Genomic DNA, 144,179 nt, shown 5'->3' on the forward strand with positions numbered 1-144,179 from the left:
TCTCTGCAGAGCATCGCTCCTCCACCTCCTGACAGATACATAGTGATATATCCTGCAGTTTATTACACCACTGACCCCTGCAGAACATCGCACCTCCACCTCCTGACAGATATATAGTGATATAGGCTGGGGTTAGACTTGCGCGAAACTCGCACATCAATACCCAGTACTGCCGCCAGCACTCGGATCGGAGCGTTCAGCTGCATGTATTTCTATGCAGCTGAACACTCTGGTCCAGAGTGCCGGCGGCAGTGCTGGGTATTGACATGCGAGTTTCTCTCAAGTCTGACCCCAGCCATATGCTGCAAATTATTACACCACTGACCTCTGCAGAACATCGTTCTTCCACCTCCTGACAGATACACAGTCAGGGCCGGCGTTAGGGGCAGGCAGCTGCCTAGGGCCCCCGCTCCCCCAGGGGCCCCCAGCTAGCGGCACATCACGCAGCCGCTATGGGGCCTGTGAGGCAGGGGGGCCCGCCTGCCGCCAGCGCCTACTCCCCACGCTGTCGCATTCAACTCTGCCGGCGTCATAGACGCTGGTACAGTTCAAAGCAATGATGGAGGAGAGAGCGTCAGCTGATGCTCCCTCTCCCATCATTCCCCGCTCTGCCTCTGACACGGCGGGTGCGTGATGACGTCATCGTGCACTCACTGTGTGCCAGGCAGGGCAGGCTGAGACAGGAGCCGGGAGCAGCGCTGGCACGAGGAGAAGTTGAGGATTGTGGGTTTTTTTTTAATGTAACAGTGAGTACTGGTTTGTGGGGCCATTCTCTGGGGGGGGGAGAGATGCAGGCTGTGCTATATACCATGGTGCTGTGCTGTATATCATGGGGTGCTATGCTATATACCATGTGGGGCTGTGTTATATACTTTGTGGCTGTGTTATATACCATGGGGGAGGCTGTGTTATATAATATGGGGGGCTACATTATATTCTATGGGGAGGTGGGCTGTATTATATTCTATTCGGGGCTACATTATATTCTATGGGGGTGCTGTGTTATATTTAATATATTCTATGGGGGGTGATCGCATCATACTCTATGAGGGGGCTACATTATACTATATGAGGAGGCTACATTGTATTCTGTGGGGGGCTGCATTATATTCTATGGGGGGTTAGATTATATTGGGGCTGCATTATACTATACGAGGAGGGCTACACTGTATTCTATGGAGGGGCTACATTATACTATATAAGGGGCTGCATTATATTCTATGGGGGGCTGCATTATACTCTGAGGTGGCTGCCATATATTCTATGGAGGGGCTGCATTATACTACATGAGGGGGGCTGCATTATATTCTATGGGGGGGTTACATTATATTCTGTGGGGTGGCTGCAATATACTATAGGGGGCTGCATTATATTCTATGGGGGATTACATTATATTGTATGGCGGGGCTGCGTTATACTCTGTGGGGTGGCTGCATTATACTCTGAGGAGGCTGCCATATATTCTATTGAGGGGCTGCATTATACTATATGAGGGGGGCTGCATTATATTCTATGGCGTGGCTGCATTATACTATTAGAGGGGGGCTGAATTATATTCTAATGGGGGTTAAATTATATTGTATGGCGGGGCTGCAATATACTCTGTGGGGTGGCTGCATTATACTATATGTGGGCTGCATTATATTGTATCAAGGACTATGGGGAATATATTATACTATATGAAGAACTATGGGGTGCATTATACTATGGGAAGTGAATTGTACTACATGGATGACTGGCGGTGTATTATACTATATGGAACACTATGAGGAGTGTATTATACTAAATGGAGGACTGAGCAGTGTATTTTAACCCCTTTCTGCCATTGGACGTACTATCCCGTCCATGTGACCTGGGACTTAATTCCCATGGACGGGATAGTATGTCATAGCAATCAGCAGTGCCCCCGGGGGGGGAGCGCCGCTGATCGCGGCAGGGTGTCAGCTAATTATCACAGCTGACACCCGGCACTATGTGTCAGGGGCGGTCACGGACCACCTCCAGCACGTTAACCCCTGGGGGTACCGGGGACTAGGGAAGAATTGGCATTGAGGGGACTCCATCCGTGCTTCCCTGAGACCCTCAGAGCAGCGCGATGTGCTGCACTGTCCTAGTGTCTCCTTCCCTGCAGGCCCCCGGATCCAAGATGGCCGCGGGGGCCTGCAGGGAGGCGGCCTCCTCTGTGCCTGCAGAAGCCTGTACAGCGCCTGTCAGATTGCTGATCTAACAAAGCGCTGTGTAAAGTGTCAGATCAGCGACCTCACACTAGACAGTGATGTCCCCCCCCGTGACAATAAAATGAAGTAAAAAAAAAAGTGTAAAAATTTGTTAAAAAAAAATAAATTCATTTTTTGGAAATAAAAAAAATAAATAAATAAAAGTGCACATATTTAGTATCGCTGCGTCCGTAACAACCCGCCCTATAAAACTGTTCTACTAGTTATCCCCTTTAGTAAACCCCTTAAAAAATAAAAATAATAAAAACAAAGTTAAAAACAATGTTTTGTCATCATACCGACGAACCAAAAGTGCAATAACGCGCAATCAAAAAGACAGATATAAATAACCATGGTACCGCTGAAAACGTCATCTTGTCCCGCAAAAAACGAGCCGCCATACAACATCATCAGCGAAAAAATTAAAAAGTTATAGCTCGCAGAATAAAGTGATGCAAAAATAATTATTTTTTATATAAAATTGTTTACATTGCATAAAAGTGCCAAAACATAAAAAAAGACATAAATGAGGTATCGCTGTAACCGTACCGACCCGAAGAATAAATCCGCTTTATCAATTATAGCACACGCGGAACGGTGTAAATGCACCCCCCAAAAGAAATTCATGAAATGCTGGGTTTTGTTCATTCTGCGTCCCAAAAATTGGAATAAAAAGCGATAAAAAAGTCACGTGCCCGAAAATGGTACCAATAAAAACGTCAACTCGTCCCGCAAAAAATAAGACCTCACATGACTCAGTGGGTCAAAATATAGAAAAATTATAGCTCTCAAAATGTGGTGATGCAAAAACTGTCTTTTAGCGTATGACAGCTACCAAACATAAAAACCCGCTAAAAATAGTAAATCAAATCCCCCATTATCACCTCCTTAGTTAGGGAAAAATAATAAAATTAAAAAAAATGTATTTATTTCCATTTTCCCATTAGGGTTAGGGCTACGGTAAGGGTGTGTGCACACGCTGCGGATTCTGCTGCGGATCTGCAGCGGATTTGGTCCTGCGGATCCGCAGCAGAATTAGCTGCAGTGTACAGTACCATTATTCCCTATGGGAATTAAAAACCGCTGTGCAGACGCTGCGGAATTTTCCTCGCGGATTTTGCTGCAGTTTGAAATCCGCAGAAAGAACTGCATGTCAATTCTTTCTGCGGATTCTGCAGTGGTTTGCCATCTCCTCCATTGTGGAGGTGATAAACCGCAGGATAATCCGCAGATAAACCGCAGGTCTTTTGACCTGTGGATTTATCTGCGGATTTTGCAAAATCTGCGTGGATGAATCCGCAGCAGAATCCGCAACGTGTGCACACACCCTTAGGCTATGTGCACACACTGCGGAATCACCTGCGGGTTTTTCCCTGCGGAACCGCAGGTAAAACCGCAGGTAAAGTGACCTGCGGTTTGGTCTGCGGTTTTGCCCTGTGGTTTCACACCTCTACTACGTTAAAGGTGTGAAACCGCAGCGGAATCCGCAGAAACAATGGACATGCTGCGGTTTATAAACCGCGGAAAAAACCGCAGCGTGAGCACTGCAGTTTTGAAAACCCATAGGGCTACATGGTACTGTACCATGTCTGCGGAACTGCTGCGGTTCCGCAGGGCCAAAACCGCAGCGGAACCGCAGCGCGTGCACATAGCCTTAGAGTTAGGGCTAGGGTTAGAGTTAGGGCTAGGCTTAGGGCAGTGGTCCCCAATCTTTCTGACCTTGAGAGCCACATTCAGCATTGAGAGAGGGTCGCGAGCCACATCCAGCTCCCACCCCCATCAAAGTAGTGTCAACCAAGGCCTCATTACAGTTATAATGATAACCAAAGCTTTTCCACAGAAATCATTCCAAAGCACTACACTGAGATCCAAGGGTTCCCACAATACCCCCATTCAGTATTCTCCCATCAAGGACTCCCAACAAACTGTTGCATCCAGCTTTAAGCACCTCCTCTGATAGGTAGTATCATCCTCCAGTGTACCATACCTAAAACATCTCTAAACCCCTTAGACCAGTATATGTGCTTCCATATCTGCATTTCTGTGCAGGGCTACTCACAAAATCACCATTTTGAGATTTACTCTTCATACCTGTTTACTAGACCTGGAGCTAATGCACCAAGCTGGCAGACAGCCGCGAGCCACAATTCATGGGACCGCAAGTCACATGTGGCTCCCAAGATACAGGTTGGGGACCCCTGGGTTAAGGCTGAGATTAGGGTTAGTGGTGTGTTGGGGTTAGGGTTGGAGTTAGAATTGGGGGTTTCCACTGTTTAGGCACATCAGGTGCTCTCCAAACGCAACATGGCATCCAATCTCAATTCCAGACAATTCTGTGTTGACAAAGTCAAACGGTGCTCCTTCCCTTCCAAGCTCTGCCACGCACCCAAACAGTGGTTTACCCCCACATATGGGGTATCAGCCTACTCAGGACAAATTGCACAACAACTGTGGGGGTCCAATTTCTCCTGTTACCCTTAGGAAAATAAAAAATTGGGGGCAAAAATATCATTTTTTATTTTTATGGCTCTACATTATAAACTTCTGTGAAGCACTTGGGGGTTGAAAGTGCTCACCACACATCTAGATAAGTTCCTTGGGGGGGGTCTAGTTTCCAAAATGGGGTCACTTGTGCCTAAACTGTTGAAGCCCCACACATCAGAGGCTCTCCAAACTCGACATGACACCCGTAGACCATTCCATCAAAGTTTGCATTCCAAAACGTCACTACTTCCCTTCCGAGCCCTGTTGTGTGCCCATACAGTAGTTTTCTCCCACATATGGGATATCAGCATACTCAGGACAAATTGGACAACTTTTGGGGTCCAATTTCTCCTGTTACCCTTGGGAAAAAAAAATTGGAGACTAAAAGATCAAGTTTGTGGAAAAAATATTTTTTTATTTTCACGCCTGGGCGTTATAAACTTCTGTGAAGCCCTTGGGGGCTCAAAGTGCTCACCACACATCTAGATAAGTTCCTTGGGGGGTCTAGTTTTCAAAATGGTGTCATTTGTTGGGGGTTTCCACTGTTTAGACACATCAGGCGCTTTCCAAATGCGGCATGGCATCCAATCTCAATTCCAGCCAAAAAAGTCAAATGGCGCTGCTTCCCTTCTGAGCTCTGCCATGCTCCCAAATTGTGGTTTACCCCCACATATGGGATATCAGCGAACTCAGGACAAATTGCTCAATAACTTTTGGGGTCCTGTTACCCTTGGGAAAATACAAATTGGGGATGTAAAGATCATTTTTTGTGGAAAAAATATGATTTTTTAATTGTACGGCTGTACGTTATAAACTTCTGTGAAGTCCTTGGGGGTTCAAAGTGCTCACCACACATCTAGATAAGTTCCTCGGGGGGTCTAGTTTCCAAGTTGGTGTCATTTGTCGGGGGTTTCCACTGTTTAGGCACATCAGGGGTTCTCCAAACGTGACATGGCGTCCAATCTGAATTCCAGCCAATTTTGCGTTGAAAAACTCAAAACGGCACTCCTTCCCTTCTGAGCTCTGCCATGCGCCGAAACAGTGGTCCCCCCCCACATATCAGGTATCAGCGTTCTCAGGAAAAATTGAACAATAACTTTTGCAGTCCAATTTCTCCTGTTACCCTTGGTAAAATAAAAAAAATAGGACCTGAAGTAATTTTTTTGTGAAAAAAAGTTAAATGTTCAATTTTTATTTAAACATTCAAAAAATTCCTGTGAAGCACCTGAAGGGTTAATAAACTTCTTGAATGTGGTTTTGAGCACCTTGAGGGGTGCAGTTTTTAGAATTGTGTCACGTTTGGGTATTTTGTGGTCCCTAAAAATGAAATGGTGTTGTAAAAATGAGAAATCGCTGGTCAACTTTTAACCCTTATAACTTCCTAACAAACAAAAAAATTTTGTCTCCAAAATTGTTCTGATGTAAAGTAAACATGTGGGAAATGTTATTTATTAAGTTTTTTGTGTGCCGTATCTCTGATTTAAGGGCATAAAAATTCAAAGTTGGAAAATTGCAACATTTTCACCAAATTTCCATTTTTTTCACAAATAAACGCAAGTTAGATCAATTAAATTGTACCACTATCATGAAGTACAATATGTCACGAGAAAACATTGTCAGAATCACCGGGATCCATGGAAGCGTTCCAGAGTTATAATCTCATAAAGGGACAGTGGTCAGAATTGTAAAAATTGGCCCAGTCATTAACGTGCAAACCACCCTTGGGGTTAAAGGGGTTAATATATGGAGGAGTGTATTATATTATATGGAGGACTGAGTAGTGTATTATACTATTTAGAGGACTGAGTGTATTTTAATACAGTCATATGTTAAAGTTTGGGCACCCCAATTAATGTTAACCTTTTTTCTTTATAACAATTTTTGTTTTTGCAACAGCTATTTCAGTTTCATATATCTAATAACTGATGGACTCAGTTATATTTCTGGATTCAAATGAGGTTTATTGTACTAACAGAAAATGTGCAGTCTGCATTTAAACAAAATTTGACCGATGCAAAAGTATGGGCACCCTTATCATTTTCTTGATTTGAACACTCCTAACTACTTTTTACTGACTTCCTGAAGCACTAAATTGGTTTTGTAACCTCATTGAGCTTTGAGCTTCATAGCCAGGTGTATCAAATCATGAGAAAAGGTATTTAAGGTGGCCACTTGCAAGTAGTTCTCCTATTTGATTCTCCTATGAAGAGTGGCATCATGGGCTCCTCAAAACAACTCTCAAATGATCTGAAAACAAAGATTATTCAACATAGCTTTTCAGGGGAAGGATACAAAAAGTTGTCACAGAGATTTAACCTGTCAGTTTCCACTGTGAGGAACATAGTAAGGAAATGGAAGAACACAGGTACAGTTCTTGTTAAGGCCAGAAGTGGCAGGCCAAGAAAAATATCAGAAAGGCAGAGAAGAAGAATGGTGAGAACAGTCAAGGACAATCCACAGACCACCTCCAAAGACCTGCAGCATCATCTTGCTGCAGATGGTGTCACTGTGCATCGGTCAACAATACAGCGCACTTTGCACAAGGAGAAGATGTATGGGAGAGTGATGCGAAAGAAGCCGTTTCTGCAAGCACGCCACAAACAGAGTCGCCTGAGGTATGCAAAAGCACATTTGGACAAGCCAGTTACATTTTGGAAGAAGGTCCTGAGGACTGATGAAACAAAGATTGAGTTGTTTGGTCATACAAAAAGGCGTTATGCATGGAGGCTAAAAAACACAGCATTCCAAGAAAAACACTTGCTACCCACAGTAAAATTTGGTGGAGGTTCCATCATGCTTTGGGGCTGTGTGGCCAATGCCGGCACCGGGAATCTTGTTAAAGTTGAGGGTCGCATGGATTCAACTCAGTATCAGCAGATTCTTGACAATAATGTGCAAGAATCAGTGACTAAGTTGAAGTTATGCAGGGGATGGATATTTCAGCAAGACAATGATCCAAAACACCGCTCCAAATCTACTCAGGCATTCATGCAGAGGAACAATTACAATGTTCTGGAATGGCCATCCCAGTCCCCAGACCTGAATATCATTGAACATTTGTGGGATGATTTGAAGCGGGCTGTCCATGCTCGGCGACCATCAAACTTAACTGAACTGGAAATGTTTTGTAAACAGGAATGGTCACAAATACCTTCATCCAGGATCCAGGAACTCATTAATAGCTACAGGAAGCGACTAGAGGCTGTTATTTTTGCAAAAGGAGGATCTACGAAATATTAATGTCACTTTTATGTTGAGGTGCCCATAATTTTGCACTGGTCAAATTTTGGCAAAATGCAGATTGCACATTTTCTGTTAGTACAATAAAACTCTTTTGAATCCAGAAATATAACTGAGTCCATCAGTTATTAGATATATGAAACTGAAATAGCTGTTGCAAAAACCAAAATTGTTATAAAGAAAAAAGGTTAACATTAATAGGGGTGCCCAAACTTTAACAAATGACTGTATGTGGAGGACTATGGCGTGTAAACTGTAGATGTGCTGCTAACATAATACTGTAAGAGGACAGATTTTGTATCCATTAGTAATCATTCTGTCCCCATCATTCTTTCTCTGACGGTGGAAAGAGGCCGGGAAACAAGTGTTTAACGACTTCAATATTGTCGATCACAGTCGTTTAGCGGCCTAAACTCAGCGCATGTAAGTACAACCAAAATACTTCTGTGTGATCTGCAATATGTTAGCATTTGGGGCCCCATTTTAAACTTTGCCTAGTGCCCCACTTTGCCTAAAACCGGCCCTGTACACAGTGATATATCGTGCAGATTATTACACCACTGACCTCTCTTCAGAGCATCGCTCCACCGCCTCCTGACAGATACATAGTGATATATCCTGCAGATTATTACACCACTGACCTCTCTGCAGAGCATCGCTCCTCCACCTCCTGACAGATACATAGTGATATATCCTGCAGATTATTATACCACTGACCTCTCTGCAGAACATCGCTCCTCCACCTCCTGACAGATACATAGTGATATATCCTGCAGATTATTACATTACTGACCTCTCTGCAGAGCATCGCTCCTCCACCTCCTGATAGATACATAGTGATATATGCTGCAGATTATTACACCACTGACCTCTCTGCAGAGCATCGCTCCTCCACCTCCTGACAGATCCATAGTGATATATGCTGCAGATTATTACACCACTGACCTCTCTGCAGAGCATCGCTCCTCCACCTCCTGACAGATACATAGTGATATATGCTGCAGATTATTACACCACTGACCTCTCTGCAGAGCATCGCTCCTCCACCTCCTGACAGATACATAGTGATATATCCTGCAGATTATTACACCACTGTCCTCTCTGCAGAGCATCGCTCCTCCATCTCCTGATAGATACATAGTGATATATCCTGCAGATTATTACACCACTGACCTCTCTGCAGAGCATCGCTCCTACACCTCCTGATAGATACATAGTGATATATGCTGCAGATTGTTACACCACTGAACTCTCTGCAGAGCATCGCTCTTCCACCTCCTGACAGCAGAAACATAGTGATATAGCCTGCAGATTATTACACCACTGACCTCTCTGCAGAGCATCGCTCCTCCATCTCCTGATAGATACATAGTGATATATCCTGCAGATTATTACACCACTGACCTCTCTGCAGAGCATCGCTTCTTCACCTCCTGATAGATACATAGTGATATATGCTGCAGATTGTTACACCACTGACCTCTCTGCAGAGCATCGCTCCTCCACCTCCTGATAGATACATAGTGATATATCCTGTAGATTATTACACCACTGTCCTCTCTGCAGAGCATCGCTCCTCCATCTCCTGATAGATACATAGTGATATTTCCTGCAGATTATTACACCACTGACCTCTCTGCAGAGCATCGCTCCTACACCTCCTGATAGATACATAGTGATATATCCTGCAGATTATTACACCACTGACCTCTCTGCAGAGCATCGCTCCTCCACCTCCTGACAGATACATAGTGATATATCCTGCAGATTATTACACCACTGACCTCTCTGCAGAGCATCGCTCCTCCATCTCCTGATAGATACATAGCGATATATCCTGCAGATTATTTCACCACTGACCTCTCTGCAGAGCATCACTCCTCCACCTCCTGACAGATACATAGTGATATATGCTGCAGATTATTACACCACTGACCTCTCTGCAGAGCATCGCTCCTCCATCTCCTGATAGATACATAGTGATATATCCTGCAGATTATTTCACCACTGACCTCTCTGCAGAGCATCGCTCCTCCACCTCATGACAGATAGTGGTGTAATAATTTGCAGGATATATCACTGGCCTCTCTGCCGAGCATCGCTCTACATTCTTCACATGCTGGTGTTTCGCCTTCCCAATGTGTCACATCAGGACCTGGAGTTGATCACCTTACGATGACCCGTGAGCAGCAATCAATGTGTTTGGACTTCGCGTCCAGTATTGAGGATCTTGGATCCCCATCTAATTGCTGTTTACAGGACCCGAGCTCTTCTGTAAACTGTGACCGGGCCGGGGATAGGAGCCCAGATGCTAAGAGCCCCGGGGGCCAAATCTGAACCTGATGTAAGGACACAGCGCAGAAATCTGCAGAACTGCTGCTCAATGCCAGGCGGCTGCTGGAAAGCTAGAGCCATTAGCAGGCGATAGAGACAAACCAAACATATAGAGCAGACAGTCACACATCAAGTACAAGGCGGAGCTGACAATCTCTCACATGGCATACAGGATGGTTGTCGGCAGACGGCAGTAACAGGGGAGGGGCTGACAATCTTACACATGGTATACAGACTGGTTGTCAGCAGTCCCAGGGTGGATATCTGACAACCTCTCCCATGTACAGTCATGGCCAAAAGTTTTGAGAATGACACAAATATTATATTTTCACATGATCTGCTGGCCTCTGGTTTTTATGTGTGTTTGTCAGATGTTTTTATCACATACAGAAATATAATTGCAATCATATTATGAGTAACAAAAGGTTATATTGACAGAATGAGTTAATGCAGCAAGTCAATATTTGCAGTGTTGACCCTTCTTCTTCAGGACCTCAGCAATTCTCCCTGGCATGCTCTCAATCAACTTCTGGATCAAATCCTGACTGATAGCAGTCCATTCTTGCAAAATCAATGCGTTTATTTTGTCTGAATTTGAAGGTTTTTGTTTGTCCACCCATCTCTTGATGATTGACCACAAGTTCTCAATGGGATTAAGATCTGGGGAGTTTCCAGGCCATGGTCCCAAAATCTCTATGTTTTGTTCCCTGAGCCATTTAGTTATCACCTATGCTTTATGGCAAGGTGCTCCATCATGTTGAAAAAGGCATTGTTGATCGCCAAACTGCTCTTGGACGGTTGGGAGAAGTTGCTCTTGGAGGACATTCTGGTACCATTCTTTATTCATGGCTGTGTTTTTAGGCAAGACTGAGAGAGAGCCCATTCCCTTGGCTGAGAAGCAACCCCACACATGAATGGTTTCAGGATGCTTGACAGTTGGCATGAGATAAGACTGGTGGTAGCGCTCACCTGGTCTTCTCCGAATAAGCCGTTTTCCAGATGTCCCAAACAATCGAAAAGGGGATTCATCAGAGAAAATGACTTTACCCCAGTCCTCAGCAGTCCACTCCCTGTACCTCTTGCAGAATATCAGTCTGTCCATGATGTTTTTCCTGGAGAGAAGTGGCTTCTTTGCTGCCCTCCTTGAGACCAGGCCTTGCTCCGCCTCACAGTGCGTGCAGATGCACTCACACCTGCCTGCTGCCATTCCTGAGCAAGCTCTGCACTGCTCGTAGCCCAATCCCGCAGCTGAAACACTTTTAAGAGACTGTCCTGGCGCTTGCTGGTCTTTCTTGGGCGCCCTGGAGCCTTTTTGGCAACAAGGGAACCTCTCTCATTGAAGTTCTTGATGATGCGATAGATTGTTGACTGAGGTGCAATCTTTCTAGCTGCGATACTCTTCCCTGTTAGGCCATTTTTGTGCAGTGCAATGATGACTGCACGTGTTTCTTTAGAGATAACCATGGTTAACAGAAGAGAAACAATGATGCCAAGCACCAGCCTCCTTTTAAAGTGTCCAGTGGTGTCATTCTTACTTAATCATGACAGATTGATCTCCAGCCCTGTCCTCATCAACACCCACACCTGTGTTAATGGAGCAATCACTGAAACGATGTTAGCTGGTCCTTTTAAGGCAGGGCCGCAATGATGTTAAAATGTGTTTTGTGGGATAAAGTTCATTTTCTAGGCAAATATTGACTTTGCAAGTAATTGCTGTTAAGCTGATCACTCTTTATAACATTCTGGAGTATATGCAAATTGCCATTAGAAAAAATGAAGCAGTAGACTTTGTAAAAATTAATATTTGTGTCATTCTCAAAACTTTTGGCCATGACTGTATACTGATAAAGAAAAAGACCAAACATGTGGACTGAAAATATATGGGACAATGAAATAATTTAAAATACCTTTATTAATACAAAAATTACATGGTAATATACGACACCATGACACAAGAGAAATTGTTAAAATATTAGTACACCCCCTGACGAAGGACTGTGATCCAAAACACACACCGGGGAGTGTACCGCAAAGCCAGCCACCATTATCCCACTCTTATCTTGCACTGTATGGCAGTGTCACTGTTCAGATGTCTACACAGGTTCATGATATTTTATGTCACTGATGCTAATTTATTATTTGAGCATTTGCTACTAGTTATACAGGCTATTTTGAAACAATTGCATAACTTTATTACTTAAGATTATTATGGTTTTGGTTTGCTCTTAAGTCACTTTTTGCAGATAATACGTGTTAGGCGTGGGGTTCCTGAAACCGCACAGCAGAAATCCAGAGCCTTGCATTCAGTGGTCTCCCAGTCTCCTCCGACCACTCAGAAGCCTGCACAGCAATCCCGGCATTCCAGACGCTCTGCTCAGACCAGCTCTGTGGGTCTGGTTGCTGTTGCCACCTCTGGGCCAGCAAGAGTAGCGCAGTCTCCTCTGCAGCAAGCCACTCCAGAGGCTAAGTCATGCCACTGGGCATGCTCGCGAGGCGATCTTCCATTGGAGATCGGGAATCACATGCTCAGGTCCTTCTCCAAATCTCATTGGTCCATCTCTGAGATCTGGGGGCTTCCAGAAGGTCCCGGTTATAAAAGGGTCGCATGGCCGCTCAGCCATGCGCTAGAGTAGACTCTAATTGCTATCTGTGTGAATGATGATGAATGCATGTGCCTGCGAATCACTCATTAAGATCCCCTCCCTCTGCTGTTACTTGTGTGGATAGGGACTTAGTCATAGAGTCAGCGCCAGTCAGTGGCACGCTACAGGCCACAGTTCACATCTAACAGAACTATCGTCCGACAGTTCTCCCCTCTTGGGCATTGTTGTGTTGCGGCTGAGTCGGTTGCCGTGCTGCAGTCAGCAGCACTGGCTGGCGTCTGCGGTAGCGACGCCGCACGCATGGTAGGTCTAGACTGACAGTGACCCGGAGTCTTGGGCCTAGTCCTGTGACCATATACCGTGCGTGCACACCACTGAGACCTGTGAAGTCAACAGGCTCGGCATTTATGTTTGTGCCGTACACATCTCTGTGATATTAACAGAGCTCGCCAGCGCACGCAGGGTGACTTTCAACCCGCATGTGTCATACCACCATATTGTGCGTCTGCCATTATATAGCAGCAGCTTTACACCTCTGCACTTTCTATTATTTTGTATTTAGTGCGTTCCGCCGTCCCTAACATTACACTAGCGCCAGGGTCTGGCTAGTAATGGCGGACAGCAGCAGCTACTGCAGTACATTCGGCAGCTGGAGGGCAGGTTGGCTGTTCTCGAGAGTCCCACCTCAGCTGTGAATGCTACTGCTGCCGCTGTTCAGGCACTCGCAGAGGCTCTCTTGTATGCCCACATCCACGCCTGCACAGACATTATCCCGTCTCCCGCTGCCCGACAAGTTCTCGGGTGAAAGCGCCACCTGTAGGGGTTTCGTGAGCCAGTGCTCTATTCAGCTAGAGCTACTGGCCACACGGTTCCCTACAGAGCGGGCTAAGGTGGGGTTTATTGTCTCCCTCCTGTCGGGCAGGGCGTTAGAAAGGGCTACGCCATTGTGGGAGCGTGATGACCCCGTGGTTCTGAGCGCTGCTCAGTTTCTCACGTCCTTAAAGCAGGTCTTTTTGGGACCACGGGTCAGTCACGACACCTCTTTCCAGCTATTATCCTTAACACAGGGATTCCACTCGGTCAGCCATTATGCCGTCCGATTCCGGACACTGGCTTCTGAGCTGGAGTGGCCTGATAAGGTACTCGTCCCTGTGATCTGGAGAGGGTTAGCGGAGCATGTCAAAGATGCCCTAGCTACCAGAGATCCCCGCAAGTCTGGAGGACTTGATTGCCATTTCCACCCGCATCGATCTCCGGTTTACGGAGCGTGGGCTGGAGCGTGCACAATCCAGACAAAGGGTTAAGTTGGCCCCCACTATCTCCGAGCCGCTAGAGCTTCCCGCTCAGGAGATTATGCCTTCTGAACCCATGGAGGTGTCTCGCACCAGTCCCAGGTTGCGTCCGGTGCGAGGCTCCGCACGCTGTTACCAGTGCCGGCAGTTCGGTCACTCGGCTAAAACTTGTCCACTGCGGTTGAAAAAATGATCACATCCAGTGGTCATAGGTGGGGGTCTATCTGATATGAAACCTTTCTCCCCCAAACCAGTATTCCGGGGGACGTTAGATAGCGGGGCGTCCACCTGGGATGTAGAGGTCACGGTGGATTCTGGGACAGAAGGGAACTTTATTTCCTCGGCCTTCGCCCAAAAGCACACTATTCCGCTGGTGTTACTGCCTCAACCCTTGACCATCAGGGTGGTTAATGGTGCGCCTTTACCATCTCAGGTTACCCACCAGACAGCACCCCTAGGTTTCTCAATCTCACCATCCCACCGTGCGATCTTGTCCATGTTCATTTTGCCTGATGGCATCGACCAGGTGCTTCTCGGAGTTCCCCTCATATAGAATGGTCTTTGGGGAGTATACTGGGTTGGAGCAAGGACTGTGAGGGAAGGTGTCTGAGGGGCAGTGTTCAAGTAGCCTCCACGGAGGTGCCCGTGGACCTCTCCGCGCTTCCCAGACAATACCACCAGTACGCAGACATCTCCAAAAAATCTGCGGAGACGCTTCCGCCGCACCGTCCTTATGATTGCCCGATAGACCTATTGCCAGGCACGGAACCTCCTAGAGGCCGCATGTATCCTCTATCTCTCCCCGAGATGGAGGCTATGTCTCAATATATCCGGGAGAACCTGGCAAGAGGTTTTATCAGAAAGTCGGTGTCGCCGGCTGGTGCAGGGTTCTTCTTCGTGGAGAGTTACGTCCCTGCATTGACTACAGAGGTCTCAACACCATCACAGTAAAAAACAAATACCCTCTTCCGTAGATCTCTGAGTTGTTTGACAGGTTGCGAGGGGCCTGGATCTTTACGAAATTGGATCTATGGGGGGCGTACAACCTGATCCGCATTTGCGAAGGAGACGAGTGGAAGACAGCCTTTAATACCAGGGATGGCCACTATGAATATTTGGTCATGCCCTTTGGCCTCTGTAATGCGCCTGCTGTCTTCCAGGATTTTGTAAATGACGTCTTTCGCGATATGCTCTCTACCTCAGTGGTGGTCGTCTATCTGGATAACATCCTCATCTTTTCTCCAGATTTGATCTTTCACCGGAGAGACGTCTGCAAGGTCTTCGACCGGTTGCGGGTGAATTCTCTCTTCGCCAAGCTGGAGAAGTGCCAGTTTGAGCAGGAGTCCTTGCCGTTCCTGGGCTACATCATCTCGGCCAAGGGGTTGGCTATGGATCCTGCCAAATTGCAAGCAGTAATGGACTGGCAGGAGCCCCATTCTCTCAAAGCGGTGCAGCGCTTTTTGGGGTTCGTTAATTACTATCGCCAGTTCATTCCCCACTTCTCCACACTGGTAGCTCCTCTGGTTGCCCTCACTAAAAAAGGAGCTAATCCCAAGGCTTGGTCTGAACAGGTCTCCAAGGCCTTTTCGTCCTTGAAAACCCATTTTGCCGGCGCTCCTATCCTAAACCTTCCCGATGTGGATAAACCTTTTATCCTAGAGGTGGATGCCTCATCCGTTGGTGCAGGAGCAGTTCTTTTCCAGAAGGATGCTCAAGATCGGAAGCATCCCTGCTTCTTCTTCTCCAAGACCTTCTCACCGGCGGAGAAAAACTACTCCATCGGGGACAGGGAGTTGCTGGCAATGAAGTTGGCCTTTTCCGAGTGGAGACATCTCCTGGAAGGAGCCCGGTTTCCCTTCCAGGTGTACACTGACCATAAAAACCTGGTCTATTTACAAACGGCCCAGAGCTTGAACTCTAATCAAGCTAGGTGGTCGCTCTTCTTCTCCTGCTTCCGCTTCACCTTGCACTGTCTGGAGAACGTCCGTGCGGATGCTCTCTCGCGCTCGGTGGTCTCAGCAGAGGAAGAGGAGGCTGAGCCTCGGCTAATTGTCCCCACTGAGAGCCTGAGGACCGTGGCTCCGGTCGCTCGAGGCAATTCTGCCGGGCAAGACCTTTGTCCCTCCTCGCCTGCGACCAGAGGTCCTCGCGTGGGCACATGCGTCCAGGGTGGGTGGTCACTTTGGCAATAAGCGGACCACAGAACTCCTGGCAAGGTCTTATTGGTGGCCGCATATGACTCGGGACATTAAAGAGTACATTCAAGCATGCGTCTCTTGTGCTCGGAACAGGTCTTCTAGGCAGAGACCGGCTGGGTTACTGTATCCCTTGCCGGTGGCAGACAGACCCTGGGAGATGGTCGGCATGGACTTTGTGGTCGGTCTGCCTAAGTCCGGTGGCAGCACGGTCATCTGGGTGGTCGCCGATCATTTTTCTAAAATGGTGCATCTGGTGCCACTCGCGCGGCTGCCTTCCACTTACGGTCTTGCCGCACTGTTCATAAAGCACGTATTTCGTTTGCACGGTATGCCGGACAAAATAGTCAGTGACGGAGGTCCCCAATTTGCGTCTTGGTTTTGGAGGGAGCTCTGCAGTCTACTCAGTATTGAGCTAAACTTGTCCTCCGCCTATCACCCCGAGACGAACGGGTTGGATGAGAGAGCCAATCAAACTCTGGTCAAGTACCTGCGACATTTTGTTTCTGCCAGGCTGGATGACTGGGCATCCAAGCTACCATGCAGTGGCTGATTCCACTGGTCAGACGCCGTTCCTTAATTATGGCCAGCATCCGCATGCTCCTGTCCCGATGCCAGTGTCTTCCACTGATTCCAGGGTGGCAGACTGGGCAGTGGAGGCTCGCGACATTTGGGATCGCACCCAGGATGCTATTCGAGCCTTTAAAGAGAGAATGAGCGTCCGCCGACACACATCGGCGCCCCGCTCCAACTTTTGTCCCTGGCGACTTGGTGTGGCTCTCTGCCTGAAATATCAGGCTGCGGGCTGAGTCCTCCAAGTCCGCTCCACGATACATTGGTCCCTTCAAGGTCCTCGAGCGGATCAGCTCAGTGGTCTACCGTCTAGCTCTTCCACCACACTTGGCCATTTCTGATGTCTTCCACGTGTCACTCCTCAAGCCTGTTCACATGGCCCGGTTTTCCCGAGTCATCTGCCGGGACATCAGACTTGTCTTCGGATGAGTTTCAGGTCAACGCCATTGTGGGACGAAGGATTGTGCGTGGCAAAAATTTTTATTTGGTGGACTGGAAGGGTCATGGTCCAGATCTGGGAGCCAGTGGAGAACATCCACGCCCCGCTCCTGATCGCGGCTTTTGAGCGTAGTGAGACTCAGAGGGGATGGGGCCTGGGAGGGGGGGTAATGTTAAGCATCGGATTCCTGCAACTGCACAGCAGGAATCCAGAGCCTTGCATTCAGCGGTCTCCCATTCTCCTCCGACCGCTCAGGAGCCTGCACAGCAATCCTGGCGTTCCAGGCGCTCTGCTCAGACCAGCAATAGTAGCGCAGTCTGCTCTGCAGCAAGCCACTCCAGAGGCTAAGTCCTCCCGTCACGCCACTGGGCATGCTCGCGAGGCGATCTCCCATTGGAGATCGGGAGTCACGTGCTCAGGTCCTTCTCCAGATCTCATTGGTCCATCTCGGAGATCTAGGGGCTTCCGGAAGGTCCCGGCTATAAAAGGGTCGCATGGCCGCTTGGCCATGCGCTAGTGTAGACTCTAATTGCTATCTGTGTGAATGATGATGAATGCATGTGCCTGCGAATCACTCAAGATCCCCTCCCTCTGATATTACGTGTGTGGATAGGGACTTAGTCATAGTCAGCGCCAGTCAGTGGCACGCTACAGGCCACAGTTCACATCTAACAGAACTATCGTCCGACAGTGCGCCCCTCTTGGGCATTGTCGTGTTGCGGCTGAGTCTGTCGCCGCGCTGCAGTCAGCAGCACTGGTTGACGTCCGCGGTAGCGACGCTGCATGCACAGTAGGTCTAGATGGACAGTGACCCGGAGTCTTGGGCCTAGTCCTGTGACCATATACTGTACCGTGCGTGCACACCGCTGAGACCTGTGAAGTCAACAGGCTCGGCCTTTATGTTTGTGCTATACGCGTCTCTGTGATATTAACAGAGCTCGCCAGCGCACGCCGGGTGACGTTCAACTCGCGTGTGTCATACCGCCATATTGTGCGTCTGCCATTATATAGCAGTTTTACACCTCTGCACGGTGGACCCCGGGCGGCAAACGCGCTATTATTTTGTATTTAGTGCGTTCTGCCGTCCCTACCATTCTGCACACGCTGATATACTTTCCAGCTTGATTAGATGCATATTGTTCATTTTATGATTTACATTTTTACCTGGTGGCTTTGTGCTTTGGCTGGGTTTATCATATCTTTCATTGTATTACTAATATTTTAACAATTTCTGTGCGGCCACCCTTGTGTGATGGTGTCATCTATTAACATGTAATTTTTGTATTAATAAAAGGCATTTTAAATTATTGCATTGTCCCATATATTTTCAGGCCACATGTTGGGTCTTTTTGTTTAATCGGTGTACTCAAGGTTTCCGAATGGTCTGTCATTCTTTCTTTTGCTAATATACACCAGGTTATTTATACTCACTTTGGGTTGGGGTGTATATATACATTTACTAGCAAAGTCCAGAACGTGTTTCAATCAACCTCTCCCATGGTATACAGGTTGGTTGTCAGCAGTCCCAGGGTGTGTGTCTGACAACCTCTCCCACGGTATACAGGTTGGCTGTCGGCAGTCCCAGGGTGTGTGTCTGACAACCTCTCCCCTGGTATACAGGTTGGTTGTCGGCAGTCCCAGGGTGTGTGTCTGACAACCTCTCCCCTGGTATACAGGTTGGTTGTCGGCAGTCCCAGGGTGTGTGTCTGACAACCTCTCCCCTGGTATACAGGTTGGTTGTCGGCAGTCCCAGGGTGTGTGTCTGACAACCTCTCCCCTGGTATACAGGTTGGCTGTCGGCAGTCCCAGGGTGTGTGTCTTACAACCTCTCCCACGGTATACAGGTTGGCTGTCGGCAGTCAGAGGGTGTGTGTCTGACCTCTCCCACGGTATACAGGTTGGTTGTCGGCAGTCCCAGGGTGTGTGTCTGACAACCTCTCCCACGGTATACAGGTTGGTTGTCGGCAGTCCCAGGGTGTGTGTCTGACAACCTCTCCCACGGTATACAGGTTGGTTGTCGGCAGTCCCAGGGTGTGTGTCTGACAACCTCTCCCACGGTATACAGGTTGGCTGTCGGCAGTCCCAGGGTGTGTGTCTGACAACCTCTCCCACGGTATACAGGTTGGCTGTCAGCAGTCCCAGGGTGTGTGTCTGAAAACCTCTCCCATGGTATACAGGTTGATTGTCGGCAGTCCCAGGGTGTGTGTCTGACCTCTCCCCTGGTATACAGGTTGGCTGTCAGCAGTCCCAAGGTGTGTGTCTGAGTTGCCATTTCTGTGATTTCTCTTTTAAGGCGTGAGCTCTTCGGTTCCTACTGTGACGGCGGCCCAACGCCCGAGGTCTGCAGTCCACACCTGTGGGCCCAGGAGCTCACAATCCATCCCACCTCCCGCTTTACCCTGGAATCTTACACCGTCCTCGCTCTACATGTTACAACGTGTGCCGGAATCCAGAGCGCCGCCTCCTGCACTAGGCACCACTTATTTCATTTAGCTTTCCTGTTCTTGGGATGGAGCCTGCAGTGTAAAGAATGGAGCTTCTTTCCTGCAGTCACACCCAGGGCTGTGTTTGGCTGTAAACTGTACAGCAGTGATTAGAAGTTCTGACACATTTTGAGGCTTCAGTGTTTTTCTTCTTTAGGCTGCTGTTTCTATGGTTACTGATGGACAATTATAAACATTCCGCACGTTGTTACGTTTTATTGACAAATCCATGAAGTTCCTGTGACGCCTCAATATTCCCAGCGCTGCCCCCTTAGCCGCCGCACTCCCACCACAACAGTACACTGTGAATTAGGCTCAGGTATAAAAGATTCTTGTAATATTTACAATGAAGCCATAGCTACAGCGAGAGATCCCCATTCTTTACACTGCAGGCTGTCTCTAGAATAGAATCTGTTGCCTATATATATTTCATGATCACACCCCGAACAATGAGACAGATATGATTTCTGCTCCCGGGGGCAATCTGCAGGTGAGCAACCAATGTTCTGGCGCCGGACCCTTCATGCAGCAGATGACGGTCGCAGGTGGGCAATTTCATCTCCACCTTCATCGTAAATTACATCAGAAACCATCATCCACTCCAGGCCACAGAAAACACACCCAAAAAGTTTAGGAAGAGGCGAAGTTCTGCAGGAATCATCTACAGCAGACAGAGCGCAGCCCGGAGGCTGAGATGATAATATGTAGCACCAGCCTAGAATGGAGCGCCGTTCAATAACGAACTGAATTAACGAAAAAATAAATAAATGGACAAGGATAAAAAACAAACAGAAGTATTGATTGGAGAATCGAACTGTAGAATCCAGAAGAGACAGCGGCTGCAACAGAGGGGCATGACGGAGACCCCCAGACCATTGCCACGTCTCGTTCCATCACATCAGATGCACGCGGCTTAAAGCAACATGGGAGAAAAAAAAAAGGAAACCGGCAGCTAGAAAAAAGTTGGACGCAGGCACAGATCTGAAAAAAACGCCATAGACGCAGAGCGTAGAAAATAAAGTTTATTGGCAGCCGCACCTTGTCCATCTGGTTCATCCCACGAAGGTATCAAGTCAGAGCGGAGAAAATGCCGCACTTCCATCACCCCCCCAGACATCAAGGGTGGGTGAGACAGAACAGTCCTTCAATCACAGAGGCCAGAAACCTGCAATACTGTGTATGGACCCCACAATGTGGTACCGGGGCCCCAGGACCATGAGGACTGTGATAGTCACCGGCTGGAGAATGACACAGCCAGGCGCAATGAGTGGTACGCATCCTGTGCCCACAATATGGCTTCACTGGACAGTTACAGCACAATATCTGATGCCATGGCATGGGTACGACACGAGGTATACCCGCCACCGTGCGGTATGACACGGGTTGGCAGTAGCTGTAAAAGGAACCTGTCAGCAGGATTGTGCACAGTAACTACAGTGTCAGGTCAGCACCATTATACTGATTACAATGATACCTGGTGATGAAATCCATCTTGTGGTTGTGGCCGCCTGCCTGATGAATGCAGCATGCATGTGAGGGATCACTGACATGCCATAAGGATGAATATATCTAAGCGGAGCACCACATGAAGACCCTCCATCACCAGGTAGCATTGTAATGAGTATAACAGCACCAACCTGACACTGTCTGTAGTTACTGAGCACAATCCTGCTGACAGGTTCCCTTTAAGTGGAGCGGTGTCCTCAGTAATCCCATACAGAAGCCACATTGTAGCACTAGGTGGCGCCATGTCACCAATACAGGTACTAAGAACACCACTGATGCCATGGCACCATCTAGTGCTATAATGCAGGTACTACAGATACAAGTTGCGCAACCCGTTCACACATTCTTTTTGCTCTTATCTGACATCCTTTGTGAATCGCCCTGACCCTGATATAATCACACTCTAGCTCCTATAACAACATGAAACAGAGTGACTGATGCAGAATGATTAACCTTAGCATTAAATCTAGGGCATTTAGAAAATTACAAGACTTAAAAACATGGCAAAACAGAAAGAAAGAAGAAAAAACAAAACAAAAACAATGCCCAGCGTGCACCAGTCAGTGCCCGGCCATCGCTGCAGGTGTCATCTTCATTTTAGGAAATCTCACAGAACAGACAAAAATATAAAAAGTAAAAGTATAAAAGAGACGCGAGAACAAGGAATAAGGTGCGTTGTTTTTTGGTGTGAGCGCCCCCGACAGTAAAATCTGCAGCACAGACATAAAATAGAAATAAATAAGAGGCGGCACATTAGTCGGGGGCACAGCCGTCTGCGTTCGGGGCTCGTCTGCACAGTAAGAGGCAGGAGATAAGCGGCCATTTCCAGTGTCGTTGTCCTTGTAGATCATCGGCAGAGCAGACATTTTCCCTGAGAGTTCAGAGGAAGCCACGTCCATGGAGCAAATATCCATCATCAGACTGGACCCCTAGACTGTGGCCAGAGGAAATCCTTATCTTTGCAAAATAAAACAGGCAATTCCTTAAAGTACAATTCCCTAATTTCATGTTATTATTGGCATCACGCCGTCTTGGCTGGCAAGAACTTGCTGAAATCGTACCCCAAGAATCTGACAGTAGGTTGTAATGGGAATCTAAAACCTAAAACAGTCTAGAACCCACCCCCGAGAGAGCTGGGCTGCTACAGAGCTGACACTGACCTAACAGGCAAGAATTGCCATCTAAGCCATTTCCTGATCTGCCCTGCACAGGAGACATTACACAGCAATGGTCCACAGCATGGCCGTCCTGGTGGTCTTTGCTTCCAGTAGATCCGTGTGCATTGTGGGCAGAGGATCAAGTTATGGGGCAGCTCCGTTCCTCCACATTCAGCAGACAAGTCAATAGAGAGGGGAATCCGGCTGGAAGTTTGGGATCCCACCCCGGCACGCACCTGAATATTGCTGCACAGTCAGGAGCCATCCATCTCCACAGACCATGCAGCGACCGGCATAGTAACAGGGTGATAGCACCAGATTCCCGAACCTCCTGCTACCTGGAGTGCTTGGAGTGGCTGGGGTGCAGAGTCTGGTCTACAGGGGGCCAGTTGTGCTGCCCCTGGAGCTGCTGCTCCAGCTTCTTGTATATTTTTTGGGGTTCCTTCTTTTTTCGTAGTTTCCTTAAGCAGCTTAAATATCCTTGATCCAGAGCCGTCTGGAAGAAAGTGGAGACTGTGAGCATGGTGACCCAATGGCTGGCAGGTCGCTCCAGCCCCCCCACACATGGACACCTGATATCACTCACCTCAACAATGAAGGCAGCAATGAAGTTCACGGCTGCGATTCCAATAAACACAAACTTAAAGTTGAAATCGTTGATGACTTTGAGATCCAGGAGCGACAACATGAACTTCAGGGGAAAGAGCGTGATCCAGAGCATCATAGCGAGGAGTATGAGGAGGGCAACGAGGAACAGGACTGGGGGGGAAACAGCACATGTCAATGGGGGGGGGGTCAACAAGAAACAGGACTGGGAGGAAACGGCACAGGTCACTGGGGGTCACACATGGCATAGTGGGAGGTCGACGAGGAACAGGACTGGGGGGAAACAGCACAGGTCACTGGGGGTCACTGCACAGGCAGGGGCTGGCAGGTACACATTGATGACATTGAAGGGGCGACAAGAGCACATCACTATCCAGACGCCGGCCAGCACTGACTGATGCCCCTGGTGCACCCGTTTTCCCCCGTCTATCCTGCACGTGCATCATGGACTCAGGCGCAGCTGCAGCCCCGACAGTACCCTGCAGCTACTCACCATTTGTGTACAGTGGCTTCCGGAAAGGATATCCCTTAGAGAGGACGACAGCGAGAATCAGGTACTGGAATCCAGAGACACAGAAGACAGCAGTGTTCTCATAATTTGGCAGGTGCTGCGGCACGGTGCTCGTGGTATTTACTGGGACAAACCTACAGACGGAAATAACCATTAGGCCTGTTTCACACTTCCGTTTTTTCAAATCCGTCAAAATCCGTTGTTTTCCGTAAAAAAACGGATCCGCCATTTTTTGCAGGATCCGTTTTTTTTGTCCCATAGACTTCCATTACGGTTACCGCGGATCCGTCAAAAAAACGGATCCGTTTTTAAAAAAACGGATCCGTTTTCATCAGTTTCCGTCAAAAAAATGGAAACGGATCCGTTTGGCGGACACAAAAACGGAAGTGTGAAACAGGCTGACGAGAAGATAGGAGAGGAGCAGAATAGGGATCTACAATCTGAGAAAGGGCCACTAGATGGCAGGAGAGGAGCTGAATCAGAAAGCAAGACCAGAATACAGAGTTAGGCTGTGTGCACACGATGCAGATTTGCAGCGGATTTTACCGCGCAGAAACGTTGCATTTCTGCATTGTACAGTAGCCTTAAAATCAATGTAAAAAAAAAAACGCTGTGCAGACGCTGCGGTTGTTCTGTGCGGTTTTCCCGCGGTACAAAATCCGCAGCATGTTACTTCTTTTGTGCGGTTTTCCCCTGTCACCAAATCCGCAGGGGGAAAACCGCACAAAAACCGCATGAAAAATGGAAGAAATCCGCAGGAAAAATGCAGGTCATTTGACCTGCGGATTTCTTCCATTCTGCACGGAAAAATCCGCAGGGCCAAAAAGTACGTTTGCATTCAGCCTTAAAGAGCGATGTGGAAATCTACAGATAGATTGGGGGGTGCGATATTACACAAGTGTCAGGTTTTGGGGTGCAGAGTGATGCAGTATTACACAGGTATATGTCAGGTTATGGGGTGCAGAGCGTTGCAGTATTACACAGATGTGTCAGGTTATGGGGTGCAGAGCGATGCGGTATTACACATGTACGTGTCAGGTTATGGGGTGCAGAGCAATGTGGTATTACACCTGTACGTGTCAGGTTATGGGGTGCAGAGCAATGCGGTATTACACCTGTACTTGTCAGGTTATGGGGTGCAGAGCGATGCGGCATTACACCTGTACGTATCTGGTTATGGGGTGCCGAGTGGTGCGGTATTACACAGGTATATTTCAGGTTATGGGGTGCAGAGCAATGCGGTATTACACCTGTACTTGTCAGGTTATGGGGTGCAGAGCAATGCGGTATTACACCTGCACTTGTCAGGTTATGGGGTGCAGAGCAATGCGGTATTACACCTGTACTTGTCAGGTTATGGGGTGCAGAGCAATGCGGTATTACACCTGTACTTGTCAGGTTATGGGGTGCAGAGCGATGCGGTATTACACACGTATGTGTCAGGTTATGGGGTGCAGAGCGATGCGGTATTACACACGTATGTGTCAGGTTATGGGGTGCAGGGTGGTGCGGTATTATACAGATGACATAGGCGGGTTAGTCCATCCAGTACTGTACTCACCACATCTGGGATTTGATCAGAAAGTAGGACAGCAACTGGCCGAGGAGGATCATGCAGGTCTGAACGATCAGGCTTCCTAGTACCGGCACACTAATCAATGTGCCCAGCGGCCGCCTTATTCCCAGCTCACGGGCCGGCCCCGTCCTGCCCATTAGCACCGCCACGGTGGTGGTGATCACCAGGTCAAACAGAAGGAACTGGAGGTCACCCAGGTTGGTGTTGACCTGCAAAAGCGTTATCAAAAGAACCATAATGCTGCACGGCTGGGGGGGACCGGCTGCAGTCCCCGACCCGAATACATGGAGGACAGACCTCCACGACCCCCGTCTTCTTCTCCATCACTCACCGTATACAGGATGAGCACGCTGATAAACTGGGTCAGGCTGTACAAGGCCATGTACTTGAACATCTCGAAGGAGGTCTCCAGCGAGCAGCGGCCCTCCCTGCAAGACACGCGGCAACGAGGAAGTAAGAAGAGAGGACAGGTAATAGGGGCCTCCACAGCCGGGCGCCGCGATGTGTGAAAGCAGAAGCTCCCGGATCATCTCACCACAGCTGTATTTACTTGTGGTTTATAGTCACTGTGCTTGTAATAGAAGTCAGGAGAGCTGCAGTATAAAGCATGGGGGAGGGACTGAGCAGATGTCACTTAGAAGTGCATCCATCCCACTCACCATGCCATGCTTTGTACACTCTCCGCCGGTCACCGGCACTGATCTGACTGAACCAATACTTGTGTCAGCCAGGTCATTATCAAGAACCTGATGAATATTGATGGGCGACACTAATGTGGTCCTGGTTCAGTCCCTGTAATGGCCGCCTACCGGATGACGATGGGGACACACTCGATGTTGCCAACTCTGGATGTAAACGGAGACGCGACTGAAGCTTCGGCGTCGGACAGCGAGATTCCCACGTCGGCCGCCTTCAGGGCTCCACAGTCATTGGCGCCGTCACCGCACATCCCGACACAGTAGCTGCACAACATCGGAGGAAAAGGTTACAGACCATCAGAGGACGGCACACCCCCACTCACGGTACACGCCACGCTGGTTCTGTCTTTCTACAAAGATCCAGGCCACAGTGTCATGACCCACACGGATCACTGCAATAATAATGGCTGAGAGAGCACTCGACCCAGTGTGTCCCATAGAGGAGCCACTCCACTGCTACCGGTCATGTCCTGGGGCAGGGAAGCCATCACCTGAGTGATAAGTCACTTACTTGAGATCCTGGAAATCGCCCACCAGCTGCGTCTTCTGCTCTGGCGACATCCGGGCGAAAACTGCAGCACGAATAAGAATCTGCAGATGGAGACAACAAGGACTCAATGAAGCTTGGCGTGACAGTCTGAGGCCTCATCCTTCACATCGGGCGCTGCAGACTGCGCAGGTGCCCAGGAGGAGAGACTGCAGCTTTAGATGTGACTTGAGAACAAGATGAAGGATCTGTAGCCGGTGGTCTCAGCGTCTTACCTTGGGCTTGAGCTCGGGGAAGAAGTCCGACAACACCGCAAATGATTTCCCATTCATTGCAAAACAGTATGGCTGCCTCTCCAGGAACAGCCGCCCCTGCTGGTACAGTCCCTGCAGGATGAGACGTGGTGAGCTCACGTAGCAGACTCTCAGACAGACCACATTGTGGTGAGCCGATGTCAGCCTGCTTCCCTTTATGGGGCAGTTGTGGTCTTCGTGCATCTCGTAGATATTATAGTGCTATTCCGGCTGCATTGGACGGTGAGCAACGCTGATGACGACATCTGCACTCGCTGGCCTGGAAGCGGTCACAACGGCCATATATCGTGCGCCTCCCGATGCGGCATTCAGCAATGTCGGGCGTCAACTCACCTCTCTGCACTCCTCTGACAACGACGGCTCTGATGGAATGAATTTCAGCGTGGCAGAGCTGCTGCACGTTGGTGGAGACGCGTTCACAAAGAAAACCTTCTCGGCCGGCTCCACCAGGTGAGAGCTCCGGGCAACATTCACAGCCGTCAACATGTTGTCCCCTGCAGAGCGAGGAGCATCAGTATCACGTCCACTGTATTCACGGCCATGCGGCCAGCGAAACACTCACCTGTCACCATCACAGTCCGTATATCGGCATTCCTTAGGGAGTAGATGACAGGGGCCGTCTCCGGTTTCAGGACATTTTTCATCACCAGGAATCCCGAAAAAATTAGGTCACGTTCTGCTAAATCTCTGCAAGATATGAAAAGACGGAAGAAACTGTAATCATCTGACACATGTGCCAGAGCTGGGGGGCAGCGCTGCACGTAGAGAGGTCCGATCCTGCAGCATCACACGTTTGTCGGCTCCATTTTGTGGACCCGATTTCTGCCCTTATAGCTGGTGATCATTCTCCCGAGACACAAACCTGGTGATGGACTGCGCCTCCTCGAATGTTCGCACTGACTGCAGAGGTTTATGAGCAAAGCCCAGGACCCGGTAGCCGTCCTGCGTGTACTGGCGAAGCATGGCTGTGAAGTCGGGGGGCACTGCGGTGATAAAAACAACAATTACACCACGACGTCACAGACAGCAATGAAACAGCACCCCCGCTCACCGCCAGCAGACGCGCCAGTCCCAGGGACAGTCAGCAGATGTCACCCCTCACCTGTGTCCGGCCTGCACAGACTGCCCACCATCTCGGGGGCCCCCTTCATGTAGAGCTCCGGCAGCGCAGCTCCAGGCACTGTGGCTACGACACTCATTCTTTGCAAACCGGAAGAAAAGGGGAACCTCTGCAGGACGCCCACGGGCAACTGGTGCTTCTGTGGAGAAAAGAGGTGATATTAGCTGGAAAGAAAGTGGAGCATGAAACCAAATCCCTCCTGCGAGACAAAGGAGCATCAGAGGGCGGCACTTCTGCGGAGTCGTCGTCATACTGCAACCTCAACGCAGGATACATCTGTAACAAGGTGGAGACAAAACGGAGTACAAAGTATTTACCGGCCCAAGAGGCTGCTCCTCCAGACTCGGGGGCTTCATTACCGATAGAACCTTAGTCCCAAAAATCTCTTCTGTTTGTGGATCCGCATCTCCATCTTCCAGGATCTGCAGGAGATAGAAGCAATTAAAAGGGGGTGAAAATTTGTGTGCAAACCCTTGTAAGAGAAAATTTCTGCAACTTACAGACTCACTAAATGTAATTCCATTCACTGACAGCAAGCAGAAACATTGAAGAAGTCGCAGAACTGTTCATTATACGAGGACCGAGCTTTCGGCACCGGCCTGTTATAATGAAATAAGTTTCAAGGGTCGCACATGTGGAACCCCCGGATCCTCACCCAGCCCGTAGACTCCACCATCTTCAGATCCATCAGGTCACCAATAGGCTGCCCGCCGAGGAGAGTGATCGCGTGACAGGCGGCCAGAGAATATAACAAGTGACCATCGGGGAGGGAACGCGCGTCATGGACGATCGGCAGGAAGCTGACGTTCTCCAGTGGAACAACACCCCAAACATCCAGGCCTTCCTCAGTGAGGGTTCCTGTCTGCGGGTGGCAAAACGGGGAAGAATTTATACTGACCCCCTGACAAACCACCGCTCACAAATCCTGTCTGACAACCTCCTGACAAAACCTCTGATTTCTGAGGCACCACTGGGGAAAAAAAAAATGCATACCTTATCAAAGCAGACCATCTTGATCTTGCCGCTGACGTTGATGCGAGGGGGGCTGATACAGAATATGCCCTTTTTCTTCAGTCGGCTCTGGGCGTAAATAGTTCCCACTGTCATGGCGGCCGGAAGAGCAGGTGGCACAATAATCGTGATGACATCCAGGGCTTTTATAACGATCTCAGAGATGCCATTCTGCCCAGAAGACAAGGGAATCAGCACCACATGCCAGGGGCACCGGAGGGAGGCACAGGACACCTACCTTATACAAGAGGTGGATGATAATACTGTAGATGGTGCCAATGACGGCTGCAAGAAAAAAAAAAAAGGAACAGGAGAGAGTGATTATATCTGGATCCAGACACCCAGGACGAAGAGTAAATCTCCAATGTATTCTACTCCACGGCCACAAATCAAAGGGGGGGGGGTGTAGGGACCAACATCATTGCTGCAAATCAAAAGGGGGTGCAGGAACTGGCATCACAGCTGCAAATCAAGAAAAGTGCAGGGGCTGGCCCCACAGCTGCAAATCAAAGGGGATGTGCAGGAACCGGCACCACAGCTGCAGATCAAAAGGAGGTACAGGAACTGGCACCATAGCTGCAAATCAAAAGGGGGAACAGGGACCGGCACCAGAGCTACAAATCAAAGGGGGTGTGCAGGGGCCTGCACCACAGCTGCAAATCAAAAGGGGACGCAGGGGCCAGCACCATGGCTGCAAATCAAAAGGGGACGCAGGGGCCAGCACCACGGCTGCAAATCAAAGGGAGGGAGAACGCAGGAAACGTTACCGTGGATCTGGACAAGGACAGCAGTCTGATAAGCAACATGGTACATTAGGGCTGAACCCTCACCGAATATGGCCAGGACAAGGACAAACCAGAGGGAGTCCCGGTAGAACTTGAAGCGGATGGGTTTGGGATGCAGGATGGAGCTGATGAGATTTCCTTTCACACTGCAAAAGCCTAAACGAAAGAAAGAAGAAAAACAAAGATTTACAAGTGTGAAATCATTTACAAGATGTAATAAACGTCCATCTCTGCACATTTGAGTACAGGAGTGCTGCTCTGGAGGATAACACTGGGTGTAATGATGCTTGGCTGTAGTTTCCTGCAGCCTGACCGATAACAATAATTCCCTTTTCCCCCCTATCACTAATGGCGTTTCCTCATGTCATACCCGTCTTTACGACAATGGCGGTGACTTCCTTGTCCACATAGCTCTTGACCTGGAGGATTTGGGTTCCACAGAATAAAGTATGGCGGCGATGAGCATCCGAGGAGTAAGCCGTATCGGCTGTAAAGGGGCCGTCAGGTAAAGGGGTCTTCATTTCGGGCACACTTTCACCTAAAAAAAAAAATCAATAAAAAAAGAGCATTGTATGCATTATAATGAAATCCTGTGACGGCGGGGGACATACAGCAGCCACTCACCGGTCAGCATGCTCTCATTCACCATACACTCCCCGGAGAGCAGGGCAGCATCACAAGGCATCAACAGCGCCCCCGGAGGAAGGAGGATGCAGTCACCGGGAACCAGATCCAGGGAGTTCACCATCAGCTCCTCTGAGAATGAGAGAAGGAGATGACGAGGATTCAGGTCACACACAATGTGAAGCATCACTGTCCACAGATACACACCCCATACCTGAGCCAACATCATGCAATACCAACACCTGTGCACCCCCATACCACCCGGTGGCGCTGCCATCCAGACCTTACATCTGCGTCGCCACCATGCTGACCCTACATCCACACCTGCGGCGCCCCAATCCAGACCCCACAATCCAAACACTACACACATGCCTGGGGAACTCCATTCTGGACCCTACACCTATGCCTAGGACACCCCAATCTGTACCCCACACTTGCACCGCCCCAATCCAAACCCTACACCCGTGCCTGGGGAACCCCAATTCGGACCCTACACCTAAGACACCCCAATCTGAACCCTACCCCTGTGCCTGGGACACCCCAATCCAGATCCTACACCTGTGCCTGCAGCACCGCCATGCAAGCTCCGTATCTGTGCACCCCCACACCTGTCCTGCAGCTGCCCCGTAACCTTACCACTATTTAGGATGGGCACTCACCTCCGGTCGCTCTTCGCACTGTCACGCTCACCGCCAGCTTCACCATGTTGTGCAGCGTTACACTTTGCTGAGGAGAGAGACAGAAGCAATGCATTGTGGGATGTGAAGCGAAGCGGCAGAATGATTCCCCATCTGATTATAGAGGGATATAATGTACCAACTGCCGGAAGTGATGGAGGCAGTGGTGACCTCACCTTCCTTGTCTCATAGAGCGAGACGGTAATGGAGATGATGGAGATGACGATGATGCAGCCGGCGTAGTAATAATATCCCTCACACAACCAAAGCACCACGCTGAACACTTGGAAGATGTAGAAGGGATTCAGGACCTGGCAGGAGACACCATCACTGATCGTAGGGGAGAGGAAAGATGGCGCCAGAGAGAGCGGGGGAGGAGGTGGCACAAGGAAGTTATCACTCCGGAATCAGAAGCAGTGGAGCGCAGAACTTACCTCCTCGACTAGAAGCTGCCAGTAGGATTTAACGGGGACGTCAATTTCATTAGGACCATAAATCAGCTTCCTGGAGGAAACAAAATGGAGTCGATGGTTCATAGAAGACATAGGAAGCCTGCTGCCCCCTCCCAGGGGCCCGCAGCCGCCCTCCTCCCAGGGGCCCGTAGCCCGCCGCTCACCTGTTATCGTGATCCAATTGGCTGAGGCCGGACTTATACTTATGAACCTCTCCGCACGTTAACCCTTCGTCCAGTGAACTGTGAGCAGAAATATTTGCAGTAATTTCCCATGTGACCAGAAGATCTGTCATAGTAATATGAAGTCTACTCGGACATCGGAAGCCTCCGACCACCTTACCTGACTTTTATGAAGGCCATGGCCGCCGGTCTCCAGATGTAGCGCATCCCCTCAAACACAAAGTATCGCAGGATGCTTGCCTGAAAACCGCAAACCCAGCGTTACTGAAATGTAGACCCGAAGGGGCACAAGACCCCGATAATTCACACATTGATCATACAAGGACAATTTTCTAGAACGTTGGATAATGCGATGGTCTGCTCCCGGGTGAGGCTACAGATGACGATGGCTCCTCACCTCCTCCTTATGGTGCAGCTGAATCGTGTCCTTGAACTCCTCCTCCTCTCCAACTGCGAGAGCCACGCTGCCCCCCGCTGCGGCCCCCAGCTGCCCGGCATTGCTGACCTGCAGGCTGTGAACATCAGACATATTACCCTGGCTTTACCTCCGCACGGAAGCTCCTCAGTGGCGTCCATGGAGAAGCACAAGACTGTGCAGCCATATTGGTTGCCACCCCGCTAGCAGTGCTACAAAGACGCACCTGGGATCCACGCCACGCTCCTCCCGCACCTCCACAATACAGATCTGACTGAAGACATCCTGAAAGCACAGATGGTGGCGTTAACAAGCAGGGTGCAACAGGCCGGACACGAACCCCACACAGTCATAACCACCTTACCTTCACCACCAATGTGTCGGCCTCGGCCAGGGAGCAGCGGCGGCAGGTGGCCAGGACGAGGAGTCGAGGTTTCCAGTGGAAGATGATGAGTGGAAGCCCCAGGGTGAGGATGCAGAGGACGTAGCAGACAACTGTGCGCCATCTTACTCTGCAGTACCCACAAAGCTCCTGCAAAAAGAAAGGAAAAGTGGGTGCAGAGCGCGGCGGCGGGTCAGTCACAGGCTATGAGGGCGCGTTCATGGTACGTGGCCACCCCCGAGTATCACTCACCATGCGAGGCTTTGGGGTCCAGACCGGCACCGTCCCGTAGCCGCTGTTCTGCCGGCTCTCCAGCAGCTTGCTGCGATCTGTAAACACAAAGCACATAGTGTGAGCAACATACTACTGGCTGATACCAGCGAGCAATAGCCTACAAGAAAACACAGCCAGTCTGACACGGCAACAGTGGGGGAATAAGCTAAATCACCTGGGCAGCAAATACAGGGAGATGGGCTGAGCGTGCAGGGACCCTTTAAAGACAGACTGTCTGACTGATAACAGAGAGCAATAGTCTGCCCATACTTCACCACTACAGGTACGAGTGATCAGGATTTCCTCGTCCCAGAGTCCAGAAAAGAACAAATAGAAGAGATGGACGAGAACGTGCCGAGGATCCAGCCAGAGAATGCTGAGAGTTGTAGTCAGACAGGATCTGCATTGTCCTCACAAGCAATGTTGTACCACTGTGGTCATAAGAGCTGATAACAGAAAGCAATGGCTCCTCAGTGAGACAGTCATCGCAGGGGAGGCCACGAGTCTCAGCTTTATCTTTATGATCCGGTGCGAGTTCCATAATCAGAGACAACAAATTGAATCATCACATCCGATCCGGCTCAGGTCTCACTACAACAACTGCATCCGGCAAGTACTACAAGTCCCAGCATCCCGCGCTGTTTGCACTGGGGTCATTCCCAGGACCCTCCCTGTGATAACAGCAAGCAAGCACTACAAGTCCCAGAATCTAGCACTGTGTGCACTGGGGACGTTCCCAGGACCCTCCCTGTGATAAGAGCAGCGACGTCTGTTTACACTGTGTCCTGTCATAATTCAGCTGATACGAAGAGAGGAAACCGGTGTAAGCAAATACTGCTCCATTACAGCACCTGGCGCCAGCCACAGTGATCAGTGCTGCAGTGTAAAGCATGCGAGCAGGGAAAAGGTGCGTCACCAACGTGGATCAGTAACATAATGTACACAGTGACTGCACCAGCAGAATAGCGAGTGCAGCTCTGGAATATAATACAGGCTGTAACTCAGGATCAGTAATGTAATGTATGTACACAGTGAGGGCACCATCAGAATAGTGAGTGCAGCTCTAGGGTATAATACAGGTTTGTAACTCAGGATCAGTAACGTATGTACACAGTGACTGCACCAGCAGAATAGTGAGTGCAGCTCTGAGGTATAATACAGGTTGTAACTCAGGATCAGTAATGTAATGTATGTACACAGTGACTCCACCAGCAGAATAGTGAGTGCAGCTCTGGGGTATAATACAGGATGTAACTCAGGATCAGTAATGTAATGTATGTACACAGTGACTGCACCAGCAGAATAGTGAGTGCAGCTCTGGAGTATAATACAGGATGTAACTCAGGATCAGTAATGTAATGTATGTACACAGTGACTGCACCAGCAGAATAGTGAGTGCAGCTCTAGGGTATAATACAGGATGTAACTCAGGATCAGTAATGTAATGTATGTATACAGTGACTGCACCAGCAGAATAGTGAGTGCAGCTCTAGGGTATAATACAGGTTTGTAACTCAGGATCAGTAACGTATGTACACAGTGACTCCACCAGCAGAATAGTGAGTGCAGCTCTGGGGTATAATACAGGATGTAACTCAGGATCAGTAATGTAATGTATGTACACAGTGACTGCACCAGCAGAATAGTGAGTGCAGCTCTGGAGTATAATACAGGATGTAACTCAGGATCAGTAATGTAATGTATGTACACAGTGACTGCACCAGCAGAATAGTGAGTGCAGCTCTAGGGTATAATACAGGATGTAACTCAGGATCAGTAATGTAATGTATGTATACAGTGACTGCACCAGCAGAATAGTGAGTGCAGCTCTAGGGTATAATACAGGTTTGTAACTCAGGATCAGTAACGTATGTACACAGTGACTGCACCAGCAGAATAGTGAGTGCAGCTCTGAGGTATAATACAGGGTGTAACTCAGGATCAGTAATGTAATGTATGTACACAGTGACTGCACCAGCAGAATAGTGAGTGCCGCTCTGGAGTATAATACAGGATGTAACTCAGGATCAGTAATGTAATGTATGTACACAGTGACTCCACAAGCAGAATAGTGAGTGCAGCTCTGGGGTATAATACAGGATGTAACTCAGGATCAGTAATGTAATGTATGTACACAGTGACTGCACCAGCAGAATAGTGAGTGCAGCTCTGGAGTATAATACAGGATGTAACTCAGGATCAGTAATGTAATGTATGTACACAGTGACTGCACCAGCAGAATAGTGAGTGCAGCTCTGGAGTATAATACAGGATGTAACTCGGGATCAGTAATGTAATGTATGTACACAGTGAGTGCAGCTCTGGGGTATAATACAGGATGTAACTCGGGATCAGTAATGTAATGTATGTACACAGTGAGGGCACCAGCAGAATAGTGAGTGCAGCTCTGGAGTATAATACAGGGTGTAACTCAGGATCAGTAATGTAATGTATGTACAGTGACTGCACCAGCAGAATAGTGAATGCAGCTCTGGAGTATACAGGTTATATGATGCCGGACATGGCACTTTGAGCAGTTGACCTTCGCGCAGTATGTAGTGACTCTTCCTCAGAGGTGGTGACCATTCTTCATTCGATCCCGGGAACACATATATTACTGGAATCTCTGATATGTGACATCAATGAGGAGATTCCTGTTGGGCTGCATTCATCACAGGGCTCTGAGTGAATGAAGCATTGGAACGTGACCTTAAAGTATCGCTAATAGCACGGCCTTGGGCGACAGGGCAGCAGCCCGCTGCCACTTATGGTCTATGCACACATACTAGGCCAGTACTTGCTCTCCGCCTCACAGTTTATACGATCCCTCCCTGTATACGTCGCCTATAATGCAGATTCCAACGCGGAGGCTTTTATGGCACAGAACAGTCCATATAGCGAGGTCGCTGGCAGGACACCGAGGGGCACATTGTAAGGACACCCAAGAGCCCGAGTCCTGCCATCCCAAAGCCACCGTCTTCATACAGGCCGGCACTCCTACACCAGGACAATTAGATTCACTCACTTTTATAGCGCCATCATATACCACAGCACTGAACAGACTGTTCTCATTGGGGCCCTCAATTAATGTGGAGAAATGCCCCCCCAAAAAAACAGGGAGAACATACAAACCCTGGCAAAGGTTATCGCACAAAGGACCTGTGAGCTCCGATGAGGACAGTGATGATGTCTGTACAGCGCTGCGGTTTATGATGGCGCTATATAAAAATAAATACAAAGCCACCACCAGGGTCACAGTGTTACAGTCATTGCCTCAGATATCAGACGTACAACAGCCCCGTCCACGCTCACCTGCGTCAGAAGCCGATCATACGGATCATCGGTGGGCGGCCGGGGACATGACGGTTCTGCTCCACCTGCGCTGCCGCAGCTCCAAGTAAACAGGTGTCAAACTGCAGCGACAACCTGAACACACAAGAAATGCGACTGATCACACCCACTGCTCACAACCCGCCACATGGCAGCCACGGAAAGCTGCAATACAACCGCATGAACTGGTTTTTCCATCTGACCTCAGAGTATAAAGATGCAGATAGCAGAAGGGAGGAACACGAGCGAGAACAGGAGGCAGAGACATAAATCCTGCCAAATACAAGCCAAAACCAGGACATAATTACCAGCGTCACCAAGCAAAAAGATATTACACCTGTACACTGTATACACAGCGAGAGATACAATAATACTGCCCCTATAAGGGAAATAAGCTGGGCAACGATTGGTTCTAACTTTAGAAGCAAGGACCGGATCAATATTAGGGATTATTAGCCGAAGCATAACTACCACTCCCAGGCTACTCGGCAAGAGGACGCTGAGGGCTGTAGGCAGGTATCAGCAGCTATAGAGGGCATAGTAACTGGCATGGCGTCAGGTCCTGAACTAGGGGGCGGTGAAACTTTAGGGCTCATGTACAGAACACAAGCTATCCCCCCACCTTCCATAGGGACGGTCATCTCTGATTGGGTCGGCTGGGCAGACTCCCATAGAAAGCGTGGTCAGGAATCTAAGATCCAGAAGGAAGCACATTTGTGGCATCTGTGTGTCCATGACCCCACCGGATTATTGGACTTCCTGCACTATCAGACACGTTACACATCCATGCTCCCCCAGTGCCTGGCCACATTACCAGATATCACCACACAGGATTTATGAGCCCCCCAGAGTTTGGAGGCACCCGGCAGAAGTTCTTCAATATCTCATCAGGGGCATTAATAACATTTTTCTGACCTGCGGAAATGATAACGGGGCTGCCGCCAGTAAATCATTAACCCAAATCTACTGAGCGGAGGAGGAAGCGGGATCTCGTGGAATAAAGGACAGAAAACGGCTTAAAGGGACAGCGGCCGCTTTCCCCAGCTAATTACCCCACACTCCCGCTTGTGCATGGAGAGTTTATCAGGGGTTAAAGGCAAAGTTTTCCCACTAGGAATGGATATTTATAAATGTTAAAGTGAAAACTCAGATGCCAACATTCACCCCACGAACCCGGGACGCACAGGTCCTGGGGCACATCGGTCCTGGGGCACACCCCATGAACCCGGGGCGCACATGTCCTGGGGCATGGAGCCCTGGATAACATAACCTAAGAAACCCAACAATTACATTACCTGCCCATGAGAGCAGGTCTCAATCATGGGGTCAGGCCACATTTCATTTTTAATTAAAAGAAGTTTTTCAGTTTGTTGCCCAAAGTCTTGACCTCAAAATAAAATCTGTACTTTCTCCCCGACGTTGCGCTGAGGTCCCAGTGTCTGCTGACATGGCTGCAGCTGCAATGCAACAATCACTAACAGGACCACTGCAGCCAATCACTGATCTCAGCAGACTGACAGTCTACATCAAGATGACCACTGGGTTCAGGGATTGGCTGCAGAGAGCAGTAGTTGTGATGTCACCACTGAAGTCGTATCAGTGAAGATGGGGGGGGCAGCGCTGGAACGGCGGGAAGTGCAAAACTAAAGAAAAACAAGCCTGAGAAGATGGAAAATTCCTTTAACGAAAAAATGAAATGTGCCCTTAAAAAGGGGCACTATACTATCTGAGCATCTGTGTTTTTGCTTACAGTGTCAAATACAATCTATTACTCCCTGTTATCAGCCATTACTGGGGGAGGTGACTGTAGGAAAGGAGACTACAATCTATTACTCCCTGTTATCAGCCATTACGGGGGGGAGGCGACTGTAGGACAGGAGACAACAATCTATTACTCCCTGTTATCAGCCATTACGGGGGGAGGCGACTGTAGGACAGGAGACTACAATCTATTACTCCCTGTTATCAGCCATTACTGGGGGAGGCGACTGTAGGACAGGAGACAACAATCTATTACTCCCTGTTATCAGCCATTACTGGGGGAGGTGACTGTAGGACAGGAGACCACAATCTATTACTCCCTGTTATCAGCCATTACTGGGGGAGGAGACTGTAGGACAGGTGCCCACAATCAGTCACACCCTGCTGAGAGTAGCACCTGTCTTGTGAGCTCCAGGACTTCCAGGAGGAGGCCCAGAGTCTGCCTCTCTTCTCCCCAGGAAGTGGCAGGCTTCCTGGGAGCCAGGCATGGCTTCCCAGGCTTCTGTTCCCCGGTCTGTGCCGGCGGGGGACAGAGAGCAGCAGCAACCGGCCCAGGAGGGCGTGAGGAGATCTGGTCGGATGAGAAAGACCGTACCCACCTACTCCAACCCCGAGACGGCTCATCGTCCGCCCAGAGAGGGAGACAGGGGCACCCCAGGCCCCAGGAAGAAGAGCCCAGCAACATCATGGGGCGAGATGACCTCCAGCGAGTCCACGAGCTCCTTCTCCTCCCGAGTGGTCGCCATGTTGCGAGAGTACGAGGACGCTGGCAAAGCACTGACCGGGCTGAAGGAGCAGCTGCGGGAGGCACGGATCCTGAACACCCGTGCCTCTAGCAAGGAAAGACCCGCGACCTCCCAGAGGTTTAAAGCCCTCAGAGATGAGGTGGTCCGGTTAGTGCTCCTCCGGGAGGGGATTGAGAAAAGCGCAGGTCCCTTCCTGGAGAGGTTTAAGAACCAGCGGCGGTTCTCTGAAATGAAGGGGTTAAATACCTCGGGAGAACTGCCAGCCGGCGTCCTAAGTGAGGAGGAGGACGAAGTCGTGGCTGGAGTCTCACGTGCTGGAACAAGCCGGGAGAAAGAGTCGCAGAGCCAGCAAGGAAGCGGCCTCCCGGCACGGCAGAGGACTCCGACAACCCATGCTGGAGTGTCAGCAGAGGAGGAGTGCGGTCTGTTGAGGGAGATCAGAGAGCTGGAGTCTCCTGTGGACCTGACGAGATTCTCCTTCGGGGAGGACGAGCCAGCGGAGGAGACCAAAAAGAGGAGGAAGACAAAGAAGGCGACACAGGAGGTGGTGAGTTACAAATATGTACCAATGTCTGATGTTACACCTACCACCTCCTGTGTAAACCCCACCAAACCTAAAAGCACGGGCTCTGCAGTGGGTCCGGGGCATAGGCAAGGTGGGGAGAGGAGGAGGACGTCCGGCAATGCTGCCGTCTGTGCGGGGAACAGTGCAGGGGGTGAGGCTGTGGAGGTACTCACGGCGCCGGACATAGGGGACCCCGTGGAGTTTCCCTCCCTGCCTGCTGCGGCTAAGCCGGTTATCACCGGGGACGAGGAGAGCGGGGGGGGGATGTCCACGCCGTTGCGAAAGGGGGACGGTGTGGGCAGACTCCATCCCTGTTCACTGCAGCTGAGCCGGCCAACGCTGGGGCTGTGGGGGGCAGGGCCGAGGAGCATGGTGCGGCGAAAGGGGGGCGCACTGTTGTGACAGGGGCGCAGTGCGCCTCAACAGAGGAGAGGAGGCGCGCAGCTGAGTCAGAGCCACGGGAAAAAAAAAATGCACAGCAAAAGCAGGGAACATCATCAGCAAGGAACACTGTGCGCTCTGCTGTGACGGGGGGACAGCATGCCCCTAAGCGTGATACCAGCACCCCGAAGTCTGTGGCTACAGGGCAGGCAGCCCAGAACAATAAGCGGCACAGTGCTCCAAAAGAACTGCACAATGTCAGCACTGAGCTAATGAAAACGGGTGTGGTGCTGCACCGCTCCCCCGACCCAGCAGGTGTGAGTGCAGAGACTGCAGACACAAGGGAGGAGGGAATGGAGGTGACTGTGGAAGGTGCAGAGAACAGTGGTAATGGGGTGAATGATGGGAGTAGCAGTGGAGTGAATAATGGGAGTTGTGGTGCCGCAAACGTTGGGAGTATTGGTGGAGTGAATGATGGGACAGGTGGTGGAGTGAATGATAGGAGTTGTGGTGCCGCAAATGATGGGAGTACTGCTGGAGTGAATGGTGGGAATAGTGGTGGAGTGAATGATGGGAGTTGTGGTGCCACAAATGATGGGAGTATTGGTGGAGTGAATGAGGAGAGCAGCACTGGTGTTGGTGGAGGGGAAGTAGGTAGTGGTCCCACTGCCCCCCCAGTGGTGGCGAGGGCTTCAGCCCCTAGCTTTTCGGGGGCTGTCACTGCTGGGGGTAGTAGTGCGCCCTTGTCTGGTGGCCCTGAGGACGGTGACTTGCAGCAGCGCTTCCTGGACGCCCTGAAGAAAGGGGAGAGTTCCATCAATGTAGAGGGGAGGGAGGTTGATCTGTCTTTCTGGATAGAGAGACACGGTCTTTCCGCCTTCCGAGATAGAGGGGCAGAGACTGTCTGGTCTCTGCCGACACCGGGGCAGAGGAGTAACCGTAGGAACGTGGCCCGTCTCCAGTGGGTAAGCAAGGATGCCTGTCCTGATCGGTCAAAGGTTGCTGAGCTCCTGCTGGGGATGGGCTTCGCGGCATATGACATCTTTGCCTTGATCCATCCCTATGGGACCTCCTACTTCGATGTCAGCTTCGTGAGACCGGAGGGCCTTGAGCTTTTTTGGTCTCGCCATGAGCTGGCTCGGGGTCGCCCCGAATGGCAAGGTTTCGTCCCTGTCGCAATATCCCGCCAGAACTCGGTCAGGAAGGTGACCGTTTTGACCAGTAACGAGTCGCTTTCCTGCATGGACATCTCCACCTGGATTGGTCGATATGGCGACATCGTCGGCATTCCTGAGAAGACCCGCGACGACCATGGTATCTGGTCAGGGGCCTGGACCTTCATGGTGAAATTGAAGGTTTCAGGAAACACTGTTACCCATATACCTTCCTCTACATTTTTGGGGAGGGACAGGATCCTGATTTTCTACCAGGGGCAGCCCAAGGTCTGTCACAGGTGCGGCAGCCCCACACACTTCAGTGCGCAGTGTACCACCCAGAAGTGCGCACTGTGTGGGGACCTTGGCCATCTCGCTGCTACCTGTGGCAGGATTAGGTGTAACTTGTGTGGTGACCTCGGTCATCCATTCAGTCGCTGTCCGCGTTCCTTTGCCAATGCAGTCCTGAAAGCGGCGAGTGCGGGACAGGCGAAAGCCGGGACTAATCTTGCCGGTGAAGGGACCAGTAGGGGCGGAGGAGGCAGGGAACCAGTGAGGAGCAAACTGCCGCCATCCAACATCAGGCGGCAGGAGCAACGCCATGGGAACAGGGGGCAGGGAGTAATGACCCTAAACCCTGACCCAAGTACTTCACTTGCAGCTGAGGATCCTAAAGACAGCGAATTGAGTGAGGAAGTCAGGAGACTTGAAAGGGAGGAGCAGGCGGACGCCATGTCCTCCCAGGAACCCTCATCCGGTGACAGTCTGGATGAGGGAGAGGGGGAATGGTCACAACAAAGTAAAAAAAAGGGTAACCGGAAAACAACCAAGGGTAGGAGTGGGTCCGGGTCTCGAGCCTCCGCTCTGGAGTGCGACCCCTCTGATTTTCTAGCCCTGATCCAGGTGCCATTGGAAGGTCCAGCCGCCCCCCTCTGGTGGATCTCTCCAACCGGTTCGGGGCCCTCCAGGACTCCCCTGCAGAGGGGGAGGACGGGAGCCCGGAGCCGGAGGTTGCAGACAAGGATGTTGGGGCTCAGGGGGTCGCTGAGTCTTCTTCTCAGGGAGCAATTAAAGGGCCCTCTGGGGGGGAGGGGACTACCTCGGGACCACCAGACAAGGGCCAGAGTGTATGTAAGGAGAGAATGGATGAGTCTGTGTGTCTTAAGCGCACTAAAAGCTCATCATTGTCTGAGGAAGAGGGTGAAGCTGTTGGAGGTGGGAAGAAAAAGGCTATCTAATCCAATCAATCATGATGGCGGCACCCACACCGTTGACGCTGGCAACCATTAATGTTGCCAGCATAAAGTCAGAAGCGGCAAGGTACACGGCCTTTCATTTTCTCGGCCAACTTGATGCCGACATTTTGTTTTTGCAGGAGACCAGGTTGACTGACCTATCAACCATGCATAAAGCAAGGAGGGAGTGGAGGCATGGGCCCTCCTACTGGTCTCTTGCGGCCGAGCCGTATAGCGGGGTGGCGGTCCTTTTTAAGACCGCAGCGGTTGAATGCAGACGATTAATTGAATTAGAAATGGGGAGATGCTTGATCCTAGATGTCTCCATGGGGGGACAGGAGCTTCGGCTCATTAACATCTACGGTCCCCAATCCAAGTGGGACCGCAAATGTCTCTTCTTGAAGATCAAACCTTTCTTATTTTCAAGTCGGCAGGTGGTCTTTGGAGGGGATTTCAACAACGTCACGAGACCCTGTGATAGAGGAGGTTCTGGGGACCGGCTGACTTATGACTGCGTCGCGCTAAACAGAATAGTAAGTGAGGCACGCCTAGTGGATGTCCACATCCGGCACAACACAGGCAGCACGGGATTCACCTTTTTTAGAGGTAGTCAGTGCAGGTCTAGGATAGATAGGTTTTATTTGAAGGAGGAAGCCGTCTCCTCGCCGTTGTCGGTTGTGGAGGTGGAGTTCTCCGACCACTGTTTGATTATGTTTTCTCTGAACGTTACAGAGACTCCTAGGATGGGAAGAGGTTATTGGAAGCTGAATTCATCACTCCTTGAGGAAGAAGCTGTAAGACGGTCTTTTGAGGATTTTCTTCAGAGCCAGGTACCGCTGCTGGGCCTAAGTAACACTAAGTCAGAGTGGTGGGAGATGTTCAAACATCGGGTGGCGAAATTCTTCCGGCAGCTCTCGAACCTCAGAAGCCTGAACAGGGGACGCCTATATCAGAGCCTGAGGAGGAGACTCGAGCATCTTGTCTCGACTGGAGGTAGCCGCGAGGAGATCTCCGGTGTGAAGTCCTTGCTGAAGAGGTGTCAGTACGATAGGCACGCATCTTTGGTTTTTGAGAGGGACTACGGGAAGTACTACTCGCCCGACCCTTACAGAAGCTGCAAGATGTCAGTGAATAGTAAGATAGTGACGGGGCTGATGGACAGTACGGGATCCTTGAAGAGGTCCAGATCAGGGATCTTGGAGGTCGTCAGTTCATACTACTCACACCTCTTGGGAAGGAGGGAACTGGATCGTGACAGGATGTCGGCTTTTCTGGCTGAAGCTGTTCCGGAGCCAGGGGCTGACCTCTCGCTGGACGTTTTGGCAGAAGCGATCAAAGAAGAGGAAGTGAGACTGGCGATCGATGGGCTCAGGCCCAAAAAAATCACCAGGTCCGGATGGCTTAACATCCGAGTTCTTTAGGACCTTTAGGGACTCATTGGTTCCCCTCTTGACTCAGGTGTTTAATGAGTGTCTCTCCTCGGGCACCCTGCCGAGATCATTAAGGAGGTCAGCTTTGATCATTTTGTCAAAGGGTAAGGATCCGTCACGCATTGAGAATTGGCGTCCCATAGCACTTCTCAATGTGGACAGGAAGGTTTTGGCTAAGATACTTTTCAACAGGCTGGTAAAGTTTGCGCCGCGGCTGCTTTCAGAGGCTCAGAACTGTTGCGTTTCTGGCCGTAGCACTTTCAGTGCTGTTCTGGGTGTCCGAGAGGCCGTGGAGCAAGGCAGGGCGGGCCTTTGGAAGGGGTTCCTGCTGACCCTGGATCAGGCAAAGGCTTTTGACCGGGTTGACCACGAGTACCTCTGGTCCACTCTTTTGAGGTACGGTCTGCCTGGGGGGTTTGTGGACTGGCTTAAGACCTTATACGCTGGGGCTGAGACTTTCCCTCTGGTAAATGGGTGGATTGGACAACCTTTCGGGGTAGGATCTGGTGTCCGTCAGGGCTGCCCTCTTAGCCCATTGCTGTACGCGTTTGCGATCGATCCCTTCCTCAGAAGGATCGAGTGTGGACCGTTGGCGGGGGTGGGGATGGGCGGGGTGGCGCCAGAGGCTATCCTGAGGGTAGTGGCCTACGCGGACGATGTCACCGTTTTTGTTTCTTCGCGAGAGGAGGCGATGGTGGTGATGTCAGAAGTGGAGAGCTACTCGGAGGCTTCCGGGTCCAAGGTCAACCAGGACAAGTGTGAGAGTCTCTGGCTGGGAGGCGGGGATCCCAGGTTTGATCTTCCGGACACCCTCCCCGAACCCCAAGAACATGCCAAAGTCCTAGGTATCGAATTTGGGCAGGGTGATTACCCCACGAAAAACTGGGAAGGCAGAATCAAAGGTGTCGCTCAAAAAGTGGACCAATGGAAGGGTTGGTCTTTGACCCTGAGGGAAAGGGTTGGCCTGTGCAAAGCTTTCCTGCTCCCCTTACTAATCTACCTGGGCAGCGTCTGTGTCTTGCCAGAGCCTCTCTGGACTCGGGTCTACAGTCTGTTCTTTCAGATGTTATGGGGGAATAGACTGAACCTAGTCAAGCGGGAGGTCACTTACCGCACGAGGAGACTAGGGGGGTTGAATATGGTGAACCCCGTGGTGTTCCTAGTGAACACCTTTTTGAAGGTCAACGTGGCAAACCTCTGGAAAGAGAGGGCTCCTCCGTGGGTATTCTCCTGCAAGGGATGGTTTCAGCCTTTCTTCCAGGAATGGGAGACAGGGGGAAGATTGAAGGATCTTCGCACACCGCATGGGCATCTCCCGGCTTATGTTACCCCGGTTCTGAAGATGATGCGCCGGTGGGGTCTGGGAATGTGGGAGGTGAGGTCCCTCCCGAGGAAACTCCTCGACATGCGGGTCTTGCTTTCGCATTTTCAGAGTCCATTGGTCCTCAAGGACTGCCCAAGTCGGGATCTAGAGGTTGGGTTAAGTTTGTTAAATTCTAATAGGATCCCCAAGAAGTACTGGGACTTGACTTGGCGCTGCTTCCAAGGTAAGTTGTATGTGAGGGACAATCTGAAGTACAGGAGCTCCGAGGACAGGAATTGCCCCCGTGAGGCTTGTGCTAACATGCTGGAAAGCATGGAGCACTTCCTGCTTCATTGTCCCTTTAATACAGAGGTGTACAACAGGGTGGGAGCTTCCATTGGTTGGCCGCGGCTGGCTACTCTGTCCTATGCCGAGTGGGCCTATGGAGCGTTCGGAGACCTCGGGAGAAGGGACAAAGTCACTTTATTTATAGTCAGTGCAGTGGTCAGGTACTTCACGTGGAACGCACGAGTTTTAGTTTCGACACAGAGTAAAATCCTCCGTGTAGACGAAGTTTATAGCAGCATCCTAGTTGCCCTGGTGAAGGTCCGTATTCTGGAGTATGAAAGACTGGGTGCCCGGAGGGCGGCCCATCTCTGGAGGGGTTTCTCCTTCGGGGTGCCTTAGTCCGTTAGTACTCCTATATCCTGGTGGTGGGCTGATGCCTTTTCACTCTAGAGTTTTGTTTTGAATCTCAGTCTCCTGAATAGAAGGTTTGCAAGCATCGAACTTGAGCCTTAAGTGGTGAGTACGTAGGTTATGTTCTGTAACGTTGGTTTATGTATATATTGTATATAGCGTAATGTATGTATTGTATATATTGTGTATAATAGAGGGTCTTAGTTAGGTTGGGTGGGGGGATTGGGGGGATGGGGGGTTTTCAACGGCGGTGATAAGAGACTGATCTGGCCTGGTCCAGGCCCCGCCTGGGGAAAAACTTTGGGGCCTGATCCTAGCTCGGAGCAATCCTGAACTTTGTGGCCAGAGCTGGATCAGGGGTGGTGGGATAGTTAGAGTAGATGTGTGTTTTATATATAGTGTAAAAAAAAAAAAAAATCCCAAAAAAAGGAAAAAAAATAAAAAAAAATAAATAAAAGGAAAAAAAGAAAAAATATATAAATTTTGTTAATTTTGTATACTATGTTTGTAATTAGGTTTGTCGTAAGTGTGAATGTGGCGGTGTAAGGGGGAGGCTGTGAGGTAAGGCAGTGGGACCAGAGGGTATTAGGTGTGCTCTGGTGTCTTGTACAATATTCGGACTGGTGTCATATGTTTATTTGTATATAGTATTGTATATAGGACGGTGTAAATGTAGTTCAGGGTTGTATATAATAGTGTGAATGGAGCTGGGTCGGGGGTTTTACATGATTTTATTTATTTATTATTTTAAGGGGGTGCTGGTGTAATTATTGCAATTTTGTTCCTTTTTCGTTTTTTTAGTTTTTAATTTCTTGTTTCTTTAATTTAATTTTCTTTTCCCGTTTTGTAGGTCGAGAATTTCCCTTATTGTTTCCATTTCTGGTTTATTTCTTTGTGTTTGTGTCTGATTTTGTCATATTGTTTCTGATTGGAGTTTTTGTTCTATGTTTGTTCTGTTGTGTTTTATTTTGTAACGTCGTGAAGGATTTTATAATAATAAAAAAGACCTACAATCTATTACTCCCTGTTATCAGCCATTACTGGGGGACGAGACTGTAGGACAGGTGCCCACAATCAGTCACACCCTGCTGAGAGCAGCACCTGTCTTGTGAGCTCCAGGACGAGGCCCAGAGTCTGCCTCTCTTCTCCCCAGGGAGAGGCAGGCTTCCTGGGAGCCAGGCATGGCTTCCCAGGCTTCTGTTCCCCGGTCTGTGCCGGCGGGGGACAGAGAGCAGCAGCAACCGGCCCAGGAGGCCGTGAGAAGATCTGGTCGGATGAGAAAGACCGTACCCACCTACTCCAACCCCGAGACGGCTCATCGTCCGCCCAGAGAGGGAGACGGGCACCCCAGGTCCCAGGAAGAAGAGCCCAGCAACATCATGGGGCGAGATGACCTCCAGCGAGTCCACGAGCTCCTTCTCCTCCCGAGTGGTCGCCATGTTGCGAGAGTACGAGGACGCCGGCAAAGCACTGACCGTGCTGAAGGAGCAGCTGCGGGAGGCATGGATCCTGAACACCCGTGCCTCTAACAAAGAAAGACCCGCGACCTCCCAGAGGTTTAAAGCCCTCAGAGATGAGGTGGTCCGGTTAGTGCTCCTCCGGGAGGGGATTGAGAAAAGCGCAGGTCCCTTCCTGGAGAGGTTTAAGAACCAGCGGCGGTTCTCTGAAATGAAGGGGTTAAATACCTCGGGAGAACTGCCAGCCGGCGTCCTAAGCGAGGAGGAGGAGGACGAAGAAGTCGTGGCTGGAGTCTCACGTGCTGGAACAAGCCGGGAGAAAGAGTCGCAGAGCCAGCAAGGAAGCGGCCTCCCGGCACGGCAGAGGACTCCAACAACCCATGCTGGAGTGTCAGCGGAGGAAGAGGAGGAGTGCGGTCTGTTGAGGGAGATCAGAGAGCTGGAGTCTCCTGTGGACCTGACCAGATTCTCCTTCGGGGAGGACGAGCCAGCGGAGGAGACCAAAAAGAGGAGGAAGACAAAAAAGAAGACACAGGAGGTGGTGAGTTACAAATATGTACCAATGTCTGATGTTACACCTACCACCTCCTGTGTAAACCCCACCAAACCTAAAAGCACGGGCTCTGCAGTGGGTCTGGGGCATAGGCAAGGTGGGGAGAGGAGGAGGATGTCCGGCAATGCTGCCGTCTGTGCGGGGAACAGTGCAGGGGGTGAGGCTGTGAAGGTACTCACGGCGCCGGACATAGGGAACCCCGTGGAGTTTCCCTCCCTGCCTGCTGCGGCTAAGCCGGTTATCACCGGGGCCGAGGAGAGCGGGGGGATGTCCACGCCGTTGTGAAAGGGGGACGGTGTGGGCTGACTCCATCCCTGCTCACTGCAGCTGAGCCGGCCAACTCTGGGGCTGTGGGGAGCAGGGCCGAGGAGCATGGTGCGGCGAAAGGGGGGCGCACTGTTGTGACAGGGGCGCAGTGCGCCTCAACAGAGGAGAGGAGGCGCGCAGCTGAGTCAGAGCCACGGGAAAAAAAAATGCACAGCAAAAGCAGGGAACATCATCAGCAAGGAACACTGTGCGCTCTGCTGTGACGGGGGGACAGCATGCCCCTAGGCGTGATACCAGCACCCCGAAGTCTGTGGCTACAGGGCAGGCAGCCCAGAACAATAAGGGGCACAGTGCTCCAAAAGAACTGCACAATGTCAGCACTGAGCTAATTAAAACGGGTGTGGTGCTGCACAGCTCCCCCGAATCAGCAGGTGTGAGTGCAGAGACTGCAGACACAAGGGAGGAGGGAATGGAGGTGACTGTGGAAGGTGCAGAGAACAGTGGTAATGGGGTGAATAATGGGAGTTGTGGTGCCGCAAACGTTGGGAGTATTGGTGGAGTGAATGATGGGACAGGTGGTGGAGTGAATGGTGGGAATAGTGGTGGAGTGAATGATGGGACAGGTGGTGGAGTGAATGATAGGAGATGTGGTGCCACAAATGATGGGAGTACTGCTGGAGTGAATGGTGGGAATAGAGGTGGAGTGAATGATGGGAGTTGTGGTGCCGCAAATGATGGGAGTATTGGTGGAGTGAATGAGGAGAGCTGCACTGGTGTTGGTGGAGGGGAAGTAGGTAGTGGTCACACTGCCCCCCCAGCGGTGGCGAGGGCTTCAGCCCCTAGCTATTCGGGGGCTGTCACTGCTGGGGGTAGTAGTGCGCCCTTGTATGGTGGCCCCGAGGACGGTGACTTGCAGCAGCGCTTCCTGGACGCCCTGAAGAAAGGGGAGAGTTCCATCAATGTAGAGGGGAGGGAGGTTGATCTGTCTTTCTGGATAGAGAGACACGGTCTTTCCGCCTTCCGAGATAGAGGGGCAGAGACTGTCTGGTCTCTGCCGACACCGGGGCAGAGGAGTAACCGTAGGAACGTGGCCCGTCTCCAGTGGGTAAGCAAGGATGCCTGACCTGATCGGTCAAAGGTTGCTGAGCTCCTGCTGGGGATGGGCTTCGCGGCATACGACATCTTTGCCTTGATCCATCCCTATGGGACCTCCTACTTCGATGTCAGCTTCGTGAGACCGGAGGGCCTTGAGCTTTTTTGGTCTCGCCATGAGCTGGCTCGGGGTCGCCCCGAATGGCAAAGGTTTCGTCCCTGTCGCAATATCCCGCCAGAACTCGGTCAGGAAGGTGACCGTTTTGACCAGTAACGAGTCGCTTTCCTGCATGGACATCTCCACCTGGATTGGTCGATATGGCGACATCGTCGGCATTCCTGAGAAGACCCGCGACGACCATGGTATCTGGTCAGGGGCCTGGACCTTCATGGTGAAATTGAAGGTTTCAGGAAACACTGTTACCCATATACCTTCCTCTACATTTTTGGGGAGGGACAGGATCCTGATTTTCTACCAGGGGCAGCCTAAGGTCTGTCACAGGTGCGGCAGCCCCACACACTTCAGTGCGCAGTGTACCACCCAGAAGTGCGCACTGTGTGGGGACCTTGGCCATCTCGCTGCTACCTGTGGCAGGATTAGGTGTAACTTGTGTGGTGACCTCGGTCATCCATTCAGTCGCTGTCCGCGTTCCTTTGCCAATGCAGTCCTGAAAGCGGCGAGTGCGGGACAGGCGAAAGCCGGGACTAATCTTGCCGGTGAAGGGACCAGTAGGGGCGGAGGAGGCAGGGAACCGGTGAGGAGCAAGCTGCCGCCATCCAACATCAGGCGGCAGGAGCAACGCCATGGGAACAGGGGGCAGGGAGTAATGACCCTAAACCCTGACCCAGGTAATTCACTTGCAGCTGAGGATCCTAAAGACAGCGAATTGAGTGAGGAAGTCAGGAGACTTGAAAGGGAGGAGCAGGCAGACGCCATGTCCTCCCAGGAACCCTCATCCGGTGACAGTCTGGATGAGGGAGAGGGGGAATGGTCACAACAAAGGAAAAAGGGTAACCGGAAAACAACCAAGGGTAGGAGTGGGTCCGGGTCTCGAGCCTCCGCTCTGGAGTGCGACCCCTCTGATTCTCTAGGCCTGATCCAGGTGCCATTGGAAGGTCCAGCCGCCCCCCCTCTGGTGGATCTCTCCAACCGGTTCGGGGCCCTCCAGGACTCCCCTGCAGAGGGGGAGGACAGGGGCCCGGAGCCGGAGGTAGCGGACAGGGATGTTGGGGCTCAGGGGGTCGCTGAGTCTTCTTCTCAGGGAGCAATTAAAGGGCCCTCTGGGGGGGGGGGGGGGGGGGGGGACTACCTCGGGACCACCAGACAAGGGCCAGAGTGTATGTAAGGAGAGAATGGATGAGTCCGTGTGTCTTAAGCGCACTAAAAGCTCATCATTGTCTGAGGAAGAGGGTGAAGCTGTTGGGGGTGGGAAGAAAAAGGCTATCTAATCCAATCAATCATGATGGCGGCACCCACACCGTTGACGTTGGCAACCATTAATGTTGCCAGCATAAAGTCAGAAGCGGCAAGGTACACGGCCTTTCATTTTCTCGGCCAACTTGATGCCGACATTTTGTTTTTGCAGGAGACCAGGTTGACTGACCTATCAACCATGCATAAAGCAAGGAGGGAGTGGAGGCATGGGCCCTCCTACTGGTCTCTTGCGGCCGAGCCGTATAGCGGTGTGGCGGTCCTTTTTAAGACCGCAGCGGTTGAATGCAGACGATTAATTGAATTAGAAATGGGGAGATGCTTGATCCTAGATGTCTCCATGGGGGGACAGGAGCTTCGGCTCATTAACATCTACGGTCCCCAATCCAAGTGGGACCGCAAATGTCTCTTCTTGAAGATCAAACCTTTCTTATTTTCAAGTCGGCAGGTGGTCTTTGGAGGGGATTTCAACAACGTCATGAGACCCTGTGATAGAGGAGGTTCTGGGGACCGGCTGACTTATGATTGCGTCGCGCTAAACAGGATAGTAAGTGAGGCACGCCTAGTGGATGTCCACATCCGGCACAACACAGGCAGCACGGGATTCACCTTTTTTAGAGGTAGTCAGTGCAGGTCTAGGATAGATAGGTTTTATTTGAAGGAGGAAGCCGTCTCCTCGCCGTTGTCGGTTGTGGAGGTGGAGTTCTCCGACCACTGTTTGATTATGTTTTCTCTGAACGTTACAGAGACTCCTAGGATGGGAAGAGGTTATTGGAAGCTGAATTCATCACTCCTTGAGGAAGAAGCTGTAAGACGGTCTTTTGAGGATTTTCTTCAGAGCCAGGTACCGCTGCTGGGCCTAAGTAACACTAAGTCAGAGTGGTGGGAGATGTTCAAACATCGGGTGGCGAAATTCTTCCGGCAACTCTCGAACCTCAGAAGCCTGAACAGGGATCGCCTGTATCAGAGCCTGAGGAGGAGACTCGAGCATCTTGTCTCGACTGGAGGTAGCCGCGAGGAGATCTCCGGTGTGAAGTCCTTGCTGAAGAGGTGTCAGTATGATAGGCACGCATCTTTGGTTTTTGAGAGGGACTACGGGAAGTACTACTCGCCCGACCCTTACAGAAGCTGCAAGATGTCAGTGAATAGTAAGATAGTGACGGGGCTGATGGACAGTACGGGATCCTTGAAGAGGTCCAGATCAGGGATCTTGGAGGTCGTCAGTTCATACTACTCACACCTCTTGGGAAGGAGGGAACTGGATCGTGACAGGATGTCGGCTTTCCTGGCTGAAGCTGTTCCGGAGCCAGGGGCTGACCTCTCGCTGGACGTTTTGGCAGAAGCGATCAAAGAAGAGGAAGTGAGACTGGCGATCGATGGGCTCAGGCCCAAAAAATCACCAGGTCCGGATGGCTTAACATCCGAGTTCTTTAGGACCTTTAGGGACTCCTTGGTTCCCCTCTTGACTCAGGTGTTTAATGAGTGTCTCTCCTCGGGCACCCTGTCGAGATCATTAAGGAGGTCAGCTTTGATCATTTTGTCAAAGGGTAAGGATCCGTCACGCATTGAGAATTGGCGTCCCATAGCACTTCTCAATGTGGACAGGAAGGTTTTGGCTAAGATACTTTTCAACAGGCTGGTGAAGTTTGCGCCGCGGCTGCTTTCAGAGGCTCAGAACTGTTGCGTTCCTGGCCGTAGCACTTTCAGTGCTGTTGTGGGTGTCCGAGAGGCCGTGGAGCAAGGCAGGGCGGGCCTTTGGAAGGGGTTCCTGCTGACCCTGGATCAGGCAAAGGCTTTTGACCGGGTTGACCACGAGTACCTCTGGTCCACTCTTTTGAGGTACGGTCTGCCTGGGGGGTTTGTGGACTGGCTTAAGACCTTATACGCTGGGGCTGAGACTTTCCCTCTGGTAAATGGGTGGATTGGACAACCTTTCGGGGTAGGATCTGGTGTCCGTCAGGGCTGCCCTCTTAGCCCATTGCTGTACGCGTTTGCGATCGATCCCTTCCTCAGAAGGATCGAGTGTGGACCGTTGGCGGGGGTGGGGATGGGCGGGGTGGCGCCAGAGGCTATCCTGAGGGTAGTGGCCTACGCGGACTATGTCACCGTTTTTGTTTCTTCGCGAGAGGAGGCGATGGTGGTGATGTCAGAAGTGGAGAGCTACTCGGAGGCTTCCGGGTCCAAGGTCAACCAGGACAAGTGTGAGAGTCTCTGGCTGGGAGGCGGGGATCCCGGGTTTGATCTTCCGGACACCCTCCCCGAACCCCAAGAACACGCCAAAGTCCTAGGTATCGAATTTGGTCAGGGTGATTACCCCACGAAAAACTGGGAAGGCAGAATCAAAGGTGTCGCTCAAAAAGTGGACCAATGGAAGGGTTGGTCTTTGACCCTGAGGGAAAGGGTTGGCCTGTGCAAAGCTTTCCTGCTCCCCTTACTAATCTACCTGGGCAGCGTCTGTGTCTTGCCAGAGCCTCTCTGGACTCGGGTCTACAGTCTGTTCTTTCAGATGTTATGGGGGAATAGACTGAACCTAGTCAAGCGGGAGGTCACTTACAGCTCGAGGAGACTAGGGGGGTTGAATATGGTGAACCCCGTGGTGTTCCTAGTGAACACCTTTTTGAAGGTCAATGTGGCAAACCTCTGGAAAGAGAGGGCTCCTCCGTGGGTATTCTCCTGCAAGGGATGGTTTCAGCCTTTCTTCCAGGAATGGGAGACAGGGGGAAGATTGAAGGATCTTCGCACACCGCATGGGCATCTCCCGGCTTATGTTACCCCGGTTCTGAAGATGATGCGCCGGTGGGGTCTGGGAATGTGGGAGGTGAGGTCCCTCCCGAGGAAACTCCTCGACATGCGGGTCTTGCTTTCGCATTTTCAGAGTCCATTGGTCCTCAAGGACTGCCCAAGTCGGGATCTAGAGGTTGGGTTGAGTTTGTTAAATTCTAATAGGATCCCCAAGAAGTACTGGGACTTGACTTGGCGCTGCTTCCAAGGTAAGTTGTATGTGAGGGACAATCTGAAGTACAGGAGCTCCGAGGACAGGAATTGCCCCCGTGAGGCTTGTGCTAACATGCTGGAAAGCATGGAGCACTTCCTGCTTCATTGTCCCTTTAATACAGAGGTGTACAACAGGGTGGGAGCTTCCATTGGTTGGCCGCGGCTGGCTACTCTGTCCTATGCCGAGTGGGCCTATGGAGCGTTCGGAGACCTCGGGAGAAGGGACAGAGTCACTTTATTTATAGTCAGCGCAGTGGTCAGGTACTTCACGTGGAACGCACGAGTTTTAGTTTCGACGCAGAGTAAAATCCTCCGTGTAGACGAAGTTTATAGCAGCATCCTAGGTGCCCTGGTGAAGGTCCGTTCTCTGGAGTATGAAAGACTGGGTGCCCGGAGGGCGGCCCATCTCTGGAGAGGTTTCTCCTTCGGGGTGCCTTAGTCCGTTAGTACTCCTATATCCTGGTGGTGGGCTGATGCCTTTTCACTCTAGAGTTTTGTTTTGAATTTCAGTCTCCTGAATAGAAGGTTTGCAAGCATCGAACTTGAGCCTTAAGTGGTGAGTACGTAGGTTATGTTCTGTAACGTTGGTTTATGTATATATTGTATATAGCGTAATGTATGTATTGTATATATTGTGTATAATAGAGGGTCTTAGTTAGGTTGGGTGGGGGGATTGGGGGGATGGGGGGGGTTTTCAACAGCGGTGATAAGAGACTGATCTGGCCTGGTCCAGGCCCCGCCTGGGGAAAAACTTTGGGGCCTGATCCTAGCTCGGAGAAATCCTGAACTTTGTGGCCAGAGCTGGATCAGGGGTGGTGGGATAGTTAGAGTAGATGTGTGTTTTATATATAGTGTTTAAAAAAAAAAAAAAATCCCAAAAAAGGAAAAAATAAATAAAAAATAAAAGGGGAAAAAAGGAAAAAAAAATATAAATATTGTTAATTTTGTATACTATGTTTGTAATTAGGTTTGTTGTAAGTGTGAATGTGGCAGTGTAAGGGGGAGGCTGTGAGGTAAGGCAGTGGGACCAGAGGGTATTAGGTGTGTTCTGGTGTCTTGTACAATATTCGGACTGGTGTCATATGTTTATATTGTATATAGTGTATATAGTATTGTATATAGGACGGTGTAAATGTAGTTCAGGGTTGTATATAATAGTGTGAATGGAGCTGGGTTGGGGGTTTTACATGATTTTATTTATTATTTTAAGGGGGTGCTGGTGTAATTATTGTAATTTTGTTCCTTTTTCGTTTTTTTTTAGTTTTTAATTTCTTGTTTCTTTAATTTAATTTTCTTTTCCCGTTTTGTAGGTCGAGAATTTCCCTTATTGTTTCCATTTCTGGTTTATTTCTTTGTGTTTGTGTCTGATTTTGTCATATTGTTTCTGATTGGAGTTTTTGTTCTATGTTTGTTCTGTTGTGTTCTATTTTGTAACGTCGTGAAGGATTTTATAATAATAAAAAAGACCTACAATTACTCCCTGTTATCAGCCATTACTGGGGGAGGCGACTGTAGGACAGGAGACTACAATCTATTACTGTATCAGAGCCTGAGGAGGAGACTCGAGCATCTTGTCTCGACTGGAGGTAGCCGCGAGGAGATCTCCGGTGTAAAGTCCTTGCTGAAGAGGTCAGTACGATAGGCACGCATCTTTGGTTTTTGAGAGGGACTACGGGAAGTACTACTCGCCCGACCCTTACAGAAGCTGCAAGATGTCAGGGAATAGTAAGATAGTGATGGGGCTGATGGACAGTACGGGATCCTTGAAGAGGTCCAGATCAGGGATCTTGGAGGTCGTCAGTTCATACTACTCACACCTCTTGGGAAGGAGGGAACTGGATCGTGACAGGATGTCGGCTTTCCTGGCTGAAGCTGTTCCGGAGCCAGGGGCTGACCTCTCGCTGGACGTTTTGGCAGAAGCGATCAAAGAAGAGGAAGGGAGACTGGCGATCGATGGGCTCAGGCCAAAAAAATCACCAGGTCCGGACGGCTTAACATCAGAGTTCTTTAGGACCTTTAGGGACTCCTTGGTCCCCCTCTTGACTCAGGTGTTTAATGAGTGTCTCTCCTCGGGCACCCTGCTGAGATCATTAAGGAGGTCAGCTTTGATCATTTTGTCAAAGGGTAAGGATCCGTCACGCATTGAGAATTGGCGTCCCATAGCACTTCTCAATGTGGACAGGAAGGTTGTGGCTAAGATACTTTTCAACAGACTGGTGAAGTTTGCGCCGCGGCTCCTTTCGGAGGCTCAGAACTGTTGCGTTCCTGGCCGTAGCACTTTCAGTGCTGTTCTAGGTGTCCAAGAGGCCGTGGAGCAAGGTAGGGCGGGCCTTTGGAAGGGGTTCCTGCTGACCCTAGATCAGGCAAAGGCTTTTGATTGGGTTGACCACGAGTACCTCTGGTCCACTCTTGAGGTACGGTCTGCCTGGGGGGTTTGTGGACTGGCTTAAGACCTTATACGCTGGGGCTGAGACTTTCCCTCTAGTAAATGGGTGGATTGGACAACCTTTCGGGGTAGGATCTGGTGTCCGTCAGGGCTGCCCTCTTAGCCCTTTGCTTCACGCGTTTGCGATCGATCCCTTCCTCAGAAGGATCGAGTGTGGACCGTTGGCGGGGGTGAGGATGGGCGGGGTGGCCCCAGAGGCTATCCTGGGGGTAGTAGCCTACGCGGACGATGTCACCGTTTTTGTTTCTTCACGAGAGGAGGCGATGGTGGTGATGTCAGAAGTGGAGAGCTACTCGGAGGCTTCCGGGTCCAAGGTCAACCAGGACAAGTGTGAGAGTCTATGGCTGGGAGGCGGGGATCCCGGGTTTGATCTTCCGGACACCCTCCCCGAACCCAAGAACACGCCAAAGTCCTAGGCATCGAATTTGGCCAAGGTGATTACCCCACGAAAAACTGAGAAGGCAGAATCAAAGGTGTCGCTCAAAGAGTGGACCAATGGAAGGGTTGGTCTTTGACCCTGAGGGAAAGGGTTGGCCTGTGCAAAGCTTTCCTGCTCCCCTTACTAATCTACCTGGGCAGCGTCTGTGTCTTGCCAGAGCCTCTCTGGACTCGGGTCTACAGTCTGTTCTTTCAGATGTTATGGGGGAATAGACTGAACCTAGCCAAGCGGGAGGTAACTTACCGCACGAGGAGACTAGGGGGGGGTGAATATGGTGAACCCCGTGGTGTTCCTAGTGAACACCTTTTTGAAGGTCAACGTGGCAAACCTCTGGAAAGAGAGGGCTCCTCCGTGAGTATTCTCCTGCAAGGGATGGTTTCAGCCTTTCTTCCAGGAATGGGAGACAGGGGGAAGATTGAAGGATCTTCGCACACCGCATGGGCATCTCCCGGCTTATGTTACCTCGGTTCTGAAGATGATGCGCCGGTGGGGTCTGGGAATGTGGGAGGTGAGGTGGAACGCACGAGTTTTAGTTTCGACGCAGAGTAAAATCCTCCGTGTAGACGAAGTTTATAGCAGCATCCTAGGTGCCCTGGTGAAGGTCCGTTCTCTGGAGTATGAAAGACTGGGTGCCCGGAGGGCGGCCCATCTCTGGAGGGGTTTCTCCTTCGGGGTGCCTTAGTCCGGTAGTACTCCTATATCCTGGTGGTGGGCTGATGCCTTTTCACTCTACAGTTTTGTTTTGAATTTCAGTCTCCTGAATAGAAGGTTTGCAAGCATCGAACTTGAGCCTTAAGTGGTGAGTACGTAGGTTATGTTCTGTAACGTAGGTTTATGTATATATTGTACAGTCATATGTCAAAGTTTGGGCACCCCTATTAATGTTAACCTTTTTTCTTTATAACAATTGTGGTTTTTGCAACAGCTATTTCAGTTTCATATATCTAATAACTGATGGACTCAGTTATATTTCTGGATTCAAATGAGGTTTATTGTACTAACAGAAAATGTGCAATCTGCATTTAAACAAAATTTGACCGGTGCAAAAGTATGGGCACCTCAACATAAAAGTGACATTAATATTTCGTAGATACTCATTTTGCAAAAATAACAGCCTCTAGTCGCTTCCTGTAGCTATTAATGAGTTCCTGGATCCTGGATGAAGGTATTTGTGACCATTCCTGTTTACAAAACAATTCCAGTTCAGTTAAGTTTGATGGTCGCCGAGCATGGACAGCCCACTTCAAATCATCCCACAGATGTTCAATGATATTCAGGTCTGGGGACTGGGATGGCCACTCCAGAACATTGTAATTGTTCCTCTGCATGAATGCCTGAGTAGATTTGGAGCGGTGTTTTGGATCATTGTCTTGCTGAAATATCCATCCCCTGCATAACTTCAACTTCATCACTGATTCTTGCACATTAATGTCAAGAATATGCTGATACTGAGTTGAACCCATGCGACCCTCAACTTTAACAAGATTCCCAGTGCCGGCATTGGCCACACAGCCCCAAAGCATGATGGAACCTCCACCAAATTTTACTGAGGGTAGCAAGTGTTTTTCTTGGAATGCTGTGTTTTTTAGCCTCCATGCATAACGCCTTTTTGTATGACCAAACAACTCAATCTTTGTTTCATCAGTCCACATGACCTTCTTCCAAAATGTAACTGGCTTGTCCAAATGTGCTTTTGCATAACTCAGGCGACTGTTTGTGGCGTGCTTGCAGAAACGGCTTCATTCGCATCACTCTCCCATACAGCTACTCCTTGTGCAAAGTGCGCTGTATTGTTGACCGATGCACAGTGACACCATCTGCAGCAAGATGATGCTGCAGGTCTTTGGAGGTGGTCTGTGGATTGTCCTTGACTGTTCTCACCATTCTTCTTCTCTGCCTTTCTGATATTTTTCTTGGCCTGCCACTTCTGGGCTTAACAAGAACTGTACCTGTGTTCTTCCATTTCCTTACTATGTTCCTCACAGTGGAAACTGACAGGTTAAATCTCTGACACAACTTTTTGTATCCTTCCCCTGAAAAGCTATGTTGAATAATCTTTGTTTTCAGATCATTTGAGAGTTGTTTTGAGGAGCCCATGATGCCACTCTTCATAGGAGAATCAAATAGGAGATCTACTTGCAAGTGGCCACCTTAAATACCCATTCTCATGATTTGATACACCTGGCTATGAAGTTCAAAGCTCAATGAGGTTACAAAACCAATTTAGTGCTTCAAGAAGTCAGTAAAAAGTAGTTAGGAGTGTTCAAATCAAGAAAATGATAAGGGTGCCCATACTTTTGCATCGGTCAAATTTTGTTTAAATGCAGATTGCACATTTTCTGTTAGTACAATAAACCTCATTTGAATCCAGAAATATAACTGAGTCCATCAGTTATTAGATATATGAAACTGAAATAGCTGTTGCAAAAACCACAATTGTTATAAAGAAAAAAGGTTAACATTAATAGGGGTGCCCAAACTTTAACATATGACTGTATATAGTGTAATGTATGTATTATATATATATTGCGTATAATAGAGGGTCTTAGTTAGGTTGGGTGGGGGGATGGGGGGTTTTCAACAGCGGTGATAAGAGACTGATCTGGCCTGGTCCAGGCCCCGCCTGGGGAAAAACTTTGGGGCCTGATCCTAGCTCGGAGAAATCCTGAACTTTGTGGCCAGAGCTGGATCAGGGGTGGTGGGATAGTTAGAGTAGATGTGTGTTTTATATATAGTGTAAAAATAAAAAAATAAAAATCCCCAAAAAAGGAAAAAAAAAAAATATATAAATTTTGTTAATTTTGTATACTATGTTTGTAATTAGGTTTGTTGTAAGTCTGAATGTGGCGGTGTAAGGAGGAGGCTGTGAGGTAAGGCAGTGGGACCAGAGGGTATTAGGTGTGTTCTGGTGTCTTGTACAATATTCGGACTGGTGTCATATGTTTATATTGTATATAGTGTATATAGTATTGTATATAGGACGGTGTAAATGTAGTTCAGGGTTGTATATAATAGTGTGAATGGAGCTGGGTCGGGGGTTTTACATGATTTTATTTATTTATTATTTTAAGGGGGTGCTGGTGTAAATATGGTAATCTTGTTCCTTTTCGTTTTTTTTTTTTTTTTTTTAACTTCTTGTTTCTTTAATTTAATTTTCTTTTCCCGTTTTGTAGGTCGAGAATTTCCTTATTGTTTCCATTTCTGGTTTATTTCTTTGTGTTTGTGTCTGATTTTGTCATATTGTTTCTGATTGGAGTTTTTGTTCTATGTTTGTTCTCTTGTGTTTTTTTTTGTAACGTCGTGAAGGATTTTATCATAATAAAAAAGACCTACAATCTATTACTCTCTGTTATCAGCCATTACTGGGGGAGGAGACTGTAGGACAGGAGACTACAATCTATTACTCTCTGTTATCAGCCATTACTGGGGGAGGAGACTGTAGGACAGGAGACTACAATCTATTACTCTCTGTTATCAGCCATTACTGGGGGAGGAGACTGTAGGACAGGAGACTACAATCTATTACTCTCTGTTATTAGCCATTACTGGGGGGAGGAGATTGTAGGACAGGAGACTACAATCTATTACTCCCTGTTATCAGCCATTACTGGGGGAGGTGACTGTAGTGGGTACACTGGGATGAGTGGTGGGAGGTGTAGAGATCCCCCTGGACTACTGTAGATCAGCTGTAGTGTTACAATCTGCAGACTCCGGACACTTCCATCCATTATTGCAGGATATCAGCGGCTCCTACGCCATTAGTGAATATTGTGCCGCGTCCTTTCAGGTACCGGCAGACGTGGCATCAGCGCGGCTATCGCCTGGGTGGCAGTGAGTGGTGCCGAAGCCTCAGATTTCGGGTCAGTCACGTGTGGATTTTCTCCTCTCAGCGGCTGGATGTCGGGTCTGTGGCCCTTTAAGCTGCCACATCACATTTCTTAGAGCAGCAGCGTTACAATGTCACCTCCCCGGATGCTGCCATCAGGATAACAGACCTCAAATTTCAGAGGCTGTTTAAAAGAAAAAAAGTGCAAAATTTATGAGAAAAAGCAAAATGGAGAAAATGAGCAAAATCCCAAATACTGAGCAGTTTGGGGCGCACCCATGTATGACTGATGCGATAACCTGCACCCGAAACCAGATAAAAAGGGAAAGAAAAGCAATCAACACCCGAAAAAGAGGAAGAAGCTACGACCGTCACCAGAGCTGCGTGACCCCTCCAACCTTCTCAGCACTGATCACGAGACCCCCGATCGGATAAGATATGTAGAGAAAAAATAACCAATGGCTGCAGATCGGAGTCATAACCCACGGGAGAAGGCGACCCTGACAATAGGGGCACCCCAAATCACAAAATACATCAGTCACCATCCGAGCACCCCCCAACAGATGGGCCTCCCCCATCAAACATGGAGAGTCTAGTAATCGTCAGAAGACCCCAAAAGATGCTCTGCATTCCAGAAGTTGTAACCGAGGGTGACGTGCTCCCCTGCTGGTGACCCCTCAGGTCTGTAGGTGGTGGGCTATACAATACTTTGAGCAGGGGCACCCAGTGCCCCCACACTTCCAATATGAACCCTCACACTGTACCTCCGAGTGGCATGACCACAACTGATTCACAAGTGACGCCACGTGGACCCCGACCACAGGACAGAGCCGCTGACTCAGCCGTGACACAACTTTCCTCAGTTTCCTCTTCTGATGTTCCGTAATCGCTGTGTGACAACTGTGAGAAGTGCAATTCCCTGAAATACAGGAGAAGCCGGGCCGATACAGCCGCACTGTCCTCCGAGGCAGCTGGACCTTGTAGTGCATCACCGGCCCCAGGATGCAGCACAGCACAATCCCTGTACACGGAGCCTCATGTGACGTGGCCGGTGGCAAGGGGGAACCATGTGACGGGCGAGACGTCAGCGCATCATTGTATGGGGGGTGGGGGTGTCACATGAGGGCAGATCACAAGGCCCCCTCCCCCGCTCACCAGGGTCACGTGTGGCTCCTTTCAGAAAGATTTTCCCAAATTCCCCCAGATTATCACATGATCTATAGTTGCCCCATCCTGTGTGATGCCCGGGCACAGCCTGCCCCCACAACACCCACTGGCAGCAGCCACCCTACAGAAGAGGCGGGCACAGGCCGCATTAGCACCAGTCTGACAACGTTTGGGGTCTCGGAAAAAAGGGGGACGACCCTCAGAGCAGCTATAATGGGGCAGCTCCCTGCAAAGATGAAAATCCACAGATGCTGAACCCCTCAACAAGCGGTCACAGGAGGGGAAAGAGATAACCAAATGGTCCAATCACCATGGCGACAAGAAGCACCGGCCCCAATAATACTCCCCTGACCAGTCCCACACACACACAGGTACCAGTAAAAGCCCCACCAACCCACACACATCCCAGAAATACCCCCCCTCCCCACACACCAGTCCCAGTAACAACCCCACGACAAATTCTCCCCCCAGACACCAGTCCCAGTCATAGACCCCTGACCAGACCACCCCCCACACAAGTCCCAGTAATACCCCACCAACCAGTCCCCCTGTCCCCAAAACCAGTCCCAGTAACAGCCCCCCGACACCAGTCCCACCCCCCTGACCAGACCACCCCCACAACAGTCCCAGTCATAGCCCCCCGACCAGTCCCCCCCCCCACCCCACACAAGTCCCAGTAATAGCCCAACAACCAGGCCCCCCCTCGACAGACACCAGTCCCAGACTCCCAGTAATAGCCTCCCCCGGCACCAGTCCCCACTAATAGCCTCCCGACCATCCCCCACCCCAGTGCATTGTGGGTATTTTCGCCGCTCTCACCCGTCTCCGCGGCCATGTCGGTACCGGCCGCCGGTGCTGTACGCGGGGCATGCCGGGAGTTGTAGTACCTCCGCTCCGACACCGGTCACAGCCAACAACTCCTCATACTGAACCGTTACCCCGGACACAGGACGACGCTACGGCCGGGGCGTGGTCTGTAACAGCCAATCACGAAGCTCCTCACGCCTGAAGAAATGAAAGCTGCAGCCTGATTGGCCGCACAGGTCCGACCGTCGCTAGAAGCTTAGTTCAACTTCAGACAGTACTGGGGTCATGCGAGAGCAGCGGAGAAGCCCGAGTCCGGGTCTCTCTTCTGTCATCTGCTCTTTATAAGGCTATGTGTACACGTATGCAGAAAATTTCTGCATAAAAACAGGACTCCTTCCCAGAAAACGCGCGTTTTTTCCGCGCGTCCCCAGACACATAGAAAACAGCCAGAAATGCGGAATTTACCGCGAAATTAAGGCTGGGTTCACACGTAACGGAACTCTCGCGGAAATCACCGCCAGAATTCCGGATTTCCATTCCGTGGGAAAATTGTATTTTAAAATCCCACGATTTTACCGCAGAAAAACCAGCATTTTGCAAGCGTAATTAGCTTGCAGAATTGCTAGCGTTTTCCAAGCGATCTGTAGCATCACTTGGAGAACTGATTGACAGGTTGGTCACACTCGTCAAACATAGTGTTTGATGAGTGTGACCTACTTTTTACTATTGAGGCCGCCTATGCAGCATCAGTAGTAAAAGATAGGATGTAAAAAATAATAAAAAAAAATATATATATATTGTTATTCTCACCTTCCGACGTCCCGCGCAGCCTTCCCGCCTCTCTCCACGCTCCCGGTCCCAGTAATCCTTTGCGTGAATTACCGCAATGACGTCCGTTCTCGCAGGATCGCGACGTCTTGCGGTCTTTCGCGATGTCATCGCGCAAATGACCACGAGACTTCGCGATCCCGCGAGAACGGACGTCATCACTCGCAAAGGATTACTGGGACTGGGAGCGTGGAGAGAGGCGGGAAGGCTGTGCGGGACGTCGGAAGGTGAGAATAACAATATTTTTTATTTTAAATTCTATTTTTTACAGGGATATGGTACCCACAGCCCGGAGGACAGTCTCTCCTCCTCCGGGCCGTGGGTACCATCCGCAAATGTTCTGCTTACTTTTCGCATGGAGTGCACAGTCACATGCGGGAAGTAAGCGGAACAATGCATTCCTATGGGTGCGGGATCGCCGCGATTCTGCGAAATTAATGAGCATGCTGCGGTTTTTACCGTGAAGCGATTCCGCCGCGGTAAAAACCGCATTAGCACAGCATTGCGGAATCCTATAGGAATGCATGGGATGCTTATTTTTCGCGGTTAAAACCGCCGCGGAAACGCGAAAAAAAGCCATGTGTGAACTCAGCCTAATGAGCATGCTGCGTTTTTACCGCAAAGCATTTTTTTCGCAGTAAAAAAACGCATCAATATGCACAAAAAGTGCAAAATGCATTAAAATGAATGGGAAGCTTCTTTTAGGCTGTGTGCTCACGTAGCTTTTTTAGGCATTTCCATGGCGTTTTTAAACGCGCAATTCTGCCTCAGAAACGCTTAAAAAAAGCATTCCATGCATTTGTAATAGAAAACGCACATGTTGTGCCAATGGGACGCTTTTTACCGCTGCGAAATCGCTTAGCGGTAAAAAACGCAGCATGTTCATTAATTTTGCAGAATCGTGGGCAATTCCGCATACCAATTATATGGGCAATATAATATATCGCGTCAAAAAGCGCATGCGTTTCTGCTCAGGAAGAAAAAAAAAAAAAAACCGCTTGAAAAGCGCGACGTGGGCACATAACCTTAAGCGTATTTTTTGGTAAAAAGTAGGTTGCCCCCAATACCATCCCAGCCCCACCTCCAAGCTCAGACGGCATCTCCCCCGGGCACAGGCCCCTCCGCCCTCAACCCCACCTCTGGGCAAAGGACCACCCCTTTGCCAACCCGCCCCTTCCCCGGGCACAGGCATCCCCCCCATACCAACCCTGTCCCACCCCAAGTAGAGATCACCCCTCCCCTGGGCACAGGCCGCCCCGCACACCAACCGTGTCCCACCCCCGAGCTCAGAGGCCACACCCCCATACCAACCTTGTCCCACCCCCAAGCATATACTGCCCCCTCCCTTGGGCACTGGCCCCCTCCGCCGAGCACAGGCTACCCCCCATACCAACCTTGCCCCATCCCAATGGGCGAAGGCTGCCACCACCAATATAGTCACCCTCACACCCCAGGCTGCAGCCAGCCAGTCACCCTCCCACCGACACAGGCTGCCACATTCAACCACCCCCCACCCTGAATCACCCTGTGCGGAGACTACCACACATGTGCCGCAACCCAAGTCTACAGTAATACCGCCTGACCAAGTGCTGGAACGTGAAGCTCCTGGGCTTCAACAGCACCCCCAAACCATCACAGGTGTTCCTTAGAAATAGCCTTTTCATATTGGGCAAAGGGACCTTTTGAGCCCCCTAAGTGCCATGGCCCGGGTTACACCCCGACAGATCATGCAACGTCATCAGATGATGGCGCCATTCATTACGCCCCACAGGAACATCTGTGCCCCGACCCCATCACCTACTGCCGCTCCTGCTCTATACAAAGGTTTCGTCTCTTGAGGCTGGAACAGTCTCCTGCAGAACAACACGGGCGGCACAATGACGACACCAGAGAGAATGATGGGACGGGAGCCAAGGATCGACCTGCACCTGCCTCATTGTTCACCTGCATCCACTTCATGAGGACACAATGACATCCAGGGAACACCAAGGACGGCTCCACAAACTGGTATTAATGGGTCTGGAGCAACAAAGCCGAATCCTCCGCTGCCGCAGCATTGGATGCGGCACATAGGGAGAACCATATACATCTCTGCCCGTAAAGAGGACATATTACACAGAGGAAAACTGCAAATTACACCCTCATACAAGAACACTGCTCCCTATGTACAAGAATACAACTACTGTAATACTGCCCCCTATGTACAAGAATACAACTACTGTAATACTGCCCCCTATGTACAAGAATACAACTACTGTAATACTGCCCCCTATGTACAAGAATACAACTACTATAATACTGCCCCCTATGTACAAGAATACAACTACTATAATACTGCCCCCTATGTACAAGAATACAACTACTATAATACTGCCCCCTATGTACAAGAATACAACTACTATAATACTGCCCCCTATGTACAAGAATACAACTACTATAATACTGCCCCCTATGTACAAGAATATAACTACTATAATACTGCCCCTATGTACAAGAATAATAACTACCATTATACTGCCCTTATGTACAAGAATATAACTACTATAATACTGCTCCTATGTACAGGAATATAACTACAATAATACTGCCCCTATTCACAAGAATATAACTACTATAATACTGTCCCTATGTACAAGAATATAACCAGTGTTTTTGCGCCGGTACGGCGTACCGGAAAATCTGAAGGTGCTGCTGCACACCTTAAAATAATAAAGCATTCATTCTTATGCTCCGTTGCTCTGTCACCGCTGCCGTCCTCCAGTCCCTGCTTCTTCCTGCTTGTACCCGTCTATGACCGGCGCAGCAGCAATGACGTCATCGCTGCTGCGCCTGTCACACGACGCCGGCGAAAGCAGGAAGAAGCACGGACTGGCAGCCGTGGCGGAGGGTAAGAATGAATGGTTCATTATTTTAAGGTGCACGGCAGCATGGGGGCTGGTGACCTGTGATGGGGGGCTATATACCACTGATGGGGGGCCAGTCTGTTTGGTTTGATTCGTTTTTGTCAGGCTAGTTGGGCCACCTTTGAAGCGGTTTGATCCAACAAAGTACGTTGACTCTTGGATACTTCGAGGTCGGCGATCAGCCATTGACAAAAAAAGTAAAAAGAACGAACTCGAGACGTCGTGGCTGATGAAAATTTGGCGTTTCTTATAGAATACAGCCTAGGTAAATCGGTTAGGGTATACGAAAACCATATTTTGCAAGTGAAAAAAAACGTTTATACAGTATTAGTCATTTTTTATTTTTCTTTTGCAATCTGAATTACAGTTTTTGATTGAAATTAGTGTACAGACTACAGTACTGAATAATGAGAAATCAGAAATGTGCACCACCAAATATTTTTTTTTAACTAAAAAAGCCCTGAATATAACTACTATAATACTGCCCCTATGTACATAAATATAACATAATACCACCCTCAAACACACTAGGCAGTGACCGCTCTTTAATTCCTATAATCTCGGTGTCGTTTCCTCTTTTTCATTCCTGGATTTCTCAGTCACATTTTACTGACAACAAAGTAGAAATTCCCAGTGAGATCAGCGCACGACCGTGCAATACTGACTGCTGCGCTGCTGTATCTATTCTCATCCCGTGCGGTACTGACTGTCGCGCTGCTGTATCTAATCCCATCCCACGCTGTACTGTCCGCCAGGCTGCCGTATCTAACGCCATGAAGTGATATTGTCTGCTGAGTGGTTGCATCTAAGCTCGTTAAGTGTGATACCTTCTCACAGATCCCCGTACACCGTTGTATCTCAGCTTCTTGTAACCACTCTGTAGTAACACACCGGAGCGTAATGACCAGCACATTAATAAGATGACAGGACGCACCGGTCAGCAGCCTCCAGGCCGCGCTGAGGACTGCGCGCGCTGAATGGTCATCTGCCAGTAACGCACTCAGTCCGGTCACTTCGCCAAGAGTCCTCATTGCTGGGTCAGAGGTGGAGACAGCAGCACAGAGCATGCCAGGAGCTCAGTCCATCAAGCTGCAGACAGGAGACGAGGAGTAGCTTGGGAGGTCGCTACCGGGAGCTGTCGCAGCTGGGGCAGGTCAGTGGTCGGGCAGATCCTCCAGCTGATCGGTCTCCCTGGTATTTCCTATCAGCTGACGCTTGAATTACCTGTAAATCGTTGGGGGGTCTCAATTGACCTATGAGAAGTACGTGGTTTAGCAGACAGGAGCGAGGTACATAGCGGAAAGCATGGGCTACCAACTGCATCTGTGCTGAGCTGCGCACAGCTCGGGGATCTATTGCCCAATCAATGGGCGGACTAAGGACTTGGACCTGCATCAACCTGCAGGCAATTTGAGCAAGTATAAGGCTGGGTTCATACTGCGTTAAGGCAGCCCGTTCAACGCATTGCGTTGACGGGCTGCATTAACGCTATAGCATAACGCGATCGCATTATGCTATACCGCTAGCGCAGATGCTTTATCTGCGCTAGCGGTGACAGACCCTCGGACGCTGCAGCCTGCGTCCAAGGGTCCATCATTGAATGACGGCACATCGCTAGCGCACACCGATTATGGCATGCGTTGGCGATGTGCCCGATAATAGGAGTTAATGGCAGCGTTAACGAACTGCGTTACACCGGGTTATGCTGCGGTGTAACGCAGTATAAACCCAGCCTAAGGGTGTGTGCACACGCATGCGGATTCTGCTGCGGATCCATAGCGATTTTGGTCGTGCGGATCTCCAGCAGTTTCTGCTGCGGTGTACAGTACCATTAAAATCAATGCAAAATGAAAACCGCTGTGCACAGTGCAGATTTTTCCACGCAGATTTGCTGCGGTTTCAAATCCGCAGCATGTCAATTTTTTGCGTGGATTCTGCTGTGGTTTGGCACCTGATCCATGGCAGGTGTCAAACCGCAGGGGAAACCCGCAGGCCTTTTGACCTGCGGTTTTTGACAAATCCGCAAGACAATCCGCAGCGTGTGCACACACCGAGTCGGGCAGCTCTTAGTTCCTCTTTACGGCCAGGACGATGATGGCCGAGATACAGGTTGTGCAGTCAAAGATGGTGGATCATCATTGCTCAATCGCAGATAATGCAAAACAACGCGGTGACATCGCAACGACCTGCGGGATGCGAGGTGGCCACTGAAGCTGGGCAGCGAAAGACTCAACAGCGAGGCAGAGATCAGAAATAGCTTTGTCTTTTTATGGTTTCTTGAAGTTGCGCCTCTCTGGTTCTCAGGTCATGTCTGGTACTGCAGCTCCAATAACGCAAGAGCCCCCCCATGCCAGATAGACTGGAGCCCCGACCCTACACTGGTCAGTACCGTACAGACTGGAGTATGTGCTGCATCTATGATCCATGGAGGACTCTTCTCTGCAGCAGGTACAGCTGTCTGAGTGCCCTCCTCCACTAGAAGAGGCACTGAGAGATGTCAAGTGTGTGAGAAGTGGCAGCATCACTTCACCGCCACTGGCAGCCGGAAGCCGGCTAATGTGCCACCCCTGTGCTCTGCAGCTCAGCCCCAGGCCCGTGCTACATGGCAGACATATAAACCCTGCAAACCAAGACCCCCGGGGAATAGGTGTAGATGCAATGCACCAGGAGTAGCCGCCATAATGTGCACTGTGGTCAACACATACCATTACATGCACGGCACACGTGTAATGATCAGCGGAGTTTTATCACATATTACCTATAAAGCAGAAGGGGGACAGAGGGCCCGGGTGGGAGGGGAATGAGGGGGCAAGCCCGCCCCCCGCAGAGAAGTCGCATTCACACCTTGTGGATGGAGAGGCAGCACTCGCACCCTGCGGCTGGAGGAGTCGCCAACAGAGGCAGGACTTACACCCTGCAGACGAAGGGGTCTCGAAGATCACACACTGTGAAAGGAGGGGCCACGCTGCGCTGGATACAGGCTGTTGCTGCAGTTATGACAGGACGTTGGTGCGGACAGATCTCGGCGAGTTACGACGCTACAAGTGCCAGGCTTCTGACTTATTTGCCCCGAGCAGCAGCCCGCCACATCTGGGGCAACGTATACTGTTTTACAGGGCAGTGCAGCATTGTGATCCTGAACCGAGCTGGAATTGCGTCAACATTTTATGTCGAGGCCCAAATACGCTAACAACTGATGAGATGAGGCGGCTCTGTACACGGTCAGTCCATCGGCACAAGCCGAAACCCATCTTTGATACTGGTAAGAACCAGAAAGAGCCCAGGTCGACACTTTCTGCTCCCCTGGGTGCATAGTGTTATTTTTTTGTTCAAATCCCCTCCGTAAGGGCTCAGATTTCAGCCTTTTTTTTTTTCTGCCATTTTCATAGTCTTTATAAAGGGGGTGATGGGCACTGGTATTTATGCAAAGCTGAATAAAGCCATACCCCCAAGTAAAGAACATCAAAATGAGCAGAAATTTAAAAAAAAAAATCCCAAATTTCAGGAACCATACGAGGGGTTAAGAAACAAAAATCCACATCAGACGGACAAGCAGAAAAAGTAGAAGCTGGAAGCCCCTGATCTGGGGACCGGTCCTCTGTGAGACATGGTGATCCCAGCTCTTTACTTGCCTTGTAGCCACCCCAGCTATGTCAGCACTTTACAGCAGTAGCAGGGGTGGTTTCTTCTCCAGATCTTATGTTTGTATCTTCCAGGTCATGGCGAGATAACTGTGGATTTGTTTTATCCAGTTGATCAGAACCTGGAGCCGTCTGACCCCGATTCCGCAGTCGGCAATCAGACTGTGCGTCTATGGACTTCCCTGCTGCTCCCAGCAATGTAATGAGGACATCGCCTTGGTATCAATGGGCAGCAGTGGCTTTACATACAATGATGGTAGCCTCCTCCCTCCACATTTCCTCCATACACCACACACATCCAGAGACCGCGATCTTTAATAATTAGATGAATTTACAATTTAGTCATTAACTTCCATAAAGCATAAAACTTAATAAGAAGCAGCAGATTCGGCAGACAACGTCCCAGCTGCAGAGATCAGGCCAGGCCCTGGCTGAACGCGCTGCACCACGAGGATTAGGATGTGCGTGGGTCACACTGATGATGGCAGCGCTGCACCAGGAGGATTAAGATGTGCACTGATGGTAGCAGCGCTGAACAAGGAGGATTAGGATGCACACAGGTCACACTGATGGCCGCAGCGCTGCCGTGTCAGGCGCTGACCGCCTTCTCCTTGTACGTTGCCATCATTTTCTTAATTTCAGCGATAGCTTTCCCAGGGTTCAGGCCCTAAAATAAGACAGAACAGGTCACAGGTTTTTATACATAAAGTGTGGACAGGATCGCATAATTGATAGGTAGAGCTCCTCCAGTCACATCCAGAGCACCAGCAAGGAGTCTACAGATACAGGACAAGTCCTAGCTCAGACATCTTATGACAGATACTTGTGGGTCCCGCACCCACATAGAGGAATGTGGAGCCTGAAAATCAGCTCAAGGGTCTCTGCCACCCCGGCACAGTGAACGGACAGCTGCGGCCACCATTCTGATCTTTCTCTGCCTCAATGCAGTGTTTCTTCATCAGCTGAGTTGTCAAGACACCCCCATAAACATCAGCTAATGTGCTGAACCCACCAGAAGCAGCAACTAGGGACAACTTTAAGGTGCATAGTCAAAAGACCAAAACCCTTTTTCGCCTGGAGTCAGGCATCTTTGAAACCTCCCTTCACAAACTGCGCTTTACTTACCTTTCTACGGGTCCAGCACTGCTGCACCAATCTGTTTGGCTGCACCCTAACGTCAAGTTGACAGCACTGCAGCCAATCGCCAAGCTCAATGACTCTTCTGATCTACGCCTCACAATCCGCTGAGTGACTGGCTAAAGCATCGTCACCCCTGAGCCAGGAGGGTAAGTAAAGCGCATGTTTTTAAGTAGACAACCCCTTTAAGGCCAGGGCCTACATAATAGGACTGCTGCATACGGCAGTCACACACAGTGATCTCCATGTATAAGGGTAGCGCCCGCAGCAGACACCTTGGCTTATTACCTTGGGACACGTTCTGGTGCAGTTCATGATGGTGTGGCAGCGGTACAGCGAGAAAGGATCCTGCAGTTTGGATAATCGTTCCTCTGTGTATTCATCTCTGGAGTCGATCATCCACCGATAAGCCTGAAACCCAGAACAGAGCAAGAGTCCAAAAATCAAGGAATCACAACCCAGATACATGTCCGTCACAGACCTGCAGTGTGAACTCGCCCTAAGGAACAGGCCCAATCCCAGCACAGACATCCGGAGATCGGAAAGAAAATATTCCCCAAGACTCAGGGGCTGTCTCACTCCCATATGTGACCCAGACATTACCTGCATGAGGACAGCGGGACCCAGATACTTGTCTCCATTCCACCAGTAACTGGGACAACTGGTGCTACAGCAAGCACAGAGAATGCACTCATAGAGGCCGTCCTATGTTAGAGGGGAACACGGTCACTCACTGCAAGAACGGTAGAAGTAATGGAAGTGCACAGCAGACTAGTGAGCACAGCTCTGGAGTATTCAGATCTGGCCTGATGCTCGGATACGACTCACCAGCTTGTCTCGGTCCTCGATGGACTGATAATATTGCTCCTTGCCCTGTTTAGACTCATCCTTCTTCTTCAGATAGGGCTCTATGGATTTATACTGTGCGTAGAAATTACTCAAATCCTTGAAAAAAAAAAAAAAATTCTAAAGGTCACTGATGGAGAAAAGATACAGATGGTTTTAGGCTAGGGCGAGACGGTAAGAGCTGTCATGGCGCTACAGATGTGAATTGGGTCTTATGGCATCACCTACACAGTTGCGATATTCAACAAACTTTAAGTCCAACTTTTTGCAGTAGTTTGGGTGTCGCAATAAGACCCTATTCACATCTATAGCGCCATGATGGGGCAGCGACACCGGGAGAACAGCAGCCAAAGTAGTCATGTCAGCCTCGGATAAGCAACAGACATCCCATTGATCCTGAGAATAAGCTGGTTTCAGACCCACCCGATGACGGACGACACCAGGCCCCTATGTGCAGTCACTGTCTATTAATATAATGACAGCAGGAGGCCCTCCTCCTGGACACAGTGGGTACTACACAAACTTCCTCCACTCCATGTAATATAAATAGACCCAGGCCAGCGTTAGATAAGAAGCGTCAGCACTTACAGGCACCAGATCCTTCACAACATACATGTGGGGGAGGGGATAGATTTTCGAGACTTTACTCAGGTTAGTGTCAATCTTTACAGTGCAGGCAAGTGTATTCCCACCATTAATATTCATGGCACAGGAGCCACAGATACCTGGAGAAGAAGAAAAGAAGTCAGAGGATAGTCAGACAAGCACTTGCAATGCCACGTGGAGGCGCGCGCACTCACCCTCTCTGCACGATCGGCGGAACGTCAAGGTGGCGTCCATCTCATTCTTAATCTTAATGAGCGCATCGAGAACCATGGGGCCACATCTGGGGGAAGAAAAACAAGGCATGGACTGGTCAGAATATCAAAGCCATCGTCCTCCCATCATCACCAAATTACAGATTACATATACAATTCATCTATATAAAACATGACATATCCTGAGTTACAACCTGTATTGTACGTCAGAGCTGCACTCATTTTGCTGGTGCAGTCACTGTGTACATACATTACTGATCCTGAGTTACATTCAGTATTATACTCCAGAGCTGCACTCACTATTCTGCTGGTGCAGTCACTGTGTACATACATTACATTACTGATCCTGTGTTACATTCAGTATTATACTCCATAGCTGCACTCATTATTCTGCTGGTGCAGTCACTCTGTACATACATTACATTACTGATCCTGAGTTACATTCAGTATTATACTCCAAAGCTGCACTCACTATTCTGCTGGTGCAATCACTGTGCACATACATTACACTACTGATCCTGAGTTACATTCAGTATTATACTCCAGAGCTGCACTCACTATTATGCTGGTGCAGTCACTGTGTACATACATTACATTACTGATCTTGAGTTACATCCTATATTATACTCCAGAGCTGCACTCACTATTCTGCTGGTGCAGTCACTGTGTACATACATTACATTACTGATCTTAAGTTACATCCTGTATTATACCCCAGAGCTGTACTCCCTATTCTGCTGGTGCAGTCACTGTGTACATACATTACATTACTGATCCTGAGTTACATCCTATATTATACTCCAGAGCTGCACGCACTATTCTGCTGGTGCAGTCAGTGTACATACATTACACTACTGATCCTGAGTTACATTCAGTATTATACTCCAGAGCTGCACTCACTATTCTGCACTCCATGCTCCTCGTTACATACTGAGGTATTCAGCCGCGTACATGAGTCATCACTACTGCAGTAATCATTATGTGAACAGTGGTCGTTTAGTTCACAGCCCTCAGGTCGTTGCAGAACTCACGTGTTCAGATCGATCTCGTACGTCTGCATGCGGGGCTTATCTCCAGGCTTGTCAGGGTCCCATCTGTAAATTGCAAATTTCTTTATGCGGGCTGCCGCTTCAGTGGCAGGGGCCGCAGCGGTCTGAGCTCCTCGTGAGATCTGCAGATACCAGCAAGAGAAGAAAACCTCAGCACATCACGTACACAGGACGAACCCTCAATACACAGGGTTACCCCCACCCAGATATGTAAATCAGGACAAAGAACATGACCCTTTGAATGTAATCAATATACATGACACTTTTCTTTTTGTTTTCTTCTATTATGGGCCTGAAATGCCCCAAAGATCTGAGGTGGTCCAGAACATGAGACCCCCAGGATGCCGCGCACACACAAACTCCTGTACCCTCGCCTACTGTATCCTCCCATCCCTTGTAGACTGTGAGCCCTCGCGGGCAGGGTCCTCTCTCATCCTGTACCAGTCGTGACTTGTATTGTTTAAGATTACTGTATTTGTATTTATCATGTATACCCCTCCTCACAGGTAAAGCGCCATGGAATAAATGGCGCTATAATAATAATAAATAATAATAATAACCTCTGACCACCCCTTGAGATAAGTGACCGGACCTGTGAACGGAGGTGGTGAAGGCAGACAATGTGGTCAAGGGCTGGGAATGCTTGGCGGGAGTGTGGATGAGCCACTGGGATTTCTGTATTTTTAATGGTAGAAGTCGAGAATAAAGTCTGGGTGACCACAGAGACCACGAACACCAAAAAACCCATCAATTCCTCCAACCACATAAGATCAAACATCTCTGTGCCACCTGGCTGTACTCTGACTTCATCCTTGTCCGGTCCCTGAACACTGCACACACAAAGCCTCAATCAAATCATCAGACCGGGAAATAAAAGCCGAAAATCTACAATCACAAGATCCCATGAGATCATCTGCTGCACTCAGGTCCCAGAACAAAGAACCACAGAGATCGAAACAAAGAGGCTTTAATTTCAAAACTCGGGAGTGGGGGCACTGCCATAAATACAAGAGACCCCAGGAATAATAGATAACAGGAGTCCTCAAGGGTCAGCAGAACCTGGGGAGCAGCCTCACCCCTAAATACAACTGTGACCCCAGAAATAATAGACAGCAGGCATCCTCAAGGGTCAGCCTCACTCCTAAATACAACCATGACAGAACCCAGTGGGGCAGCCGTGACCCCAGTGATTACAGACATCTGGGCCTCAGCTTCTAACCAGGATTAGAACCTATAAAGTTACTTGGGCTAGGACCCTGGCGACACAGAGACATGCATCACGAGACCTCACATATAATGTGTCCTATGGGGTGGCATTGTGATCAGTCCCAAGAGCAACACAGAATCACAAGTGATTCCAATAGTGTTGCATTTTCTGCTGCGGGTCACAAGCTGCACACAACTCACCACAGGCCTCAGGCTAAATGCACACGTACCGGAACTCTCGCGGAAATTACCGCGAGAATTCCGGAATTCCAGTCCGCGGGAAAATCGCATTTTAAATTCCCGTGATTTTCCCGCGGAAAAACTAGCATTTTGCAAGCGTATTTAGCTTGCAAAATGCTAGCGTTCTCCAAGCGATCTGTAGCATCGCTTGGAGAACTGATTGACAGGTTGGTCACACTCGTCAAACATAGTGTTTGATGAGTGTGACCTACTTTTTACTACTGAGGCCGCCTATGCGGCATCAATAGTAAAAGATAGAATGTAAAAAAAAAAAATAAAAACTGGTGTTATTCTTACCCTCCGACGTCCCGCGCATCCGTTCCCAGTAATCCTTTGCGAAAATGCCCGCGATGACGTCAGTTCTCGCGGGATCGCGACGTCTCGCGGTAATTCGCGATGACGTCGCGCGAATGACCGCGAGACTTCGCGATCCCGCGAGAACGGACGCCATCGCGGGCATTTTCGCAAAGGACTACTGGGAACGAGAGCGTGGAGAGAAGCGGGAATGCTGCGCGGGACGCCGGAGGGTGAGAATAACAATATTTTTTATTTTTAAATTCTATTTTTTACAGGGATATGGTACCCAAAGCCCGGAGGACAGTCTCCTCTCCTCCGGACCGTGGGTACCATCCTCAAATGTTCTGCTTACTTTCCGCATGGTGTGCACAGCCACATGCGGGATGTAAGCGGAACAATGCATTCCTATGGGTGCGGAATCGCCGCGATTCCGCAAATTAATGAGCATGCTGCGGTTTTTACCGCGAAGCGATTCCGCCGCGGTAAAAACCGCAGCATTAGTACAGCATTGCGGAATCCCATAGGAATGCATGGGATGCTTATTTTTCGCGTTTTCGCGGTTAAAACCGCCGCGGAAACGTGAAAAAAACGCCACGTGTGAACTCAGCCTCATTGTCAGCTGCATGCAACTTGTCTGCAATATGGCGGTGTTATTCTATCTGAAAGTAAAATTACAGCTCTAAAAGAATCACTTGGCAACAAGTCACAGAGAAGCTGCACAAATACAGAAGTGTCAGAATTAATCATAACTATTCTTGGGAAAAGCTGGAGAACAATAGGCAGCCTGGCTTCTGTATGGGTCACCCTGTTCCAGGCGCCGTGTGCTCGTGACCCTGGCTGGGCAGCGCGCTGGTGATGTGCCCATGAGTCACAGTCGTGTTTCCATTCTGTGCACGGCTCTAGGTTCTTGGTATCTGAGGGGGAGGCTCTGGATGTGGCGGACCCCTACGTTCTGCGGGGCCGGCCGCATGACCCAGGCAGCATTTACTGACACACTCTGGGACATGTGGTGTACTGAGGAGTGCGGAATCATTCAGGTGTCAGCGATTAGGAGCCACCAGATTTACATCCAAAAGCTGTACTCCCACCCCTGACCTGGTCCTGCTCACACAGCTGAGGGTTTGCTTTAATGTACCAGGGGCATGGTGCTCTCGTGCGTTATGGGTCATCCTGAACAGCCTCGATGGTGGCAGATGTAATGGAAACAAGCGGTCGCCTATCGTGGCCCGAACACAAAACACTGTATGGAATCTCTGTCCTGTCTGCAGTTTGTTACAATGTGTCACCAGTAGAGGACGCCGGAATCACATCTGCCTCATTTACAGTTTATAATCCTGGACATGACGGCGGACAACACTACAGGCCGAGTACTGACAGTGGATGTGTTCGGCCCCGCCAGAGCGTCCGCCATGTTATCTGAGAAATAACGCTAAATTCGGCAAATATGGCAGAATCCTGGGTAGCGGACTCTCCAGGCAGGAGCGCACACCACACATGTGGACGGGGGGCTCAGGGACAGCGGACCCTCCAGGCAGGAGGGCACAGGGATAGAAGACCCATCCTAGCAGGAGTGCGCACCACACATGTGGATGGGGGGTTTCAGAGGCAGCGAACGCCTCCTGGCAGGAAACCACACTCCACATGTGGACAGGAGGGGGCTCAGGGGCAGCGGACTCTCCAGGCTGGAGCAAGCACCCCACATGTGGACGGGGTGGGAGATCAGAGGCAGCAGACCCCTTATGGCAGGAACGCGTACCCCACATGTGGATGGTGGTCTCCCACCCTCGCGCACGCACACTATATTACGGCGGTCTGTCGCGCGTGAGCACATTATACTACTGTGGTCTACCTCTCGCGCGCAAATTATATTCCGACGGTCTACCTCGCGCGCGCATTATATTACGGCGGTCTCTCTCTCTCGCGCGCATTATATTACGGCGGTCTCTCTCTCTCGCGCGCGGATTATATTACGGCGGTCTCTCGCGCGCGCATTATATTACGGCGGTCTCTCTTGCACGCGCATTATATTACGGCGGTCTCTCTCGCGCGCGCATTATATTACGGCGGTCTCTCTGTCGCGCGCGCGCGCATTATTTTACGGCGGTCTCTCTCGCGCACATTATATTACGGCGGTGTCTCTCTCGCGCACATTATATTACGGCGGTGTCTCTCTCGCGCACATTATATTACGGCGGTGTCTCGCCCGCGCACATTATATTACGGCGGTGTCTCGCCCGCGCACATTATATTACGGCGGTGTCTCGCCCGCGCACATTATATTACGGCGGTGTCTCGCCCGCGCACATTATATTACGGCGGTGTCGCGCGCGCGCACATTATATTACGGCGGTGTCGCGCGCGCACATTATATTACGGCGGTGTCTCGCGCGCGCGCACATTATATTACGGCGGTGTCTCGCGCGCGCACATTATATTACGGCGGTGTCTCGCGCGCGCGCACATTATATTACGGCGGTGTCTCGCGCGCGCGCACATTATATTACGGCGGTGTCTCGCGCGCGCACATTATATTACGGCGGTGTCTCTTGCGCACATGTGCGCATTATATTACAGCGGTCTCCCTCTCATGCATTATATTACGACGGTCTTCTCCCGCGCACATTATATTACGGCGGTGTCTCGCGCGCGCGCACATTATATTACGGCGGTGTCTCGCGCGCGCGCGCACATTATATTACGGCGGTGTCTCGCGCGCGCGCGCACATTATATTACGGCGGTGTCTCGCGCGCGCACATTATATTACGGCGGTGTCTCGCGCGCGCGCGCGCACATTATATTACGGCGGTGTCTCGCGCGCGCGCGCACATTATATTACGGCGGTGTCTCGCGCGCGCACATTATATTACGGCGGTGTCTCGCGCGCGCACATTATATTACGGCGGTGTCTCGCGCGCGCGCACATTATATTACGGCGGTGTCTCGCGCGCGCGCACATTATATTACGGCGGTGTCTCGCGCGCGCGCGCACATTATATTACGGCGGTGTCTCGCGCGCGCGCGCGCACATTATATTACGGCGGTGTCTCGCGCGCGCGCACATTATATTACGGCGGTGTCTCGCGCGCGCGCACATTATATTACGGCGGTGTCTCGCGCGCGCGCGCACATTATATTACGGCGGTGTCTCGCGCGCGCGCGCACATTATATTACGGCGGTGTCTCGCGCGCGCGCGCACATTATATTACGGCGGTGTCTCGCGCGCGCGCGCACATTATATTACGGCGGTGTCTCGCGCGCGCGCGCACATTATATTACGGCGGTGTCTCGCGCGCGCGCGCACATTATATTACGGCGGTGTCTCGCGCGCGCGCGCACATTATATTACGGCGGTGTCTCGCGCGCGCGTACATTATATTACGGCGGTGTCTCGCGCGCGCGCACATTATATTACGGCGGTGTCTCGCGCGCGCGCACATTATATTACGGCGGTGTCTCGCGCGCGCGCACATTATATTACGGCGGTGTCTCGCGCGCGCGCACATTATATTACGGCGGTGTCTCGCGCGCGCGCACATTATATTACGGCGGTGTCTCGCGCGCGCGCACATTATATTACGGCGGTGTCTCGCGCGCGCGCACATTATATTACGGCGGTGTCTCGCGCGCACATTATATTACGGCGGTGTCTCGCGCGCGCGCACATTATATTACGGCGGTGTCTCGCGCGCGCACATTACGGCGGTGTCTCGCGCGCGCGCACATTATATTACGGCGGTGTCTCGCGCGCGCGCGCACATTATATTACGGCGGTGTCTCGCGCGCGCGCACATTATATTACGGCGGTGTCTCGCGCGCGCGCACATTATATTACGGCGGTGTCTCGCGCGCGCGCACATTATATTACGGCGGTGTCTCGCGCGCGCGCACATTATATTACGGCGGTGTCTCGCGCGCGCGCACATTATATTACGGCGGTGTCTCGCGCGCACATTATATTACGGCGGTGTCTCGCGCGCGCGCACATTATATTACGGCGGTGTCTCGCGCGCGCGCACATTACGGCGGTGTCTCGCGCGCGCGCACATTATATTACGGCGGTGTCTCGCGCGCGCGCGCACATTATATTACGGCGGTGTCTCGCGCGCGCGCGCACATTATATTACGGCGGTGTCTCGCGCGCGCGCGCACATTATATTACGGCGGTGTCTCGCGCGCGCGCACATTATATTACGGCGGTGTCTCGCGCGCGCGCACATTATATTACGGCGGTGTCTCGCGCGCGCACATTATATTACGGCGGTGTCTCGCGCGCGCACATTATATTACGGCGGTGTCTCGCGCGCGCACATTATATTACGGCGGTGTCTCGCGCGCGCACATTATATTACGGCGGTGTCTCGCGCGCACATGTGCGCATTATATTACAGCGGTCTCCCTCTCATGCATTATATTACGACGGTCTTCTCCCGCGCACATTATATTACGGTGTTCCCCCCCTCTCACACACACTATATTACAGTGATCTCCCTCACGCACACATTATATTACGGTGGTCCCCCCTCTCACTCACACACACTATATTACAGTGATCTCCCTCACGCGCACATTATATTACGGTGGTCCCCCCTCTCACTCACACACACTATATTACAGTGATCTCCCTCACGCACACATTATATTACGGTGGTCCCCCCTCTCACACACACTATATTACAGTGATCTCCCTCACGCACACATTATATTACGGTGTTCCCCCCCTCTCACACACACTATATTACAGTGATCTCCCTCACGCACACATTATATTACGGTGGTCCCCCCCTCTCACACACACTATATTACAGTGATCTCCCTCACGCACACATTATATTACGGTGGTCCCCCCTCTCACACACACTATATTACAGTGATCTCCCTCACGCACACATTATATTACGGTGTTCCCCCCCTCTCACACACACTATATTACAGTGATCTCCCTCACGCACACATTATATTACGGTGGTCCCCCCCTCTCACACACACTATATTACAGTGATCTCCCTCACGCACACATTATATTACGGTGTTCCCCCCCTCTCACTCACACACTATATTACAGTGATCTCCCTCACGCACACATTATATTACGGTGGTCCCCCCTCTCACACACACTATATTACAGTGATCTCCCTCACGCACACATTATATTACGGTGTTCCCCCCCTCTCACACACACTATATTACAGTGATCTCCCTCACGCACACATTATATTACGGTGGTCCCCCCTCTCACACACACTATATTACAGTGATCTCCCTCACGCACACATTATATTACGGCGGTGTCTCGCGCGCGCACATTATATTACGGCGGTGTCTCGCGCGCGCACATTATATTACGGCGGTGTCTCGCGCGCGCACATTATATTACGGCGGTGTCTCTCGCGCGCGCACATTATATTACGGCGGTGTCTCTCGCGCGCGCACATTATATTACGGCGGTGTCTCTCGCGCGCGCACATTATATTACGGCGGTGTCTCTCGCGCGCGCACATTATATTACGGCGGTGTCTCGCACGCGCACATTATATTACGGCGGTGTCTCGCGCGCGCGCGCACATTATATTACGGCGGTGTCTCGCGCGCGCGCACATTATATTACGGCGGTGTCTCGCGCGCGCGCACATTATATTACGGCGGTGTCTCTTGCGCACATGTGCGCATTATATTACAGCGGTCTCCCTCTCATGCATTATATTACGACGGTCTTCTCCCGCGCACATTATATTACGGTGGTCCCCCCTCTCACTCACACACACTATATTACAGTGATCTCCCTCACGCACACATTATATTACGGTGGTCCCCCCTCTCACACACACACTATATTACAGTGGTCTCCCTCTCGTGCACACATACACACAGCCGCTCTGACCTGTGCGGCCCCCGCCGTCCTCAGCACAGACCCGCTGCGTCTCAAGGAGAACACGACCGCCGCCATCTTTCCGTCTGATATTTCTCACACCTCCCAGCTCCCATCACACAGAGCGGTACGACTGGAAAACCATAGAGGCGGAAACAAAGTCCTGTATGAGAGGCTGAGAGTACGGCTAGAGCGTCCATCCTTTCTCTCCCGTCATCTCCGGCACTGGAGGCCGCTCTGTCTGACACTCTAGTCTCGAAGGTGCTGGATAACCTCTGCGGTTGCTTTGGTGAATGGCGGGCTCTTTTCTGTGATTTGTGAGCTGCTTGTGGAGTGGCAGCGGTGGTAGCCAATGGGAAGTTCAGCTGGAGTATAGCTATGCAGGGTCGGTCGGTCGGTCGGTCGCAGCAGCTTCTGCACCACTTTTGTGTGAAAATGTCCAGTTCATCCGCTTTCCCACAGGTTGCTGGATACAGCCGAGGGTTACAGTGCCAATAATGGCGGTGCTGACCAAAGTCATGAATTGTGACTTGTTTCTCAGCCCGCTCTGTACTTGTATAATTGGAGGATTTGTAAGTCCTCTTTTTTTGCTATTTCAGGGTGAGGGTTTCGTGTTAGGACCCGTAAACGTGGGGACCTTTGGTGCAGGTTACCGGCTCACGTATTTTGGCCAAAATATCAGCTAACACTCCATATTTTTTAATGTGTTTTTGCACTTTTTATTCAGGGTGCAGTTGCGCCCATTTGGTCTCGTAAACTGCGGTGTCTGTTCACATGGCATGCATTTTGATAGCTCAGGCGGGCTGCCCAGCGCTAATAGAAGGGTGTCACTACTAGGCTGGCCTGGATGCTGTGCATGGCCATAGTGTGTACAGCGCCGCATACAAGTTTTTGTTGTGCATCAATATACCAGGCAACCGCCCCCTCCATGTATTGGTAGGCTGTGAGCAGTTGCCTCATCAATATTTTTGCACCTGTGTTGCCATCTTAATTATATGGGTCCACTGTATCCTGATAGTGCATTTGTCTAGAGGCCTGGACGGGTAAGGCTGTGTGCACACGCTGCGGATTTTGTAAATTTTGGACGTGTGCACACAGCCTTATCCGTCCAGGCCTCTAGACAAATGCACTATCAGGATGCAGTGGACCCATATAATTAAGATGGAAACACAGGTGCAAAAATATTGATGAGGCAACTGCTCACAGCCTACCAATACATGGAGGGGGCGGTTGCCTGGTATATTGATGCACAATAAAAACTTGTATGCGGCGCTGTACACACTATGGCCATGCACAGCATCCAGGCCAGCCTAGTAGTGACACCCTTCTATTAGCTCAGGCGGGCTGCCCAGCGCTATCAAAATGCATGCCGTGTGAACAGACACCGCAGTTTACAAGACCAAATGGGCCCAACTGCACCCGGAATAAAAGTTCTCTGCGGTTTTGCCCTGTGGTTTTTCATCTCCTCAATGGAGGAGATGGCAAACCGCAGGGGAATCCGCAGAAAGAATTGACATGTCAATTCTTTCTGCGGATTGAAAACTGCAGATAATCCGCGCGGAAAAATTCCGCACCGTCTGCATTGCGGTTTTTGATTCCCATAGGGAATCATGCTACGGTACACCGCAGCAAAAACTGCTGCGGGTCCGCAGCGGCCGGAACCGCAGCAAAATCCGCAGCGTGTGCACACAGCCTAAACATCTCTGCTTTTTTGCTGTGTTCTTGTTTCTCACCCCAGAGACATCAAAGGTCCCCGTTCCCATTTGGGACAGGCTGGAGAGACCTGGTTTTCAGGTGAGACTCCCTGTTCTATATGTCTGCACTGTGAGATCAGTGGCCCAAAGTCATTTAACTCTTTAAAAACATCAGTTACTTATCCAAATATGTGAAAATCGGCTGTTTGGCCACTTTGATGCCAATTCTGATGCCCAGAACCCATTTGGACCAGGCTGGAGGGATCTGGGTTTGATGCAAGGCATCACTATCTGTGTATTCTTAGTGTGACATCAAAGGCCCAAAGTCATTTAACCCCATAAAACATCAGTTACTTATTCAAATGGCCAAATTCGACTGTCTGCCTACTTTGATACCCAGAACCCATTTGAGCCAGGCTGGAGAGACTCCCTGTTCTATATGTCTGCAGTGTGATATTGGTGGCCCAAAGTCATTTAACCTTTTCATTAATGCTCCTTAGTGCCCATTTTTGTGCCAATCTTATAGTTTTTTTTTAGCTGTTTTTAAGTGTATTCACATCATTGCACCTCGCTGCATTGTATGTTATTATTGTGATGCTTTTTTGTTGTTAATCCTATAAAGAAAAAATTGCCAAATAAGAAACTGATGAATAAGAAACCAGCTTCAGCTCCGAATAAGAGACTGGACGAATAATAACAAACCAACTTCAGCCTTGTATAGAAGACTCCTCTCCATTTTTGATCCCCCACAGGGAGGCCCGAACATGCGAAGCTGAAGGCGGCGAACACTCAGCTGCGTCATAATGAGGCCTTAAAGGAATTGCCCAGGAAAGTGCTGGTTCCACACAGAGCTCCAGTGATCTACAGCAGTGTCACCTGACCAGTGGTTCCCAGGTGCTCCAAGACTACAACTCCCATCATGCTCGAACAGCCGGCTCCAACTAGAGAACTGCAGGCCAGGAAAAAAACGGTGCACAGGAATACATGTCTATGACCAGGTTGTTCCTACCACACATCAGTGCTGGATAATGCCCATATTACAGGGGTTCTTGGCGAATGACTGCACACCCAGTGGTCTACAGTAGTGAATTGGTCATTGGAGATGCTCCTGGTGGTCTATGGTGTGAATGTGCTGGACAGTGATGTGTACAGCGGGAAAATGCCTGGCGCTGCCATCCTTGGTGGTCTATGGTGGGAACGTGGTGTTTACTGCCATCCCTGAAGGTCTACGGTGGATACTGCCATACTTAGTGGTCTATGGCGAGAACATGGTGGATACTGCCGTCCATGGTGTTCAATGGCAGGAACGAAGTGGATACTGCCGTCCCTGGTGGTCTATAGCGGGAACATGCTGGATAATGCCATCCCTGTTGGTTTTTGGCAGGAACATGGTGGATACTGCCGTCCCTGATGATCTTTGGCTGGAATATGCTGGACAGTAGAGTCTCTGGAGGGAATATGCCAGACGCCGCCATCCCTGGTGGTCTATGTGGGAATATGCCAGACACTGCCATCCCTGGTGGTCTTTTGTGGGAACGTGCTAGACCGTGGCAGCTCTGGAGGGAATATGCCAGACGCTGCCATCCCTGGTTGTCTATGTGGGAATATGCCAGAAGCTGCCGTCCCTGGGGGACTATGGTGGAAACGTGCTGGACAGTGGCATCTCTGGTGGGAATTTGCCAAATTCTGCCATCTCTGGTGGGAACATGCCAGACGCTGCCATCTCTGGTGGTAACGTGCTGGACCTTGATGTCTCAAGAATATGCCAGACGCTGCCATCCCTGGTGGTCTATGTGGGAATATGCCAGATGCTGCAGACCCTGGTGGTCTATGTGGGAATATGCTAGACGCTGCCATCCCTGGTGGTCTATGGTGGGAACGTGCAGGACAGTGGCATCTCTGGACATATGCCAGAAGCTGCCATGCCTGGTGGTCTATGGTAGAAATGTGCTGGACAGTGGCATCTCTGGTGGGAATATACCAGACGCTGCCATCCCTGGTGGTCTATGGTGGGAACATGGCAGACTCTGCAATCCCTCGTGGTCTATGGTGGGAACATGCTGGACAGTGATGTCTCTTGAGAATATGCCAGACGCTGCCATCCCTGGTGGTCTATGGTGGGAAAATGCCAGACTCTGTCGTCCCTGGTGGTGTATGTGAGAATATGCCAGACACTGCTGCAGTCCCTGGTGGTCTAACATAGTAACATAGCAAGTCTGAAAAAAGACACTTGTTCATCCAGTTCAGCCTACACTGTGTTCCAAATTATTATGCAAATTGGATTTAAGTGTCAGAAAGATGTAATTTTTTGCTTTTCAAATAAACTCATAGATGGTATTGTGTATCGGGGCTCTTTGGATCACTGAAATCAATCTCAAACACCTGTGATAATTAGTTTACCAGGTGAGCCCAATTAAAGGAAAACTACTTAAGAATGATGTTCCACATTATTAAGCAGGGCACAGGTTTCAAGGAATTTAGGAAAGAAAAAGGATCTCTCTGCTGCTGAAAAGCATCAAATAGTGCAATGCCTTGGTCAAGAGATGAAAACATTAGATATTTCCCAAAAATTTAAACGTGATCATCGTACTGTTAAGAGATTTGTGGTTGATTCTGAGCACAGACATGTTTGTGCTGATAAAGGCAGAATGAGGAAGGTTTCTGCCAGGCAAGTTCATCGGATTAAGAGAGCAGCTGCTAAAAAGCCATTACAAACCAGCAAACAGATATTTAAAGCTGCTAGTGCCTCCTGGAGTCCCTCGAACCTCAAGGTGTAAGGATCCTTCAAAGGCTTGCTGTGGTGCATAAACCTACTATTCAGCCACTCCTAAACAGTGTTCACAAGCAGAAATGGTTGCAGTGGGCCCAGACATACATGAAGACTAATTTTCATACAGTCTTGTTTACTGATGAGTGTCGAGCAACCCTGGATGGTCCAGATGGATGGAGTAGTGGATGGCCACCATGTCCCAACAAGGCTGCGACATCAGCAAGGAGGTGGAAGAGTCATGTTTTGGGCCGGAATCATGGGGAAACAGCTGGTAGGGTTCTTTAAGGTTCCTGAAGGTGTGAAAATGACCTCTGCAAAGTATATAGAGTTTCTGACTGACAGCTGTCTTCCATGGTATAAGAAGCAGAAACGTGCCTTCAGGAGCAAAATCATTTTCATGCATGACACTGCACCATCTCATGCTGCAAAGAAGACCTCTGAGTCATTGGCTGCTATGGGCATAAAAGGAGATAAACTCATGGTGTGGCCACCATCTTCCCCTGACCTCAACCCTATAGAGAACTTCTGGAGTATCATCAAGCAAAAGATATGAGGGTGGGAGGCAGTTCACATCAAAACAGCAGCTCTGGGAGGCTATTCTGACTCCATGTAAAGAAATACAAGCAGAAACTCTCCAAAAACTTCCAGGTACAATGGATGCAAGAATTGTGAAGGTGATATCAAAGCAGGGTTCCTATGTTAACATGTAACTTGGCCTGTTAGGATGTTTTGGAGTTAAATAGCTTTTTTGTTCAGTGAATGTGACCTCCTAATGCTGCAAATTCCACAAATGAACATTTTCAGTTCTTTAAAACATATCAAATGTTTAGAAATTCTACTGTGCATAATAATTTGGGACAGTGCAATTTGAGTTTTTATTCATTTTGGAGATTATACTGTTATCATTGGGAGGTTTCTTCAATAAAATTCGATGTATAATCTAACAGGTGATGACTTATTAGACTGACTGTCATTTGTACCGACTATTTAGGAAAATCATAGAAAAATATAATTTGCATAATAACTTAGAACACAGTGTATATTCCGTTAGAATAAATCCCCAGATCTATGTCCTTCTAAAGAACCTAACAATAACTGTAAGATACAATATTGTTACGCTCCAGGAAGACATCCAGGTCTCTCTTGAACCCCTCGACTGAGTTCGCCATCACCACCTCCTCAGGCAAGGAATTCCAGATTCTCACTGCCCTAACAGTAAAGAATCCTCTTCTATGTCGGTGGAAAAACCTTCTCTTCAGACACAGAGAATGCCTCCTCATGACCATCACCTTCCTTGGTATAAACAGATCCTCAGATATTTGTATTGTCCCCTTATATATGGTTATTAGATCGCCCCTTGGTCATCTTTATTTCTAGACTAAATCCTAATTTTGCTAATCTCTCTTGGTATTGTAGTCTATGGTGGGAACGTGTTGGACACTGCCGTCTATGATAGGAACATGATTGACAGTGATGTCCCTGGTGGTCTATGTAAAAATACCCCAGATGCTGCCATCCCTGGTGGTCTATGTGAGAATATGCCAGATGCTGTCGTCCCTGGTGGTTTCGGTGCTTGCTGACCATATAATCTATGGTGACGACTGCATTAATGACTGTGAAGATAAGGCGGATCCAGAGCTTTTGTTCTAAAATCTCTGGGCCCCTGTGCAATGACGCAGTAGCTGAGGCAGTGTGTCCGCATCCGCAGTTGTGACAAATATTCAAGGTCCTTATACATTTTGGAACAAAGTGGAACATTTGTACATTTTCCCTAGGTTTCCCAATCACCCGTTGTGCAGCAGAGTCTTTTGTGCTCCTCTAGGAACGTGTGGCCCCTACACCATTATCTTTTTCGTAACCGGACAGGGCCAACATTGGGGCGAGTAATGCTATTGTCTGACCATGGAGGAGGCCAGATGGGACTAGTAGAGATGCCGATGGAGGTGAGGAGCCCAGTGGGAGTGGAGAAGGTGCTCTGGTCACTGACAGTAATACCGCAGAGGCTCTGATTCTGCTGGACCAGGTAGGTGCAACTGCAGGGGCCAAAGGTTAAAGGGGCCCCAGTGTCTGATGTCCTTGACAACCCCACCAGCGATGGCTTCTAGTCCTGTGTAACGTCTTTTCCTGCATCACACTGGAGTAATACTCTTCACTTTATCCCCTTATACAGAATACACACCACAGCTGATGCACAACCTCTTTCTAAGAATAAACAGGGAATTTAATTTTACAGAACATCATTATTTGTTTTCTATCTTGCAGGCATTATGGGTCTAGCCTTAGTGCCCCCCCATGTACATCCCAATACTGTGTGCCCAGGCCTGCGACAATGGAGCCACCGACCAACAAGTTACCCCTCCATACAGTTGTGCTAGCTGATTAGTTCTGCATGTGTTGGATTGGGTCCATTAAGCCCACCCATCAGCAATACGTAATGTTTGTGTATTACAGTGCCGTGTAAGACCCCAAAATATGAAGTGAACCCCCAGAACCAGTGATTCACCCCAGGGACATCTTGATTGGGACTCATTAATAAGAAGTTGCCCCCCTCCCCTTTCCCAGGAGACCACAGGAATTACCTAATCTACCAGCGTCACGTGAATATTTATAGGGGCAGACCCAGCCATCGTAACATTGTGTAAGGTCCAGATGCTGGGGTTGGTAGTTCCGAGACACCCTGTACTCCTCATCACCCTTAATACAATCGGATGACAAGCATTTCTCATTCCAAAGATTTTATTATGGTGGTTAGTTATAACACAGGACGGAGGGCACACGGGACACATGAGGGTCATGACGTGAACCATGGGGGGCGTCTGATAAGGCACTGACCGTGATGCAGAGGAATGCCTGTGGCATGGACGCGGCGGCCATGGTCTGGTCTGTGACTATTTAGTTTTCATTCTTACAGTAGGATTAGGGGGCCGCAATCTGTAGTGGTGTGTATTTTATGAGCAGATATAGAACCTGCAACCACACGTCTCCTTCCCTAAAATCTGCTGATCCGTGGGGTTGTCGGCAGCCACTACACAATTGCAACAGGAGTATGCAATCCTTAATGGATAGCTCCTGTAACAGCTGATATTACAAGGGAGGAATCATTCCTGAGCCACAAGGCAATTCAGTGTCACCCCTAGTGGTGATGTGTGCACACTGCCAGGAGGAGCAAGGGTAGGGAAGACTTCTTTCGTTCAGTCATTGCTCATCTCTCAGCCTTTACACCGCCCCCCTACAGACAAGATCTGGGAGAAGCGTTCCAGAAATTTTGTTTAGCCCTTTAACGTCACGTTAGGAGAAGCTACATAAAACTCATCAGAAGTAAGAAATATTGAAAAAGATATTAGTGTAAAAAAAAAATCGTAATCATAACATCCCGCTACAGGCAATGCTGCGAGTCCCAACACAAAACAGAAAATCCAGGGAATATATCGATATATATATCAGATCTGCGCCCATCACTCATCATCCTCAGAGTGGTCTGCGTGCAGTAATCTCCTCTGTCCTTACTTTGCCTGGTAGGAACTTGTGTGAGCGGCTCGTAATAACTTATAATCAGTGATGTCTGTGGATTAGAAAACACTTCATAGTTTCAGCCGCTCTCCTGGGATCCTGTGCCGCACCGTGAGCTCAGACTTTCCTATATGTAAAGCTGATGGGCAAATTTATTTATTGAAGATGGCATCTATCATTGGCCTTTCTGCATAGGCCTTGGGTAAGTATATATTAGTCTGTGTTCTTATACCTGCCCACTGATGTGGCATAAGCTTAGAGTGGGCAGTTAACCTTCCCTGACCTGGCCCAGCTATATAACACTAAACTATCCGAGGACTGGAGCTCAGAAGGAGATTACCGAGGATGAGGAGGGTCCAGGCCGCCCCCGGCCACTACGGCTCCTCCATCTGCCACCACTTGAAGGTGAATGGCTTCCGGCGCACATTGGTGCCGCAGTGCACCTCGCCCAGCTTCTTGTGGTACGACACCACGTCATTGATGAACGTGCATCTCAGTTCTAAGGGCTTGAGCTTCTCGATGACGTAATCCTCCAGGCAGCACGTTTCCTTGATTATGGGCCCGAAGGGTTTGGGAATTCCTAGCTCTTTCCCTAGAACGATCATATTCACCTGAGGAAAAACGGATAAAGCGGAGAGAAGCTCGTAACATCCCGGGAATCTGTCGTGCGGGGCATTGTGGAACAGTACTCACCATATTGGGGAAGAAAGCCACAGCCTTATCCTGGTGAAGCCTGAATAGGGCCGGGACATCGATGATGTCCTCCTCCGTGAGGCCGAGCTCCATCTTCAGGATATCTCTGTTCCAGTCAATGCAGTGCTACAAGAGGATAAGCGGCGGTAATGTCCTCCTCTCACGTACCTGCCCATACCTCACAGCTGCCCTATACGCCACGGTCCCTTGGGGCATTTCTACAGCACATTGCTGAAATGGATTCATGGGAAAGTCACGTGCCTGCTATGTGTGCCATAACTACAAAGCCAACGTTTTACCTTCACAAGTATGTGCTCAGTGCTGCAAGTACGTTCATGAAAATGGCACCTCTGCACCTATTTATGATCTATGGCTAATTAACCAATCAGATTTACTTCTTGAATATCTGGGTCTCTCGAGCTCTTACCTGTGCATAAGCGTTCTCCTGGACGATGATATCCGTGGAGAGGATCTTGGTCACGGTCCATCGTTTAGTTTCTAATCCTGCGGGAGGAACATGAGAATTAAGAAGAATATCCCTTTCAATAAGTGCAATGCTTTCCAGGACAGCGTTGCTGCCCTCACCCTGGAACATGTTGACGTCTCCATGCCCTTCTTGCTTCTTGTCTTGTAGGATCCTAAGGCAGGTGGCCGGACTGGCCAGGAGCAGACGGAAGCCCTAGGATGAAAACATTCACTTATTGGTTGTGGATCTGTGCTGATAATGCAATCAATATTTGTGACGTCCAGCAGGTGGCAGCAGCTCATTACTGAACGGCACCAGGTGTCAGCGGCAATCACTCAAGAAGGGAGTGGGATAGGGTATAATCCCAAATTAGGGACATAATAGTTTGAGACTGTATGTTATTGCCATTGTGGGGTGATAAAGTTTGACCAGTGATGAACTGTACCCCCAATACAACCTAGTAAACGGCAGATGATACCTTCTGATCCGGTGCCGGCACAAAAGTCATGAATTCATCCACGTGACCCACAAATAGCCAATCAGTGAACAGCTCAATGGGCGACTGCACCCTCTGGGCGTTCAGAAAATCCCGCACGACTTTGGTCATTCGTCTACCAGACGAGCTGTGAAGAGAGGAGATGCTGGGCAATAAGCCTGTGGCACATACAGACCCGCTCATAGACTGTGCTCATCAGCGGAAATAAGACGCGAGGACAGTAGAGCCTACAATCTACAGGGAGAAGGCTTGTACAGACCAACGAGCGCCCCTGAACCCACAGGCAGGAGAGCTCCCTGATCCAGGCTCCTGTTGACGTCATGTAATCCAGATCTGAGGACTCACATGAGCGCTGTGCATGCCCCGGCACCGCTGGCAGCGTTACAGAGGTGAACGCAGCGAGGTGCCCGCACAAATAACTGTGTCAACTCAGCAAAGCAGCAGAAAGGTGTTTATTGCCACTCGTGTGACAGCTGAGGGTAATTATAGGAGAGGGTGCGAGAGGACACGAGACCGCACCGCAAAAGGTCATATTACAGAGTGCCCACAACTGCACCAGCGCCCCCACCAGGAAGCTGCAGAATAGCAAGCAGTCATATTACACAGAGTGCCCACCACTGCAACAGCGACCCACAGGGAAGCCGCAGGACAGTAAGCAGTCATATTATCGATTGGAGGACCTTAGATGCAGATAGTCCACCACTGCATCATGTCAGACAGCTTTATGTCCTTACCTGGGGAAGCTGCTCCCAATCAGAATCCGGCCCAGTGGGTACTTCTTCCCTGCGGCCGTCACCGGAGGACTCACTTCAAGGTTTCCAAAGGAGTCCAAGCTTGTGACCTTAGTAGAAGCTGCAACTCTTGTAACATAGCCAAAATCCGGTCCCTGAAAATGCACGGAGACTATCAGCAACACACAGATAAAGTCTTATACTCCAGTCACATCCAAAGCTGCACTTAGAGCAGTGCTTTGTGGGTGCTCCGCTGACACATGACAACTAAATTATTTTTGGTTCCAATGACATCCAGCAAAATTACAATGTTTTGACCTATAAAATCCATCACCAGAACCTGAGACTGATGGGGAGACCCGGGCACTGCACACACATCCAGAGCAGCTCCGACGGTAGGTAAGGCCTGTTTCACACTTCCGTTTTTTCAAATCCGTCAAAATCCGTTGTTTTCCGTAAAAAAACGGATCCGCCATTTTTTGCAGGATCCGTTTTTTTTGTCCCATAGACTTCCATTACGGTTACCGCGGATCCGTCAAAAAAACGGATCCGTTTTTAAAAAAACGGATCCGTTTGCATCAGTTTCCGTCAAAAAAACGGAAACGGATCCGTTTGGCGGACACAAAAACGGAAGTGTGAAACAGGCCTAAGACGAGAGCAGCCCGGAGATAATTCAATCATGATCCATCACGCTCAATATGGCAGCTGCTAAGCCCAAAGTTCTGCTGTGGGGTAAGAAAAGTTGTCTCTTGGCTCCAGACCTGGGATCGTCACCCGAGACAACTTTCCATTACAGATTGAGATTAATTGACCATCAGCTTCTATTAAACTGTAAGACAACCTGTAAAATACCCGGGACACGTGCCCAGAAAACTCCCGGCTACCAAATCTTGCACGGAATGCCGGGGTGACACCCGACACGGTAGACACATGGCCTAATATACCAAGTCTATAAAACCCAATGCGAGAGGCAAAGATAAGCGGCAATAACCATACAGTATGCCAACCAGTCACCAATCAATGGGACCCAAATGGAAGCTAGCCATAACTGGATAGGAGGCATTCTCAGCGATGTCACTGCCGATCTCTAGTGATGGATACAAGGCATTCTCAGTGATGTCACCGCTGATCTCTAGTGATAGCTAGGAGGCATTCTCAGTGAGGTCACCACTGATCTCTAGTGATGGATAGGAGGCATTCTCAGTGATGTCACCTCTGATCTCTAGTGATAGATAGGAGACACTCAGTGATGTCACTGCCGATCTCTAGTGATGGATAGGGGGCATTCTCAGCGATGTCACTGCCGATCTCTAGTGATGGATAGGAGGCATTCTCAGCGATGTCACTGCCGATCTCTAGTGATGGATACAAGGCATTCTCAGTGATGTCACCGCTGATCTCTAGTGATAGCTAGGAGGCATTCTCAGTCATGTCACCACTGATCTCTAGTGATGGATACAAGGCATTCTCAGTGATGTCACTGCCGATCTCTAGTGATGGATAGGAGGCATTCTCAGCGATGTCACTGCAGATCTCTAGTGATGGATACAAGGCATTCTCAGTGATGTCACTGCCGATCTCTAGTGATGGATAGGAGGCATTCTCAGCGATGTCACTGCCGATCTCTAGTGATGGATAGGAGGCATTCTCAGCGATGTCACTGCCGATCTCTAGTGATGGATACAAGGCATTCTCAGTGATGTCACCGCTGATCTCTAGTGATAGCTAGGAGGCATTCTCAGTCATGTCACCACTGATCTCTAGTGATGGATAGGAGGCACTCAGTGATGTCACCACTGATCTCTAGTGATAGATAGGAGACACTCAGTGATGTCACTGCCGATCTCTAGTGATGGATAGGTGGCATTCTCAGTGATGTCACTGCAGATCTCGGGTGATGGATAGGAGGCATTCTCAGGGATGTCACCACTGATCTCTAGTGATGGATAGGAGGCATTCTCAGTGATGTCACCACTGATCTCTAGTGATAGATAGGAGGCATTCTCAGTGATGTCACTGCCGATCTCTAGTGATGGATAGGAGGCATTCTCAGTGATGTCACTGCCGATCTCTAGTGATGGATAGGAGGCATTCTCAGTGATGTCACCACTGATCTCTAGTGATAGATAGGAGACACTCAGTGATGTCACTGCCGATCTCTAGTGATGGATAGGTGGCATTCTCAGTGATGTCACTGCCGATCTCTAGTGATGGATAGGGGGCATTCTCAGTGATGTCACTGCAGATCTCGGGTGATGGATAGGAGGCATTCTCAGTGATGTCACCACTGATCTCTAGTGATGGATAGGAGGCATTCTCAGTGATGTCACCACTGATCTCTAGTGATAGATAGGAGACACTCAGTGATGTCACTGCCGATCTCTAGTGATGGATAGGTGGCATTCTCAGTGATGTCACCACTGATCTCTAGTGATGGATAGGTGGCATTCTCAGTGATGTCACAGCTGATCTCGGGTGATGGATAGGAGGCATTCTCAGGGATGTCACTGCTGTTCTCGGGCGATGGATAGGTGGCATTCTCAGGGATGTCACTGTCAGTTTCACGTAACTTACCAGCAATTCCCGAAAAGGAAAATCCTTCAGTTCTCCATCTCGGGGAGAATCCAGGACGACTGGGAAGCTTTTATGTGGCGCGTGAATGTATCCGAACTCCATCTCGTCCTGTGAGGACATACATTGTATTACATACTACTGCCACACTGACCCTGTGCCTCGGGGGGGGGAGCGGCACATCACACAGACCTGCATCCAGCGATCCCCTCGGTTCACGTCCTCGAAGCAGATCTGGATCTTGTAATTGGCTTCGCTCACCAGGTTCTTAATCTCCTTCAGGAAGAGGTAGTTGTCTTTGACGCTGCAAGGAGAAAGTGGACACAATATTGGGAGTCTTAATCCTGGAGCCGCAACCATCTATGAGAGGCGCAGCTCATTATTACCTGCAGACATAAACCTCCACAGGCTCCAACGTGTTGGGCGTCATGATCAGCGGTGCGATTCGGAAAGTCACCACGTCTGTGAATATGGGGGTCTGTGGGATTCCCTGCAAGCAAATCAGAACAGAGGATGGGGGTCCAAACCATGGCCAAGCCCCTGTGAGGCAGGACCTGTTCATCCTGAACCTCCTGGTTCATGAACAGAATGACAAAGGCAAATGGAATTGCAGAGATGTCACTCAGGGCCTGCAGAGAGGTGGGCAATACTTTTGGATCTGCTTCTGAGAGCCCCCCCACCCTCTGTCTGTAAGAAGCAGAGATCCTGGCACTGCCGCTGAGGATGTTGTTAGCACCATTAGAAACAGAAGGGAAACTTAAGCCAAGGATCTTGAAACTGAATCTGACCGAGACATAGGACCCGAGCAGCCACCATCAGCTTCTATATATGGAGGGGTAACAGACGAGCGACACCCCTGCCATAGCCGGCACACGGGCACTACCATTGTGCCCCTCTAGTCATCTGCGTAGACACTGCCAATATTTGACAATTGTGCAAACCCCCAGGGCATAGAACCACAGCAGAATCGGGTCCATATCGCCCGCAGAGTGACAGAAGATATAGTACAGGATTATTGGTTAGTGGCACAGCAGGCACCGCCGCCCGGCATTACCTCCACCTGGCTCTCCAGCAGACTGGCTCTGATTGACACCAGTCCGGAAAATCCCACGTCCGGGAAATGCAGTCCTTCCACATAGAACTCCAGCTCCCTGGTGCCCGTGTACCGCGCCTTGTAGAAGAGCTTCTCTCTGCCCAGGATGTGTGTGTACACTTTATCTGCCCGGAGAAAGCACAGGAGTCAGGGGAGGTGACAGGGCGCTACCCGAGGGTCCTACTTGGTGTTACACAGACAGTGGGGCAGGTTTATGAACACTGAGCTCTAATGCATGTGATACATCTACAGCGCCTCTAAGATCACACCACCCCGCAGATTACCGTATGTGCGCTGGAAAACAGCACAAAAGGTTTAGTGCATTTTATTGTCCAGTGATGAAATTTAAGCCGGAAGAGGTCCAGAAAGTGTAAATCCAGGATAAAGTAGGTGGAAATCACAAAAGACAGATTGTTGAGACTTGATTTACTGGATTTTTTGTACTATAAATTACACCCCATGTTTCCTACTAATTAAAAGTTCTCTGGCAAAGTAAAGTGAAAGAGGAATACATCTGTTAGGGTTTCCCTTACGCATATGGATTACACACATATAGCATTACAGCATGAATTTTATACAGGACTACACACACACACACACACACACACACACACACACACACACACACACAGCTCTGCGCTATACATACAGTTGGTATGGAAAGTATTCAGACCTCTTTAAATTTTTCACTCTCATTGCAGACATTTGGTAATTTCTAAAGTTCATTTTTCTCAGTAATGTACACTCTGCACCCCATCTTTACTGAAAAAAACAAATGTAGAATTTTTTGCAAATTTATTAAAAAAGAAAACCTGAAATCACATGGTCATAAGTATTCAGACCCTTTCTCAGTATGGAGTAGAAGCACCCTTTTGAGCTAGTACAGCCATGAGTCGTCTTGGGAATGATGCCACAAGTTTTTCATACCTGGATTTGAGGATCCTCTGCCATTCTTCCTCTCCAGTTCTGTCAGGTTGGATAGTGAACGTTGGTGGACAGCCATTTTCAGGTCTCTTCAGAGATGCTCAATTGGGTTTAGGTCAGAGCTCTGGCTGGGCCAGTCAAGACTGGTCACAGAGTTGTTTTGAAGCCATTCCTTTGTTATTTTAGCTGTGTGCTTAGGGTCATGGTCTCTCTGTACTTGGCCACATTCATGTTTCCTTCAGTGGCAACCAGTCGTACTGTCCCTGCAGCTGAAAAACACCCTCATAGCATGATGCTGACACCACCATGTTTCACTGTTGGGATTGTATTTGGCAGGTGATGAGCAGTGCCTGGTTTTCTCCACAAATACCGCTTAGAATTATCATCAAAAAGTTCTATATTCGTCTCATCAGACCAGAGAATCTTATTTCTCGTAGTCTGGGAGTCCTTCATGTGTTTTTAGCAAACTCTATGCAGTCTTTCATATGTCTGGCATTGAGGAGAGGCTTCCATCGGGCCACTCTGCCATAAAGGCCCCATTGGTGGAGTGCTGTAATGATAGTTGACTTTGTGAAACTTTCTCCCATCTCCCTACTGCATCTGTGGAGCTCAGCCACAGTGATCTTGGGGTTCTTCTTTACCTCTTTCACCAAGGCTCTTCTCCCACGGTTGCTCAGTTTGGCTGGACAGCCAGGTCTAGGAAGACTTCTGGCGGTCCCAAACTTCTTCCATTTAAGGATTATGGAGGCTACTGTGCTCTTAGGAACCTTGAGTACTGCAGAAGTTCTTTTGTAACATTGGCCAGATCATTGCCTTGCCACAATTCTGTCTCTGAGCTCCTTGGCCAGTTCCTTTGACCTCATGATTCTCATTTGGTCTGACATGCACTGTGATCTCTGAGGTCTTATATAGACAGGTGTTTGCCTTTACAAATAAAGTCCTATCAGTTTAATTAAAGTACTTGTTGTCACCCATAAAGCTCGCAACAGTGCAGCACCCCCCTACATCTCCTCCCTCATTTGTCTATCTGCCCGCTGCGATCTGCAAATGACTTTCGACTAACCTCTGCAATAATCCGTACCTCCCACTCCCGACTCCAAGACTTCTCCCGTGCTGCGCCAATCCTCTGGAATGCTCTACCCCAAGAAATTAGGACTATCCACAATTTGCATAGTTTCAGGCGCTCCCTCAAAACACATTTATTCACAGCGGCCTATCACGTTCACTAATCACAGTCATTCTATGTGTAAGTGTGTGTGTGTAGCCCATTCACTATCTCCATCCATCCCTCACTCCCTCCCTCAAGATGGCTGGACCATTATTGTAAATACACATCTGTACTTTGTATCTCCCCCACCTCATTGTAGATTGTAAGCTCTCACAAGCAGGGTCATCTTATTTTGTTTTAATTATTGTATTGTTAACGTTATGACTTAGATTTGGAACTGTTAAACTGTAAAGCGCTGCGGAATATGTTGACGCTAGATAAAGATTATTATCATTATTAATTAAACACAGGTGGACTCCAATGAAGGAGTAGAACCATCTCAAGGAGGATCACAAGGAAATGGACAGTATGTGAATTAAATATGAGTATCTGAGCAAAGGGTCTGAATACTTATGACCATGTGATATCAGTTTTTCTTAAATGTAGAATTTTTTGCAAATTTTAGTTTTTTTTTCACTCAAGATGGGGTGCAGAGTGTACAGTTGTGGCCAAAAGTATTGACACCCCTGCAATTTTGTCAGATAATACTCAGTTTCTTCCTGAAAATGATTGCAAACAAATTCTTTGGTATTATTATCATCATTTAATTTGTCTTAAATGAAAAACACAAAAGAGAATGAAGCAAAACATTGATCATTTCACACAAAACTCCAAAAATGGGCCAGACAAAAGTATTGGCACCCTCAGCCTAATACTTGGTTGCACAACCTTTAGCCAAAATAACTGTGACCAACCGCTTCCGGTAACCATCAATGAGTTTCTTACAATGCTCTGCTGGAATTTTAGACCATTCTTCTTTGGCAAACTGCTCCAGGTCCCTGATATAAGAAGGGTGCCTTCTCCAAACTGCCATTTTTAGTAGATCTCTCCACAGGTGTTCTATGGGATTCAGGTCTGGACTCATTGCTGACCACCTTTAGAAGTCTCCAGTGCTTTCTCTCAAACCATTTTCTAGTGCTTTTTGAAGTGTGTTTTGGGTCATTGTCCTGCTGGGAGACCCAGCTTTCTCACACTGGGCCCTACATTATGCTGCAAAGTTTGTTGGTAGTCTTCAGACTTCATAATGCCATGCACACGGTCAAGCAGTCCAGTGCCAGAGGCAGCAAAGCAACCCCAAAACATCAGGGAACCTCCGCCATGTCTGACTGTAGGGACCGCGTTTTTTTCTTTGAATGCCTCTTTCTCCTGTAAACTCTATGTTGATGCCTTTGCCCAAAAAGCTCTACTTTTGTCTCATCTGACCAGAGAACATTCTTCCAAAACGTTTTAGGCTTTTTCAGGTAAGTTTTGGCAAACTCCAGCCTGGCTTTTTTATGTCTCTGGGTAAGAAGTGGAGTCTTCCTGGGTCTCCTACCATACAATCCCTTTTCATTCAGACGCCGACGGATAGTACGGGTTGACACTGTTGTACCCTCGGATTGCAGGGCAGCTTGAACTTGTTTGGATGTTAGTCGAGGTTCTTTATCCAACATCCGCACAATCTTGCGTTGAAAACTCTTGTCAATTTTTCTTTTCCGTTCACATCTAGGGAGGTTAGTCACAGTGCCATGGGCGTTAAACTTCTTGATGACACTGCGCACGGTAGACACAGGAACATTCAGGTCTTTGGAGATGGACTTGTAGCCTTGAGATTGCTCATGCTTCCTCACAATTTGGTTTCGCAAGTCCTCAGACAGTTCTTTGGTCATCTTTCTTTTCTCCATGCTCAATGTGGTACACACAAGGACACAGGACAGAGGTTGAGTCAACTTTAATCCATGTCAACTGGCTGCAAGTGTAATTTAGTTATTGCCAACACCTGTTAGGTGCCACAGGTAAGTTACAGGTGCTGTTAATTACACAAATTAGAGAAGCGTCACATGACTTTTCGAACAGTGCCAATACTTTTGTCCACCCTCTTTTTTATGTTTGGTGTGGAGTTATATCCAATTTGGCTTTAGGACAATTCTTTTTGTGTTTTTTCATTTAAGACAAATTAAATGAAGATAATAATACCAAAGAATTTGTGTTTGCAATCATTTTCAGGAAGAAACTGAGTTATCTGACAAAATTGCAGGGGCTTCAATACTTTTGGCCACAACTGTACATTGAGAAAAAAAAAAAAATGAACTTTTTGGAATTTACCAAATTGAAAAATGTAAAGGGGTCTGAATACTTTCCGTACCCACACACAAACTCTGCCCTATACCCAAAGCTCTGCTGTATACATGCTCACACAGCACTGTACTATACACATGCGGCTCTCCTATTTACACAAAGCTCTGCTATATACATACACAACAGCTCTGCTTTATACACACACACACACACACACACACACACACACACAGCTGTGCTATATACAGCTCTGGCAAAAATTAAGAGACCACTACATCAAAAACCTGTAATGGGCAGCCCATTCTCTAGACCTGAATTCCATTGAAAACCTCTGGAATGTAATCAAGAGGCAGATGGATAGTCACATGCCATCAAACAAAGAAGAAATGCTTACATTTTTGTGCCAGAAGCAGTGTGAAAGACTGGTGGCAAGCATGCCAAGACGCATGAAAGCTGTGATTAAAAATCATGGTTATTCCACAAAATATTGATTTCTGAACTCTTCCTGAGTTAAAACATTAGTATTGTTGTTTATAAATTATTATAAACTTGTTTTATTTGCATTATTGGAGGTCTGAAAGCACTGGGATTTTTTTTAAAGTTTTGACTCATTTTTAGAAAAAAAACAAATTATTGCTTGGAAATTCGGAGACATGTTGTCAGAAGTTTGTAGACTCAAAGAGCAATTTACATTTTACTCAAAAATATACCTATAAAGAGAAAAATCAGACAAACGGAACATTTGAAAGTGGTCTCCTAATTCTTGCCAGAGCTGTATACATACACGCACCTCTGCTATATATACACGGTCACTATCCACCGATCGCAGCAGTCATGCTGGGTCCTGATCAGCGGGCTCACCTCTCTAATGCGCACTATGGTAATAGCTCATTAGTTCAGCCTTTGTGACAAGTGTGAGGGCACTAATATACATTCCTGCCCCGCCGCCCGCGCTGCCCGCCAGCAGCCACTTGTTGTAGTAGGATCGGATGTCCAGAGCGGCAGCAATGAATGTATTGCACCCTCTCAGGGGGATCAGTTTCAAGAGCTCTGGATTTCTGGAGATGCCACTTCAAGAGGTGCAGCAATGTGTCATTGACAAATGGTCTCTTAGAGCTGCTGTAAACCAGATCTGGGGGCACGAAAGAGCATTATCCCCCACTCCCCCCCCCCCCCCCCGTATACAGCACCACATAATGCTTCACTTACTACACTGCATTATACTTCAGTGACCACCAGAGCTGCGGGCACTATTCTGCTGTAACATCGTGTCTTATCCTTCAGAGCTGCAGTTACATCATTTCTTATCCTCTAGTCACATCCACAGCTGTGGTGACTTATACTGCTGTTGCATCTTAATTTATTCTCTAGTCACCTCCAGAGCTGCATCCATACACTACATTACATAATGTCACTCAGTAGCAATAAGGTTTGGGTGCAGGTTTCCGGTGTAGGTGCAGCGGTCAGCACAGTCTTACCATGCAGGTAGAAGACGCCCAAGTTTGGTGCATCAGTAGCAGAGATGTACAGCAGCAGGTGGTAACCTGTGGGCAGTTTTTCAGGCCCCTGGATTCGGAGCACCATCTTAGACATGTCCAGGAGATCTGTGGGGGACACAGGAGCAGGGTCAGTGCTGCGCCCCCTCTGTGCCTGCAGTGACCCAGGACCATCACTCACCCGTCTTGGACAACACAATGTTATCTCCTCCGTCCACCGTGCGGGAGAACATGCTGTCCTTGTCACAGTTCACTAGCAGGATGGCGCCCTGACCCTCTGGACCCCAGGTCCAGGCAGCCTGAAAGAGGGCACAGGGTAACAAAGGGGTAATACGCACATACAAAAGGTGGCCAGATCATCACCACATTATTCAGTTCATTATACTCCTGATATCGTTCCCTGGTATCAGCCATTACTGGGGGAGGTGACTGTAGGACAGGAGACCACAATCTATTACTCCCGGTTATCAGCCATTACTGGGGAGGCGACTGTAGGACAGGAGACTACACTCTATTACTCCCTGTTATCAGCCATTACTGGGGAGGAGACTGTAGGACAGGAGACCACAATCTATTACTCCCTGTTATCAGCCATTACTGGGGGAGGTGACTGTAGGACAGGAGACCACAATCTATTACTCCCTGGTACCAGCCATTACTGGGGGAGGTGACTGTAGGACAGGAGACTACATTCTATTACTCCCTGTTATCAGCCATTACTGGGGGAGGAGACTGTAGGACAGGAGAACACAATTACTCCCTGTTATCAGCCGTTACTGGGGGAGGTGACTGTAGGACAGGAGACTACAATCTATTACTCCCTGTTATCAGCCATTACTGGGGGCGGAAACTGTAGAGACAGGAGCCTACAATCTATTACTCCCTGTTATCAGCCATTACTGGGGGAGGTGACTGTAGGACAGGAGACTACAATCTATTACTCCCTGTTATCAGCCATTACTGGGGGAGGTGACTGTAGGACAGGAGACTACAATCTATTACTCCCTGTTATCAGCCATTACTGGGGGGAGGAGACTGTAGGACAGGAGACTACAATCTATTACTCCCTGTTATCAGCCATTACTGGGGGGACGAGACTGTAGGACAGGTGCCCACAATCAGTCACACCCTGCTGAGAGCAGCACCTGTCTTGTGAGCTCCAGGACTTCCAGGAGGAGGCCCAGAGTCTGCCTCTCTTCTCCCCAGGGAGAGGCAGGCTTCCTGGGAGCCAGGCATGGCTTCCCAGGCTTCTGTTCCCCGGTCTGTGCCGGCGGGGGACAGAGAGCAGCAGCAACCGGCCCAGGAGGGCGTGAGGAGATCTGGTCGGATGAGAAAGACCGTACCCACCTACTCCAACCCCGAGACGGCTCATCGTCCGCCCAGAGAGGGAGACAGGGGCACCCCAGGCCCCAGGAAGAAGAGCCCAGCAACATCATGGGGCGAGATGACCTCCAGCGAGTCCACGAGCTCCTTCTCCTCCCGAGTGGTCGCCATGTTGCGAGAGTACGAGGACGCCGGCAAAGCACTGACCGGGCTGAAGGAGCAGCTGCGGGAGGCACGGATCCTGAACACCCGTGCCTCTAGCAAGGAAAGACCCGCGACCTCCCAGAGGTTTAAAGCCCTCAGAGATGAGGTGGTCCGGTTAGTGCTCCTCCGGGAGGGGATTGAGAAAAGCGCAGGTCCCTTCCTGGAGAGGTTTAAGAACCAGCGGCGGTTCTCTGAAATGAAGGGGTTAAATACCTCGGGAGAACTGCCAGCCGGCGTCCTAAGTGAGGAGGAGGAGGAGGACGAAGTCGGGGCTGGAGTCTCACGTGCTGGAACAAGCCGGGAGAAAGAGTCGCAGAGCCAGCAAGGAAGCGGCCTCCCGGCACGGCAGAGGACTCCGGCACGGCAGAGGACAACCCATGCTGGAGTGTCAGCGGAGGAAGAGGAGGAGTGCGGTCTGTTGAGGGAGATCAGAGAGCTGGAGTCTCCTGTGGACCTGACCAGATTCTCCTTCGGGGAGGACGAGCCAGCGGAGGAGACCAAAAAGAGGAGGAAGACCAAGAAGGCGACACAGGAGGTGGTGAGTTACAAATATGTACCAATGTCTGATGTTACACCTACCACCTCCTGTGTAAACCCCACCAAACCTAAAAGCACGGGCTCTGCAGTGGGTCCGGGGCATAGGCAAGGTGGGGAGAGGAGGAGGACGTCCGGCAATGCTGCCGTCTGTGCGGGGAACAGTGCAGGGGGTGAGGCTGTGGAGGTACTCACGGCGCCGGACATAGGGGACCCCGTGGAGTTTCCCTCCCTGCCTGCTGCGGCTAAGCCGGTTATCACCGGGGCCGAGGAGAGCGGGGGGGGAAGTCCACGCCGTTGCGAAAGGGGGACGGTGTGGGCAGACTCCATCCCTGCTCACTGCAGCTGAGCCGGCCGACGCCGGGGCTGTGGGGGGCAGGGCCGAGGAGCATGGTGCGGCGAAAGGGGGGCGCACTGTTGTGACAGGGGCGCAGTGCGCCTCAACAGAGGAGAGGAGGCGCGCAGCTGAGTCCGAGCCACGGGAAAAAAAAAATGCACAGCAAAAGCAGGGAACATCATCAGCAAGGAACACTGTGCGCTCTGCTGTGACGGGAGGACAGCATGCCCCAAAATGTGATACCAGCACCCCGAAGTCTGTGGCTACAGGGCAGGCAGCCCAGGACAATAAGGGGCACAGTGCTCCAAAAGAACTGCACAATGTCAGCACTGAGCTAATTAAAACGGGTGTGATGCTGCACCGCTCCCCCGACCCAGCAGGTGTGAGCGCAGAGACTGCAGACACAAGGGAGGAGGGAATGGAGGTGACTGTGGAAGGTGCAGAGAACAGTGGTAATGGGGTGAATGATGGGAGTAGTAGTGGAGTGAATAATGGGAGTTGTGGTGCCGCAAACGTTGGGAGTATTGGTGGAGTGAATGATGGGAGTACTGCTGGAGTGAATGGTGGGAATAGTGGTGGAGTGAATGATGGGAGTTGTGGTGCCGCAAATGATGGGAGTATTGGTGGAGTGAATGAGGAGAGCAGCACTGGTGTTGGTGGAGGGGAAGTAGGTAGTGGTCCCACTGCCCCCCCAGCGGTGGCGAGGGCTTCAGCCCCTAGCTATTTGGGGGCTGTCACTGCTGGGGGTAGTAGTGCGCCCTTGTCTGGTGGCCCCGAGGACGGTGACTTGCAGCAGCGCTTCCTGGACGCCCTGAAGAAAGGGGAGAGTTCCATCAATGTAGAGGGGAGGGAGGTTGATCTGTCTTTCTGGATAGAGAGACACGGTCTTTCCGCCTTCCGAGATAGAGGGGCAGAGACCGTCTGGTCTCTGCCAACACCGGGGCAGAGGAGTAACCGTAGGAACGTGGCCCGTCTCCAGTGGGTAAGCAAGGATGCCTGTCCTGATCGGTCAAAGGTTGCTGAGCTCCTGCTGGGGATGGGCTTCGCGGCATACGACATCTTTGCCTTGATCCATCCCTATGGGACCTCCTACTTCGATGTCAGCTTCGTGAGACCGGAGGGCCTTGAGCTTTTTTGGTCTCGCCATGAGCTGACTCGGGGGTCGCCCCGAATGGCAAGGTTTCGTCCCTGTCGCAATATCCCGCCAGAACTCGGTCAGGAAGGTGACCGTTTTGACCAGTAACGAGTCACTTTCCTGCATGGACATCTCCACCTGGATTGGTCGATATGGCGACATCGTCGGCATTCCTGAGAAGACCCGCGACGACCATGGTATCTGGTCAGGGGCCTGGACCTTCATGGTGAAATTGAAGGTTTCAGGAAACACTGTTACCCATATACCTTCCTCTACATTTTTGGGGAGGGACAGGATCCTGATTTTCTACCAGGGGCAGCCTAAGATCTGTCACAGGTGCGGCAGCCCCACACACTTCAGTGCGCAGTGTACCACCCAGAAGTGCGCACTGTGTGGGGACCTTGGCCATCTTGCTGCTACCTGTGGCAGGATTAGGTGTAACTTGTGTGGTGACCTCGGTCATCCATTCAGTCGCTGTCCGCGTTCCTTTGCCAATGCAGTCCTGAAAGCGGCGAGTGCGGGACAGGCGAAAGCCGGGACTAATCTTGCCGGTGAAGGGACCAGTAGGGGCGGAGGAGGCAGGGAACCGGTGAGGAGCAAGCTGCCGCCATCCAACATCAGGCGGCAGGAGCAACGCCATGGGAACAGGGGGCAGGGAGTAATGACCCTAAACCCTGACCCAGGTACTTCACTTGCAGCTGAGGATCCTAAAGACAGCGAATTGAGTGAGGAAGTCAGGAGACTTGAAAGGGAGGAGCAGGCAGACGCCATGTCCTCCCAGGAACCCTCATCCGGTGACAGTCTGGATGAGGGAGAGGGGGAATGGTCACAACAAAGGAAAAAGGGTAACCGGAAAACAACCAAGGGTAGGAGTGGGTCCGGGTCTCGAGCCTCCGCTCTGGAGTGCGACCCCTCTGATTCTCTAGGCCTGATCCAGGTGCCATTGGAAGGTCCAGCCGCCCCCCCTCTGGTGGATCTCTCCAACCGGTTCGGGGCCCTCCAGGACTCCCCTGCAGAGGGGGAGGACAGGGGCCCGGAGCCGGAGGTAGCGGACAGGGATGTTGGGGCTCAGGGGGTCGCTGAGTCTTCTTCTCAGGGAGCAATTAAAGGGCCCTCTTGGGGGGGGGGGGGGACTACCTCGGGACCACCAGACAAGGGCCAGAGTGTATGTAAGGAGAGAATGGATGAGTCTGTGTCTTAAGCGCACTAAAAGCTCATCATTGTCTGAGGAAGAGGGTGAAGCTGTTGGGGGTGGGAAGAAAAAGGCTATCTAATCCAATCAATCATGATGGCGGCACCCACACCGTTGACGCTGGCAACCATTAATGTTGCCAGCATAAAGTCAGAAGCGGCAAGGTACACGGCCTTTCATTTTCTCGGCCAACTTGATGCCGACATTTTGTTTTTGCAGGAGACCAGGTTGACTGACCTATCAACCATGCATAAAGCAAGGAGGGAGTGGAGGCATGGGCCCTCCTACTGGTCTCTTGCGGCCGAGCCGTATAGCGGGGTGGCGGTCCTTTTTAAGACCGCAGCGGTTGAATGCAGATGATTAATTGAATTAGAAATGGGGAGATGCTTGATCCTAGATGTCTCCATGGGGGGACAGGAGCTTCGGCTCATTAACATCTACGGTCCCCAATCCAAGTGGGACCGCAAATGTCTCTTCTTGAAGATCAAACCTTTCTTATTTTCAAGTCGGCAGGTGGTCTTTGGAGGGGATTTCAACAACGTCATGAGACCCTGTGATAGAGGAGGTTCTGGGGACCGGCTGACTTATGATTGCGTCGCGCTAAACAGGATAGTAAGTGAGGCACGCCTAGTGGATGTCCACATCCGGCACAACACAGGCAGCACGGGATTCACCTTTTTTAGAGGTAGTCAGTGCAGGTCTAGGATAGATAGAACCTATTTGAAGGAGGAAGCCGTCTCCTCGCCGTTGTCGGTTGTGGAGGTGGAGTTCTCCGACCACTGTTTGATTATGTTTTCTCTGAACGTTACAGAGACTCCTAGGATGGGAAGAGGTTATTGGAAGCTGAATTCATCACTCCTTGAGGAAGAAGCTGTAAGACGGTCTTTTGAGGATTTTCTTCAGAGCCAGGTACCGCTGCTGGGCCTAAGTAACACTAAGTCAGAGTGGTGGGAGATGTTCAAACATCGGGTGGCGAAATTCTTCTGGCAACTCTCGAACCTCAGAAGCCTGAACAGGGATCGCCTGTATCAGAGCCTGAGGAGGAGACTCGAGCATCTTGTCTCGACTGGAGGTAGCCGCGAGGAGATCTCCGGTGTGAAGTCCTTGCTGAAGAGGTGTCAGTACGATAGGCACGCATCTTTGGTTTTTGAGAGGGACTACGGGAAGTACTACTCGCCCGACCCTTACAGAAGCTGCAAGATGTCAGTGAATAGTAAGATAGTGACGGGGCTGATGGACAGTACGGGATCCTTGAAGAGGTCCAGATCAGGGATCTTGGAGGTCGTCAGTTCATACTACTCACACCTCTTGGGAAGGAGGGAACTGGATCGTGACAGGATGTCGGCTTTCCTGGCTGAAGCTGTTCCGGAGCCAGGGGCTGACCTCTCGCTGGACGTTTTGGCAGAAGCGATCAAAGAAGAGGAAGTGAGACTGGCGATCGATGGGCTCAGGCCAAAAAAATCACCAGGTCCGGATGGCTTAACATCCGAGTTCTTTAGGACCTTTAGGGACTCCTTGGTTCCCCTCTTGACTCAGGTGTTTAATGAGTGTCTCTCCTCGGGCACCCTGCCGAGATCATTAAGGAGGTCAGCTTTGATCATTTTGTCAAAGGGTAAGGATCCGTCACGCATTGAGAATTGGCGTCCCATAGCACTTCTCAATGTGGACAGGAAGGTTTTGGCTAAGATACTTTTCAACAGGCTGGTGAAGTTTGCGCCGCGGCTGCTTTCAGAGGCTCAGAACTGTTGCGTTCCTGGCCGTAGCACTTTCAGTGCTGTTCTGGGTGTCCGAGAGGCCGTGGAGCAAGGCAGGGCGGGCCTTTGGAAGGGGTTCCTGCTGACCCTGGATCAGGCAAAGGCTTTTGACCGGGTTGACCACGAGTACCTCTGGTCCACTCTTTTGAGGTACGGTCTGCCTGGGGGGTTTGTGGACTGGCTTAAGACCTTATACGCTGGGGCTGAGACTTTCCCTCTGGTAAATGGGTGGATTGGACAACCTTTCGGGGTAGGATCTGGTGTCCGTCAGGGCTGCCCTCTTAGCCCATTGCTGTACGCGTTTGCGATCGATCCCTTCCTTAGAAGGATCGAGTGTGGACCGTTGGCGGGGGTGGGGATGGGCGGGGTGGCGCCAGAGGCTATCCTGAGAGTAGTGGCCTACGCGGACGATGTCACCGTTTTTGTTTCTTCGCGAGAGGAGGCGATGGTGGTGATGTCAGAAGTGGAGAGCTACTCGGAGGCTTCCGGGTCCAAGGTCAACCGGGACAAGTGTGAGAGTCTCTGGCTGGGAGGCGGGGATCCCAGGTTTGATCTTCCGGACACCCTCCCCGAACCCCAAGAACACGCCAAAGTCCTAGGCATCGAATTTGGTCAGGGTGATTACCCCACGAAAAACTGGGAAGGCAGAATCAAAGGTGTCGCTCAAAAAGTGGACCAATGGAAGGGTTGGTCTTTGACCCTGAGGGAAAGGGTTGGCCTGTGCAAAGCTTTCCTGCTCCCCTTACTAATCTACCTGGGCAGCGTCTGTGTCTTGCCAGAGCCTCTCTGGACTCGGGTCTACAGTCTGTTCTTTCAGATGTTATGGGGGAATAGACTGAACCTAGTCAAGCGGGAGGTCACTTACCGCACGAGGAGACTAGGGGGGTTGAATATGGTGAACCCCGTGGTGTTCCTAGTGAACACCTTTTTGAAGGTCAATGTGGCAAACCTCTGGAAAGAGAGGGCTCCTCCGTGGGTATTCTCCTGCAAGGGATGGTTTCAGCCTTTCTTCCAGGAATGGGAGACAGGGGGAAGATTGAAGGATCTTCGCACACCGCATGGGCATCTCCCGGCTTATGTTACCCCGGTTCTGAAGATGATGCGCCGGTGGGGTCTGGGAATGTGGGAGGTGAGGTCCCTCCCGAGGAAACTCCTCGACATGCGGGTCTTGCTTTCGCATTTTCAGAGTCCATTGGTCCTCAAGGACTGCCCAAGTCGGGATCTAGAGGTTGGGTTGAGTTTGTTAAATTCTAATAGGATCCCCAAGAAGTACTGGGACTTGACTTGGCGCTGCTTCCAAGGTAAGTTGTATGTGAGGGACAATCTGAAGTACAGGAGCTCCGAGGACAGGAATTGCCCCCGTGAGGCTTGTGCTAACATGCTGGAAAGCATGGAGCACTTCCTGCTTCATTGTCCCTTTAATACAGAGGTGTACAACAGGGTGGGAGCTTCCATTGGTTGGCCGCGGCTGGCTACTCTGTCCTATGCCGAGTGGGCCTATGGAGCGTTCGGAGACCTCGGGAGAAGGGACAGAGTCACTTTATTTATAGTCAGCGCAGTGGTCAGGTACTTCACGTGGAACGCACGAGTTTTAGTTTCGACGCAGAGTAAAATCCTCCGTGTAGACGAAGTTTATAGCAGCATCCTAGGTGCCCTGGTGAAGGTCCGTTCTCTGGAGTATGAAAGACTGGGTGCCCGGAGGGCGGCCCATCTCTGGAGGGGTTTCTCCTTCGGGGTGCCTTAGTCCGTTAGTACTCCTATATCCTGGTGGTGGGCTGATGCCTTTTCACTCTACAGTTTTGTTTTGAATTTCAGTCTCCTGAATAGAAGGTTTGCAAGCATCGAACTTGAGCCTTAAGTGGTGAGTACGTAGGTTATGTTCTGTAACGTTGGTTTATGTATATATTGTATATAGCGTAATGTATGTATTGTATATATTGTGTATAATAGAGGGTCTTAGTTAGGTTGGGTGGGGGGATTGGGGGGGATGGGGGGTTTTCAACAGCGGTGATAAGAGACTGATCTGGCCTGGTCCAGGCCCCGCCTGGGGAAAAACTTTGGGGCCTGATCCTAGCTCGGAGAAATCCTGAACTTTGTGGCCAGAGCTGGATCAGGGGTGGTGGGATAGATAGAGTAGATGTGTGTTTTATATATAGTGTTAAAAAAAAAATAAAAAGGAAAAATATTTAAATATTGTTAATTTTCTATACTATGTTTGTAATTAGGTTTGTCGTAAGTGTGAATGTGGCGGTGTAAGGGGGAGGCTGTGAGGTAAGGCAGTGGGACCAGAGGGTATTAGGTGTGTCTTGTACAATATTCGGACTGGTGTCATATGTTTATATTGTATATAGTGTATATAGTATTGTATATAGGACGGTGTAAATGTAGTTCATGGGGTGTATATAATAGTGTGAATGGAGCTGGGTCGGGGGTTTTACATGATTTTATTTATTTATTATTTTAAGGGGGTGCTGGTGTAATTATTGTAATTTTGTTCCTTTTAGTTTTTAATTTCTTGTTTCTTTAATTTAATTTTCTTTTCCCGTTTTGTAGGTCGAGAATTTCCCTTATTGTTTCCATTTCTTGTTTATTTCTTTGTGTTTGTGTCTGATTTTGTCATATTGTTTCTGATTGGAGTTTTTGTTCTATGTTTGTTCTGTTGTGTTCTATTTTGTAACGTCGTGAAGGATTTTATAATAATAAAAAAGACCTACAATCTATTACTCTCTGTTATCAGCCATTACTGGGGGAGGAGACTGTAGGACAGGAGACTACAATCTATTACTCTCTGTTATTAGCTATTTTACAGATGTAACAAGCTGACAGAGTCCTTGAATCCAAAGTGACAGATCTCAAATCTCCAAACATGTCACGTTTTTTCAGCAGAGGATCAGACCGGATCCCCATAGTCATCATTCTGCAGCATTTACCTTCTGTGGGTTGTTTTTTTCTACTTTTCCATCCCGGTCAGCATCGACATCCAGGGACATTTCTAATGCGAAAATGGGACAGAGGTTAGAGAGCAGCAGGGCCGACCGAGGGTCGGCACAAAAGATAGAGAATATTGGAATCTGTCTGATTGTCCGGCATATTAGAGCTTATTCCGGGCCTCCTAGTACAATGTCTCCTCGCCATTTAATAATCCGGCACCAGTCAGGGATACGCCTTATGGGGTCAACCCATCCTCCCGTCAATGGAGGTCTGTGCTATCTACAGTATGTGCAACCTGAACTCCCACAAATGTCCTACGGCAAGAAAAAGGTCTCTTGTCCTGATGTGACGCACACACATTATTGGAGTGAGATTCCACATCCTCCCTTTCCCTAGCTGAGGATGTATTCTCAGGTATCAGCGAGCCACTGCTCACCGCGGTCATGACGTATTCTACATGAGCAGCGAGTTCATCTCCGCAACAGATACATTACAGAGATCTATATTTATATTCCTGTGTGACTGGCCCTTTAAATCACCCGTTTCTGGTATGGAGGTCAGGTGCTGGCGCACATTCCGGTGATGTCAGAGAATTCCCTCCTTGTCCTGGGATATTCCTGTCTGACACTGATTTATAGTTCACTGGAAGCCACCTGTACAAGGACATTCCTGCCCTCGGCGTCCTGAGACTGTAGTCCTAGAGACAGTGCAGAGCGGCCCAGCGGAGAAACCCTAGAGACAATGCAGAGCGACTAGGGGGAGAGACCCTAGGGACAGTGTGGATTGACCCAGAGGAGCCTCGGGTGGATCCCCTCTTATTCTGCATGTTCGGGAAAAAACAGACGTACCAATCCCAGTCAGGTAAACTCCGGCTTTGTCCACCGGCGCATCTGACCCCTTCCCATAAAAAGCAAACGTGATCTGGAAAGAAAAGAGGCAAAATTAACAATCGCAGGAAAAAGACTGAAAATCAAAGATCAAGATTATTGCAGAATGTAACTTGGGATCAGCAGTGAGCGCAGCTCTGGAGGATAATACAGAATGCAACTATATCAGTATTGTTAGGGTGAGTTTCCACGGTCCGGAATAGCTGCGGATTGAACGATGCGTACAGCCGCAGCATTTAATCCGCAGCGATCAGATGTTCCTGCATAGTGGAGGGGATTTTATGAAATCCCGTCTCTACTATGCGTCCTAATGCGCGGGTGACACACCCGCGAAACCGGACATGCGGCGCATCTTTTTAGACCGCAGCATGTCTGTTTACCTTGCGGAGACGCTCAGTCTCCAAAAGATAAATAGCCCAGTCTATGTACATGCTGCGGCAATTCCAGATGTGTTCAATGAGCACATCCGGAATAACCGCGAGTACAGAAGGGGGCGGCGCTTTGGGAGGAGCAGGGTTTCCGCTCCATCCAAAGCACACACAATACGCTAAGTGGAAACATACCCTAATATATGTACACAGTGATTGCACCCACAGAATAGTGAGTGCAGCTCTGGAGTATAATACAGGATGAGTACAGAATCAGTAATGTAATGTATGTACACAGTGACTGCACCAGCAGAATAATGAGCGCAGCTCTGTAGTATAATACAGGATGTAACTCGGGATCAGTAATGTATGTACACAGTGACTGCACCAGCAGAATAGTGAGTGCAGCTCTGGGGTATAATACAGGATGTAACTCAGGAGCAGTAATGTAATGTATGTACAGTGACTGCACCAGCCGAATAATGAGCGCAGCTCTGTAGTATAATGCAGGATGTAACTCAGGATCAGTAATGTAATGTATGTACACAGTGACTGCACCAGCAGAATAGTGAGTGCAGCTCTGGAGTCTAATACATGGCACCATGGTGTAATATGTGGAGCTGCCTGTATATAGTATGCCGGGTAGTGCTCACCTTTCCATCGTTGGTTTCAGTACTAGGCTCCGTCATCCTGAACTTCACCATCGTCCTCTGGGACAGCGGCCATAGTTTCTCCCCATTAACCACCTTCTGTTGGGAGGGGTCGCTGTTCAGGACTTCAATCTCAATATTGGGGGAGTTACGGAAGCTGAACCACTTACACTCTGACGGAGCCCCCCTGTACAGAGAAGAGACATTGTGTGAGAGGTGACATTTGCAGGGGCAGCCCCCATAATACTCTGCTATGACCCCAGACCAGGGACCTGCAGAGACCCTCCTACATTGGGACTTTTCAGCAGATGGTGTGCGCTGCACCTTATAACTGGAGTCCCATCATGATATAGTTTCTACATAAAGTAATCTCTTACCTGTCAATCACAGGCCAGACAGGGCTCATCCTGGGGAGCATGATTCCAGGTCAGGAGGCCGCACACACCACGTGACATTAAGGCTATGGCGCCTCCGAATGACACAAAGATCACAATGAGTCCATGCCATATACCATATAGTGGGAAAGTGGTCATATTAGGGCGATGGGTGACGGCTCTCTGGGGCGGCCATATTGGTTGTTACACAACTTTCCCAGCACAAGACTTGAGACATAATCAATCATAGATCTCGCATTTATAGGGGATTTCACGCCTGTACACAGGTCCGGGCCGGATATACACAGAACCAGCGTTCACAGGTGTCATTTTTTCCCCTAATCACCTAGAACTCAATACAGACACATTCATATGACGCTCAAATCTTGCTACCATCTATGAAGGGAGTGTCAGAAAACTACAAGATCCCCCTAACAAGTTCTACAATGTCTGGAGGGGTCCGGGGAAAAATGTATGCGGCAGCCTCGACTCGGGTGACAAGTGGGAACAAGCTGTAATACATGAGACAAAAAAAAAAAAAAAGGAGGAAAAAGTAGCGTGTAAAGGCAAAGATCACCACAAACGGTATGACAAATAACAATTTTAAATTTCTATTTAGACATATAAAGTTTGACAAGCAACAGAAATTTAAAAACAATTAAAAAACAAAAAAGGTTATCAAATTTACAACAGCATGAAGAGCCTTATAAGTGCCCCACACGCAGAAAAGAAATCCTCCTCCACAATGTGCACCGGGAGTGTGTTATAATGAAACACACAGAGTCACTGACAATAATTAATCAAAGCACACCAGAAAAACCTGGAAATTTGTCAAAAGATATAGTAATATCAGTGGCAAACAATAATTATCCAGGTAAGACCAATAGTCACAATGTAATATAATACAGCACAATAATAAATAATTGCTGTCTAAAGCTTCCTAAAAACAGAAATGGAATCCTGAAAAGGGATAGATGAAAACGAAAACCCTCTGAGAAATAAACAGAGGGTGGGGAAGAGAAGGTAATTAAGGCTGAATAAGACCTGTTGGATCCTGGAGAAGAAGAGTGACCGGTCACAAGGGGGAGAGGGGAAAGACCCCCATGAGTATCGCCACACCACGTGGCTTCCTCAGCAGACGACTTCGCACACACCACCATTAAAGGGGAACTCCAGAAACACAGGAAGCGTTACTGTGCAACGCACCACGGCGCCATCACTGGTGAGCAGCAGACACGACCGCGCACACGGTGAATACTATTAGTCATATGCTGTTCTGCACACGGCCGTGACCTGGCGATATACGATGGCCAGCATTTCCAAAGTTCTCATGATTACAATACCATCAAGTGGAGGCAAAGGTCCTGGCCGCCAGGGTGAGAAGACGACTGATGGAACCGGCCAGCGTTATATCGCCCTGGTGTATTGTAAACCGACCTAAGAGCTCCAGTAAATGACACTCAGGCACAGCCAGGGGGCTCCGGCCACAACTATGGATTATACCCAGGAAAACCCAATAATCCGGAATCTGGGAACTGCAGTCATCAATTAAGTCTAGAGAAATACTACATACGCCTTTGCTCTCCAGAGACCTGTCCGGAGTCACCTCGGTGCAGATGTCCAGCTGATATCTATGAGCTGTAGAGGAGACCACCGCGGCCATCACTGCCCGGCACAGGAGCCAACACCGCTCTGACAAGCAGAGATGTCACCCAGCAGCAGGTGATTATTCCTCGGCCCCCATCATCTACAGTCCCTGGACCCCGTACTAGATAAACAGAGATAATGGCCGTCCTGGCCAAGGAGAACGCACTTAGCCGTAAGCCCTACAAATCCTTAGAAGGTTATTCCTATGGGCCGCTCAGCGCAGCTCTGAATATCCCTCTCCAGGTGCCGAGAGCCATCGCTCCACAGAGATTACCCAGTCACAGCTGCTCCACACCAAACAAGTGCCAGACACGGACCTGACCGGGGAGGACACATTAACCAGTCACTGGCTGGGGGCCCAATCAGCTGCGGATTATGACAATCACAGTATAAAGCACGGACACTGACCTGTTCTATTCCATACGGCGGCACCGGTGCCCATCCACGTACACAGACAAATGTGATCCAATGGCGTGTCCCCTACATTAAGCTCCCTGCTATTAACCCTTGAAGGCATTTACAATTAACCATAACCTTTATTAGCAGAAGTATTCCATATTTCCATCCTCGTCGTTTGGCAGTCGCCACCCATTTAGTAGAATTTTGGAACTACCTCCCCTAATTTCATACTTCAGAAAATAATCAATAATTTTATACGGCAAAACATAATATTAACAATTTGTTTTAATTAACGTTTTTGCTTAATTTGACTTTTACAAACTCAGTGATGGATCCTCTGTTAACCCATTCTGCAACTAGCAAAAGATAATACCACACAAGAGACTATGGAAGGCAAACTGTGCAACATGTTTAATGTAAACTGATCACAAGCAATATTTTTAGCTAAAAAAAAAAAATGCATGAAATTAAAATTAAAAATATCTTCCCCAATAGTGGACAACCCCTTTAACTGCACGTCTGCTGAGAATTTCTTTCATGCCAGCAGTGGGATGTTCACACAGTTTTTAGAAGGGAGTTTACAGCAGAATCAGCATCAAAAAACACATCAAACACTCGGTGAAATTGCAAGAAAACCACAAGACAACGCAGTTCACATGGTATTCTTGCCAACGAGGTTTTAAAAACTGCACAGCTGAAGAGTGACTGCAAAAAAAGCACAAGATGACCCAGTGATCTCATACTGTGGGTGTAATATATACACGTCCCGGGGGTTTGAATTCTTCGCTTCACACTTAGACGCTTATCGGGGGCGGTCACAGATGAGGATTTCTGTTACTCAGAAGTTACAAGAGTTTTACATACAAAAGACGAGAAGGAAAAAGGAATTTGTTTTTTTTTTGTTTTTTTTTTTTAAATAAAGTTCAGAACCAAAATACAGACAAGAACCCACCATGAATATATGAGCACTGTCCCCCCGGAGAAGTGCTGTGCGACCCCCAAGACAAAGCACCTGCTAAATACGGATACACGGAGATGAACCTCGGCTTCTGAGCCGGCCGCATGCTCCAAATGCTGAGAAACATGGAGTCAGCACCGAGGTGAACACAGCAGGGAAGGGACATGGAATATGTGACATAGAAGAGCAGGACATAATTTAAATAGTACTCGCAGAGATACAATGAATGAGCCTGTAGAGACGCTGCTGCCACATTGTAACAACCCTCAGGACAGCTTGTCATTTGTCATCCAACCTTTCAATGCACTGACTGCAGACATTAATGGTGCGTTCTGCATTTTCACTGCGATTTTCCAAAACTATAATTCAAATGCATAATGTGAACACACCCCAAACAAAGTAACTCATACTCATACTGTCCTTATTTAAAAAACGGCCAAGTATGGGATTGACAAGGCTAGGTGTATTCATAACTGGCTCAGTGATCGCACTCAAAGAGTGGTAACAAATGGCTGCACATCCAATTGGAAGAGTGTTTCAAGTGGGGACCACAAGGCTCTGTCCTGGCCCCACTGCTACAAGTGGGGACCACAAGGCTCTGTCCTGGCCCCACTGCTACAAGTGGGGACCACAAGGCTCTGTCCTGGCCACAGTGTTACAAGTGGGGACCACAAGGCTCTGTGCTGGCCCCAGTGTTGATCAACATTTTCACAAATGATCTAGATAAGGGAACTGAATGTGAACTAATCAAATTTGCAGATGATACAAAGCTAGGAGGGATAGCTAACACTACAGAAGACAAGAGAAAGGATTCAGAAGGATCTAGATAAGCTTGAACAATGGGCAGTGACTAACAGAATGGTATTTAACAGGGAGAAATGCAAGATTCTACATCTGGGAAAGAAAACGAAAATTACATCTATAGAATGGGAGGAATAGAACTAAGCAACAGCACATATGAAAAAGACCTGGGTATACTAATAGATCACATACTACACACAAGTCAACAGTGTGATGCAGCAGCAGCAAAAAAGGCAAACACAGTTCTAGGATGTATAGAGAGAAGCATAGAGTCTAGATCACGTGAAGTAATTATTCCCATCTACTCCTCCTTGGTCAGACCTCATCTGGAATACTGGGTCCAGTTCTGGGCACCACATTGTAAAAAAAGACATTGAAAAACTGGAGCAAGTTCAGAGAAGAGCAGCCAGGATGTTGAGCGGACTGCAAAGTATGTCCTAGGATGAACGGTTGGTTACAGGATCTGGGAATGTTTAGCTACAAAAAAGAAGATAAGAGGAGACTTAAATAGCTGTCTACAAATATCTGAAGGGCTGTCACAGTGTAGAGGGATCATCATTATCATCTACACGTGGAAACACGAGAAGCAATGGAATGAAACTGAAAAGGAGAAGATAAAGATTAGATGTTAGAAAAAAACTTTTTGACAGTGAGGGTGATCAATGAGTGGAACAGGCAGCCACGAGAGGTGGTAAGTTCTCATTCAATGGAAGTCTTCACACAGAGGCTTGACAGACATCTGTCCAAAATGGTTTAGTCAATCCGGCATTGTGCAGGGGGTTGTACACGAGGACCCTGGAGGCCCCAATGATCCCGGGGGGTCCCTTCTAACACTGACATTATATGACTATCAGACACTGAACGTTTGCGACGATATGTTTCTGCTCCTTGTAGTGAGATTCTGTACACATTCCATTGTATCGGTGCTGTTGGGTTCTGGAGGTTTCTGGGGGGAAATGACAACATCTGAGTAACTTTGTGTCACCATCTCCTGCAGAAGTTTCATCACTGGAAGAGCAAAGACCAAGAAAAACGGCAGCAGATCCAGAAGAAGGAAGTCACCGAGTCCCAGCAGAAGTGGGGGGTTAATTCCTGGGCGGTGTACTCAGTGACCCCCTCTTTATTATGCTTCTGGCACTCAGCTTTCCCAGACCTCTGCATAGCAAAAGTTGTCCAGTCCTATAGTGACCCCTGAGAGATGGCTGCCAGGAATCTGACAATGGCGACACTAAGCCAGCTGTAACGAAGATGCATCCGACGAGCCGCAGTGTTATAATTACCGAGTTATTACGGGATACAAGGAGCCGGAGCATAATAACTTCTAGTGTAACGCCCATCCCCCGCCGTGCGCAGTAACATCCGGTTAACACAGTAATTGCACAACTGAGACTAACAACTTCAAAAACCGCCATCATCAAATGTTAACCCTTCATGGTCAGTCTCTAACAATAAACCGCCAAATCCGCTGACAGAGGTAAAATACTGCAATGGCTAATGAGAGGTCCGCTCATAAGGGCTGCAGTGATCTGAAGGAGATCACCGATTATTCACTGTTACAGGTGAGAATCTGTTCTACACTTTTTTGGTGAATCCTGATACCACGACAGATCATCACTGGAGAGGACACACGGTTTGTGTAGTCCTACAGGACCGGGCAAAAATATGAACCCCCTGTTCTTTTTGGATTGTGCACATTGTGAATTCAGGCTGAAGCAGAGGCGTAGCTAGGGTTTTGGTTCGGGGGGAGGCGAAACTTCTGAATGGGCCCCTAACCAGGTAACCATTACAACTCGGTGACGCACCCTAATAGTGGATGTAGGAGAACCTCAACAGATGACTGCGCTGCTGCTGAAAATAACCTCTATATAAAGACCAATATTGATATTACTGCCATGTGGTCAGTGGTAAATAAGAGTCCTATGGAACATATAAGAGATTACAGAACAGTTATACATGGTGACTTACAGCTAGTTATTTCTGATGGAATCGTTCACTTTTCCCGTCTTTTCCATCTGGCCCAGACCGACATAACTTCTCGAGCCAGGACTCAGCTACAGAGATTACAACAAAGACACATTTCGCTTTTCATATTCTCAGCACTGTCACCAATGGGACTATTCACAACCTGCACAATCTCCTCATCCTGCTGATACCCCAATACTGAGCGGCTGCTGCCGTGTGTGTCCCTATTACTGCACCTGATATGTGGTTCTCTGTGCCCTCTAAATTCTAAAACAACCCTCTAGAAAATAGTAATGACGGGTGCAAGTGAACTAGAAAACAGTGCCCACATTTTGCCCACTAGAAAGTAATAATGCCCTTTCTGTGCCCCTTTGACAGTCAAAGTAACCTGAGTTCTACTATAACAATAAGTGCCCACTTTACATTTAATAATGTCCTGAGTCTCCCCCCCCCTGTACATATCCCTTATACACAGAATTATGCTCTCTTATTCACATTCAAATGCCCACTCACTGTATATATACTGACCCCTGGGTGTCTCAATATGGAAACTGCTGGTGGTACCAGCCTCTTGTGCGGTACCACCATCAGAACACCGTCGCACCACACACACTCTATATGCCGTACGCACCACACACACTCTGTATACGCCGTACGCAACCTCTTGCGCGGTACCACCAGCGGAATAGTCGCGAACACGCCGCCGGGATCAGAAGATAGCACAGTGGTGGAGAGAGAGAGAGAGCAGACAAGGGGTCAAAGAAGAATTGACATGAGAGGAGAAGACAGCAGATGGGCGAGAGAGAAAGCGCACAGGGGTGAGAGAAACAGAGCACAGGGGGGGGGGGGGGGGAACAGCTCAAACGGGACAGCACAAGGGGAGAACACAGCACAGGAAGGAGAGAGACAGCAGATAAGGGGGATAGCACATGGGGTAGACAGGTCAAAGAAGACAGCACAGATGGGAGAAGTCAGCACATGGGGAAAGAGAGAGTGGATAGGTGGGTGAGCACATGGGGGGAGAGATTCTCAACTCTGCAAAGCCTGCCCCCCCATCTTGACATTACCGCCCTCCCGAAGCGATAGCATCGGACCTCCATCTAGTATGTACAAACACATGGGCCATGCACACAGTGAACAAGTCTGTAGGACAGTGTTCACACCACCAAAAGACTGGTAATCAGGTTTTCAAATACATCTTTCCTGTATCAGTTAGGGACTGCGCTGATATGGGTCTACCTTGACATTTGGTAGAGTGGCTTAGTATACATTTTTTGCAAAAAACATTAACCAAATACCCTGTATTTTTATCATTTTTTTTACTAGCACTTGCTGTTTACTGTTCCTTTTTACGACAGAGTATTTTTACACGTTTTGTGTTTTTCTGTGTTTCACTCCATCTAGTATAGTATAATGCATTCCCCATAGGCCTCCATATAATACATGCCCCATAGGCTTCCATATAGTATAATACACTCCCCATAGGCAGCCTCTATAGTATAATGCAGTCCTTAATATAATGCACTCCCCATAGGCAGCCTCTATAGTATAATGCACCCCCATAGGCAGACTCTAATATAATGCACCCCCATAGGCAGACTCTATAGCATCATGCAGCCCTTAATATAATGCACCCCCATAGGCAGCCTCTATAGTATGTATAATGCAGCCCTTAATATAATGCACCCCCATAGACAGCCACTATAGTATAATGCAGCCCTTAATATAATGCACCCCCATAGGCAGACTCTATAGTATATGTAGCCCTTAACCTTAATATAATGCACCCCCATAGCCTCTATAGTATATGCATCCCCTAATATAATGCACCCCCATATGCAGACTCTATAGCATCATGCAGCCCTTAATATAATGCACCCCTACAGGCAGCCTCTATAGCATGTGTAATGCAGCCCTTAATATAATGCACCCCCCACAGGCAGCCTCTATAGCATAATGCAGCCCTTAATATAATGCACCCGCATAGGCAGCCCCTAATATAATGCACCCCCCATAGGCAGACTGTAGCATAATGCAGCCCCTAATATAATGCACCCCCATAGGCAGCCTCTATAGTATAATGCAACCCTTAATATAATGCACCCCCATAGACAGACTATTATGATGCACCCCCCCATAGGCAGACTCTATAGAATAATGCAGCCCCTAATATAATGCAACCCCATAGGCAGCCTCTATATAGTATAATGCAGCCCCTAATATAATGTATCCCCATAGGTAGTCTCTATAACATAATGCACCCCTCATAGGCAGCCTCTATAGTATATGCAGCCCTTATTATAATGCACCCCCATAGACAGCCTCTATAGTATAATGCAGCCCTTATTATGCACCCCCACAGGCAGACTCCATAGTATAATGCAGCTCCATAAAAAAATAAATAGAATACTCACCTCTCTTCCTGGTTCCTCCGCTGCTCTGAGAGCCCGCTCATCTCCGGACCGCAGGCATCGAGAAGTGACGTCATTGTGACCCCGTCAGTGTCGGTGACAACAGACGCTGAGGGGAGGGGGGGGGGATGATGGTTGAGGGAGTGTAGCGCTCCTTCTCTCATCAATGCAGTCAGCTCTTTTGGATCCTAAATACCGTAGATATACAATATGTGAACATATATTTAAAATGACGTGAATATGGCCAAGAGTCTGCCCAATCATGGCCGAAACCCCACCTACCTGCAGTCAGCCATTTAAATTAATGAGTGGGCGGGGTTTGGATTAGGTGGGCAGAGTTACGTCCGCCGAACACCGAATTTTATGCCCAGTGAGAGCCATTCAGAGAATTCAGCGGCCTTCACTTGGGTGCCGGCTCCCATTGTTCACAGCATGGAGAAGGCTCTTAGTACTGGATCGGTCACCAATGACCCATCACTAATATCGGTATCTAGCCGATACAGTTGAACTTGCGATGACGGGGGGGGGGGGGCCCTGGACCCATAGTAGCCGGGTGGCAGTGCAGGGAAATCGCTTCTCCCTGCACTGCTACAGTAGCGTAGCTCCGGGTGGCCCCCCTCAGAGTGTGGTGCCAGGAGCGACCGCCCCCTCTGCCACCCCGGTAGCTAGGCTACTGGGCTGAAGACAAACCATGAAGGACACAGGAGTAAGGAGACACAAACCTGAATGTGTTGCCCCTCAGATCCCTCCTCGGCCCCCAGTACTCTGATGAGAGCTTTAGTGTCTGTGCACACGTTGCGGATTCTGCTGCGGTGTACAGTACCATTAAAGCCTATGTAAAATGAAAAATGCTGTGGATTTTTCTGCACGGATTTTCTGCGGATTTGAATCTGCAGGATGTCAATTCTTGTGTGGATCCGCAGTGTTTTTACACCTCTTCCATTATAGGAATCCGCAGGTGTCAAAACGCAGGGGAAATCCGCACAAAATCTGCAGAAAATCCGCAGAGAAAAAGCAGGTCATTTTACTTGCGGATTTGGAAAAATCTGCAGGGTAATCCGCAATGTGTGCACATATCCTTACACCCCTGGTCACCACAAGGAATGGCTTCCAATGAACAGGTCGCCTCGTCCAAGGTCCATTTCTGGAATCAGTGGCCTTCACAACGTTTTGCAGCCATCAGTTGTGAGGCCATGTTGCTTCTCAGTTCCATACACAACAACTTGTAAACCAGAACATGGCAAGAAAAACTCAATTAAGAGAAACCTTAAGGGTGTGTGCACACGCTGCGGATTCTGCCGCGGATTGATCTGCGTGGATTTAGCAAAATCCGCAGGTCTAAAGACTGGTGGTTTATCTGTGGTTTATCACCTCAATAATGGAGGAGATGGCAAACCACTGCGGAATCCGCAGAAAGAATTGACATGTCAATTCTTTCTGCGGATTAGAAACCGCAGCATATCCGCGCATAAAAATCTGCAGAGTCTGCACTGCGGTTTCCATTTCCCATAGGATATTATGGTACTGTACACCTGCTGCGGATTCGCAGCAGAATCCGCAGCGTGTGCACACACCCTAATAAGGGTATGTGCACACGTTGCGGATTTGCTGCTGCGGATCTGCTGCAGATTTCCTAGTGATTTACAGTACAATTTAAATCTATGGGAAATAAATACCGCTGTGCACATGCTGCGGAAAAATCCGCGTAGAAACACAGCGGTTTATTTTCCGCAGCAGGTCAATTCTTTGTGCGGATTCTGCAGCGTTTTTACACCCATTCCATTATAGATATCCGCAGGTGTAAAGACGCAGGCCAAATCCGCAGGAAATCTGCAGGTAAAACGCGCGGATTTTGACCTACGGATTCTGCCAAAAATAGCAGAATCCCTGCAGAAAATTCTGCACACGAATCCGCAACGTGTGCACATACCCTGAAGGTGTACGCTCACATGCAGTCATGAAAATCATCAATTGCTCTGATGAAATTGGCATTCGTGAGGACCGCCCCAAGAAAGGACAACGGAGCGTGACCTCTGCTGCAGAGGAGAAGTTCATCAGAGTTACCAGCCTCAGAAACAGTCTTCATAAATGATGCACAGACATCAAGTAGCAGTCACAAGTCTACATCAGCTATCCAGAGGAGACGAGGAGGAGCAGCCTCTATGCTGGAATTGCTACTTACTAATAAGAACCACAGACAAGAGCTTGGACTGAGCAACAAATGGGCTGGACATTGGATTAGTGGAAATCTGTATTGAGGTCAAAATGTGACATTTTTGGTACCAGTTGCCATGTCTTTGTGAGACAGAGAAAAGGTGGCTGAGCAGATGGTTTCTACATGTGTGGTGCCCATTGGTAAAGCATTGGGGAAGGCGTGATGGTTCTCTGCTGGGGCTACACATACAAGACCACCTGTCTGATCTGCACCTAGAGGGATCATCTGTGCAATAGGACAATGACCCAGAACTTCTCCAGGCAATGTGACCAAGGAGGAGAGGGATGGAGGCTGTGGTGGAGAGGACACGGCCTCCAAAATTACCAGCCTCACCCAATGGAGATGGTTTAGAATGAGCTGAACACAGAGAGAAGGCAAAGCAGCAACAAAGCGCTCAGCACCTCCGGGAAATCCTCCAGGACTGATGAAGCTACAGAGAGAAGCCGCGGGGGGTGTAAAGCTGTAATCAGAGTACCACGAGGGACACCAGGAGGAATCCGAGGTGTGACACATCTACAGCGCCCTCAATACAAGAAGAGAAAGGAAAACCATTGCATGAGCCGAGTATCCACCTGCAGTCCTATGTAACAACACAGATAACACCGTGATAATTCTGTGAGCACAGATGTAGATGTAATATGCAGTCCTATGTAAGGCTAGGTTCACATAGCGTTATGGCAGTCCGTTTAACGGATTGCATTACAAAGCGGCATTAACGCGATGTAACGCATCTGTTAACACACCCATAGGGTATGTGCACACGCTGCGGATCCTGCTGCGGATCCGCTGCGGATTTGGCTGCTGCGGATCCGCAGCAGTTTTTGCTGCGGTGTACAGTAGCATTCTAACCAATGGAAAAAAAAAAAAAACGCTGTGCAGACGCTGCGGAATTTTCCGAGCGGATTTGCTGTGGTTTCAAAACCGCAGAAAGAATTGACATGTCAATTCTTTCTGCGGATTCCGCTGCGGTTTACCATCTCCTCCATTGTGGAGATGAAAAACCGCAGGGCAAAACCGCAGGGTAATCCGCAGATAAACCGCAGGTCTTTTGACCTGCAGATTTACCTGCGGATTTTACAAAATCTGCGTGGCCAAATCCGCAGAGCATTCCGCAGTGTGTGCACATACCCAGACTGCCATAACGTGGCGCATCGCTAACGCATGTCATAATCGGCATGTGTTAGCGATGTGCCGTCATGCTGTGACGGACCCTCGGACGTGGTCTGCAGCATTCGAGGGTCCGTCATGGCTAGCGCAGATGGAGCAGCGCTAACGCGATCAGAAAAAAGAGTGGCGTTAGCGCAGTCCATTTAACGCGTGCATTAAACGGACTGCCATAACGCTATGTGAACCCAGCCTAACACCACAGATAACCCTGATTGCCTGTGTAGTGGATGTACGGTATATACGGGCACCCGTTGGAGTCACCTCCGTTACGCATTTGTTGACTAACATTTGGGTGCAGTTACTGGGGAGGGCACATATGGTGGGGGAGATCTGGATCCAGTTATTGGGGAGGGCACATGTGGTGGTGGAGATCTGGATCCAGTTATTGGGGAGGGCACATGTTGTGGGGGAGATCTGGATCCAGTTATTTTGGGGGGCACATGTGGTGGGGGAGATCTGGGTGCAGATATTGGGGGGCACATGTGGTGGGGGAGAGCTGGGTGCAGATATTGGGGGGCACATGTGGTGGGGGGAGAGCTGGGTGCAGATATTGGGGGGCACATGTGGTGGGGGGAGAGCTGGGTGCAGATATTGGGGGGCACATGTGGTGGGGGGAGAGCTGGGTGCAGATATTGGGGGGCACATGTGGTGGGGGGAGAGCTGGGTGCAGATATTGGGGGGCACATGTGGTGGGGGGAGAGCTGGGTGCAGATATTGGGGGCACATGTGGTGGGGGGGAGAGCTGGGTGCAGATATTGGGGGCACATGTGGTGGGGGGGAGAGCTGGGTGCAGATATTGGGGGCACATGTGGTGGGGGGGAGAGCTGGGTGCAGATATTGGGGGCACATGTGGTGGGGGGGAGAGCTGGGTGCAGATATTGGGGGCACATGTGGTGGGGGGGAGAGCTGGGTGCAGATACTGGGGGCACATGTGGTGGGGGAGAGCTGGGTGCAGATATTGGGGGCACATGTGGTGGGGGAGAGCTGGGTGCAGATATTGGGGGCACATGTGGTGGGGGAGAGCTGGGTGCAGATATTGGGGGCACATGTGGTGGGGGAGAGCTGGGTGCAGATATTGGGGGCACATGTGGTGGGGGAGAGCTGGGTGCAGATATTGGGGGCACATGTGGTGGGGGAGAGCTGGGTGCAGATATTGGGGGCACATGTGGTGGGGGAGATCTGGGTGCAGATATTGGGGGCACATGTGGTGGGGGAGAGCTGGGTGCAGATATTGGGGGCACATGTGGTGGGGGAGAGCTGGGTGCAGATATTGGGGGGTACATATGGAGGGAGAGATCTGGGTGCAGATATTGGGGGGGTTACATCTGGATGTAGATATTGGGCGGGTGCAGATATTGGGGGAGGAGAACTGGGTGTAGATATTAGGGGGGGGTACATATGGATGGGGAAGATTTGACTGCAGATATTGGGGGTTACATCTGGATGCAGATATTGGTGGGTGTAGATACTGGGAGTAAATATAGTGGGGGGGATAAGGGTGCAGATATTGAGGGTACATATGGTTGGGGGGAGATCTGGGTGCAAATATTGGGTGGGACACATAGTGAGGAGATCTGGGTGCTGATATTGGGGGTACAAATGTTGGGAGGAGATCTGGGTGTAGATATTGGGGGGGGTGCAGATATTGGGAGTACATATGATGGGTGGATAAGGGTGCAGATATTGGGAGTACATATGATGGGGGGATAAGGGTGCAGACATTGGGGGGTACATATGGTGGGGGAGATCTGGGTGCTGATATTGCGTGGGGCACATTCAGTGGGGGGAGATCTGAGTGCAGATATTGGGGGACACTCACCCGCTGACGTCTATAACCAGGCTGGTGCCCAGCACACACACCGCCTGCAGTCTCTGCCCCCGGCCCAGGCGCAGCGTCCGGCTCTGTCCCCTCATTCTGCAGATCTCCACCTGCAGCCTCCGCTGCTCTAATCATCCCCGTCCGGAGCTCCGCCCCCTGTCAGTCACAGCAGAGGGGCGTGGCCAGAGCCAGGAGGGATCCTGCGCCCTAATCCCTACAGATAAGTATAGAAACTCCCAGTAAGGAGAGATCCGAGCGCAGAGCAATGCAATAAAGTCAGGCACCCTGTGCTGCAGTAATATAATATAATGTATCTTGTGCTGTAATAATAAGATAATGCACACTGTACTGTAATAATAATATAATGCATCATGTACTGTAATAATATAAGATAATGCACACTGTACTGTAATAATAATATACATTATAGTGCACCCTGTACTGTAATAATATAATCTAATAAAATGTATCATCTACTCTAATAATGTAATAATATAATGCACCCTGTGCTGTAATGATATAATATCATTCACCTTGTGCTGTGATAATATAATGCACCATGTACTGTAATAATAATATAATATAACGCTCCCTGTGCTGTAATAATATAATCTAATATAATGCATCCTGTGCTGTAATAATATAATATAATGCACCCTGTATTGTAATATATAATAATATAATGTACCCTTTACTGTAATAATATAATATAATGCACCCTGTATTGTAATATATAATAATATAATGTACCCTTTACTGTAATAATATAATATAATGCACCCTGTATTGTAATATATAATAATATAATGTACCCTTTACTGTAATAATATAATATAGTGCACCCTGTACTCTAATAATATAATGCACCATGTACTGTAATAATATAATGCACCGTGTACTGTAATAATATAATGCACGCTATGTGCACACGGTGCGGATTCTGCTGTGGAATTTTCCGTGCAGATTTTGCTAAATCTGTAGGTAAAATGATCTGCGTTTTACCTGCAGTTTTAGTGCAGATTTATCGCAGATTTAGTGCAGTTTTTGTGCGGATTTCCCCTGCAGTTTCCGCCTGCAGATTTCTATAAGGCTATGTTCCCACGTAGTTTTTAGTCTCTGTGGATTTTGTAGAGAAAACCGCAGGAAATCCGCAGGACAAAGTGCTGCGGTTTTTCTGCGGATTATCTGCGGATTATCTGCGTTTTTTCTGCGGTTTTGCCCTGCGGTTTTACACCTCATAATGGATGAGGTGTAAAACCGCAGCGTTTCTGCACCAAACAATTGACATGCTGCGGATTGTAAACCGCAGCAAAACCGCGCGGAAAAAAATGCAGCATGTGCACAGCTTTTTTTTATTTCCATAGGAAATAAAGGTACTGTACAACGCAGCAAAATCTGCTGCGTTTCTGCAGAGCCAAAAACGCTGCGGAAACGCAGCAGAATCCGCAGCGTGTGCACATACCCTAATGGAGCAGGTGGAAAACTGCAGCAGAGCCGCACAGGAGAAGCGATATGCTGCTTCTTTTATTCTGCACCAAATCTGCGCAGAAAAATCTGCAGCATGTGCACAGCCTTTTTTGTTTTACATAGCCTTAAATGGTACTGTGCATCACGTGCAGTTCTGTTGCAGTTCTGCAGGGCCAAATCTGCTGCAGAACTGCACAGAATCTGCACCGTGTGCACAGGGCCTTAGGCCATGTGCACACGCTGCGGTTTTTGCTGCGGTTCTGCTGCGGTTTTGGCCCTGCAGAACTGCAGCAGTTCCGCAGACATGGTACTTCACCATGTTAGCCTATGGGTTTTCAAAACCGCAGTGCTCACACTGCGGTTTTTTACCTGCGGAAAAGCTGCGGGTTTTTTTCCGCAGCATGTCAATTGTTTCTGCGGATTCTGCTGCGGTTTCACACCTTTAACATAGTAGAGGTGTGAAACCGCAGGGCAAAACCGCAGACCAAAACGCAGGAAAACCGCAGATCACTTTACCTGCGGTTTTACCTGCGTTTCCGCGGGAAAAAACCCGCAGGTGAATCCGCAGCGTGTGCACATGGCCTTACTGTAATAATATAATGCAACCTGTGCTGTAATAATAATATAATATAATGCATTCTGTGCTATAATAATATAATATAAAGCAACTCGTGCTGTAATAATGTAATGCACCCTGTGCTGTTAACAGATACATGATGGAGGTGATGGGCGGTCGCCAAATACTGATGATGGAGGTGATGGTCGGTCACCAGATACTGATGATGAAGGCGACGGGCGGTCACCAGTTACTGATGATGGAGGTGATGAGCGGTCACCAGATATTGATGATGGAGGCGATGGGTCATCTGGTGATGGGCGGTCACCAGATACTGATGATGAAGGTGATGAGCAGTCACCAGTTACTGATGATGGAGGTGATGGGCGGTCACCAGATATTGATGATGGAGGTGATGGGTGGTCACCAGATACTGATGATGGAGGTGATGGGCAGTCACCAGATACTGATGATGGAGGTGATGAGCAGTCACCAGATACTGATGAAGGTGATGAGCAGTCACCAGATACTGATGATGAAGGTGATGAGCGGTCACCAGATACTGATGATGGAAGTGATGGGCGGTCACCAGATATTGATGATGGAGGTGATGGGCGGTCAACAGATACTGATGAAGGAGGTGATGGGTGGTCACCAGATACTGATGATGGAGGTGTTGGGCGGTCACCAGATACTGATGATGGAGGTGATGGGTGGTCACCAGATACTGATGGTGAAGGTGATGGGCGGTCACCAGATACTGATGATGGAGGTGATGGGCGGTCACCAGATACTGATGATGGAGGTGATGGGCGGTAACCAGATATTGATGATGGAGGTGATGGGCGGTCACCAGATACTGATGATGAAGGTGATAGGCGGTCACCATATACTGATGATGAAGGTGATGGGTGATCACCAGATACTGATGATGAAGGTGATGGGCGGTCACCAGATACTGATGATGAAAGTGATGGGCGGTCACCAGATACTGATGATGGAGGCAGGGGTGGGATTCAAATTTTTAACAACAGGTTCTGTGTTTGTGTGTAGGAAAACTACACCCATTTTTTTAGCCACACCCATTTACACACACCTTTTCCTCAAATATACCCAAGTAGGGGCGCAGTCAAACAGTTGACAAAAAAAGGGGTGGATTCAGCCGGTTCTCCCCGATTCGATGGAACCACTTGTTAAATAAGCATCCGGTTCCCTGAACCGGGGAGATCCAGAGCCGCGATCGGGTTCAGTGCTACTCTGTCTTCTCATGCTGGCTGCAGTGTTTTTTGTCTGCTGCTCCTACCACTGATACAAATGGGGCAGGAGTATGGCCAGCCAGGAGCTCCTACCATGCAGTAATAACAGCGACTATCATGTGGCCACTGTGGAAGCAGCACCAGTAGCAGTGCAGCCGGCAGTGTGCTGTTTGGGGGCTCATCCGCATGGGGGTCGACTCCTGGCTCAGGTGAAGTTTGGGGGCCCGCCTGGCAGCCGGCACAGTGCAGGGTGCACGTTTACACCGTCCCCTGCAGCAGCGTGCACAGCGCCCTCCAAGTACATGGCACAGCACAGAGCAGGACAGTGGGGCACAGGCAGCAACCCGGCAACTCCCCCTCCTGGCTGGCCAGACTACTGCCACAGGTGTATCAATGGCAGGAGCAGCAGACAAATAACACTGCGGCCAGCATGAAAAGAGAGAGTAGTTACTGAACCGGATTGCGGCTCTGGATCTCCCCAATTCGGGGAACCGGCTGCTCTTTAACAAGCGGTTCCATCGAACCGGGGAGAACCGGCCAAATCACACCCCTGGCACTATACGCGGCTGCCGGACACAGGTGTGGGGGGGGGGGATTTGAAGACATTTATGGGGAAAGATCGGCTTCATGCGTCACTGATAACGCTCTGATCCGTTCTCGCCATCCGTCACATGCCAATGCTGCGATAATGAGAGTGAGAACCAAATAAAATTTTGTTTATCATGATTTGGTATGACGACCTGCTCTGTAAGGAAGGACAGGAGGCCACAAGTGTCACTGACCACACAACCAGTCAGAGAGCAGCTCTCATCTCCAAAGCCACACTGGGAAAATAAAAGCTGAGCTCTCATTGACTTTACATGACTACAGATTGTCACCAGACCACTATATAAATACCCTATATACACAGGAGGAGCCGCATCCGTGACCGCAGTGGCCCCTGTCTACACCGGTAGACACACTGACACATACACTGTGAGTCTGTGACACTGGTGACAGGTGAGGTGACCCGCGCTCTGCTCTCCTGATCACCGCGGCCTAGCAATGGCCCAGCAGGCCAATCCTTGCACTGGGAAGAGGACGTGCCCAATCCAACGGCGCACACTGATGATGTAACCGGTGAGGTCGGTAACCATCCAGCTCTGCCAGGCTAGAAGGCGTGGTTATGCTAGTTTTAAGGGACGCCACCGTCACGTCCAGGCTTGTGTGCGGGCCGTGGGCAGAGTAGTCAGTACTGATGCGGCCAGCATGAGAGGAGCAGGGCCGGTTTTAGGCAAAGTGAGGCCCTAGGCAAAGTTTAAAATGGGGCCCCAAATGCTAACATATTGCACATCACACAGAAGTATTTTGGTTGTATTTACATGCGCTGAGTTCAGGCCGCTAAACGACTGTGATCGACAATATTGAAGTCGTTCAACACTTGTTTCCTGGCCTCTTTCCACCATCTGAGAAAGAATGATGGGGACAGAACGATCACTAATGGATCACTAACAGATGACCATACAGCATCATGTTATCAGCAGCACATCTACAGTTTACACCCCATAGTCCTCCATATAATATAATCTGCCCCATAGTCCTCCTTATAGTATAATACACTCCTCAGTCCTCCATATAGTATAATACACTCCCCATAGTCCTCCATATAGTATAATACACTCCTCATAGCCCTCCGATATTAAAATACACTGCTCAATCCTCAATATAGTATAATACACTCCTCATAGTTCTCCATATAGTATAATGCACCACCATAGTCATCCATGTAGCACAATTCACTTACCATATTATAATGCACCCCATAGTTCTTCATATAATGTACTCCCCATAGTTCTCGATACAGTATAATGCAGCCACCCCATAGAGCATAATGCAGCCACCCCACAGAGTATAATGCAGCCCCACCATACAATATAATGTAACCCCCCCACAGAATATAATGCAGCCCTTCTCTTATAGTGTAATGCAGCCACCCCTTAGAGAATAATGCAGCTACCCCAGAGTACTCCACACTCCACTCCACAGAATATAATACCCCCCCGTAGAATATAATGCAGCCCACCATATAATATAATGCAGCCCCTCCATGGAATATGGCAACCCCCTCATAGGATATAATGCAGTCCCTTATATAGTATAATGCAGCCTCTTATATAGTATAATGTAGCCCCTCCATAGAATACAATGAAGCCCTCCTCATGTAGTATAATGCAGCCCCCATAGAATATAATGTAGCCCCTCATAGTGTAATGAAGCCCCCATACAATATAATCTAGCCCCCCATAGAATATAATGCAGCCCCCCCATAGAATACAATGTAGCCTCCTCATATAGTATAATGTAGCCCCCTCATAAAGTATGATGCAATCACCCCCATAGAATATAATAAATATAATACAGTCCCCCCATAGAATATAATGTAGCCCCAAATAGAATATAGTACAGCCCACATCCCCATAGAATATAATGTAGCTCCCCATATTATATAACACAGTCTCCCCTTAGAATATAATGTAAAATGTACCTCTCATGATATATAGCCCAGTCCCACATGGTATATAGCCCAGCCCCACGTGGTATATAGCACAGCCCCACCATGGTATATAGCACAGCACCACACGTTATCTAGCACAGCCCACCATGGTATATAGCACAGCCCACCATGGTATATAGCACAGCACCACATGGTATGTAGCCCAGCCCACCATGGTATATAGCCCAGCCCCACATGATATATAGCCCAGCCCCGCATGGTATATAGCCCAGCCCCGCATGGTATACAGCCCACCATGGTATACAGCCCAGCATGGTGTACAGCCCAGCCCCACATGGTATATAGCCCAGCCCCACATGGTATATAGCACAGCCCAGCATGGTGTATAGCACAGCCCAGCTTGATATACAGCCCACCGTGGTATACAGTCCAGCATGGTATACAGCCCACCATGGTATACAACCCTGCATGGTATACAGCCCACCATGGTTTACAGCCCAGCATGGTATACAGCCCACCATGGTATACAGCCCACCATGGTATACAGCCCACCATGGTATACAGCCCCCCAGAATGGCCCCACAGTCCAGTACTCACACTGATTTAAAGAAAAAAAAACACTCCTCACCTTCTCCTTGTGCCCGCGCTGCTCCCGGCTCCTGTCTCCTGCACTGCCTGGCACACAGTGAGTGCGCGATGATGTCATCGCGCACCCGCTGTGTCAGAGGCAGAGCGGGGAATGATGGGAGGGGGAGCGTCAGCTGACATGCTCTCCTCCATCATTGCCTCCTTCAATGCGGCGGCGGGGGGAATCGGTGCTGGGGGCAGGCGGGGCGGAGACTGAGAGAAGTTAGTGGGAGTACCGGATCCAGCTGCTTTTTTAACAAGTGGTTCCACTGAATCGGGGAGAACCGGCCGAATCCTACCGCTGGATGGAGGTGATGGCGGTCACCAGATACTGATGATGAAGGTGATGGGCGGTCACTAGATACTGATGATGGAGGTGATGGACGGTCACCAGATACTGATTATGGAGGCGACGGCCGGTCACCAGATACTGATGATGGAGGTGACGGGTGGTCGCCAGATACTGATGATGGAGGAGATGGCCAGTCACCAGATACTGATTACAGAGATGATAGTCGGTCACCAGATACTGATGATTTACATTTCTCTTTCCTTCATTTACTTTGTGTTTAGTTGATTGATGGATATAAACTACAGGGTGGGCCATTTATATGGATACACCTAAATAAAATGGGAATGGTTGGTGACATCTACTTCCTGTTTGTGGCACATTAGTATATCGGAGGGGAGAAACTTTTCAAGATTGGTGGTGACCATAGCGGCCATTTTGAAGTCGGCCATTTTGGATCCAATTTTATTTTTTCCAATGGGAAGAGGGTCATGTGACACATCAAATTATCAAGAATTTCACAAGAAAAACAACGGTGTGCTTGGTTTTAACATAACTTTATTCTTTCATGCGTTATTTACAAGTTTCTCTTTGTTTACAGCCATTGACATGTCGCAGAGGTTAATGCTGGGGTCACACTGCGTTGAGGCAGTCCGTTTAATGGACTGCGTTACACCGCGGTATAACGCAGACCTTTAACGCTGCCATAGACCCCCATTATGTGGCGCATCGCGACCTAAGCCGTAAAGCGGCACACGTTCGCGATGTGCCGTCAAACGCTGACGGAGCCTCGGACACGGGCTGCAGCGTCTGAGGCTCAGTCACCGCTAGTGCTGATGAATCAACAGCGCTAGCAGTATAGCATAACGCATATCGCGTTATGCTATAGCATTAACGCAGCCCATAAACGCAATGTGAACCTGGCCTAACACGTGAGGAGCGGATAGAAATTGTGTTGATATCGGGTGAACGCAGTACCTGGGTCATTGCAGCAGATTTCAATGCAAGACACCCCACGCAAGAAAACTGTGACCATTCCCATTTTATTTAGGTGTATCCATATAAATGGCCCACCCAGAAAAGTTTGCCTCATCACTGAACATAATGTTCTGTGTAAACTGAGGGTCCTGTTCCAATTTTTGTTTGGCCCATTCTGCAAATTCAGCGCGCCAATCTGGGTCACCAACCATTCCCATTTTATTTAGTTGTATCCATATAAATGGCCCACCCTGTATTATCACTTCTGTTTTTATTCTTCTTTGAATTGAGAACTCTCAGGCTGTGTTCACATGTGATGTTTTTGCAGCATTTTTGGGCAGTTTTTTTTCCTGCAGACTAGAAGCAAGAGAACGGCAGCGTTTTTGTCATTTCAGCATTTTTGGAGAATAAAACAAAATTTATTTAACGTGCTGGTGACAAATACACGTGATCCGCACCAAAACATTCAGCAAACAAAACAAAGAAGCATCAAAACCATTAGACCCTCTATGATCAAAATGTCTTCACTGCCAGGAGAGCAGGTTTGGACTGCAGAGGAAAAACTGCTGCTTGTGAACATCGTCTTACTGTGCAGCATCTTTCTCCCACACCTTGTACCAGACACCTGAGACCTGGCTGTAATAAGTCCCTTCTGACACAATACATGGCCACTGCCTTAAAAGTTGTTCAAGCTATTTGGATTACAACCCCCATCATCCTTGAACAGGAACCCTCAGCAGATTGTGCTGCCTCATGCTCCGGGTCATTGAGGATATAGATGTGGGTGATCATATGATGTATATATATAGTGTGGGAGATGCGGACTAGTGTCCTGGCTCTGCTCAGGGTGGTCTACACCAAGACATCCTGCAGACACTGCACCAGCAGGTCCCACAGCCAGGAGACGAGCAGAGCCGCAGCTCTGGAGGTGACTGGAGTAGTGGATGTGATGTGTGAGGATTAAGCCCCCATTGTCTGGCGCAGAGATGGCTGCAGTGTGGGCCTCAGGAATGTATTGTGCCCCCTGTAATCTGCTGACAATTGCGCCTTTGTTAATATCCAGCCTCGTGCAGTTGCCGCATGTGATGGGGTCAGTGATTGCTCTGCCTGATGTCAGACATGTCAACTCTTCCATGTCAGCACTCTGAAAGCATCATACAATGTGATGTCACCATATACAGCATAATGTCACTATACACAGTGTGATGTCACCATGCACACCGTAATGTCATCATGTACAATGTGTTGTCACCATGTACAGCGTGATGTCACCATACACAGTGTGATGTCACCATATACAGTGTGAGGTCACCATGTAATCATAGAATGTTAGAGATGGAAGGGACCTCCAGGGTCATAGGGACCTTCAGAGTTCTCATTTCCAACCCCCTGCTCAATGCAGGAGTCACTAAACCATCTCAGACAGATGTCTGTGGGTCGCCCTCGCTTCACCCAGGGCTGTGGGGTACTCGGTACCGGGCCGGTGTCAGGGGGATGATGTGTCACAGCAGCGGTGACCCGGTCCGTGGCCCTGGGCCCCAATATCAATAGCGGTGATGTTTGTTTGTAATGTAAAGTTCGTGACGCCACCCGTGGTATTTGGCAAGTAAGATGGTAAGCCAACGCTGCTTGCAGATCCACTGGGACTGATGGTGTGATGCAGCTAAGATGGTATAGCTCCCCACAGGTGGAGCTGTAGTCCCAGGGCAGTGTATAGGTGCGATGGAGGAGTAGGGGCACAGAATGGTGTAGATGTTGATACCCAGATGTAGCGGTGCTGATGCGGGAATGAATGGAGGACACCAGAGCTTGCAGTTTCAAAGCTTTACTCACAGTTCGTAGTGCACAAAGGTGCCCGCTTCGGTACCGTGTCCTCCGGGACAGAGGCCCAGCCAACCTCCAGGCAAGCTAGGGCTCTCCCCGCCAGCACCCCGCCAACATGTGCCTTTGCTGAACGACTCCTCTATTGCGCCTATTGGTGTGAAGAGCTCCAGTACCGTGGTTCTCTGAAGTTCCTCCTGTCAGATGTTCCTAACAACTCTCTCACTTGTATAACAGACAGCTGTAGCCTGCTTCGGGGACTCCCTTCTCCTGAATCCCGGCTCTCTATCCGTTTTGCTGTTGTGTCCCAAGTCTTGGTTGGGAGTAGTGCATTTACAGCCAACTACTCCACCGGTGTCTGCTGCAGAACCATAAGTGTCCATACAACCTCGGGGACCGGGCCCCGGCCTTGCGCTGAGAACCTATATGCAGGGTTCCTATCCAACCCACTCCTCCTCTCTGTTCTCCTTCCACTTCGTTCCGTACTTGTCTTTCTCTCTCTTAGGCTGTGTGCACACGCTGCGGATTAGGTGCGGATTCATCCGTGCGGATTTTGTAAAATCCGCAGGTGAAACCGCAGGTCAAAAGACCTGCGGTTTTACCTGCGGATTGCTCTGCGGTTTGGCCCTGCGGTTTTTCATCTCCTCAATGGAGGAGATGGCAAACCGCAGGGGAATCCGCAGAAAGAATTGACATGTCAATTCTTTCTGCGGATTGAAAACCCGCAGATAATCCGCGCGGAAAATTCCGCACTGTCTGCACTGCGGTTTTTGATTCCCATAGGGAATCATGCTACTGTACACCGCAGCAAAAACTGCTGCGTGTGCACACAGCCTTATGGAAATGCAGGTTACAGTTCTACGTCTCTCTCTCTCTCTCCTTCCCGTGCCAGCTGGCTTAGGTCACTGAGGCAGCTGCAGCACTACTTCCTCCATCCCTTCTTCCAGGGACCTTCCACTCGTCACTGAGTGGCTTCTGCTCTCAGACTCCTCTGAGACTCACCCCTAAGGGACTGACTTCTGTCCGACCGACCTCAGACTGTCCTGTAATTCTATCTTTCCCCTTTCTTTTATACTAACTCCACCCGCTTCCCAGCACATCTCGTGTTACGAAGCAGGGTTCCACGAAGGGTGCTCTGCTACCCCCAGCCTGAAGCTGCTAGGTGTCCCTGCTGAACTATCCTGTGTGTGGGATGCAGGTGTTGGAGTGTGGCAGGGAGTTCCCACCTTACCTGGATGGTGGGGCACTACACCTTAGGAGAAGGTGCAGTACCTCTGTGGCGACCGAGCCTCAGGGCGCCACATCTGTCCAGCCTCTGCTTGAAGATTTCCATTCAAGGAGAACTCACCACTTCTCGTGGCAACCTGTTCCACTCATTGATCACTCTAACTGTCAAAAAGCTTTTTCTATTAACTATGGTGATCTCTCTACACTGTTGTGGTAGGGGGTCGGGATTGGGGGGTGGACCACTGCTTACCCTGTCCGGATGACACAGACACAAGGCGATGCAAGGACGGGGCGGAGACAGATTTCAATAGTAACAGTTCTGGATTTATTCGTCGTCCTCCTGACGACCACAATCACGCACCGCAGCCTCTTTACGGTTCTCTGTCTCCAGGCCCGGGTACCTGCACCTTTGCTCCAGTCGAAGTAACGTCCCTCGCGGATCTTTCGCTGGGGCTGTCCTAGACCAATCTACAGCCAGCGCTTCACCTGCCCGAGGTCGTCGTCCAATCGGTACCCCCGGGGCCTTGTCTGTCCTGCGGTCCGTCGGGTCAGGGCCACCCCCCTGACTGCCTCTTTGCTGTCCGTCCCCTGGTCAAGCTCTTCTCTCTTCAACATCTTCTACCAAGCTCCTCCCGGGACTAGCCTTTCTGGAACCCTAACTATTTATCCCCTCTCTCACCGGGAATTCCCCTCCTGGGTTCCTATCTCCCCGCCCCCCATGACTAAGCGTTTCTCAAGCCATAAGCTGATGTTAAGTCCTAAGCTACTCCCCCTGCCATCTTGTGGTCATTTCTAGGTACTGCACTCTCCTATCCACCTTTCCGAGCTGACACCCTTCTATCCTGTCTATCTCCGTCTCTAGTGCACAAACCGTCCCCTCCTACTACCAGTCACGTCTGTCTGTCAAGTCACCTTCCCCACACTGTGATAGCCCTTCAGATATTTGTAGACAGCTACTAAGTCTCCTCTCAGTCTTCTTTTTTGCAGCTAAACATTCCCAGATTCTTTAACTGTTCCTCATAGGACATACTTTGTAGTTCGCTCACCATCCTGGTCGCTCTTCTCTGAATTTGCTCCAGGTTTTCAATGTCTTTTTTACAATGTGGTGCCCAGAACTGGACCCAGTATTCCAGATGAGGCCTAACCAAGGAGGAGTAGAGGGGGATAATTAATTCATGTGATTTAGACTCTATGCTTCTCTTTATACATCCTAGAACTGTTTGCCTTTTTTGCAGCTTCATCACACTGTTGACTCCTGTGCAGTCTGTGATCTATTAGTATACCCAAGTCTTTTTCACACGTGCTGTTGCTTAGTTCTATTCCTCCGATTCTGTAGATGTAAACTTTGTTTTTCTTGCCCAGATGTAGAATCTTGCATTTCTCCTTGTTAAATACTATTATATTGGTCACTGCCCCTTGTCCAAGCTTCTCCAGATCCTTCTGAAACCTTTCTTTGTCTTTTCTAGTGTTAGCTAAACCTAATAGCTTTCTATTGTCTGCAAATTTGATCAGTTTACCTTCAGTTCCATTATCTAGATTATTTATAAAAATGTTGAACAACACAGGGGACAATACAGAGCCTTGTGGTCCCCACTTGAAACACTCTTCCATTTGGATGTACAACCATTTATTACCACTCTTTGAGTACAATCACTGAGCCAGTTATGAATCCACTTAACCCTAGCCTTGTCAGTCCCATACTTGGTCATTTTTTCAATAAGGATAGTTTGAGATACTTTATCAAATGCATTAAGTCGAGATATACTATATCTACTGCATTTGCCTGATCTACCCAGTCAGTGATTCCATCATAGCAGGAAATTAGATTAGTCAGGCATGACTTGTTTGCTACAAACCCATCTTGGCTCTGGTTAATGTATTCTTATCAAAGTACTTACATACATGCTGTGTAATAATGTGTTCACAGATCTTTCCTGGTAAAGAAGTCAGGCTCACTGGCCTGTAATTTCCTGGCTCCGTCTTCTATCTTTTTGAAAGATAGAGACAACATTCACTCTTCACCAATCTTCTGGGACTTCTCCTGTTCTCCAGGATTTTTCAAAGATTCTGGCTAGTGGTTCTGCAATTTCCTCTGCTAATAATTTCAGTACCCTAAGATTTACTTCATCTGGACCAGGAGATGTAAATTAATTTAAATTAGCTATGTGATCCCTCACAATCTCGCTCACCATATACAGTGTGATGTCACCATATACACTGTGATGTCACCATGTACACCGTGATGTCACCATGTACAGAAAGATGTCACCATATTATATAGTATGTTGTATTGTACAGCGAGATGTTACCATGTCCAGCGTGATGTCACCATATACACTGCGATGCCACCATATACAGGTGTGGTGTAATGTACAGCATGATGTCACCATGTACAGTGTGATGTCATCATCTACAGTGTAATGTCACCCTATGCAGCGTGATGTCATCATATACAGTGTCGTGTAATATACAGCATGATTTCACCATGTACAGTGAGATGTCACCATATACAATGTGTTGTCACCATATATAACGTGATGTCTCCATGTACAGCGTGATGTCACCATTTACAGCGAGATGTCACCATGTACAGCATGATGTCATCATATACAGCATGATGTCATTATATACAATGAGATGTCACGTTATACAGCGAGATGTCATCATATACAGTGTAATGTCATCATACAGCATGATATCACCATGTACAATGTAATCTCATCATATACAGTGAGATGTCACAACATACAGAGAGATGTCATCATATAAAGCAGATGTCATCATATACAGTGTGATGTCACCATATACAGCATGATGTCACCATATACAGCGTGAAGTCACCATGTGCAATGTGATGTCATCATGTGCAGCGCGATGTCACAATATGCAGTGTGATGTGACCATATAGTGTGATATCACCATATACAGTGTGATGTAATGTACAGAGTGATGTCATCTTATACAGAGCTGTCGTGCTATGTGACACTCACAGGTGTAGGGGGCAGTACATCTACAGTATGTGGAGACCGGCTCTTTCCCCCTATAGATGCGAAGCTTGTGGTGATCACTGTTGTTGCTGATAATTGTTCAGACCATTGCATTACAATCACAGAGTACGGCTGGTTTCACATTTGCGTCTGTGTGCGCAGCGTTTTATCCACAGCAATCCGCATGCATCATGTGTACCTATCTTTAACATGGTGTACGCAGGAGCATGCGTTTGCATCAGTTCGCATGCGTCGTTTTTTGGTGTGCGACAGGTTCCGGCGAACGCAACGTGTTGCATTTTTGGAAGCGGCAAAAATTCATCAAATATGCGCAGTCATGCGCATGCGGATGAGTGCGTTAAAAAACACATTACTGTCTATGGGAACGCATGCGTACGCAAGGACATGCAACACAATAGAGCCCAATACACTATGCAAAATTATAGGCGGCAACCTACAATAATTACCCGCCATAATAATAAATGGTTTCACTCCATAAGCATATATATAGGGAGAAAAAAGAGTGATTGAATCCAAGATATATTAGAAAATTACCAATCTTTATTAATACAAATACACACATTGACTATACATAGCAAAGTTGCACATAAGGAATCGACACCAAAATCCAGGAGGGACGGCAATAGGAAATGGAATGCACACCTGTGCACCAGAAAAAACAACGCCAGACTATATATACAGCCTTAGACAGCACATAAGAATAACACCGCTGTTCCTAATAATTTCAATTATAACCCTAATAGGTATGAACAAGCAGAGATGTCACAGGGCTGACTAGTCATCATAGGCAGTAACGGTAAACAATCCCATAACATACACATATCGCGCCATAAAGGCAAATGAATTTTTAGACGAGGGAGAACCTACCGAGTGGTGCACAGGTGCCCCAGGTGTGGAACAGTCTCCGACGCGCGTTTCGCGCTATCTAAGAGCGCTTTCTCAAGGAGATGCCGCTGGATCGACTGAAGGACCTTTTGTATCCATGACAACAGTCACATGTCAAGGGCATGTGACGTGGATAGGCCAATTAACAATGGCTATGACAGCGCATGCGTCGTGCCGCGACCAGGTCCTCAAACATGGAACCAGGCGTCCAGCAATGTAACACACGCGCAGGAAGGTGTAACCACCTCGCCTGCGTCACAAGCTCAGAGGACGCCGACTCCATGCAGAGGACACATAGGACGCACACAGCGCATGCGCACAGCCACTGAATCAGAGCACTAGTATATAAAAAAGTCCTGATGGTATACAATAATACAATGTCATATCGAACGTATGCGCATAAACAACGCAAACGCATGCAAAAACGCATACAAACGCGTTTTTTGGCGTCATGCGTAAGATGCTGATAAAAACGCTGCGTTTGCATGCGTTTGCAGATGCGGATGATACGCTGCGGACTCAAACGCTAATGTGAACCTAGCGACGAGTGCGGCAACAACTGCAGCTACTTGTATCACTGTGTAAGTGTGATCCCTCCTTTACAAGGCGTGTGCAGACAGCGGGGTCATACAATGCTGGACCCTAACCCCCATCATCCAGCCACGGTCAGTCCTGACTACAAGCAGAGAACAATCACTCCTCAGTGCGGAGACTCCAGGCAGCGACGTCCCCTATACACAAGCGACGGCCGGAGGGTTGGCACAATCCCGGGGTCTGTCATCAGGACTGATTGATGCGAAGCATCCAAAAATATGAGGGGATCATACAATGCGGGACACAGGGGTCACAATGATGGGGGGCTTCAGCTGATGATCCTGCTGGAACTGGCATTATGAGCAATGCTTAGCAGCAGATTGCCACCAGAAGAATAGTGACTGCAGCTCTGGCGGGAACTAGAGGATAAGCTATAACAGCAGAATAGTGACCGCAGTCCTGGAGGATAAGACATGCCGTAATACTAGAATAATGACCGCAGCTCTGGGGGTGACTGGAGGATAAGACATGCCGTAATACTAGAATGGTGACCACAGCTCTGGGGGTGACTGGAGAATAAGACATGATGTAACAGCAGAATTGTGAGTGCAGCTCTGGAGGTGACTAATGTAGAGGATAAGACATGATGTTACAGCATAATAGTAACTGCAGCTCTAGAGGTGACTAGAGGATAAAACATGATGTAACACCAGAATAGTGACTGCAGCTCTGGATTTGACTGGAGCAGTTTGCAGCCGTTGTGACTGTTCACCCTATTGCAGTTTTATAGGCCGGTGTGTCTGTGTATATAGGTGAGAGGTGCAGGCTCCTCCCTGTTGTACGTATTACAGATCCCCGGTTTGTACAGTACATAAATTTAAGGTCTTTGTCTCTGTGATTTTTTTGAAGCTGAAGAAAGTTCCCAGATTATTGTGACGGACCCTTGTCAGTTCCTGGTAACGGACCCTCTTCCGATCCCCGTGACGGACCCTTCTTCGTTCCCTGTGACAGACCCTCCTCCGTTCCCGGTGACGGACCCTCGTCGATTTCCGGTGATGGACACTCGTCGGTTCCCGGTGACAGACCCTCATCAGTTCCTGGTGACGGCGGCGGAGGTCTCAGATCAGATTTCTGCAGATGATCACTGATCCCAGAAGGATTTATTACTCCAACTTATCTGTAACAAATGTCGCCTTCGTGACTTTTTGATGAGTCGTCCAGAAAAAATAAAATGTCAAGTTGTCATCCCTCAGATGGGATTATAAAACCCCATGAATAATTCCACTCGTGAGGGTCCCATGGAGTCGCGGCTCTCAGTGGATTGGGGGTCTCTTAGATTAGAGGGATCAGAAGTGGACAGATAAGCCTGATGCATCCTGGCTTTATATTCGGGACGTGTCATGTGTTGGGGGATAATCCCTCGTATAGGGGATAATGGCGACACATGAGGCTGTGCACAGCTGAGATAATGTGCAGACGCTGTGGCTTGGGTCACAACCCTGCAGGCTGAATCTGGGGGCTTTGTGTTACCTGGAGGGCGCAGGGATGGAGGGAGCAGGGGTGGAGGGCACAGGAACGAAGGGAACAAGGACACAGAGTGCAGAAGCGGAGGGCGCAGGGACAGAGAGCACAGGGACGGAGGGAGCAGGGACGGAGGGCGCAAGGACGGGGAGCGGATGGCACTGGAATAGAGAGTACAGGGACGGAGGGAGCAGGGAAGGAGGGCGCAAGGACGGGGAGCGCAGGAGCGGAGGGCGCAGGGACGGTGATCACAGGGACGGAGGGCGCAAGGACAGGGAGCACAGGGGCAGAGGGCGCAAGGTCGGAGGGAGCAGGGACGGAGGGCGCAGGGGCAGAGGGAGCAGGGGCGGAGGGTGCAGGGACGGACGGCACAGAGACAGAGGGAGGAGGGACGGAGTGCACAAGGATGGAGGGCGCAAGGTCGGAGGAAGCAGGGACGGAAGGAGGAAGGATGGAGGGAGAAGAGACGGAGGGCACAGGGACTGAGGGTGCAGATGTAAAGGGGGTTAAGTAAAAATGTTCATTGTTGTATTTATTACTCTTTGCTAACTGGTACTGCTACATGTTTACATGTATTACCGCACGTATGACATGGTACTGCTACCCCTTCTGGGTATTACCATTGTTTTGTCTTTACATTTTACTGTATTATTGCTATTATTTGCACATAGTTGTGATAATGTTTACTGCATTTCATGGTTTGTCGTTTACAGTATAGGGAAAGCATAGTGCTCTTTTTTGGACACTCGAGGGGGGCACTCTAGTATATAGAACTCATAGTAGGATAGGGTTAAGTGTAGGAGGGGCTGCCGGGAGTTAAGGTTAGAGTAGATGGGAAGTTAGTTCAGACGGGGCCAGGGTGCCCGAAGCATCCACATTAGCTATAGGCCCAGAACGGCTCGGCAGCCACGCAACGTTAAGCAGCAACAGCCCACGTTATCCACCGCCACTGGACATCAATACAGAGGGCCAGTACAGTAGAGAGAAGATGTGGTGACTCATAGCCTGGGCGGACACCTTTAGGGCAGGAGTCGGTTGGAATGAAGAACAGAAGGATGCTGAAGCTCCGTAGGGAGCGGTACAGACAGGTCGATTGCTTTTCCAGAGGCAAACAAACCAGGTGGCCAGATGATTTCAAGTCTAGGGCGAAACAGGCAGAAGGAATTGTCATCATGGCGAGATTAGGCCAGGAGGAAGCTGTGAAGCAGTCTAAGACGGTCCGGACGTATGCTGTATAGAAGCGTCAGCAAAGTAGGGAAAACTGAGGAAGCAAGTAATGATGAATGTGTATTCTACGATGTGCCAACTGTAGATATATTGTGTAAAGTTATCAGTAAAGAAACCATTCAAGTTACTATGGACTGTGTCTCAATTACTGGGAGTCGCCTCGGAGAAAGGCCATCACCGCTTGGGAAGTGCCCAGGGGGACCCAAACTGGGAGACGCAGGTACACCGAACAGTGGATTGTACTTTTCTGTGAGGGAAGGCCTGGACACTGATGCTTTAGCGTCTCTGGCCACGACTATAGTCCTGGCCGACCTTTACACAGGGACGGAGGCAGCAGGGACAGAAGGCACAGGGGTCGAGGGAGCAGAGACGTTGGGCGAAGGGGCAGAGGGCACAGGGCGTATGGAAGGAGGGTGCAGAGATAGTGGGCAAAGTGATGGAGGGCGCAAGGATGGACAGAGGGAGTAGGGAAAGAGGGAGCAGGGACGGAGAGCAAAGTGATGGAGGGTGCAGGGAGGGAGGGAGCAGTGACAGGTTCCTTCATTCAGCATATTAGCAGTGTTTGGCACTGGGTGATGGCTGCTGCTATGTCTCAGCTATATTGGTCGTCCCCCAGCATCCATAGGAGACCTGATATAGAGGGCATATCCTCAGGGAGTCATGACACGATATCCTGCACCAGACACATGACCAGGTATCACTCAGAAATAAAGCCGAGAGCAGCAGGTGGCGGACGGGACTTTCTGCACCCGAGGGCTGAGATCCTGATACCGCTCACCTCCAGGGCCTCGATATAAAGTATCAAATGGGTGAAGGGTTCTTGGGTCTCCATGACCTTGGGAACGACTGACCCTGCAGCCAGAGGAGGCTGGCTGCATTCACACCAATCACGAACATCGG

At 49.4% G+C, this 144,179-nt stretch overlaps 3 protein-coding genes across 8 annotated transcripts; all 3 read right to left on the reverse strand.

The window, feature by feature from the left end:
• Window positions 1–20,868: 20,868 nt before the first annotated feature.
• ATP13A2 (ATPase cation transporting 13A2) lies at window positions 20,869–66,649 on the reverse strand. Of its 6 annotated transcripts, XM_073570258.1 has the most exons (30): window positions 61,732–61,749; window positions 35,948–36,061; window positions 32,615–32,691; window positions 32,345–32,512; window positions 32,207–32,265; window positions 31,963–32,077; window positions 31,726–31,805; window positions 31,548–31,625; window positions 31,366–31,435; window positions 31,108–31,242; window positions 30,914–30,980; window positions 30,255–30,386; window positions 30,001–30,168; window positions 29,676–29,786; window positions 29,084–29,130; window positions 28,828–29,016; window positions 28,490–28,696; window positions 28,152–28,256; window positions 27,817–27,973; window positions 27,577–27,697; window positions 27,277–27,401; window positions 27,048–27,208; window positions 26,676–26,786; window positions 26,425–26,504; window positions 26,025–26,177; window positions 25,547–25,643; window positions 25,201–25,424; window positions 23,622–23,773; window positions 23,109–23,281; window positions 20,869–23,018 (listed from the first exon to the last, which is right to left on the reverse strand). In XM_073570258.1, the coding sequence occupies exons 3-30, from the start codon at window positions 32,615–32,617 to the stop codon at window positions 22,857–22,859; spliced, it is 3,450 nt and encodes a 1,149-aa protein (XP_073426359.1). In that variant the 5' UTR covers window positions 32,618–32,691; window positions 35,948–36,061; window positions 61,732–61,749; the 3' UTR covers window positions 20,869–22,856. The 6 variants fall into 6 exon arrangements, with proteins under 6 accessions (XP_073426359.1, XP_073426356.1, XP_073426360.1 ...); XM_073570255.1 differs by lacking the exons at window positions 35,948–36,061; window positions 61,732–61,749 and adding an exon at window positions 66,385–66,647; XM_073570259.1 differs by lacking the exons at window positions 35,948–36,061; window positions 61,732–61,749 and adding an exon at window positions 66,278–66,297.
• A 2,741-nt stretch (window positions 66,650–69,390) lies between these two features.
• SDHB (succinate dehydrogenase complex iron sulfur subunit B) lies at window positions 69,391–80,846 on the reverse strand. The gene is made up of 8 exons (XM_073570261.1): window positions 80,565–80,846; window positions 72,924–73,063; window positions 71,875–71,960; window positions 71,663–71,799; window positions 71,057–71,173; window positions 70,832–70,933; window positions 70,517–70,639; window positions 69,391–69,758 (listed from the first exon to the last, which is right to left on the reverse strand). The coding sequence occupies exons 1-8, from the start codon at window positions 80,628–80,630 to the stop codon at window positions 69,681–69,683; spliced, it is 849 nt and encodes a 282-aa protein (XP_073426362.1). The 5' UTR covers window positions 80,631–80,846; the 3' UTR covers window positions 69,391–69,680.
• A 6,888-nt stretch (window positions 80,847–87,734) lies between these two features.
• On the reverse strand, window positions 87,735–125,538 carry LOC141085132 (protein-arginine deiminase type-2-like). The gene is made up of 16 exons (XM_073570262.1): window positions 125,390–125,538; window positions 111,640–111,823; window positions 110,580–110,652; window positions 109,731–109,792; window positions 100,503–100,620; window positions 100,304–100,429; window positions 94,538–94,701; window positions 93,870–93,973; window positions 93,676–93,787; window positions 93,487–93,594; window positions 90,916–91,067; window positions 90,164–90,308; window positions 89,805–89,898; window positions 89,647–89,723; window positions 89,220–89,345; window positions 87,735–89,137 (listed from the first exon to the last, which is right to left on the reverse strand). The coding sequence occupies exons 1-16, from the start codon at window positions 125,482–125,484 to the stop codon at window positions 88,901–88,903; spliced, it is 1,977 nt and encodes a 658-aa protein (XP_073426363.1). The 5' UTR covers window positions 125,485–125,538; the 3' UTR covers window positions 87,735–88,900.
• Between the last annotated feature and the right edge of the window lie 18,641 nt (window positions 125,539–144,179).

This window comes from Dendrobates tinctorius, unplaced genomic scaffold, assembly GCF_039654945.1.
Source record: "Dendrobates tinctorius isolate UK_male_01 unplaced genomic scaffold, ASM3965494v1 ptg000028l, whole genome shotgun sequence".
In the NCBI taxonomy this organism is placed as follows: Eukaryota; Metazoa; Chordata; class Amphibia; order Anura; family Dendrobatidae; genus Dendrobates; species Dendrobates tinctorius.

Excerpts from the sequence above, each read along its gene's own strand:
- ATP13A2 (XM_073570255.1), bottom strand. The coding sequence starts at position 66,517 with ATGCTCTGTGCTGCTGTCTCCACCTCTGACCCAGCAATGAGGACTCTT. Across the intron at positions 31,626-31,725 it reads ATGGCCTTCATAAAAGTCAG|TTCACTGGACGAAGGGTTAA; the intron begins GTAAGGTGGTCG and ends TTCTGCTCACAG. Across the intron at positions 26,787-27,047 it reads TGTCAGAGGAGTGCAGAGAG|GGACTGTACCAGCAGGGGCG; the intron begins GTGAGTTGACGC and ends CTCATCCTGCAG.
- SDHB (XM_073570261.1), bottom strand. The coding sequence starts at position 80,630 with ATGGCGGCGGTCGTGTTCTCCTTGAGACGCAGCGGGTCTGTGCTGAGG. Across the intron at positions 70,640-70,831 it reads GTCCCGCTGTCCTCATGCAG|GCTTATCGGTGGATGATCGA; the intron begins GTAATGTCTGGG and ends TCTGGGTTTCAG. Across the intron at positions 69,759-70,516 it reads GCACCAGAACGTGTCCCAAG|GGCCTGAACCCTGGGAAAGC; the intron begins GTAATAAGCCAA and ends GTCTTATTTTAG.
- LOC141085132 (XM_073570262.1), bottom strand. The coding sequence starts at position 125,484 with ATGAGGGGACAGAGCCGGACGCTGCGCCTGGGCCGGGGGCAGAGACTG. Across the intron at positions 100,621-109,730 it reads AAAAAAACAACCCACAGAAG|GCTGCCTGGACCTGGGGTCC; the intron begins GTAAATGCTGCA and ends GCCCTCTTTCAG. Across the intron at positions 93,595-93,675 it reads GAGGGGATCGCTGGATGCAG|GACGAGATGGAGTTCGGATA; the intron begins GTCTGTGTGATG and ends ATGTCCTCACAG.